At 41.2% G+C, this 131,870-nt stretch overlaps 3 protein-coding genes across 9 annotated transcripts; 2 read left to right on the top strand and 1 right to left on the bottom strand.

Annotated features, from left to right (window-relative positions):
- Window positions 1-15,533: 15,533 nt before the first annotated feature.
- On the top strand, window positions 15,534-66,974 carry CDKL1 (cyclin dependent kinase like 1). The gene is made up of 10 exons (XM_036270699.1): window positions 15,534-15,564; window positions 16,224-16,510; window positions 40,761-40,882; window positions 54,736-54,808; window positions 57,057-57,147; window positions 58,028-58,228; window positions 60,169-60,251; window positions 63,400-63,456; window positions 65,072-65,227; window positions 66,845-66,974. The coding sequence occupies exons 2-10, from the start codon at window positions 16,343-16,345 to the stop codon at window positions 66,944-66,946; spliced, it is 1,053 nt and encodes a 350-aa protein (XP_036126592.1). The 5' UTR covers window positions 15,534-15,564; window positions 16,224-16,342; the 3' UTR covers window positions 66,947-66,974.
- On the bottom strand, window positions 66,959-86,084 carry DMAC2L (distal membrane arm assembly complex 2 like). Of its 6 annotated transcripts, none has more exons than XM_036270725.1 (7): window positions 86,038-86,084; window positions 76,006-76,059; window positions 75,772-75,883; window positions 72,150-72,358; window positions 71,419-71,590; window positions 70,612-70,730; window positions 67,036-67,126 (listed from the first exon to the last, which is right to left on the bottom strand). In XM_036270725.1, exons 3-7 carry the CDS (start codon window positions 75,876-75,878, stop codon window positions 67,053-67,055), a joined length of 681 nt encoding a protein of 226 aa, XP_036126618.1. In that variant the 5' UTR covers window positions 75,879-75,883; window positions 76,006-76,059; window positions 86,038-86,084; the 3' UTR covers window positions 67,036-67,052. The 6 variants fall into 6 exon arrangements, with proteins under 6 accessions (XP_036126640.1, XP_036126618.1, XP_036126613.1 ...); XM_036270720.1 differs by lacking the exon at window positions 86,038-86,084 and adding an exon at window positions 78,568-78,677 and having other exon boundaries at window positions 76,002-76,059; XM_036270712.1 differs by lacking the exon at window positions 86,038-86,084 and adding an exon at window positions 78,568-78,677.
- Window positions 86,085-86,245: 161 nt separating this feature from the next.
- Window positions 86,246-131,115, top strand: L2HGDH (L-2-hydroxyglutarate dehydrogenase). 2 transcript variants are annotated; one of them, XM_036278136.1, is made up of 11 exons: window positions 86,251-86,411; window positions 89,374-89,489; window positions 90,129-90,280; window positions 99,033-99,164; window positions 105,043-105,205; window positions 108,782-108,816; window positions 115,167-115,334; window positions 116,273-116,430; window positions 118,018-118,149; window positions 128,411-128,602; window positions 130,604-131,115. In XM_036278136.1, exons 1-11 carry the CDS (start codon window positions 86,272-86,274, stop codon window positions 130,623-130,625), a joined length of 1,410 nt encoding a protein of 469 aa, XP_036134029.1. In that variant the 5' UTR covers window positions 86,251-86,271; the 3' UTR covers window positions 130,626-131,115. The 2 variants fall into 2 exon arrangements, with proteins under 2 accessions (XP_036134037.1, XP_036134029.1); XM_036278144.1 differs by lacking the exon at window positions 130,604-131,115 and having other exon boundaries at window positions 86,246-86,411; window positions 128,411-129,181.
- Window positions 131,116-131,870: the final 755 nt, after the last annotated feature.

The following is a 131,870-nucleotide window of genomic DNA, read 5'->3' as shown; positions in this document are numbered from 1 at the left end:
AGTAAATCAGATTATAAAACAAAAGACTGGAGTCTAGAAAGGAATAACACTTCAGTTAGCAGTGGGAGTCTAAGTCTGAACCTTTCACATCAGGAGAGAATTTCAAGATACTTAAACAATCCACAAAATCTTATCTGCCATTTATTTTGCAATGTTTTTAGTGAGTCCCCTCTTACAGCAGTCGTGCACATTATGTTGTGTGTGTGTTACTAGTACTGAAAAAGTGGACAGGACCAAGTGCTTGCCTGGGTGTGGGACTTATATTGCTGATGAGAGGGCAAAATGGTGCAGCCGTTTTGAAAAACCGTATAGCAGTCCCTTAGAAAGTCCAACATACATGTGCCACACAATCAAGCCATTTCAATTCTGGGTATTTCCCCAGGAGAAGTGAGCACATAACGCCCACAGGAAAACTGATTCGCAGCCAGGGGCAGGGATGGGAGGAAGGCAACATGAGGAGTGCTTGTGGTGATAGAACAGTTTCTCTGCTTGACTTTATCAGTGTGGATATCCGGTTGTGATATCGTACCATAGATATGCAAGGTGTTATTGGGGAAAGTGGATAAAGACTTTGAGATTCTCTGTGATGTTTCTTAAACTGCACGTGAATCTACAATTACCTGAAAATAAAAAGGTTAAAAAAAAAAACAAACAATACAGGAAGTAATTTTCCTGGTTTCACCCAGCCAACAAAGGGTAGGATCCAAATTTGAACCCAAGCCTGCTTCGCCCTACATCATACACTGTCTCCTATCTTGGAGATTGTCCTGTGGGTGGGGGCACCATGTGGTGGGAAGCACTGGCTTCCAGAACAGAACCCTGGAGTATTGCTTAGGACTCTGAGTGACTGAGAAGATGATAATTCTTGATTTGTAGACCTTAAATGAATCTGTACATTTACATATGTTTTCAGTAAAGTATGGAATACATTTTAATAATAAATGAAATTTCCATCTGAACAGAAATGACCCTACTGAGATTATTACTATTGTGATGATAACAACAAGGAAAGCTAATGTGGATAGAGCGCTCACTGAATCCTCACAACTTTAAGAATTAATTCATCTCTATGTAACAGATGAAGCCTAAGGAGGCTGGGTAACTGGCTCTGGTTCTTGCAGAGGGTTCACAGCAGAGCTGGACCTGATCCTGGGTAGTCTAGCTCTAGAGTTCATGCTCTTACTGGGAAAATCAGGTCCAATGATAGTGTAGAAAAATATGTTGATGTTTAAGGTGAAAGATTTCTTATTGTTTGGGGGCAATGTTTGAATATTTTTTTTACAAGGACCTACTCATGGGTTTGCTTTAGTTGCCTCAGTAATATCTCAGCACTAATATTTGACAATGAGCCATGCCTGTGAAAGCTATTTATAATAATAGGATATCTGCATGGGGGTATAACTATAATCTTCATTCAATCCTTGGCATGCGTGCAGATTAAAGATGATCTTATGAAACTATTTAGATCTTTTGGATCGATAGACAGCTAAAAATTCAGTGGTTGACATGGGAAATGTATTTAGGGTTGCCAGGGGTTTCTGTTTGTAAGAAGAGTTATTAAGATACCAAGGAATACACATCACAACGTTTCTATAAGGGAAGTAAAAGTTGAGAGGACTTACCTCCATTCAAGAAATGGATACATTTCTAAAACAATCTGCATGAAAAGAAACCTCATTAAAGCAAAAAAATATGTTTAAAGTGCAAAATAATTCATACTTCTTGTCCTCTCCACCCTTCCTTCCTCACCTTGTCATAAACACAAATATTTCTATTTTGATATTAGGTTTTCTTAAGGTGGGTCTTCCTTCCTTCCTTCCTTCCTTCCTTCCTTCCTTCCTTCCTTCCTTCCTTCCTTCCTTCCTTCCTTCCTTCCTTCCTTCCTTCCTTCCTTCCTTCCTTCCTTCCTTCCTTCCTCACCCGAGGATATTTTTCCATTTATCTTCAGATAGCTTGGGAAGGGAAGGGAGGGGCGAGGTAGGGAGGGGGGGGGAGAGAGAGAGAGAGAGAGAGAGAGAGAGAGACATCAATATGAGAAACATCAATTGGTTGCCTCCCATATGACCCCCACCAGGGCCCAGGACAAACCACAACGAAGGTACGTGCCCTTGACCGTAATCAAACCCACCACTCTTTGGTCCGCAAGCCGATGTTCTAACTGCTGAGCCAAACCAGCCAGGGCTCTATTTTTTTAACCACATAATTAGGGATGTCTAATTTGAGGCCACAGCATGGTACAGCAAATGGAAAGAATACAACTCAGAATTGAGACCCTGGTTTTATGACTGTTTGTTGCCTAGAACAAATATTCTTTTTACTCTGAACAGTCATTTAAATTTTCCATATGTTTCCTCAAATGTTAGATGTGCCCTCTTTCCTTCACAGACCTTGTGAAGTATTTTGAAAAGCAGAAAGTACAATTTAAACACCAGGCCCTCCAAGTTGCCCCATCTAGTTCCTTCCTGGAGGAAACCCACTGGGTGAGGCGGCCGGCCCGGCTCTGCGCATTGATCTCCAGTGTGCGATGGAACGTCACTTCCTGGTGTCTGGTAGTGTCCGCACCCAGTGAAAGTCTCTCCCAGCCGCGCTTTGGGTCACAGGTTTAAGCTGAAGTTCAGAAAATTATTAATGTTCTTTCCTATTGTCTCAAAACTTTACATTTTCAAAAAGCATAAAAGCACAGCATGTACTTAGGTTGCCGTATGAGTAAGTCCCGTTAGCAATCAACTGTCCAAAGTGGCAAAAAGATGTACACTCTGAGGTTCTGAGACCCATCTCTCAAGGAAAGGTCGTCGTACACACTGACTCACCACGCTCTGGTGATCAACCCCAGGGCGTTAGTGTTAACACAGCTGAGCAATCGTGGCATTTGGGTTCCTTGTTCAAAGAATTGGGTGGTTGTTTTAAAATCCGAAAATGCAAAGAAGTGTTGAAGGTGGTAAAAGAAGATTGAGAAAGGAAAGTTTTTAGAAGAGGTGCTTGAAAAGGATGGCTGCTCATACATAAAATGCAAGCTTCCCCTTCAAATAAGGGGGAAATACACAATATAACTAAGGTTATGTTAATTAGGGATGAAAACCTTTTAGGTTGGCTGGGCCCACATATAAAGTCAAGGGTGATAGGTTCTTTATTTAAATTTATTTTCCAGTATTTACCTTGATTCACAGGCTTTACTGTCTCCAGATAAGAGGGAGAGTTATTTGCAGGCCCGGGTTCCTAATGTTTAGCAGGTGACCGATCAGGGAGAACTTGGCTGACCCCGGCTCCTCCTCAGGTTGTACATCAGGATTGTCAGTCAGCTCCCTTGAGCATCTGAAGACAGAGGGCCTTTCTCAGGTGTTTGTTGTCATAACTCCACTCCCCGTGGGCAGAGCATGGGTTTGGAAGTAAGTGGAGCTGGGTTTGAAACCTGCCTGCAGCACTGGGTAGCTGGGTGGCCTTGTCTACACTGACCAACCTCTCAGAGGTTCAGCTTCTTCTTCTATAAAACAAGGTACTTAATAACCCCAACCAGCTAATAAAGCCAACCAAGTAGGATTGTTATAAAGATTAGAGATAATGTGGTTAACGAGCCTGGCACATAAGTGCCCCTAAATGGAGTTATTAACTATTTTCTGCTTGTGCCCTGGAAATGATTTCCTTCCCAAATCCTCTTAAAGCAGGGAAAGTAAACACAAGTATTTCCTCAAGCAGCTTTATAGTGTCATTTTAAAATCACAGTGACTCAATTCTCTTTTCCTTACAGGAAACATAATGGGGTGGGGGGAGCTTCAAGCATCACCCTTGGGTTCAGCACTTGGAGCGGCCTCAGTGTTCTCCCAACTCACGAAGGGAGAGCTGTTCTCCAGAGTGTAGGGCTGCACGCAGATGAAGTTACTGAGCTTCTGTGAGAATGGAGCCAAATGACATGATTTATCTTCCTGGCAGCCCAAAAAGAAGGAGGGTACTACACTGTGCATTATAAGTCTCTTAGGCCAACTCCCAATGTCCTAGTCATTAACGCAAACATCCTGACAACCACCCCTCTGTGTCTGGTATTAGCAAAACGATTAGGAGCAAAGGTTCTGGAGTCAGGCTGCCTGTGTTCCAGTCCCTGCTTCACAACGCACCAGCTTTGCGTCCTTACTTACCCTTTCTAAAACTCACACTCCTCACCTGGCGCCTCAGGGTAATGTTGATGCCTCTCTCCTAGGGTTGTGGTGAGGCTCATGCATAAAATATTCTTAACATAATGCATGCCACCAAGTAAGCACTAATTAAATAGTTATTGTGGTTGTGTAGACAATAGTAATTATCTTGCACAAGATCAAACACCATTAAGAAGGCAGAAATCCTAGTCTTCTGATTTCAAATCCTGGCTCTATTTCTTACCGTGTGTTACTCTACTGAATGATTTCTGCTTTCTTAAATGATTAAAATGCCCAGTGCTGTTTGTGTTATCCAGGGACACTGAAGTATTCTCTCAGATTATGGCGAGCTGCAAATTTTTAAAAAGACCACTGTAAGCAGAAAATAATGTTTCATGGTCTTCTGCACTTGCTTAAGAAAAAGAGCCCACATTCTTCAGCTTCCAAGAACTACACTGCACAGGAGTTACGATCCTTTGCTATCAAAATCAATTTTAGTCCCGCCAACCAAAAGGACTGCTGTGGTTTGACAGTGTAGAGGCCTTAGTATCCTCTCTGTACGGCGCTAACTGGTGGCATCAACTGTTTGTCCCCCTATCAAAGGTGTTCTCTTATATTTTAACCCAACTTCCTCCAAACATAACAACTGGTGCAGCTGCAAGACACGCTAACTTTCTGGTTCACTGCCTACTTAGACGTATGAACTGGTGCACTTGCTCCCTCCTTTAACCACCCCCGGGCTTGGCACAGCCCCAGGATCCTTGGGGAGTGAACCATGAAGTTAATATCCAGACTCACTTTAGCCTGGTGTGAACTCCAGACAAGGTAGCTCTGGAGAAGTTCATGTTGACTTTCCCACCTCATCTTAAAATATATATTTTTAATTATTAAAAAGAAACATTCACCAACATACACTGTATTCTGGGTCATGAAGCAAACCTCAACATATTTCAAAGAATTTAAATCATACAGAGGGATTTCTCTGGAAACAATGTAATTAAACTAGAAATTAGTAACAGAAAAATATCTGGAAAATCCCCAAATAGTTGTAAATTAAACAACACACTTCAAAATAACCCACAGGTCAAATAGGAAGTCTCAAGGGAAATTAGAAAATATTTTGGCCCTGGCCAGGTTGCTCAGTTGGTTGGAGTGTCATCTGGATACTCCAAGGTTTCTGATTTGATGCCCGGTCAGGGCACATATAAAAATCAACCAATGAAAAACAAATCAATGTTTCTCTCTCTGTCTCTCTCTCTCTCTCTCTTTCTCAAAACAGTAAATAAAAATATTTTGAGCTGAATGAAAATGAAAATACAACATATCAAGATTTGGGGGATGCACTAAAGTGATACTTAGAGGAAAATGTGTAGCATTAAAGGCTTATATTAGAGCCCTGTCTGGTGTGGCTCGGTGGGGCAGTTGGGTGTCATCCAATGCACTGAAAGGTTGCTGGTTTGATTCCAAGCAAGAGCATATGCCCAGGTTGTAGGCTCAATCCTCGGTGGAGGGCCTGCAGGAGGCAGCCGATCAGTGTTGCACTCTCACATTGATGTTTCTCTCTCTCCCTCTCCCTTCCTCTCTCTCTCAAAAGCAAAGAAAAAAAAGGAGGGCTTATATTAGAAAAGAGGAAAGATATAAAATCAATGGTATAAGCTTCCATCTAAAAAAAAACAACAACTAGAAAAAACAGGTTAAAAAAAAGCAAGCAAAAGGAAGAAAATAATAAAGAGATAAATCAACAAAGTTGAAAAACAGAAAAAATATAGATGAAATCAATTAAAGCCAAAGCTGTTTCTTAGAGAAACACCAAAGAACTTATATGCATAGAGGCATAACCAATGGACACTGACAACAATGCAGTGAAGGCGGGGGTGGGGATGTCAATGGGGAAAAAAAGGGAGGGACATCAGTAATATTTTCAACAATAAAGATATATCTTAAAAAAAAAAAAGCTGTTTCTTTAAAAGGTCAATAAAATTGATAAGCCTTAGTCAAACTGATCAAGAAAAAGGAGGAACACAATGACTAATATCAAGAATGACATAGGAGCCCTGGCCAGTTTGGCTCAGGGATTGGAGCATCAACCTGGGGACCAGAGAGTCCCGGGTTCAGTTCCCACTGGAACACGTACCAAAAAAAAAAAAGAATGACATAGGAAACACTATTATATGTCCTATAGACATTAAAAGGATAATAATGTAATATTATTACAAATGAATAACATTAAAGATATAATAATGTATAATTGTTATATATGAACAACTTTGTGCTCACAAATTAAAATATCTAGATAAAAAGGGAAAGACACCAACTGCCAAAGCTCACTGGAGAAGAACCACATATACTGAATAATCCTGTATTTTATTAAAGAAATAGAATTTGTAATTTAAAACATTTCAACAATGAAAACTCCAGGTTCAGTTTGCTTGCCTAGAAAATTCTACCAAATATCTAAGGAATAAATAATAACAATTTAATATAAACATCTCCAGAAAAATATTAGAGAAAAAAATGCTTCCCAACTCATTTTATGAGATCAGCATCACCCTGATACCAAAACTAGTCAATGACATCACAAGAAAACTATAGATCAATATATCTCAGTAAAATTGAAAAAATTCTCAATAAAGTATTACTAACCAACTCCAGCACTGTATCAAAATGATAGAATATCATAACCAAGTTGGTTTTATCCCAGGATGTAAGGTTAGTTCAATATTTGAAAATCAATATAATTCAGTATGTCAACAGATTAAATAAGAAAAACAATAAAATAAAAAGAGAAATCATGCAATCATCTCAATAGATGTAGAAAAGCATTTGACAAAATTCAACATTAATTCATTATTTAAAAACACCTCTTGCCTGGCTGATGTGGCTCAGTGGTTGATCATCAACCCATGCACTAAGAGGTCGCTGGTTTGATTCCCGGTCAGGGCACATGCGCAGGTTGTGGGCCAAATCCTCACTGGGGGGCATGCAGGAGGCGACCAGTCAATGTTCTCTCTCATCAATGTTTCTCTTTTTTTTTTTTTTATCCTCACCCGAGGACATTTTTCCATTTTTTGTTCAGATAGAGTGGGAGGGAGAGAGAAACATCGACGTGAAGGGACACATCGAGTGGCTGCCACCCACACGACCAACCAGGGCCGGGGACAAACTGCAACCGAGGTACATGCCCTTAGCGGGAACCGAACCTGGGTCTCTCTGTACCGCAGGCCGACACTCCAACCGCTGAGCCAAACCGGCCAGGGCTCTCTCATCAATGTTTCTATCTCTCTTCCTATCCCCTTCTTCTCTCTCAAAAAATCAATAAAGAAAAAAAATTAAAAATAAATAAAAAACACCTCTCAGAAAATTGGAATTAAAGGGAACTTTCTCAGTCTAATAACCTGTATTAGTTCCATTTGCTGCATAACAAATAACCCTAAGAAAATATCAAACATTTATTATCTCACAGTTTCTGGAAGTGAGGGGTTACAGATATGTGTTAGCTAGGTGTCTCTGGATCAAGGCCTCTCATGAGATTGAATTTATGTTTATCAGTTGGGCTAAGTCTCATCTGAAGGCTCATGGAATGGTAGTGTGGGGCTGGGCGGAGATCTACTTCCAAGCTCACTCACAGGGTTGTTGTCAGGATTCATTTTCTCACAGAACCCTGGGCTAGTGCCTAAGTTCTTCTTGGCTGTTGACTCCTCGGTTCCTTGCCATAGGGCAACTTGGCATCTGCATTCCCTCAGAGCAAGTAAGTGAGAGAGCACAAGTGGGCACCCAGGGTGGAAATCACAGTCTCTTTGTAACCTAACTTCAAAAGTAGTACTACATTACTTTTGACATATTCAATTTCTTAGAAGCAAGTCACTAGGTCAAGTCTACACTGAAGGGAAGGGGAGCACGCAAGGCCATGAATACCGAGAGCCAGTGGTCATCAAGGGCCATCTTAGAGGCCAGGCTGCCTACCACAGCATCTTCAAAGAAATCTAGCTAGCATCATACCCAGTGGTGCAAGACAATGCTTTCCTGCCAAGATCAGTAATAAGGATATCTGCTCTCACCACTCCTATTTGAGTTCACACAGGAGGACCTGCCAAGTGCAATAAGGCAAGAAAAAGAGCTAAAAGGCATGCTAGTTAGGAAGACTTAAAACTGTTCCTATTTGCAGATGACATGATTGTCCACATAGAAAACCCCAAGGACTTTACAAAAACTTCCTAGAACTTATAAGTGGGAAAACATCCAGATGGCAAATAATGTTAGTCATTAGGAAAATGCAAATTAAAGCCACACCAGACCATAACCCACAGATTAAAATGGTTGAAATAAAAAGATCTGGGATACTAAGTGCTGACAAAGATGCAGAGTAATTAGAATATTGCTGGCAGGAATGTAAAATAGTATAGTCTCTTTGGAAAACATTTTGGCAGTTACTTCAATAACATATACTTATCATATGACCCAGTAGTACTCCTCCTAAATGTAATTTTCCCAAGAGAAATGAAAACACATGTTCACACAAAAGACCATGCATGAATGTTTATACCGGCTTGGCTTATAATCACCAAATCTGGAAACAACTCAAATGTTCAAGTGGCAATGGGTAAACAAGCTATGGTACAGCCATGTGATGGAATACTACTCAGTAATAAAAAGAAATAAACTACTGATAAATGCAACAAAATGGATGAATCACAAATGATGTATGCTAAGTGAAAGAAGCTTAGCTCAAAGGCTACATAATGCATAATTTCATTGACATGACATTCTGAAAAAGGCAAAACTGTAGAGACAGAAAACACATCAGTGGTTGCCATTTACATACAATTTCTGGGAGGTTTATAGATGACCTCTAGTCCACCCCTGGACTCCGTCTATATGCTACTCCGTTGTCAAGCAGCCACCAATCCCTCTCCTCCCAGCTCCAGCTCCTACCTGACCCCAAGCCTGATTTACAATTAGTGGCATGCTGCTTGGCACAGGATTGGTCCCTGTTTCATTGACAGTATGTTAATTTTCTTTCCTCAGGTATTACTTCCAGGACAAACACCCACCTCAGTGCTAGGAAATGGGATAGATCGGGGTGGGAAACTTTTTCTGCCAAGGGCCATTTGGGTATTTATAACATCACTCAAGGGCCATACAAAATTATCAACTTAAAAATTATACTGTCATATGTGGTCAAAAATTTAATTAACTCACCACTAATGTGATGGCTGGAACCTGGAACTGCTTCTCTTTGGTGAAGCCTGTGATGTGAGCTGGTACTGGTGATGTTGCTACTGACAACTGCTTTTCCAGGTTTGCGTTGGTCAGTCTGGAGTGCAGTCGACTCTTTGCAATGCTGAGTTTTGAAAAGGACTGCTCGCAGCAGTAGGTTGTTCCGAACACAGATGCATATTTCAACTCATGTGTCCTCAAAGTGGGACATTCATCACTGCTTATGTAACATTTATAGAAGCCAAGCAGTGAGAGGTGGTTGGACCTAGCTTTCAGCTCATCATCACTTTGGAACTGAATGGTTTTGTGTTGTAGTTTATCAGGCACATCCACTGGTTCCACATTGAATGGTGTAGCAAAGATGTTCAATTTCATTGGTTTACTTTTCATGTCCTTGAATCTTTCATTAAATGTCTCAATTAGTTTCGAACATTCAACAGCATATTCAAGTGTCCTACAATGCTTTTGTCCTTCCAGAGTGGGGAAATGCACCTTGTTATTCCTTTTGAGTTCCACTTTCCACAGCCTTAATTTAGCTTCAAATAATTTCACATTTGAAAGCAGGGAGCTGAGAAGCTGGTTGGCGCCCTGTAGCTTGACATTCAGGTCCGAGAGGTACTTGGTAATGTCCACCACGAACGCTAAGTCACAAAGCCACTTGCTATCATTGAGTTCCCTGACAGGTTTTCCCTTCACCTCCATGAACTGCTTGACTTCACCCCACAGTTTGTAAAACTTCATGACCATTTTCCCATGACTCAGCCACCGCACTTCACAGTGATAAACAAGATCACGGTACTCAGAGTCAAGATCTTGCAGTAACTCCTTAAACTGGCAGCTGTTAAACTCTCTGCTTTTGACAAAATTTATACATGACATTATTGTTGACATCACACTGTTGAGCCACAACAACTGTGCACAGAGACTTTCTTGGTGTATGATGCAGTGGCATATAATTAAATCACTTGGATCAAGACTGAGAGGATTCAGTTTTTTCTTGACAAATGCAATTAACCCTTTTTGCGAGCCAACCATGGCTGGAGCTCCATCTGTAATAGGTCCACTTAACTTTTCAAATGTTAGCTCGAGTTTATTCGTTGATAAAACCAGTCTCTCAAACAAGTCCTCACCACTGTAGTGCCATGCATGGCTTCCGGTGACAGCAGTTCCTCTCGCGTGTCAAACTCCGCAGTTACCTCATGAATGAAAATGTCTGGTTAGGCAGTATTTGTTATGTCTGTTGTCTCCTCACAAGCCAGGGAGAAAAATTGGAAATCTCCTGCAGAATCCTTATGTGTATTTTCAGTATCTTCTGTTAAATCAGTAATCCGATCTGATAACGGTTCTCTGGGACAAACTAACACTCTGAAACAATTTTACTTTGGTGCTAACAACTCCATAGCAGCCACCATGCACTCTTTCACCAACTCTCCCTCTGCATGAGGCCTCAGCTTCTTTGCGATTAGCTCCCTCACTACATAACTCGTCTGAACAACATTGTCTCTGTCACAATGAGGCCTTGTGAAAGCGACTTCTGATTTCAAACTCTGCTGAGGAGCACTGATTTTATCCAGATGCATTTGGCCTCCCAATTTATTGAGTTGAGCATGTTTTGACCTGTAATGACGCTCCAGGCTGGCTTTTTTCATTATTGCTAATACATCACCACAAAGCAGGCACACAGGTTTGCCTTTGACTTCAACAAAAAAAAATAATCATCTGTCCATTTCTCTTAGGAAGATCAACACTCTGCATCTATTTTTCTTTCCTTTGTAGTCATCACTTGTAGGATGTCACACCACTTAAGTTTTAATAATTATTCAGTGTGTGTTGCCAGTGACACGATTATTTTGCTTTGATGGCTGTTCTAATCCTGCCTCTTGGATTTGGAACATATCCAACATTCGTATCATCGACGCTTGCGGTCTTTTCTGTGTGCTGTAATTTCCTTAATCTTCACCTGAGATTCAGTTTTTGTGAGGATTGTTGATCGTAGATGCTAAAGGTTGGGTTGGAGTTATCGTGTGTTGACAAAGAAGTCAACAACATTGTCATCAAGCATCGGAGGCAAGGTCTTCAAGGACATGAGGAATCATCTTATCGCATCTGCTCTCAACGTCACCAGATCACCGTAGTTTCACCACAGTGTGTTTAACACTTTTGCAACATGTACAAGTCGTCCCTGCCACTTCGCACTTTGACTTTCGCGGCTTCATTCTATTGTAGTGTTTTCAAATATATTCATTACAAAGTTGATCGAGACAGTGAAAATGATATAGCATGCGCTTAGTTGTCTGAGTCAATTATATACCCCTGTATTACAATTACAATTAAAATTACTGTACATATGGACTGTAGGCCTATGTATTCGAGCACCCCCACAAATACTTCAATGCCAGGTGCAACCGCTAGACCACTCCTTGTGTGCGGGCAATAACATTTTTCCAGAAAATTGGGTGTGGTGAAACCAAGCCAATCAGAGCGTGCTGTTCACTGATTGGCTATCCTATCCTCTTCCTATCCTGGCCTCTGATTGGCTCAGCCTCATGCAAGTTTGTTTCTCTCACATAGGCTTCTACATCACTACACATCAAAAGCATCTTTGCTCTTGTAAGTGTTTGCGATTTCTGAGAACTTTCTTTTTTATCCTCACCCGAGGACATTTTTTTTTTTCATATATTGTCAGATAGAGCAGGAGGAAGAGAGGGAGGAAGAGAGAGAGAGAAAGATCGATGTGAGAGACAGATCGAGTGGCTGCCACCCACACAACCCCAACCAGGGCCGGGGACAAATTGCAACAGAGGTACGTGCCCCCAGCAGGAACCGAACCCGGGACTCTCTGGTCCGCGGGCCAAGTGCTCCAACCACTGAGCCAAACCGGCCAGGGCCGATTTCTGAGAACTTTTATCTAAGCCCCACGATGGCTCCTAAACATGCTGCTTCTTCTAAGCCCTCTGACGATGAAATTAAGCGTCAGAGAAGGTACTTACCATCCAAGAGAAGGTGAAACTCTTGGATATGATCAAAGATGGCAAGAAAATCATGGAGGTTGCCCACCATTATGACTTGAATGAGTCTACCATTCTCTCCATCTGTAAAGATGAAAAGTACATCCGTGCAACGACTACTGTCTCTTTCAACAAGGGAGCAAAGTGTCATGACAAGTCGTAATAAGTTCATAGTAAAAACTGAGTCTGCCCTAGCCATTTGTATCAGTGACAGTCACAAGAAAAACATTCCACTGGAATTGCTGGTCATCTGGGAGAAGGTGAGGCAGCTCTATCAGTGCTTTACGGCGGACGAACCTCAACCAGGACCCTCTTCTGCAACATTCATGGATTTCACGATGAGCAAGGGTTGGTTTGAGAAGTTCCAAAGAGGTATTATCTGAAGAGTGTCGTTCTCCACAGAGAAGCTGCCTCTGCTGACCAGCCTGCAGCAGAGGACGACGTGAACAACACGTTCCAGAAGATCCTTGAGGAGGGAGAGTATCATCCAGAACAGGTGTTCAATATGGACAAAACAGGACTGTTCTGGAAAAGAATGCCTTCCTGGACATTCATTTTTAAGGATGAGGCCGAGGTCCGTGGCTTCAAAGGCGTATAAGGATCATGTGACTCGTCATGTGGATCGTCATGTGGGGAAATGCTGAGAGATTTTTGCTCAAGCCTGCACTTATCTACAAGGTCAAGAACCCTAGGGCCCTGAAGAATAAAAACAAGAACCTGCTGCCAGTGCATTGGATGCACAACGACAAGGGCTGGATCACGAAGCAGCTGTCATCGGACTGGTTCCACAAGTGCTTCATCCCCCAAGTCAAGCTGTATCTCGTGGAGAAGGGACTCAAGTTTAATGTCCTTTCCTTCATGGACAATGCAGGAGGTCATGTGCAAGACCTATCAGACGATGGTGTGCAGATTGAGTTCCTTCCTCCTAACACCACTTCACTGATCCAGCCCTTGGATCAAGGTGTTATTCAGGCATTCAAGGCCCTCTACACGCGAAACACCCTGCAGCACCTCCTCGAAGGCATGGACCTTGAGGAGAACTTCTTGCTGAAGGAGTACTGGTGGCAGTATACCATCGCAACCTGTCTGAAGAACATCCAGGCGGCGTTGAAAGACATAAAGACAGAGACCGTGAAGGCCAGCTGGAAGATGTTGTGGACTTAAATTGTCCACGACTACAGAGGATTCACCCAAGAGGATATAAGCACCTCAGCAGTGGATAAGGCACTTAGGCTAGCCCGGATGCTGGGAGGAGAAGGTTTTGCGGATATGACCTGCAATGACATGGATGAGCTGCTGGAGACACAGTCAGATCCCTTAACTGACCAGGATCTGGTGGAGACGACTAAGTCTGCGAATTAGGAGGAGGAAGAGGCCAGAGGTTCCTGGGGGTCAGGAGGAGGAAGTTGGCCTTACACTTGAGCGTCTCTCGCAAATCATGAGGACTATTAAGGTGGTACAGGACGTGATTGGTGAATGGGACCCATAAATGATGTGTGCATTGCGGTTCCGGAATGCGCTTGATGGAGCAACAGAACCCTACAAAAGCCTCCTCATGCATATGAAAAGTCAGCACCAGCAACTGCCTACCACGATGTTCTTCAGCCGTGCACCCAGACACCCACCGCCTACTTCTAGTGCTCCTTCAGTGGAAGAAGACAACGACGCACCTGTGAAGATACTGCACCACCTGAAGACTCTCCTACTGCGGTCGTGCCTTCAGAGGAGCAGTAACCTTGCTCTTCTTTGCTGTGCAGTACATCTCTTCACCTTCAAATTCATCATCGAACAAGTTGTACTATTTTCATAGGTTAGTACTTGTGTGTAAGAACTGTGTGTGTAATTAAATGTACAATAATAGTATATTTGTAACATCTAATATGCCTTATTTTCTCTTATTTTGTCTAATACATTGGGTAATACGAGTGTAACGGTGACTAAAGGGTGCTATTTCATGTCTAGAGGGCTCTAATAATGTTGAAAAACGTATTTAGAAGGCTGTAAACAGGTTTTCTATGCTCTAACTGCGAAAATATTTGATTTATAAATAAAGAATCCTACTTCTCAGAAATTCATTTATCGCAGTAGAGTCTGGAACTGATTAACTGCGATAAACGAGGGCCGACTGTACACTCCCAGGCTGCCTGGCACTGACTGTTTCCTGAGTCTCTGAAGACAGGCAGATGGGCGGCGGGCAGCCCTCGAGAAGCATATGTGTGTTTCCCGTCATGTACTTGTATATGTCCTGTCTTCCCCAGAATGGACGTTCCTTATTTGTCCCTCAAAATTTACGTTATTATTTTGATTCACTTCATATAAATTTATGTTGCTTTGGAAAAAGCTCCTAGATTTATTGGATTTGGAGTCCCGCCTGTGGTTGCCTTGGCAGGGCCAAACCAAATGATTTCGCAGGTCGAGGGCCAGACGTTCCTCACTCCTGGGATAGATGATCAATTATTGAGACATTCTGCCCAGTGGCAAATTACCTTTAATCCATGATTTCTCCAGGTTTATTAACTTCCCTCCTTTGTGCTCAAATCTGAGCAAGTAGGAGCCAGCTGGGAGAAAGATGTGACTAAGGAACCTGAAACAAGGCAGGCTCTGTAAGCCTCCATCTCCCACGTCAGAAGGGGGGGCTATAGCAGAAGTCAGTGGTCAAGGAGCATCCTCACCCTCCAAGCTAATGGGTTGAAGTGCTGACTTTAACCAATTTCGGTCACACCGTCCTCTTCTTCTTTTCCTTTCTCATTCATTCATTCATTCATTCATTCATTCATTCACTGACTGGATGCTATGGCACTGATCAGGACAGACACAGAAGCTTCCCTCAAGGCGTTTACAGTCTAGCAGAAAATACGGAGGAGCAATCACAGTTGTTACGCGGAGTAGTAACTGCATGTCCTTGATGCGTGAAGGTGAGGGGACTCCGCGCGCAGGCGTCTTCCCAGTAGACTCTGCTCCAGGTGCGTTTTGCCAGACTTGTAGGCCTTCTCTCCCGGCCAAGGGGCATCGGTGCACGGCCCCAGACCCACTGTCTGGACAGCTCCTTCAGAGGACTACCCACCGGGACCCTCCCCCGCAGCAAGGCCCGAGGCCGGGTCCTGCGGGAAGCCGGGCGCGGCGCCCCGCCCAGCCAGCCCGGGGCGGGGGCCCGTTCCCATAGGGATTGCGGCCGAGCAGGCGGAGAGCGGAGCCGGGCAGAAGTCGGCGAGGTGGGAGGCCAGGCCGGGCAGCCGCGGCGCTGAGTCCGGCTGGGGAAGGAGGCGCGGGCCGGGCGGTCCTGGCCTCCACGTGGCTCCGCTCGAGGCTGCGCGGCGCCGGCCAGGGCGCGGAAGGGAGGCCAGAGCGGCGCTGGCGCGTCTTCCCGCGGCCGCGACTCAGCAGCGGGGTGGCGGAGGGGGCCCGGCGGCGGCTCTGCGCGGCCTGCGGTTCCCGAGCCCCGGGCCCGCGCCCCTGCACGGGCGGCCGAGTCTGGGGGTGCAGGGCGCGGGCTGGGAGCCCCTCGGGGCCAGGTCTCCCCTCCTTCCGGGCCCCGCCGCCCCCGCTGGAAGCCCGGCGGTGTCTTCTTGCTGCAGGGAAATCGGACCCGAAATTAGAACCGGGGAAGCCCTTAGCCTTCCTCGACCTCCAGCCAGCTCATGTGTCTTAGATCGGATGAACTATAACGTTAAAAAGATAGATTATCTTACAACTCGATTCGTTTTAGGATGATGGGTTGCATTTTATCTTGCGGGGGTGTATATAGCAAATGGTTAAAATTGGGTTACCTAACTCTAGGCTGTCTTTTGGTCACGTTGCCGTTGCTGAGGGACTAGGCTTTAAAACTGAGTCAATTCCTAATTCTTGAACAGGTGCCCTTGTTCTGTTCCAGGTTCTTGACAGAGACCCATCGCTGAGAGGGGCTCAGTCCAGTCAGTTCGTGCCAATATTTTATAACCGATATTTTCAAACTATGTGAAGATCCATTTTAAGAAGATTTATTCCTCTGTGATGGAGAAGTATGAAAAAATTGGGAAAATTGGTGAAGGATCCTATGGAGTTGTTTTCAAATGCAGAAACAGGAACACGGGTCAGATTGTGGCCATCAAGAGGTTTCTGGAATCAGAAGATGACCCGGTCATAAAGAAAATCGCCCTTCGAGAAATCCGCATGCTCAAGGTAATGGATTCTTTAAAGTGAATTGTCAGGGACTAAAATATTGGAATCATGTTATGTTAAATAAATGCCTTGAGATGTGGCTGCAGCTCCTTCCTTCAGGGACTGTTGTCCTGTGACATGAAGGGATGCCTGTGCACAAGCCACCAGTTATATAATGAACTAGAAAACAGGGCAAGGTAGTATTCACTTGTGGAGATGCTGTGGGATTTTTTCTTTTCTTTCCCGATAGCTTCTCTTCCATGTCACCTGTAGGTCTGGTTCTTTAAGGGCCATCAACTTTGATAGTACAAGAACTAACCACAACTCAGGTTTGTTAGCATTCATGATTTTTACACTCCGGGGCTGTCTTCTGCGGATGTTCTCAGCCCGTTAAGAGAATTAATCACTCACCTGTTTTCAAATTGTTAGGAAGCGGTCAGACTTTAATTACACCCCACATCACCACTGAGCATCACAACGTCCTGTCTTGAAAAGAAAGGTTCTTCTCAAAGAAGTGAAATGATGACTTTTAAAATGTTTATTAGTTAATCCTAGGAGACCATGATATCAAACAGGAGGAGTTGTTTATTACAAGCTAAAACTATTTTTTTCCTCTAATGAAAAGAGGCTTCTTTTCTGAATTTCTGTGAAGATGAAACCCAAACTGTAAGGTAGATGGTGGCATGTACTGAATGCAGCGGGGGTGTACTTGGTTTTAAATATGGCAAGGAAAGCGCAGCTTTGGGGGAGATGATGGAACACTCGGATTTTCTCTTATCTTTGCTTCTCCACTTCTCCAGGCCTCTCTTAAAAAAGTCTTCTTTTCCCCATGAATTGAGTGTGTGAGATTTTCTTTGGATAAGGACCCTGAATGGGAAGCAGCAACAGGCTTTGGACAAATTAAAGTGAGTGGATAATAGGAACAGTTTCTTATTTGGGCTTAGGATATTTCTTATCAGCAGGATGTTATCTATTCTGAGAAAACACTTACAACCACCCCCCTCCCGAAGTGCTCCCCTCGGAAGGGGTGAGGACAGCAGTGTTCACCACCTGGGCTGGGCAACCTCTGCCCTTCCCCACCCTCTACAGGAAAATGGGAGAGGTTCTCACCATTTCTCTTGAGCTGGGGGGCAGTTTTTAACTTTTTCAGGCTTTTCTAGAGGAGAGGGTGATCACTGTATTTCAAAGATTCCTTTACTCCAAAGAAAAGAAATTTTCTTTCTAGTGGTGAGACTCTTTTTCTGATTCTGAAGGTCACCTGTGAATGCCTCTCTGAAATCCCTCACCACTTCTTAGCAATATTATGTTTACAGGTGTAGCTCCCTTAATTAATTGAGTTCCTCTAGGATGGGGGACCTCGCCTCTGTATCTTTGTATCAACTACTTGGCATGTTGTAGCCGCTCCACTAAATGTTATTGTTGGATTTTTAAAAAGGTTTAAAAAATAAGCTCTTAGGAAGGGTAGGTGTTGCCAGTAAGTTAGGAAGTCAGATGTGTTCTCTTGAATAACTGAATATTTATCTAAAGAATAGAGTGTGTGCATAGGAGCCTCATTTCAAAACATGCAGCAACCCTACCTTCCAAAATCAAGTGCACAGACATAGACTCCCCTGATCTCTATGAGGTGATGGGACTAGATTTCTGTAGAGACTGTCCCTTTAAACCCTAACGTTTCAGAATTCTGTGGTATTCCTTACGGTACTTAAAATATTTGCTGAATAAATGAATTGAGGGTATGTTAAATATAGCCATGTTTTCCCATTTATTTTCGCAGTAAATACTTGTAGAGCCCCATTGCGCCTAAAACAATGTTCACACCAGTTGTAGACCCTGTCTTTCAGACGTTAACTTGTGGAAGGGAAGTAATTTCGCCTCAGCTCTCACTCAGCGTACACTGGGTTCCTAATGGGCAGGGCCTGTGTCATTCACCTTGTGTCCCCCTGCCTGCCAAGACCCCTCTACATGTTTATTAAATAATGAAAGTAAAGTGTTAGGAGGCATGTTTGAGCCGACTCTGAGATGTCTGGGGAGGCATGGAATGAGAGAGAAAGCATTCAGAGCAGACAGTCTATCCAGGGAAAAGATGCCTAAGAGGAAAGCAGTCTATCGAGGGGCATAAGTAATAACTCCAAAGTCTGGGCCAAGATGCCTGCTGGCTGCTAACAGGCCAGGTAGAGAAGGGGGCCTTTGGGGTTTGGAGCCTGACTCCAGGGCACATGTTGTAGCCCCTGAGAACAGGAAATCGGTGAGATTTAGCAAGTGTTTTAGGGTCTCATCTGAACTGGAATTGAAGGCAGAGCTTCAGTGCCCATGGGAAGGAAGATGACTAAACTGTGAGCAAAACACAGTTCGTTGGGCCCAGGGAAAGGCTGAAGGTCAGTGACTCAGTGAGTTTAAGTTCCGAGGGTTTTCCTTGAACGTCCCTCACAGAGCTGGGGCTTTAAATGACCCCTGCTAAGGTCAGGAGTTAGGAGCCAGAAGTTAGCAGCCAGACTGAGGCTGAAGGTACCCCAATGACCTTAGTCAAAGCAGGTGAGGACAGGCAGGTGCTAATCACCTGACTGCTCCCATTATGATAAGGAAAGCTAGAAAGCTAGGTCAAGACCAGATGTAGAAGACTTTAAATGCCAGGCTAAGGAGTTGGCTTTCTTCTAAAAAGAAGGGGAGCTAGCTAATAGATATATATATTTAGAAAGTTGTTATTTGTGGATTTTTGGATTTTGTGGACCAGTAATATTTCAAAAATTTTGTTGTTGTTTTTACAGGTTGGGATAGGGTTGTCAGCATTTATATATATATTTTAATTCTCATTCATTTATCTTCAGATAGAGTGGAAGGGAGGGAAAGAGGGAGAGAGAGAGAAACATCGATGTGAGAGACACATCAACCGGTTGCCTCCTGCACCCTGACCAGGGCTGGGATGAACCGCAACCGAGGTACTTGCCCTTGACTGGAATTGAACCCACGACCCATTGGTCTGTAGGCCAACGCTCTAACTGCTGAACCAAACCGGCCAGGGCATATTTTTTAAAAATTGATTTTAGAGAGAGGGGAAAGGAGGAGAGAGAGACTTTGATGTGGGAAAGAAACATTGATTGGTTTCTGTATGCGCGCCAACCATGAATCAAACCTGCAACCTAGGTACTTGTCCTGACCAGGAATTGAACCCACAACCTTTTAGTGTATGGGATGACAAACACTACAAGCAACCCGGCCAAGGCAGGGTTCTCAATGTTTTAAAAAACCAACTACCAACTATTGTTGCTACCACTTCATTAAAAAAAAAGGACATTTTAATATTTTTTTAAAAACTAGGAAATGACACAATTTTAGAAAAATGCACAGTCTTTTCAATAGAGAAAAGTTGACAGCTATAGCCCTGGCCGGTGTGGCTTAGCAGTTAGAGCGCTGGCCTGCAGACTGAAGAGTCACGGGTTCGATTCCAGTTGAGGGCACATACCTTGGTTGCAGTTCGGTCTCCGGCCCCCTGGTTGGGGTCATGAGAGAGGCAACCAATTGACATGTCTCTCTCACATCGATGTTTCTCTCTCTCTCTCTCTCTCTCTCTCTCTCTCTCTCCCCCTTCCTCTCCCATTCTGTCTGAAAAATAAAATGAAATATCCTTGGGTGAAGATTAAAAAAAAAGTTGACAACTATAAATAATATTTATATACATTCATTTCTCTGATGTGTGTGAGTGTGTGCGTATCGTTGCCCTTATTTTTCTCATTTCACTCTCCACTGATGAAAATGGTGACATCATTTGTTTTGTGACACCTACATCTCATGAAACTAAGCACTATGTCCGGGGACAAAAAGATTCCTCAGATCAGGTAATGTCCTGCTTAATAGGATCTATATCTGATCCAACAGAATACTAACAGTACAAAAGAACTGAATGGGCCCTTGGAGTTTGTCATCGAATTTGGCCTGTATCAATCTTCAGAGACGTCTTTGTGTGTCTGTTTTTAAAACTGTTTATTTAACAATTTAGAGCAACTCCCAATAGTTGTTATTGGACTCCTAAAAATATTTGTTTCCTCTTAAGCAGATGTGACTGTAGGAGTGGACTTCCAGGAGTTGACTATTAATTTTTTTTTTATCCTCACCTGAGGACATTTTTCCATTTTTTGTTCAGATAGAGTAGGAGGAAGAGAGGGAGAGAGAGAGAAACCTCGATCGAAAGGGACACGTGGAGTGGTCGCCACCCTCACGACCCAACCAGGGCCAGGGACAAACTGTAACTGAGGTACATGCCCTTAGAGGGAACTGAACCTGGGTCTCTCTGGACCACAGGCTGACACTCTAACCACTGAGCCAAACCGGCCAGGGCTTGACTATTAATTTTTAAGGCGGCACATCACACTTCCAGCTCTCGGTGTGAAAGAATACATGCACGTGTCTCCAGCCACCAATGCTTTTGAGGATACTTAGTTTTCAAGAAATCAGTTTTGCTAATATTTTTAGAAAAGATTCTTTTCTGAAAATTTGAAACACTTTTCAAATAACATTATTTTGTACCATTTGGAAAAAATGGGTGATACATTTTTATGAGATACATTTAATATTTGTACTAATAAAATGCTTCCTAAACTAAATATAATCACTCTTTGCCAAGAGGTCCTACTGCAGTCAGCCCTTTAATGTTTTGATTTTGAATTCTACTTTATCCAGATTATATATTTAGGCTTTATTTTAAAATAAACAGTTGTTCCAGTTAAAACCAGTGAACTCATACTCTAAGAACAAATTAAGTTCTATTCTAGTGACAGTAATAAAATTATACTGCAATACCTGAGCTCAGAGCAATTATTCTACCCTTTATCAAACTCATTTTCTTTTTTTAGAATTAAATTTATTGAAGTGACACTGGTCAATAAGATTCTGTGAGTTTCAAGTGTACAGTTCTATAATACATCATCTGAATATTGCAGTGTGTGCTCACCATCCAAAGTTTAGTCTCCTTCCATCACCGTATATTTGACCCTCTTCACTCACTTCAACTTCTGCCCACCCTCCTGCGCCTCTGGTAGCCACCATATTACTGTCTGTGTCAATGAGGTTTTTTTGTTTATTTGTTTCTCAAACTCATTTTCTATTATGGGGAAAAAAGGGAAAAATTCAATAGTTTTAGTCAGTGCTTTGATGAAACACCTATGCATAATATAGTTGACATGTGTCCATTTGGCAAAGTTTTATAGGACTCTCGCCATGTTTCAGGCACTGTTCGTGGCCCCTTTTCTTATAGGGAAGAGGAGACTGAGAATAAACAAATAATTATATGTCAAGTAGTGAAAAATAAAACAAGATAAGGGGAAAGAGTAATGGAGAGGCTTGTTTTTTCTTGAGGGTGGTTAGGGAAAGCCTTTCTGAGGAAGAAATTTAAAGAGAGACCAGAAGGAAATGTGAAGGGGTAACTCATGTAGCCAGGGGATCGCATTCCAGGCCGAGGGAGCAAGTGCAAAGGCTCCAAAGCAGGACCCAGTGATCGTTCTGTGCATGTTCTGGTGTGTTCTAGGAGGAGCAACTAGATCAGTGTGTCTGGAGCAGAGCAGGTGAGGGTGAGGGTCATAGGAGATAAAGACAGAGAGGTAAGGGGGTCCGACACGAAGGCCTTGTGGGCCACAACAGGGACGGTAGATTTTCCTTTGAATGAGCATTTTGAGGAGAGGGATGCCTGGCATGTCTTACATCCTGGAAGGACTCCCCTAGCTGCTGGTTGCTCCAGCTCCACAGTCAGGAAGATCGTTTGGAAGATGATTGGAGTAATCCAGGGGTGAGATGCTGGGGTCTGAGTGGTAGTGGTGGAGGTGATCAGATTCTGGGTTTATTCTCACAGAAAAGCACATAGCAGTCCAGTGGTTGGACGAGGAACCAAGAATGACTCCAAAGTTCTCGACCTGAGTAACTGGAAAAACAAAGATAGGGAGACTGAAGTGCAAATTTGGGGAAAAGGAAATCAAGAGTTCTGTTCTGGATATGTTAAGTTTGGGATGTGAATCCAGGGCGGCTGTAAAGTGGGCAGTTAAATATACAAGACTGGCATGAGGGAAAGTCCAGGTTTCAGATATTAAGTTGGGAGACATCAGCATGGCAGTGGTATTTACAGCCATGAGACTGGGTCACCATAGGGAATGGAGACACCAGTACCAAAGACTGAACCCTGGAGCTCCTGCATCTGGCGGTCAGGAAGATGGGGAGGAACCAGCAAGGGGGGCAAGAAGGGGTGATTGACAATGTAGAAAAATACCAAAGCAATGTTCTTAAAAGCTTAGTGAAGAAAATATTTCAAGAATGAGGGAATGGTCAATGGTGCCAAAGGTCATCATTAATATAGACTTAGAATTAGGCATTGGCTTTGAAAATGTGAGGGTCATCTGAGATCTGGACAAGAGTTGTTTGGGGGGAGCGGTAGGAATGAAAGCTTCATCAAAGAGGGTTCGAGAGGAGATGAAAGATGTAAACTGGGGACAGTGATATAGGCAACTCTTTTGAGGAATTTTAGTATAAAAGAAAGCTGAGAAGTAGGGCCGCAGGCACGTGGAAGGATGTGGGGTCAAGTCAGTTTTCGTTGCTGTTGTTTTTAATATGGGAAAAATAAGTTTATTTGTTATGCTGATGATATTAATCCAATAAAGAGGAAACAATGGTGTTGGAGGGAGAGATTCTGGAGCCATGATGTTGGGTTATTAACCTGGACCATGACCAAAAAACATAACTATAATAGCATAATAAAATACCAATTCATGGACCAGCTAGGAGATTAGGCTACTTATTTTATTTGGAATGTTGCTGGGTTCTTTACAGACACCACCTGCATCTTTATGCAGCAGGGCCCACAGCTGTCTTTAAACTAGGGGTGTAGAACTTCTTCCATCAGCACGTATGACACCTTCTGATTGCATATGACCCCTGAACCCTACCGGAAAGAATTCAACCCCTTTTCACAACTGGGATTCAAGCATATAAAGATGTTTTGGATAGGAGGTGGGGTAGTCATGACAGAAACCAGAGGGAGACAAAGTCCCTGAAAGAAAATCACCTTAAATCCGGAAGCCTGGCATGATAGGCTGGAGCCATCACAGGCCCTGTGATGGGAAGTGGGCACTGTTTCTGCATGAAGCAGGTGACGGGACTTGACGCCAACCCAGCCCCCTGGGGAATGACTTCATGTTCAACAAGAAAAGAGCTTTGTGTTTCAAGCAAACACAAACCAACCAACCCAGAATCATTGTAGTACTAAGATCCCAAGCCTCTGTGATGCTGAACCTCCTCTCTGTGTAATGAAAACGGTAGAACTATTGGAAGAAGAGCAAAGAATTCCAACCCGCTGTGGTGGAAAGAGTAGATGCCCCTAGGGTGTTGAGGTGAAGGACAGGACAGTGTCCCTATGAGGTGTCTGGGCAGCCCTTCAGCAGTGTGAGAGATGGGACAGGGGCCGTAGAATAGATCAGACCAATATCAATAAAGGGCCAAAAACAGCAGCTGGGACATTGTCTGTGACATCCTACCCTCCAGAAAGAAGAGAAATGAGAAACGGCAAAGAGAAAGAATCACTGATTGCCACTTGATCACCCAGTAGACTTGAGCAAAATGCTATGTAACCTTACCTACGATGCACAAATTACACGTACACAACCTTATAGGTAAGTATTATTATCCCATTTTACAAATGGATTTGGGATGGTTAATAATTTGTCATATGTCCTGGTCAGTAAGCTGGAATGCAGTCACAGTTCTCTCTTTCCCTAAGTCCATGCCCTGCTGCTCCCACACATCAGAACCATTGTGTTACACCACACACCACACTCTGAAGTCTCCCAGTGACTGGTTTATCCTGCCCTTGCTCTATCAGGGCCTGAGCTATGGCACTCCCATGGGTGCAGATTCTTACTGGAATAGCAGTTCTTTCCAACTCATTCCACAACCATGATGATTATTTTAGAAGGTAAAAGTTAGGGTTTGCATGCCTGATCAGTGTGGCTCAGTGTGGCTCAGTGCACCAAGAGGTCGCTGGTTCAATTCCCAGTCAGGGCACATGCCCAGGTTGTGGGCCCGATCCCCAGTGGGGAACATGCAGGAGGTGGCCAGTCACTGTTCTCTCTCATCGATGTTTCCATCTCTCTCTCCCTCTCCCTTCCTCTCTCTCTAAAACCAATAAAGAAAAAAAAAGTTTGCCATGGGGGGAAATGTCCATTTAAAACTTTATTGTTACAATAAAGCACACGTGTTCTTCATGACAACAGTATCACTTAAGATATGCATATGACACCATCTTACCGGCAGAAAGTAGCAATGATTTGGAACAACTTCTGATGAAAGTCAGAGGACAGTGCCAAAGCAGGACTGCATTTGGACATCAAGAGACAAAAGTTATGACTACAGAAGAAATACATAGTGAAGACATCGAAATTGTTAAAGATTGTGCTTACCTTGGTTCAGTCATCAATTCAGACGAAGACTGCAGCCAGGAAATGAAGAGAAGGCCGCGACTTGGGAGGGCAGCCATGGAAGAGTTAGGAAAGGTCAATCCAGAGCAAAGAGGTGTCACTAGAGACCACGGCTAAGATTATCCACACCTTCACATTCCCGATTACCACGTACAAATGTGAAAGTTGAATGATGAAGAAGGCTGATAGAAAAGAAAAATCAATTCATTTGAAATATGGTGTTGAAGGAGATCCACAGATACGCTGGGCCTCCAGAAAAACGGATAATTGGGTCCTAGAAGAAATGAAGTCTAAAACATTGTTGGAGGCAAAAATGACAGAACTGAAGCTGTTCCACCTTGAGCCACATCCTGAGAAGGCAGGGTTCTTTGCAAAGGTCGATAATGCTGGGAGAAATAGAAGGCAGCAGGAAGAGAGGAAGACCACGTCGGAGATGAACTATGAAGCCAGTTAAAAAGCCACAGACATGATTCTCCAGCTGAGCAGGGCTGTTCAGGGCAGTGCATCGTGACGTCACTCATTCATAGGGTCGCCGGGCTGAGAGCTGACTCAATGGCACATAATACACACACATCACCCCCAAAAGAATGAAAATTGGTCCTTAGGAGCAAGGGGCAAAAAAGTCTAACTTGTGTATTCTATAAAGCACAGATGTACAAGCAGTACATATGCAGATACACAGCATGTTTGTTGTGTTAAAATTTCACTGGGAGGTGATTAGGAAAATATGTGTGAAGAGACTTCTTTGAGGGACAACTATGAAAAAAAGGTTCATTGGGTATGGGCAGGTGAGAATATTGAGGGTGTACTTTGTCGTCGGGAATAGTAATAACCCAGCGAAGGTTCAGAGCACCCCTCTCTTTCCTGCTGTCTCCTCACCTCCGGTTACCTCCCAGTGAGGCTGTGGGTTGTGTGACTGCACAGGGACATAGTCAGGAACTGCAGTTTCTGATCTGGCGCAAAGCTGTTGGGTGACCTTGGGTAAGCTCCAGTGCCTCTGGAACCTGGCCCACCTTATCGCCTTGATTTATGTCTCTGTTTGGCATTGCTTCGCTGACTTCTTGCTGAGGGGAGTAGCGTCCTCTTGGGCCAGACACCTACCAGCGGTCAGGCCGCCCGAAGGCTGCAAGGACAGGAAAGTAGAGGGTCAAAAAGAGCAGCAGCCTGGTGCAGCCTCTGTGCAAAGCGGTGTGGCGTTACCTCAAAAAATTAAAAATGGAACTGTCTATGTCCCAGCGATTTCGCTTCTGGGAATATATCCAGAGGCCTGAAGCACTCATTTGAAAGAATATGCGCCCCGCTGTGTTCACAGCAGTGTTATTCACAATAGCCAAGATTTGGAAGCAGCTTAAGTGTCCATCAATAGATGAGTGGATAAAAATGCTGTGGTACTGCCCTGACTGGTGTGGCTCAGTTAGTTGATCATTGTCCTGTGCACCAAGGGGTCACAGGTTTGATTCCCAGTCAGGGCACATGCCTGGGTTGCGGGTTCGATCCCCAGTGGGAGTGCAGGATCGATGTTTCTCACATCAATGTGTCTCTCTCTCTCAAATCGTTAAAAACAGGTTTTTTAAAAAGCTATTGTAGATTTACACAATGGAATACTACTCAGTCACAGAAAAGAAGGAAATCTTACCTTTTGCAACATCATGGATGGACGTGGAGAATATTATGCTAAGTGAAATAAGCCAGTCAGAGAAAGACAAGTACTGGATGATTTCACTTATATGTGGAATCTAATGAACAAAATAAACTAACAAACAAAACAGAAACAGACTCAGATACAGAGAACAGACCAACAGCTGTGAGAGGGGAGAGGGTTGGCGGACTGGGGAAAAAATGTGAAGGGATTAAGAAAAAACAAAACTCATAGACACAGACAACAGTGTGGTGATTACCAGAGGGAAAGGGGGTGGGGGAGGTAGAACAGGGTATAGGGGGGATAAATAACTTGGGGTGGTGAATACATAATACAATATACAGATGATATATTATAGACTTGTACCCCTGAAACCTATATAATTTAATCCACCAATGTCACCCCAATAAATTCCATTAAAAAAACAAGAGCAACCTAGCCAGTGTGCCCGGTCAGGGCACATGTTCAGGTTGTGGGCCTGATCCCCAGTGGGGGGCATGCAGGAGGCGGCCGATCGCTGTTTTCTCTCATGGATGTTTCCATCTCTCTCTCCCTCGATCTTCCTCTCTCTAACATCAATAAAGAAACACACACACACACACACACACCCCAAAACAAGAGCAGTAGCATAGGAGAGAGAAACACACGGATAGGAAGGCAGGAAGTGGGATTTAATCACAGGTGCTAGTGCCAAAGGAGGCGCTGGAGGTGAAGCACTTCACATAGTCGCCCCCAGTAGGTTCCCGGCTTTCAAATATCAGACCAGAAATATTGCTGGACAGATTTCTGTCCTGGTGGTGGTACTGTGTACTGGGAAGTGTGACTGCCAAGGTCCCCCTGTTATCCAAAGCACGTGTTAAGTGCTTAATTCTCTGTGCTCTTATGCCAGGGCCTCGTTCCACTAAATGCGCGCAGAGTGCCATGTAGATGCTCCCTAGCACTAGACTCTAATTAGAGCTTTCATAATTTTTAAAGGCTTCTGCTTCTCCGGTATTAGTTGAATAATATTTCCCAACTCAGTAAAAGTCTCCATGGAAAATTCTGTGACTTCTTTAAGAATTTAATCCTGCTGTTGCCAATGTGTGCGAATTTCTAGGTCCCTTCTCTTCAAATTGTTTAGTTGGCTGGTTAAAATGGGTTAATAATATTTCTGTAAATTGTTTTAGCTATGTTCGGCAATCTGTTATTGTTTATCTGAGATTACAAACCACACTGATCACATAAACAAGTGAAACAGGCTGATGTAAGACAAGATGGAGAGGTGGGGACTGGGGAACTGGAGACTTCGTGTCTCATGTCCAGTGGGCGGCCACCGCTCAGCGCCACAGACTGCAGGCCCCAGGGGCAGGTTGTCAGTCTTTCTTTAAAAAGCCAGAAATCAGAATTTCATGTAAAGTGTCCTGGGTTTTTCTTCACAACTTGTTATTTTGAAATCATCTTAAAAATATTAAGAAGTGGAAAGAATAATACAATGAATACCTATGTACACTTATCTAGACTCATCAGTTGTTGGACGTCTTCATTTCTTTTCTGTCTCTGTCACACACACACACACACACACATGCACACACACATTTTTTTTTGAATTATTTTCTTAAGTATGTAGTATGAATCCCCTAGAACAAAGACATTCTTCTATGTAACTACTATATGATTTCTACACTCAAGAAATTTATCATTGCCCTGGCCGGTTTGGCTCAGCGGTTGGAGCATCGGCCTGCGGTACAGAGAGACCCGGGTTCGGTTCCCGCTAAGGGCATGTACCTCAGTTGCAGTTTGTCCCCGGCCCTGGTTGGTCGTGTGGGTGGCAGCCACTCGATGTGTCCCTTTACATCAATGTTTCTCTCTCTCTCTCTCTTCCTCTCTCTCCCTCCCGCTCTATCTGAACAAAAAATGGGAAAAATGTCCTCAGGTGAGGATAAAAAAAAAAAAAAGAAATTTACCATTAACACAATGTTATTATCTAATATACAGTCTGTGCTCAAATTTTTCATATTGTCTCAATAATAGTTATATAACTATAAGTATAATTATATATATATATATATTTTTTTAATTCAGGATCTAATCAATGACCATACATTGCATTTAGTTGTCATATCTCTTTAGTATACTTTTAATTTAAATGGTTCCCCAACTTTTTAATTCTTGTTTTAGTCTTTCATGACGTGGCATTTTTTAAGTATCTAGGCCAATAGTTTTACACAATGTGCCTCAACATAGGTGTCTGGCTGTTCCCACATGATGTGATGCAGGATAGATGTTTTCAGTGGGACACTGCCTGGGTGAGGGTGTGTTCATAACAGAAGTCCTCCTCAGAAGAGCATGTGTCAGTTTGTCCCCTAATCGGTGCTCTCAGTTCTAATCTCAGTTAAGATGGGTCTACCATATTCCTCACTTGTAAAGAAATGTTTTCTCCTTTATAATTAATAAGCAATCTGTGTGGTTATAATTTGAAACTGTGTGACTACCTTGTTCCCCAATAACTTGTACCCAATGATCCTGGCCTTAATCAATTATAACAAGAGTATTATAATATGGTGATTTTCAACAATTCTTTCTATATTCATTAGTTATAATTTTTCAGTAAAAAAAAAAAAAAAGAACTTTCCTTTACCCCTCCCCATCACTTCATATATATATTTTCTAGTATCACTGTGAATTTGTGGATTTTTTTCAACATGTTAGGAACCATTACTGTCATTACTCTTTTTGATTCTCAAAATGCACACATTTGGTCACTTGGGGCTCCTAGGATCCAGGTCCTTTGTCCTGACAGATGCCCATCATTCCTTAAGTACGACTTTACTGTGTGCCCAACAAAATGTCTCAAGCTCATTCTGCCCCAGCTCTGGTATCAGCCATTTTTCTAAGGAGCCCAGTTCCTTTTAGTGAGAATGAAATCTGACTGTAAAACTTTGACAAGTAATTAAAAAAAAATTAAACATCATTCAATCCAAATAAAACACATCTGCAGCCCTGGCCAGTTTGGCTCAGAGGTTAGAGCGTTGGCCCACAGACCAATGAGTTGTGGGTTCGATTCTGGTCAAGAGTACATATCTCGGTTGTGATTCATCCCCGGCCCTGGTCAGCGGGAGGCAGCCAGTCAATGTGTCTCTCTCTCTCCCTTTCTCTTCCTCTCTCTCCCTCCCACTCTATCTGAAGATACATAAAAAAATATCCTCAGGTGGGGATTAAAAAACAAAACAAAACACATCTGCAGACAGTGGTCGGCCTACAGACTTAGTTTTGGGCCTTCAGGTCACATAGCTTCCGTGACGTGCAGATGTCAGCATTAGGGATTGGCAGACCTGGCCCTTGGCTGTCCATTATCAGTACATGGATAGGTGTTGGCAGGTTGTGGAAACTGGTTGTCAACAGCATGGAAGACAAAGCCGTGCACTCCCATGCCCACAGTGATAGGAACCAAACAACCCCCTATCATCATCTCTACTTATTTGTTCAACAAGTGAAGACCTGTTTAATTTTTTTTTTACAAGGTAGCATACTAGATGCAAATAGTAACAGACTGTTTTGTTTGTTTATTAGAAGATTTTTTTTTGCCTTTGCTCATAATGTGTTTATCCAGAAGGATTGTATTCCTGCTGTGTAGTGAACTCCCAAGTAATAAAGCTGCCACACAAATATTTCAAGAACAAAAGAAGCAGAAATCAACAAGCCGGTCCATTACCTTCTTAGAGACCCAGTTTGTCAGGGAATTAGGCACATACCACCATCTGCTTTCAGATGCTCCTCCACACATCAGTGCTCCTCCACACATCCGGCCACACACCTCAGACTCCAGAAAATAAATACTGTAGAACAGGCGGAGGCAGAATAAGTGATTTTATAATATACACTGATAAAAAAAATAAAATTTGTTTTTTGTTTTGTTTTTACCCTTTAAATTATTTTTATTTCCAGCAAATAAAATGTATAGCGTACAGCCCTGGCCAGTTTGGCTCAGCGGTTAGAGCATCAGCCCGCAGTCCAGAAAGACCCGGGTTCGGTTCCCGCTAAGGGCACGTACCTCGGTTGCAGTTTGTTCCCGGCCCTGGTTGGGTTGTGTGGGTGGCAACCACTCGATGTGTCCCTTTCACATGGATGTTTCTCTCTCTCTCTCTCTCCCTCCCACTCTATCTGAACAAAAAATGGAAAAAAATGTCCTTGGGTGAGGATTTTTAAAAAAAAAGTAGCCCTGGCCAGTTTGGCTCAGTGGTTATAGCGTCGGCCTATGGTCCAGAGAGTCCCGGGTTTGGTTCCCGCTAAGGGCGCGTACCTCGGGTGCAGTTTGTCCCCAGCCCTGGTTGGTCATGCAGGTGGCAGCCACTCAATGTGTCCCTTTCATGTCGATGTTTCTCTTTCTCTTTTTTCCTCTCTCTCCCTCCCACTCTACCTGAACAAAAAATGGAAAAATGTCCTCGGGTGAGGAAAAGAAAAAAAAAAAAAAGTATAGCACACAACCTGCTATATACAGGGTGGGGCAAAAGTAGGTTTACAGTTGTTTGTAAGGAAAATAATACAATAATTAATAACTAATAATACAAGAATAAACTGTTTTGTGTACTCACAACTGTAAACCTACTTTTGCCCCACCCTGCATAGTTATAGAACAGTCAAACCGCACTAGAGGGCAGTGCTTTGTATACGGAATGGAAAATTTTTAAATGGGACAGTCTGTTGTCTTTCACTTTACATTTTTTAAATGTTTCAGTTCACCTTTCTATTTGGCAAGATTAATGATTTAGGCCGCAAATTTGCTTTCGATGGGCATATTTTCTTGCTAATTATTAACCTTCTTTATTACTTATCAACTTTAAAAGCACTGTAGTAAAAATGCTGTTGGATAAAACTGCCTGGTGGAAGATCTTTGAACTCCACTCCTTTTTTGTTAGAATAATGAAAGGTGAGTTTCTAAATCAACTGCTGCTATCAATCATACATGAAAAATAAATTTGTTTCGTAACTATCAGTGCATTGCTGCATTCATTTTTGGCTATGGCAGTGTTCATTTTAATTTTTATCACATTTGTACTATGGCTTCTTTCCTGGTACTTTTCAGGTCCTTTATCAGTCACAGTAACGCAGATCGAGCACCCATGGTGCACGCTCTTAGCCTGTGCTGGGTCTAGAGAGGAATCCAGAAGAGATCACAGCGGCGGTCTCTGGCCAGAGGGCCCGCTGGCACCTTCTGTCCCGTCCATGTTGGCAAACCTAAATAAGTAAACTTCAAGCCCCTACCTTGCCACCCATGACCCCAGCTCCGACCGTGCTCCTCCTTGCGGCACACCTTCCCTTCCCCAGTCACCCCTGAAACAAAACGTAGCCAGGGTGTCTCCATGGGGGTTCTTGGCATTTGGAGGAAGTGTGGGATCAAAGCACCCTTTTTCTTTCTTTTCTTTTTTTAACCATAAGAGAGTGTTAAAGAATGATTCTTTTTTTTTTTTAGTGTGTGTGTGTGTGTGTGTGTGTGTGTGTCGTACGTGCCCCTAGCAGGAACCGAACCCAGGACTTTCCGGTCCACAGGCTGATGCTCAACTGCCGAGCCAAACTGGCCAGGGCTAAAGAATGATTCTTTAGCAATGCTACATGGGTGTGGAATATTCCCCTCTGGGCTGGAGATGGTGGTAATAATTAAGTTGCTTTTCAAATAAAGAAAGTCACTTTTCCTTCCCCACAGCTGATATATTAACTGGCTCTCTGAAACTAACTTCAAAATATCTATTGTGGTTTGACAATACAGTGAAGAGACCTATGCAAATCATTTAAAATACATTTGTATGATACGGTAATATATGCTTATGTAAGAAGAAAAATGAAAGTATAGAATATAAAGTGAAAAGGGAAACTTATCTTCCCTTTCTCTCCCGTCCCCCCCTCCCATCTACAGTCTCGTATTTCATTCCAGAGGATTTCTGTGCTTGTACAATATATATTTCCTTCTTCAAAACAGATGTAAATGCTGTCATATTGAATCTAGTGTTCTGTGATTTCCTTTTTACATTAACAATATATCTTGGACATCTTTCTAAGTCAGCACATATAGATATGCCTTATTCTTTTTAATAGCTACATACTATTTTATCATTTGAAAGTACTATAAAGTCCTATCATTTATTTATTTAACTACTCACCTATTAATGAACATTTGGGGTTTTCTAATGGCTAATTGTGTACACATAAAGCTTTGAAAATTTGAGAGAATATTGGGGCTAGGAAGCCGGATTTCTGTAAGTGGATCATTGAGGGGAATGAGGGGAGAGTCCAGTCCTACTTCCACTCCTGGTTCCCAGACTCACAGCTGAGCTATTGAAATGAAGATGCAACACCACGTGGTGGCCGCTGGTTCAGTGCACGTGTCGTCCAAGGCTGGCCTACAGATTCCATCATTCCCTCAGGCTGGCTGGTTGTAGGCTCATAGTAGAACTGGTGGATTCCATAGCTAGGTGCAATCCTCGTGCCTCCTTTGCAGTAAAATGGGCCCTGGGTCTGATGTCTGGACTCCCGTGCTGGTAAAGCAAACAGGCTCCGAGCCTGTGATTGTGGGGCAGGCAGGAAAGGCAAACCTAATGTCAAGAGTTAGTATCAGTTCCAGTAAGAACATACATAGCGCAACCCTTCCGCATAGCAGTTGATCTCCTAAAGCACAGTGCATGTCGGTGCCTAAGGACCAGAGCTTGCCACTGGCAGGTTAGGTATTCAGCAATAGCAGTGGCCAGATTAGCCTTGCAGAGAGGAAACCAGTGCTGTGGGGCCATGCATCACCACCGCCTTGCAGCCGTGGCACCCTCTTCACGGGGTGGCCAAGGACAGAGCAGGCTGACACCCACCAGAGAAGACACCCCCTGCCCGGTTGCTCAAGGCCTCCTCGGCATCAATAGGAAGCCCAAAGGTCCTCAATCTCTGTTTCCACTCTCACAAGTACAATTTATGCCTCTTCTCCAAATGCTCTTTCAATCTTGCTCCTTCCAGACTTAAATCAACAAGACAAACTATTGGCCACTACCCACAGGTCCATGCTTGTCTCGGGTCCTTTCTTCCTCATACAAGGTGAACCATCAAGTGCACTGCTTGGAGCTCTGCTCAGTGGGAGGGTTCCCTTTCATTGTTGTCCTTCAAAGGAGGCAGACCATTTTCAACCAGTGACAGCACAATGAGCTGATCCATCTGTGAGCTAGACTTGGGGCTTTTCTCCTCCATTACCTGGAAACTCCCACTGAACCACACAGACATGTCAGTTGCAGGAGGGGTGACTGCAACAAAGCAAATGACATAAGAGAATAGGCCACCTCTTTTTGTAACTTGCTTTTTCCCCCCAGACCTTCCGGAGCCTGATCATAATGTATAGTTTTCAGTTTGGTGCATCCCTGCAGCCGTATGACAGTGTGTCTCTATTACCCAGTTCACAGGGGCAGCTCTGGGTCCAGAATCGCCTGACTCCCATGGTCAGGTGCTCAGCCTCCACTAGGGACTAACCAGGTGTCCTTGTCAGGAATCAAGTCCCAAGTCATGGGTCAGGGCTCCCATGCCAATGAATTTCCTTCTGTCCAGCCTTATATTTCTCCACTGCCTTGGTCAGCACCCTCAAGATTCCTGCTGGTACGTATGAGCCAGGTCTTGAAATTCTCTGAGAACAGTTGTTTCCTTCTGGAGCAAGAACCACATTGCCTTGCTCAGGCACTGTTACAGCCTCATCTTGGTTAAAAGCCTGTGGGCCCTGGAAGGGGCGGGGGTCGAGTCAGGAGCCACCTGCCTCCCTGAGGTATTTTCAGGGCTCCGTGTGAGAGGAAGCATTGCACTGTTGGCACAGGGGCAGAGGCTGCTTCTCCCAGCCCAGAGGGTTCAGAGAAATTTGAAGGTTTATAAATGTCGGTATCCCAGACCTTTGTGTCCCTCACTTGACTCACCAGAGTCCTGCCTTTGGCATAAGAGACCTGTTGAGGCTGCACATTAAAAAATAAGCCCTTAGCCCTGGCCGGTTTGGCTCAGCGGTTGGAGTGTCGGAGAGACCCGGGTTCGGTTCCCGCTAAGGGCATGTGCCTCGGTTGCGGTTTGTCCCCGGCCCTGGTTGGTCGTGCGGGTGGCAGCCACTCGATGTGTCCCTTCACATCGATGTTTCTCTCTCTCTTCCTCTCTCTCCCTCCTGCTCTATCTGATCAAAAAATGGAAAAATGTCCTCGGGTGAGGATAAAAAAAAATAATAATAAGTCCTGAGCCTGATTTTAGCACAGTCTATCCTGTGTCTACAGGAGATAAATGTCTCTTTAAATACTGCCATAGAGGCCTTCTGACAGTTGATGGATGGCTAACCAGAACCTACCTATCGTTTTCTCTTTTCTTTTTTCACCAACCTCAAGGTGTTCACAAAAGCCAGCTCGTTCGGTAGTCCCCATGGTTACCGTCGCCCACATCGCTCATGTGCCACTGCAATTGTATGAGCCCACCTGCCCCTCCTTCAAAAGCACCACTGGTGAACCCTTAGCAATGGTGTTGCCGCAGCTCCCAGAACATCCTCTCACGCCACTTGCCTCCAGCAGTGGGGGCTTGTTGCCATCCGCCTGGTGATTGATCCAGTTCCAGAATCCCATTCTGAAGATCTGCTCGCTAGGGCCCTTCCAGGACCAACTCTCTCAGCCTGTACGCCTCTCGGAAAGCAACGTCTGAGACAAGGGGCTCTGTTAGTAGCCTATTTGGGGCAGTGACGCTAGGGGGCAGGAGTAGGGGACAAGAGAGAGGGACAGAGGGAAGGAGGAAAGCCAATGCAGGGGCAACAGGGACTGTTTCTGCCAGGTCTCTGTAAGGAGCCCGAGCACCCGGAGAGGCGGACTTACTACCACTTCCTGTCCGCACCCCCCACCCCCCCGTCAAAATTCCCCTCACGAAGTTTTACCTCCTGCATGTTAGAATCAACCCACCAGCACCCCATAGCTGAAGGCAGCTAAGACGAGGGGCTGCAGGTCACCTCTGCGCAAAGCTGGTTGCTGCAGCAACGGTTAAATTAAAAGATGCCCTGAAAGGATGAGAAACAGGACAGAGAGGCAACTAGCACTGTCCTTGCTGCTCTGCAAACATCCCAGACAGGACCCCACATAAGAGCCTTTGGGATGATCGTTCTTTGTGCCTGGAACATTTTTCTGGACCTCCTCATGACCCTCACCTTCTCCAGATCTTTTTTTCATTTGTCACCTTTTCAGTGAGGTCTTCTCTGATCACCCTGTTTTAAATTGCACCCCCTCATCATGCTATGCCCCCTAACTACTTTATTGCTTTCCATAAGACTTATCACCATCCAGCATGCTCAAATTCAGGGGTGGGCAAAAGTAGGTTTATAGTTCCTATGGACAATAATACAATAATTAATAATAATATTATTTTTTTTTATTCTTACTCGAGGACATTTTTGCATTTATCTTCAGATAGAGTGGGAGGGAGAGAAGGGGGAAGAGAGAGAGAGAAACATCGATGTGAGAGAGACACATCGACTGGTTGCCACCCACACGACCCCAACCGGGGACAGGGACAGACTGAGACTGAGGTACGTGCCCCTAGTGGGAACTGAATCTGGGACTCTCTGGTCCACAGGCCAATGCTCTTACTGCTGAGCCAAACTGTCCAGGGCAATACAATAATTAATAAATAATAATACAAGAACAAACTCTGCCTTTCATGTACTCACAACTGTAGACCTACTTTTGCCCATCCTTGTATGAGCTCTCGACAGCAGAGATTTTGGGCAGCTTTGCTAAATATTGTAATCCCAGAGCTAGAAAAATGTTTGACACAGAGTAGGGTTCAGTATATGTTTTAAATAACAATGTATAAAAATAAATATATGAAAATAGAATCATTTTTGCATGTGTCTTAATGTACTTTCTATTTTTATTTATTTTATATAATTACTCAGTAGCTTGCCTTCTTCACTCTACATACATCATTGTCATAAGATCAACAGAGAGGCCTCTATTAATTTCATTCTTTTTAGTTGCTGCATAGTATTTAATATTTTATTATTTAAATATACCACAATTTTCCCAGCTGGTGTGGCTCAGTGGACTGAGTGTCGTCCCATAGACCAAGAGGTCCTGGTTCAATTCCCCGTCAGGACACATGCCCAGGCTACAGGCTTGATCCTCACTAGGAGGCGTGCAGGAGGCAGCCCATCAGTGTGTCTCTCTCACATCAATGCTTCCATCTCTCTCTTCCTCCTTCTCTCTCTAAAAAATTAATAAAAACAGATTTAAAAATAAATAAATAAATAAATGTACTACAATTTATTTAGTCATTCTCTTCTATCAAAGGAGTTTTGTGTTATTTCCACTTTTTTTTTTTACCTAAACCAATAATACTGCAATAAATATCCTTGTACATGTATTTTTATGCAGTGGTGCTTTTCTTTATATAAGGTATATTCCCAGAAGTGGTGTGCTGGGTAAAGGGTGTGTGTGTATGTTACAATAGATTTTATTTTTTAGAACAGTTGTAGAGTTACAGAAATTTGAGATGATCATATAGAGAGTTCCCATATACCCTGCACCTGGTTTCACGTATTATTAATATCTTACACTAGTATAGTACATTTGTTATAATTAATGAGCTTGTATTGGTACATTATCATTAACTAAAGTCCATAATTTATTCAGATTTCTCTAGTTTTAATCTAATGTCCTTTTTCTGTTCCAGGATCCATGTAGGATGCCGGATTTTATTTACTCATCTTGTGTGCCTGGGCTCCCCTGGCTCCGACCGTTTCACATTTTCTGTGTTTTTGATGGCAGTTTTGAGGAGTACTGGGCAGGTGTTTTGTAGAATGCACCCTATTGGAATTGGTCTGGTGTTGTTCTCATGGTTAGCCTGGGGTCATGGGTTTGGGGAGGAAAACCACCTCCCCTGGCTGAGACAGTGTTTGTCAGGTTCTCCACTAGGAAGTCGCTCTTGTGCGGTGTCTCCATCCTGTGCGGTGTCTCCATCCTGTGCTCTTTGGAAGGAGGTCACTATGTGCAGCCCACACGGAGGGAGGGGGAAGGTAGGCTCTCCTCCATGAAGGCAGCATATCTCCTGGGATTATTTGGAATGCTTCCACATAGAAGATTTATTTATTCTCTTCTATTTATATTTCATTCAGTCAATCATTTACATCAGTATGGACTCATGGATATTTGTGTCTCTTTGACATACCTTAATCAATGTAGGGTTAGTTCTTGTTTTTGTTTTAGCATTTCCTTACTTTTTGGCACTACAAAATGCTCCAGCCTTATCTTGTATTTTTCCTGCCCTACCTAGAATCATCATGTTCTCCAAGGAGCTCTGGTTCCCTTTGTTGGAGACAGGTATTAGCAACCAAGATCTGAGCTCTCGGTGTACTTGTTGCTACTGGCTTATGGTTGCTTCTAGGCCCTTTGAGCTGACAGAGCAAGGTAATATATGTGTGTGTACCAACCCATGTATGCAAGCATATCTACAGTTACTTCTACATGTGATCATCTGTATCTATATTAAGCTAAACATGAGTTCATACTGATGTCTCTAACTCTAATCCCGCATTTAAAATACAGAGAGAAAATAAGAGGGAGACCAAAGTAAAATTGCAGTAGCAAAGGCGGAAACTTTATACACAAGAAACTCCATCTGCATCTGAGCAGCTTAGGCTTCTAGATATAGCCTGACTAAAGGATGACGTAACTGGCCTGGTAAGAACCACTGATATCCTCCAGATTGGGCCAGCCCAGCTCAGAATGCCGAGGAATGAGACCGGGCCTGAGACTTTGGCTTTACATACTCATAAAGATGAAGGGGTTGTAACTAAATGAGCCCTGAACTACATCTTTGTAGTATATATGGTAATTTAGTCTGCTTTACTAAGATGACTTCATTGTATAATAAACATGTTGAGTAAATCTGTGAACATCCATCCATCATGTTCCTTGGTTCTTCTCATCTAATTCCTCTGTATGTTCCTAAAGAAGCACGTTCAGTATTGATGTAGAAACATCCAAACCCTCGTAAATGCAACATTGTGAATGTTGAGCTATGATTGAAACCTCCAGGCTACTGATTGCAAAACTGGTTTCAGGACCAGTTTGAGTCTCTGAGTTCTGCCCCTGGAATCAGCACAGATAGAGGAGTAATGTGGTTTGAGATACTAAATCTGCAGGATCTGGCTCCTGGTCTCACCACTGCACTGACTACTTCCAGGGAGGTCGCATGACCCCAGCCTGGGGTAACCCTCCAGGCGCGCTCAGGCCTCCCCCCACTTGACCTTTCAGCAGCATCCATCACTGCAGAGCACACTGCCCTTCCACGTATGCCCGTGGCCTCTTCCCTTCTCACTCGCTCTTCTGGACAATTGCATCTGTCCATGGCTTCACTTACACTCGCGATGACCCCCGGCTGTTGTCTTCAGCTCAAACTCCAGCCGACCTGATGATTCCACTTTGGTATCTCAGAGTCCCCACCAACCCAACATGCCAAAAACAGTTTCTTCCTCAAAAAACCTGTTCTTTCTTTCACTGCTGGCCCCACCATCTGCCCCATTGAACAAACCTTTGGTAATTCTTTTTTTTTTTTTTTTTTAATTATTTTTTATTAATTTGTTTTTGTTACAGATGTTTCTTCTTTTTCCCCCATTGACACCCTTCTCCCCATCCCCCCCACCCCATTCCCAGCTTTGTTGTCTATGTCCATTGGTTATGCATACGTGCATATAAGTTCTGTGGTTTATCTCCCCCCGCAACACCCCCTCTTCTGAGGTTTGTCAGTCTGTACCCCACCTCTATGCCTCTAGGTCAATTTTGTTCGTCAGTTTGTTTAGTTCATTATATTCCACAAGTAAGTGAGATCATATGATATTTGTCTTTCTCTGCTTGGCTTGTTTCGCTTAGCATAATACTCTCCAAGTCCCTCCATGTCGCCTCAAAGAATAAGAGATCTTTCTTTCTTACAGCTGTATAGTATTCCATTGTGTACATGTACCACAGCTTTTTTATCCACTCATCTACTGATGGACACTTGGGTTGTTTCTAGACCTTAGCTATTGTAAATAGTGCTGCTATGAACATAGGGGAACATATATTCTTTCTGATTGGTGTTTCAGGCTCCTTAGGGTATATTCGTAGAAGTGGGATCACTGGGTCAAACAGGACATACAAATGGCCAAAAGACATATGAAGAAATGCTCAACATTATTAATCATCAGAGAGATGCAATTTAAAACAACTATGAGGTATCACCTCACACCTGTCAGAATGGCTGCCATCAACAAATCATCAAACAAGTGCTAGCGAGGGTGTAGAGAAAAGGGGACTCTAGTACATTGCTGGTGGGAATGCAGACTGGTGCAGCCACTAAGGAAAACACTATGGTGTTACCGCAAAAAGTTAAAAATTGAACTGCCTTTGGTCATTCTCGATGCCTCCCTCTTCCTCCTCCCTCACCTCTAGTCCATCACCACATCCTGACTATTCTAATAACAAGAATCTCTCTGAACACTGCCTTCCTCGCCATCTGTCTTGCCTCTGCCCTGGTCCATGTTCTAGATACATACCTTCAGGCACCTCAGATTGAGGAGTCTTCCTCGTTCTTCTGTCTTAAACAGTTTCACCAACTTAGGAACCATGATTTACTTATTCCTTCACAAATAATTATCGAGTGCCTATTATGTGCTAGCCCCGTTTTGGGGATTCAACATCATCATTTTGAGTAAACAAGACAACATAGACCCTGATATCATGGTCCTTATTGTCTGTTGAACATATCTATTATGTCTATTGAACAATCAACTGAGCAATCCTTTCTTTGTAGTTACTTAGTAAATATGAAAGATTCTGAAGGACACATACTTCAGGGGCATTGAACCAGTCTGGGGAGGTCAGGGGAGACCTCCCTAGGGAGGGACATTAAATCTGAGCTTCAAGGATGAGTTTGTATTAACTAACCCACCCACCCCCCATTCTCCTGTCTTGTCCAGCCTTCTCATATCTCTCTTTGCCTTCACATATAATCACTTATTACTTACAAGCTGCTAACAAATACCTTATGAAGAGAAGTAAGACCATACTGTTTACAGGCTACTTCAACCAAGACGAAAAACTTTCTAAAGGACAACAGCTTTCTTTTTATTGGATCAAAACTAGAGAAAGTTGTCTTTCACAACTCATATTTAGCACCTTGTTTTCTATGTTTTCAGCAACTCAAGCATCCCAACCTAGTCAACCTGATCGAAGTCTTCCGGAGGAAGCGGAAGCTTCACCTGGTGTTTGAGTACTGCAACCACACGGTTCTGCACGAGTTGGACAGATACCAGAGAGGGTGAGTGATCCACCCCTATGAACAAAACACAACAAAACACACCAGGACTGGTGAGGGGAAATTAGCGGTGACCCTTTTCAGATTAGGCAAAAATAGCCTGTGTCTGGACAGCTTACTCTGCTGCTGGAGTTGACACAGGAGGAGTTACCAGCAATGTTAGGAAAGAGATCACATCTAATCATTTTCATGAAGAAAGCCACAGCAGCATTATTAGGTTGAACTTGATTTCTTTGGTGCATTATCTGCATGGAAGCTATCTAAGTCTCTAAGTAAAAAAAGGAAGGCTATTAGTTATCCTGTGCCTGACTGGGGAAGTATAAGGACTCAGAGATTCCAAAGACAATGACTTATAGGAAATTTTTGGCTAAAACAAATGTGTTGCTTCATCCAAAGAAATTTCGGTGTTCCTTCTGCTGTCTTGGTCAGGACTTCTTTGGTTACAAGTGACAAAAACCCACCTTAAGCAAGTGTGGGTGAAAAAGGGATGTGTTGGTGGCTGTAACTAGGAAGGATTGGGAGTAACTAACGGCTTTGCTGATCTTATCACATCTCTCTAGTATATGTAACTCTGTGCACTATGTGTATTAGACAAAGGCTTAGTGAGCAGGCAGATCCTTTGTTTGAACAAAAGGTGGGGGACTTCCTCTGATTGAGGGTAGCACCTTGCTAGGGTGAGCAGAATGCAGGCTAGATTCTGGCTCCCACCCACTCAGCTAATGTGCTAAGGCAGAGTGCCATGCGTGGTGGCTGTTCTCTCTCTCTCTCAACTCTTCTTTGTGTTGGCTTCATTCTGCTTTGCAGACCAATCTCCCTTATAAGGTGAATTTTGGAGGGTGTGTGTGTGGGGGGGGGGGGAGGGTGGAAAGAGTTAGGAAAGGAAAAATATAATAGAAAGCATGGCCGCAGGCTTTCATCAACCTATGTAGCCTTTCTTGAAAAAAGGACGTTCTAGAAGAAGGTAGAATCAGCATATAAAGTCCAGTGGAAGACTCTGATTGGCTCAGCTCAGATGGGACTATCTCTGGGACCAATCACTGTGGTCAAAAGTAGAGGACAGAATGATTAGCAGGTTCTGGGAGATATGATTCAGAGCAGGTCTGTCAAGGAAGACTTCCTGAAGGAGGTGGCCTTTGGGTTGAAAGGTGAGGAGATTTAAGACAAGTTAAGCAGGAAAGGATATTCCATCTCTCCTTTTGCTCTGCTCCTGGGAGCGCAACTTTGGCTGGGGACAATATGCAGGGTGAATTGTAGGTCAGAGTGGTGGAATGACGCCCGTCCCAGTCACATTCACACTCAATGGCTGGAGGCTGAGGCTCTGTTAACAGTGCTTTCAAGCCTTGGCCAAGAGCTTGCTCTGCCATGTAGTGATGGTTATATATTACCTACCATGACCTCCAGGTAAATGGCATTAAAGTGGCTCGTAGTTTGTTGGTGAACATGGCGTAGGCTTTTCATGTTAATTTACACAATCAGAGAGAACCAAGAGAATAGACACCTCCCTTCAGAAAGTCATTGATGCAGAGAAATGTGTTCAAGGAAGAAAACCTTCAGTATGTTGATATTTGCTCTTTGGAAAGCTTGGAAGTGACACTTCAGTGAAACTTATTGGTATAAGTTACTTGTGGTTACATGGTTGGTACAAGGGAGGTGTTGCAGGGAGCTTGATTAATCATGTTAGACTGAGTCACTTAGAAACACTGATTAGTGGGGGGTTGGAAGCAATAAGGAGTGAGTTGTTTTTTTGGCGTTTAGTTTGAGAAGAAGAAAAAAGATTAGGACGAGGAATGATTAGGGTTTTGAAAGCAGATTTGTTTTAACTCCACTGGCTAAAATATGTTACATATGTTCCAGGAAATAGAAACATGTTTAACCCTAGAGGTAGGTTATCTATAAGTACATTCCAGTAAAAGGGGTCATCATCATCTGTGTGACCTTTGGTGTCCCCACCTGGAAAAATGAGAGTTTAGGACCAGGTGAAGTTTAAGGGACCTTCCAGCTCTATAATGCTATGAATAGATGATCTAATATCCTAGAAGTCAGAAGACTTTGGTTCTCCTTTAGACTCATCTTTGATCTGTTAGAGAATATCAACAAAGGATAACGTGCTAATGGTGGTGTTTTTCATCCCTGGTGCCAGGTCGAGGCCTCCTTAGGTTTGCACACTTACTGCCAGAATGTCGTATGGTCACTATAGTCACTCTACAGGATCACCCCATTCGCACCAGTTCCCCACCCCCACAGAATTATTGGCATTCTAGGCTTCAGGATGTGCTGTGTTTTCAGCCTGGGTTGCCCTCCCTTCTCTACTCTGTCTAGAAAATTCCTGCCTGTCCTTCAGATACAGCTCAAATATGACCTCCTTTGTGATAGCTATCTTTTTTAACATTGTTTTTACTGATTGATGTGAGGGAGAGAGAGAGAGAGAGAGAGAGAGAGGGAGAGGGAGGGGGAGAGAGAGAGAGAGAGAGAGGGAGAGGGAGGGAGAGAGAGAGGGAGAGAGAAAGAGAAACATCAGTTTGTTGTTCCTCTTACTGATGTATTCATTGGTTGAGTCTTGTGTGTGCCCTGACTGGGGATCGAACCTGCCACCATGACATATTGGGTGGACGCTCTAAACAACTGAGCTACTTGGCCACTGCGTGATAGCTATCTTATAGCACACTGATGAGAGTCAGGAGTTTCTTCCTCTAGTGTCCCTAACATCTTCTGGGATCATTTATATGACATACCCTATTTGCCCAGTAAACTATAAAATCTTCAAGGGTAAGAGCCAAGCCTTCCTCACCTGTATCTCTCTAGTATCATCTAGCTTAATTCTTGATATTTGGTACATCCCTATTACTTGTAGTGGAATGACTTAGCAAACCAATAAGTTGATACTTAACAAAATAATTTTAAAGAAGAATGATCATACAAGGTTTTTTGATTATTTTTCATTTTGAAATAATTACTTTTAATTTAAAATGCTAACACTTACTATCATCAAAGGATCTTATCAGTACACTGCTGGAGCATCTTGTCCAGAGGGCAATCTGGCAACATGTATTAAAGCCTTAGAGACATAATTGTAGCCTGAACAATTCTACCTCTGACAATTTACCAGAAGAAAACAATTGAGGACATGTGTTAAGGTTTAGTTATAAAAGTGTTTATTGTTAAAGTATTGTTTATAATGAAAAAAATTGTAGACAACAGAAATGTCCAGTGATTGAGGGTTGGTTAAGTAAATGATGGTATATATTTACAACAGAATACAATGGAGCTTCTACTAATCATGCTTATAGATAAAACATACATTGACCAAAAAGTGTTCATGAGTGGTTGCAAAATGGAAAAAAATCCTGTAAGAAAAACACATATTTCATTTTCATAGATCATATATAGGTAGAAAAAGAAAAAGAATTAGTATATATATTTTAATAGTGATTTTCTCTGAGTGATTGATATAGGTATTTTTCATTTTATTGGTGGTTTTTAGAATATTTTCTCCATGTCCCATTTATTACTATGGTAATATTTTCATTATTAAAAGTAATTCTTGCCAGATCAGGCTCAAAGTCTTATTTCTACCTTTAATTTGTAGTGAACATTAATTCAGCTCCTTATTAACATGGTTATAATTTTTTGTACTCCTTTGGAAAGCTTTTGAAGAAGATTCAGATTTATGTTGATAATAAACAAGCCACTTTATGCCACAAAATATATATCCTGCTACACTGACACAAGTCTGTATCTATTATAATTCCCAGTGCTGTGTTTCTGCCGTTCATATATACCCTCATACAAGCATCTCACTACATTCCTTATCTTCTGCAGGTCTCAATATGCTTTGTACTAATTATTATATAAACTATTGGTCTCTCATACCTCAGAGGTTGTCACTACAAGTTTTCAGTTTCTGACAACGGAATTCCAAAATTTTATAAAGCCCTAAAGATATCTCTTTTTTCAACTAAAAGTGATATGTTGTTTGTTATAAAAAGTTTCAAGCACCACAGAAACATATAGAAATAGAATTAGTTTGAAAATTGTTTTAAATTATTTTTATGCATATTTATTTAAATAGATTATATTCTGTATACTGTTCTGTACTTTTTAAGTGTATTTGGGAGCTGTCCTTTTATTTATTCATATTTACCTTTATATTTAAGTGGCTGTATAGAATTTAATTTTACAAACATACCATGAATTCTTTATTCAGTTCCCCACTGGTAAATATTTAGATTATTTCTAGTTTTCTACAGTAAACAACCACTTGCATAAATAGTTTTATAGGTTAATTTCCCAAGAACATATTACTTCCACAGGAGCGTGGCTAGCCCTTTCTCCCCGAACTTTGTTGTAGTCTTGTGTAGAAATGAAGCTTTGATTATTTGGCTTCTTCTAATGTCACAGATGTTAGAAGAGCAGTAGTGGAAATGGCTCTGTATTGAGAATGCTGGGAAGAGAACCATGTTCTTTCTTCATCTCTGTCATCTCTCATATTTCTGAAGAAATTTTTAAATTGATATTCACTTTATTTATTTATTTGATTGTTGAAAGTATTACAGATGTCTCCCATTTTCCCCCCACTGATTCCCTCTCCCCTGCTCCCACCCCCCTCCTGCTTTCCCCAACCTAATGTCTGTGTCCACTGGTTGTGCATATAAGTTCTTAGGTTTATCTCTTCCCACCCCTCCCACCACCCACCCCTCCACTGAAAACATTTTTAAAAATCAGTTTGATCTCTTCATTTTCACACAGCAGTTGTTTATGTTTCTCTCTGTTCATTTCAATTTTGCTATCAGGACATTAGGATCACAGGCCAGCCTTCCCCAAAAACTTGGAAAGGAGAGACAGAAGATTCCTTTCTCAGAGTTGTTTTGTGGAACTAACACAGAATGCATCAGGGCGGAGATATGGAGAGCAGTCTTAAAGACAGAAGAGTTGCCTGGCTTGTTCAATTTGACTGATTGCAGGTTTTATCTCAGAACAAGACCCTTGTAATTTGGAGATAGGTGCAGTTAAGCTCTCAAAGCCTAATGACAGTAACCATGATTATAACTTGACTTTCTTTAAGGAATTGCCTGCAAAGAGAGCCTACTCTGGTATTCAGGATTTAAACATGGATGAATAAATTGGCATTCTGGCTTTATATGTCAGGCTGTTAAATTTGTTTACTGTTCTCCTGCCCCTTTGAAATGGATACTGTCTTGGTGTGCTGACAAAATTACATCTGTGTCTGCAAGCCTGAAACCATTGCAAAAGCATCAACTGCATTTTTTTTTTTTAAGAGAGAAAGGAAGGGAGAGGGAGAGAGAGATAGAAACATCGATAAGAGATAACACTGATTGGCCACCTCCTGCATGCCCCACTCTGGGGATTGGGCCCACAACCTGGGCATGTTTCCTGACCAGGAGTCGAACTGGCAACCTCTTGGTTCATGGGTTGATGCTCATCCCCTGAGCCACACTGGCCAGGCAAGCACTGCATTCTTTGTGCTGCTGTGATGAGATGACTGGTTTTCCCCTCAATTTTATTGTTCCCTGCTAGTCTTTCATATACATTTCTACGTATATTACAATAGAATCTTCAGCTCTATTATTAACAACTATAAGATTTAACATGTAGTTACATTACTATCTCACCATTGCTCCATTGTTGATATTGAGTTCAGTGTTTAGTCTGATAAATGTTTCTGCTATCAAACTCTCCCTACAATAGATGTTTCTTCTTTTGCACTTTTCCCTTAGAAGTTCTCAAAATGGGATTACTGGGTTGTAGGGTTTGCCAAATTGAACCAATTTATCTTACCACTAATGTTGTGGGCTTATAGTCATGCTATTGGTATTTATTATTAAAATAGTTGATGAATGTCCGGCCGTTGTGGCTCAGTGGTTGAGCATCAACCCATGTATTGAGAGGTCGCCGATTCAATTCCTGGTCAGGACACATGCCCAGGTTGTGGGCCTGATCCCCAGTGGGGGGCATGCAGCAGGCGACTAATCAATGTTCTGTCTCATTGATTTTTTTTTTTTATCCTCACCTGAGGACATTTTTCCTTTTTTTGTTATAGAGTGGGAGGGAGAAAGAGGAAGAGAGAGAGAGAGAAACATCAATGTGAAAGGGACACATTGAGTGGCTGCTACCCGCAAGACCAACCAGGGCGGGGGACAAACTGCAACTAAGGCACGTACCCTTAGCAGGAACCGAACCCAGGCCTCTCTGGACCTCAGACCGACGCTCTAACCGCTGAGCCAAACCTGCCAAGGCTCATTGATGTTTCTATCGCTCTCTCTCCCTCTCACTTCCTCTCTCTCTCAAATCAATAAAGGAAAAAAAATTGTAAATAAATAAATAAAATATTTGATGAATGAATTCCATCAAACATATAGGGAAGAAATAATAACAATCCTACACAAACTCTTTTAGAAAATATAGAAGGAAGAAAAATTTCCCAAATCATTTTATAAGGCCACTATACCCTGATGCTAAAACTAGATGAGGCCCTGGGGGTATAGATCAGTTAGTTAGAATGTCGTCCGGATATGCCAAGGTTGCGGGTTCAATCCCCAGTCAGGGCACATACAAGAAGCAACCAATGAATGCATAAATAAGTGAACAACAAAATGATGTTTCTCTCTCTCTCTCTCTCCCACCCTCTCTCTCTGTCTCAAATCAAAGAATTAAACGATCATGTAAAAAAAAAAAAAAAAAAAATGAGATGAAGACATTTCAAGAAAAGAAATGACAAATACCCCCAAATATCTCTCATGAATGTAGATGTAAAAATCCCTAGCCAAATTGTCCCGGCAGGTTTGGCTTAGAAGTTGGAGCATCAGCCTGCGGACCAATGAGTCAGGTTCAATTCCAGTCAAGGGCATATACCTTGCTTGCAGTTCATCCCCATCCCTGGTTGGGTCATGCAGGAGGCAACCAATATCACATCGATGTTTCTCTCTCTCTCTCTGCCTCCCTCTCACTCTATCTGATGATAAATAGAAAAATACCCTTGGGTGAGGAATTAAAAAAATCTATTATTAGCAAATCAAATCCAGTAATTTTATATAATATAAAAAGAATGATGTACTGCTATAAATTGATTTACCAATTTGGACATTATCTATAGACTTTCTGTTATGATAGATGAGAATTTCACTTTCTTATACCATTATCCTCCCTATTTCCCCATTCTACTCCCCCAAAATAGCTACATTAAATTTTATTAATTCAGTATTCATTGTTTCCATTATTATGCCTATGTAAATATTACTTACAGCTGAGCATTTAACCATATTAGGGTTTTCTTTCGTACTTTTTCTGCAAATTGATATTTGCCTGGTTTTTTAAAATTGCTTGACATCTAACCCTTTTGCTACCTTTTGTCACTCTTTCTAATAGCTTGTCAACACATTTTCCCACAGGATAATCTCATCAGATAATTCATTCGTTCCTTTGTTTTCCCCCTGACACCCTGACCCTAGAACCCCATTCTCCCTCTGCCTGGCTCGTGCTCCCAGCCTGTCATCCAGCTGGCTCCCTGGGACTTCCCTTTGCTGTCATCTTCGGAATCCCATTGCATTTCTCTACAGTTGGATTTACTACTTCCTGGATCTCCTCTCTTCCTCTTTCTGGTTTTACTACTTATTTTGGACAAGCACACCCATCTCCAATCCTTTAAAAAGATAGCACAGTCACATAGAAGTCTAGACTACAGACATTTCTCATAATGTCCCATCCCCTGATCTCCCCTTGGAGTCAAACAGTTGGGACCCCCTTCTGTTCCTGGGGGTGAAACAAAATTCCCAAAGCAGGCAGGAAGCATGCCGCGAGGTCACACTGGTGGAGGACTCAGGAGTCCACTCCTCCTACACCTCTTCCTACTAGTGGAAGATGCTTCTATTTCACCCTCACTGGAAGGGACACCTCTGCTGAGCTGAGCTGAGTGACAGTCCGGTGGGCTGCAGAGCAACAACGGTAGCTCTCGGTGAGGCCACTCATTTGAAGACCCCAAGGAAGACCACCTGGCTATGCAGGGAATGAAGACACACCTTGTTGAGCCCCACCCACCTTGGTCTGGGACAGAAAATAAAGCGAGTGTCCTTGCTCCGTTTTCTCCTACCCTGCCTAGACCCACATTTCTAGATCTGGGGAGCTGACGTCTTCAGGAGTACAAATCCCAGGAGACCTGCCCCGCTGGCTGGGAGCCCAAGAGGCCCAGGCTGGATCCTGTTGGTTCCTGGTGCACTGTTCACTCGGAAGAGGAAATGGGGATAAGGTTTGCTCAGTTAAACTGCCTAATCCCAAGGTGGAGGAGAACCAGGCCTGGGAGAAAAGCTCAAATGCCACTTTTCTCACAAGTTAAGTTTGAGTTTATACATGATTCCTCTAATGGGACAGCTTGTCTTTGAGCTAGAATCCAAATGGGGGCTCCCAAAGGCAGTAAAGACCAGAGCGAATTGGGCACCTTCCCTTCTCCACTCAGCCACGAGCACCATTTACCAGCCGCCGGGAAACACACACACTGTGCAGTGGAGTGAATTCCTTCGACTTGCCAGCAGAAGCTGCAGCTTTAAGAATGTCTGCTTTAGCCTGAAGGGTCTGGCCAAACACCCAGACTCTTCCAAAGCTTTTAAGTTTGTTAAATATTTTCATATTTATTTAAGATGGTATAAGGCAGAGGGCATGGTGATGACAACCCTCAACATGCCTGGCTCTTGAGTCACGCTGTTCCAGTCTGGATGGGTTGCTTTCTACGCCTGGAATGCAGTCATTGTCCCGTCATTTTCCTTCACCTCCTGCTAGAAGTTCCTGTTGCTCCTCTCGTGGCAAGTCTTCAGGAATCTTTGATAGTTCACTCATTTTTGGTGGAGTGCATTTTCCAGGGGGCTTCCCGAGAAAGATTGTATTAGAGAGAAAGAGAGTCTAGTTGGTGTGGCTCAGTGATTGAGCATTGACTCATGCACCAGGAGGTTGCTGGTTCGATTCCTGGTCGGGGCACATGCCCAGGTTGTGGACCCAATCCCCAGTGGGGGGCATGCAGGAGGCGGCCAGTCGATGTTCTCTCTCATCGATGTTTTTCTCCCTCTCTCCCTCTCCCTTCCTCTCTCTAAAATCAATAAAGGAATTAAAATTTTTTTTAAATATATAGCCCTGGCCAGTTTGGCTCAGCGGTTAGAGCATTGGCCTGCGGTCCGGAGAGACCCGGGTTTGGTTCCTGCTAAGGGCACGTACCTCGGTTGCAGTTTGTCCCCAGCCCAGGTTGGGTTGTGCGGGTGGCAGCCACTCAATGTGTCCCTTTCACATCGATGTTTCTCTCTCTCTCTCTGTCTCCTTTCCACTCTATCTGAACAAAAAATGTCCTCGGGAGAGGATAAATATATATATATATAGAGAGAGAGAGAGAGAGAGAGAGACCTTGCCCTTGCATGTAGAAAGTATTTTCTCTTCATATTTGATTAATATTTTGTTTGTTTTTGGTGAAAAATAATATTTCTTCAAACTTTTGGAGGCATTTTTATTTTTATTTTTTTTATCCTCCCCTGAGGACATTTCTCCATTTTTTGTACAGATAGAGTGGGAGGAAGAGAGAGGAAGAGAGAGAGAGGGAAACATTGATGTGAAAGGGACACATCGAGTGGCTGCCACCTGCACGACCCAACCAGGGCCGGGGACAAACTGCAACCGAGGTACGTGTCCTTAGCGGGAACCGAACCCGGGTCTCTCCGGACCGCAGGCGGACGCTCCAACTGCTGAGCTAAACCGGCCAGGGCTGGAGGCATTTTTAAACGCCTTCTATCTCCTGGTGCTGTATGAAGTCTGTTGTGCTATGTGCCGCTCCTTTGTGAAGTCCTGTTTCTGTATTTCCAGAACCTTCCTTTACTCATAGCATTCTGAATCGTGAACTTTGCGGGCTGTGCTTTTCATCTATTGTTCTGGCACTTGGTGGACCCTTTCCGTCCGAGAAAAGACCATGTGTTTAATTGTTTTGTTATTGATTTCCTATCCTTTGTTTTCTCTGCGTTCTCTCTCCCTGGACCTTCTGTTGTTTGGATGTCTGACTCGGGTCCTCTTGTTTTCCTGCAGTGTCCTGTTCTTACTGCACAGGTGCGGCAGCTTTCCTGTGCCATCCTCTGAGGACGTTAATGTTTTCTTGTTTTTTAATGTTCTCTCCACTCTCCATACTTTCTGTTTCGTTTGAGTTCTTCTTCTTGTTCTTCTTTTTTCTGTTTGTTGTGATTTCTAACTTTCTTATTTGAGACTTTCTTGGGCAAATCTAATCTCTGGTTGATGCCCATGGTTTAGTGTGGGGAATATTGGAGGCGCTGAGCTTCACTGCGGGTTTGTCTGTCTGGACCATTTGCTGGGAAATGCCAAGATCTTTCCTCCCAAGCTTCCCCCAAACACATCTCCCAATATTTGACCTAGAGCGTGAAGTCTGGCTGCCAGCTTTCTCGGGACCGAGTGCAGGAAGGGGGCCGGGAGTCGCAGCGTTCAGTACTTAGTATGTATCAGCCATTTAATCGCCTGCCTTTGGGACAGTATCTATGGCCTCAACTGCACTAAATGTCCTCTATTTTATCCTCCCCAGAAAATAAACCTGCAGCCATCTACTAAGGAGGGGAAGAATATCCCCTATTGGAGTAGAACAGGGAAGGGGGTCTAGGGATTTCATTGTTTCCCAACAGGGTTTTCCACACTCCTTCCCTCCCACTTCCATGCAGATCTTAGCTGCCGGTTCCCGAGCCTTCCGAGGGTTCTTTGGTTGGTCCTTCACGCTCCCTTCTCCGGGATTAGCTTTCAGCTTTCTACAATGTTTTCAGTTACCATTCATCCGACTGCTTTCAGATTCCAAGTGTGTTCATCTCTTTTTCTATTCTCTCTGACCATGTAGGTTGTTTGCTTTCTAGTGTGTGTGTGTGTGTTGTTAATCTCTCTGTGTAGTTCTAGTCAGGCTGGAGGAGGGGGTGAGGTCCGGCGGGTTTGTTCAGCCCACCGTCTTCATTCGGAAGCCTGTCAGACACTCTCCGCAGCTGGCTTCAGGGACACTGTTCTCCTGAGTCTTCGTTTACTCGATGCTCAATCCCGTCTCTTGCTGGGTCCCCTCCGCTTTCTGACCTCTACAGGTTCCAAGGCCTCTGGACTTTGACCTCCTCTTTTCCTGTATTCACTTCTTAGGTGGCTTCCTCTAGTCCTAGGGCTCTAAGTACTATCCATGTGTTCTGCTTGCCCACTTTACATGTCCAGCTGGTCCTTCTTCCGAGTTCAGAAGTGCCTCCTGAGAGTCTTCCCCTGGATGTCCCCGAAGCATCTTCGTTGATCCACCCTCCCCCACCCCAACCAGATCCCCCCACAGCATTCTCCTCAAACTAACCCTCATGTCATTTCTTGTTTTCTCTCCTTTTCTCATGCCAGTCCCCCAGAAAATCCTGAAGAGTCTGTTTTTAAAACATAGGCCTAAATCTGCCCACATCTCCTCACTGAACCACTTTGTGTGATGTAGGGAAGCAGAGAGCTTTCTGGAACACTCTGTATAAGAGAGCACCCCTTGCCCTGGCCGGTTTGGCTCAGCGGTTAGAGCGTCGGCCCGCAAACCAGAGAGTCCTGGGTTCGGTTCCCGCTAAGGGCACGTACCTCGGTTGCAGTTTGCCCCGGCCCCATGGGGTTGTGTAGGTGGCAGCCAGTTGATGTGTCTCTCTCACATCGATGTTTCTCTCTCTCTTCCTCCCTCTCTCCTTCCCACTCTATATAAATACAAAAATGTCCTTGGGTGAGGATCAAAAAAACAACAACAAGCGAGCACCCCTTCCAGGACAGCACCTTCTGTACAGAAGTGTATGTCCAACACCATGTAATCGATTCCATGTTCTCCCTTCCCATGTTTGTGAGTCCCTTCTCCAGCAGTGACAAACCTGGCTCCTATCATCATCAGCCAAAAAGAATCTTAGAGGCTGTCTCGGCCGGTGCCTCAGCTGGTTGGAGTGTAAATGTTGTCGGTTTGACACTGGGTTTGACTCTGGCACATACATAGGTTGCAGGTTCAATTCCCAGTTGGGGCACATACGGGAGGCAACTGATTGATATTTCTCTCTCATATTGATGTTTTTTTTCTCTATATATACCCCTCCCTCTCTCTCTAAAATCAATAAAAATATATCCCTGGGTGAGGATTGTTTTAAAAAGAAAAAAAAAAAAGAATCTTCGTGGTAGAGTCTGAGGCCCCCTGGCATTTCAGAGAAGAAATGGGGCTCTGGCAGGTGTGGCTCCGATGGTGGGCTGTCCTGTGCACCCACTGGAAGGTCACCGGTTCAGTCCCGGTCGGGGCACATACCCAGGCTGTTGGTTCGAGCCCCGGCTGGGGTGGGTTTCACACTTGGGAATTGTGTAATAAATAGGCGTGCTCAGCCTCAGGGGAGCATTGATGATATGCTATTATAATTTAGTTTTAAATGTTCCTTTTAAATAATTTCTATTGGGAAATGTTCTTAGAGACTAAAGTTGCCTGGGATTGATAACCTTCTACTCATAGTTAATTTATTAAATAATCAACATGTATTCCATTTTTCTGAACAAAAAGTGGAGGCTGGGGAAAAGTATTTCCCCCAGAATGTTCCTGTCTTAGTTCCGTTTTTCTAGACAGGTGAGTTTTTCTAGCATCTGTGCCTATATGCCACTAGAACAAGAAGGAGAATTTAGAGAGAAGCTACTCGAAGCCCAGGGACATAGTTCTGGTGTAGAAATGTCCCAACTGGTCTTCCTGGAAGTGGCCTCTTCCACATTGTCCCACTGTTCAAGCCTCCCCTTATCTGCTTGAAAGGATTTCCTCAACATCTGGTCTGCGACAACAGTGACCTTGTAGCCCCTCCCAGAGGCTGGAAGTGAGTTTTTTTTTTTTTTTTGTCACCTTAACACAACTTCTCAAGAGTTTCCTCCCTGGCTTACTTCTGAGTTCTGGCTGAGGACCACAACAACATTGTTTAATGTCTGGTTCGAAACAACACAGTCCAGCTGGTGGGCGGAGGTCTCTGAAAATAACTGTACACTCTTTGGAGTCCATTTCATTCATTGCCTAGTTTAAAAAAATTCTTCCCAGGAAGTGCTTTTTTTTCTAATTCATTCAAAGGACCGGCTGGGGCTGTTCGTGGCCTGGTCATAGAAGTTTAACATCAGAGAAGAAGTGCTGGGAACAGGGGCATCATGTTTAGATGCTGCAAGAGGACACGCGGACAGATGAGGTGGTGACGCTAGCTACCAGGGAGGAGCAGTGTGGGGGGAGAACCAGGCTGCCTGTGTGGGTTTTTAATTATTGTTAACATTTGTTACATGGTGTGCAATGTAAACCGCTTCCCTGTCTTCAGCAATATCTTCATTACCTTAAAAAAAAATCCTGCCTAGAGAGCCTCGAGAAACATTGTACCCACACATAGGAGAGGAGTTGTGCTGCAAGGCCATTAGTATGGGGCTACTTGAAAAAACAAACAGCGTATTTTATGCTATATATTGACTAACTTTCCAGCAACACAAAGCTTCTTATAGAAAAGGAGTTCAAGCTACCAGGCAGTTCCCAGAGGTGTCACAGTATCTGAGGTTGGTGGTCATAAGTACCTGCTGAAGTCCCCGTGCATCTTCATGGGCACTCCCTGCAGGAGTAGATGATGGTGTTGTTAGCTTGCTGTCCCTAGAGCTCAGCAGTGTGCTGGTCACGTGTTCTTGACACTTGGGACCTCTGCAATGACATTTCGATGAGTTAGATGACTCTGTGTGCGACCTAGGATATTTCACTATTTAAGCCTTAGTTTACTTTTTTCTTTCTTGAGCTGAATTCCATGGCAACACTAAGGAATGTGTTTGTGCTGCTTCTTTATTTTCACTAGGGTACCAGAACATCTCGTGAAGAGCATAACTTGGCAGACATTGCAAGCTGTAAATTTTTGCCATAAACACAATGTAAGTCTCATGATCTCCCTTAAAAAATCAGAAGGCTGCCGTTAAGCAGAGGTGGAGCCTTTGTTCAACGTTTATATCATGCTTTTGTAGATATCATTTTTCATCCAAATCTTCTTAAGCTTGGTTGGGGTAAGTTGAGGCTAAAAATGCCAACCTAACTCTTCCTTCTTGTTCAGGTCACCTAAAAGACGAGCTTTTATTATTTATACTCATCAGAAGCTATTCAGATTTAAGGTAGCATCGCACCACTTGGAGTGTGTATGGGTCTGCTGCCTTCCGAAGGCTCTGAGCCTGGGGAGGGGACCCCCCCTGCCTCCTGCCTGTTCAGCGGCAGTAGGTGGCGTCCCAAGCACAATGCCCAGTGCTAGTGTCTGCTTTGCTGAGATGTGAGTGCCAGGTCTGGAACGAACCAGCCCAGTGGAAGCCTGGGACAGCCCCGGCCACAGCAAGGCCTGGCAGAGGCGGCGGACCCAGCTGGTGTGACCTCACAGGTGCTGGGAAGCCTGCTGCCCCCTCCAACACAGCACTGCCCACTCCCTGCACACAGAAGCCACATGCCACTGTTAGAGCTTCATTTTGGCCACAGGGGCAATCTGAGTGCACTATGTCAGTGTATCGGCGGCCAGGATCAATTTAGCTGGTGGGCCTGAATCCTCATTTGTAAGCTGTTCTAAATGATTTTCCCTGATGCTGCCTTTCCCAAAGGGGGAAATGTGATGGTAGTCAGAACTTTTCCCTACTGAGTCTCCACCTTGCTGAAGGCCACAGTCCTTGTCAAAATGCAAGGAGCATGGACACCTTATATTGCTATTTACCACAGGTGAGGGTTAGCACTTTCCTGAGGATGAGAGAGCAAGAGAGACTGCAAAAAGGGCCTGGTGGGGACAATCGGGGACACTAAAGATAACTGCGTACCACAGTTCCCTGGGGAGCCCCTGGCCTCTCTGTTTGGCCACATGTGCTGATGGGGGGAGGGTGTAGAAACTTGTAAAGAATTCCCAGAACAGAATAGGAGCACATTCTTGCTTACAAGTCCTGCTGACCATCTGTCATCATGATATCCATGGGTGTAGCCATTTATAGTAACATGTGAAGCCAGTGGTAAAAAAGAGGAGATCTCAGGGCCATTAATTGCTGAGAACCAGAGAGATTGTAATAAAATAATTCAGAAATTGTCTCCCAAGATTTTTTCCAGAGTAATTAATACCCTTTTGGGGAAACACTGACACTGATCTCTCACCCTGAAAGTCCTCTGGAGTGAGTACTAGGCCAGGCCCAAGAAGAACCTCTGTCCTCTTTCCAAATTCTAGAAAGTCAAGAATAGCCCAGGGTTTTAGCTGCAAGCCATAGAGGGTCTCTCATTGCAGAAGGATCCAACAGTCTTCTCCAGAGAGAAAAAGGCTTGGAAGAAGGGAGGATTATTAGATACCCTGAAAAGTATTTTAACCCAACTGTTTTTATGCAGTTGTTAATTAGGTTGTTGATTTGTTCTTTGCCAAGAAAAGTATTTAATAAGAAAATCATGTGAAAATTCTTAGTCTTCTAACATCTCCCTGTAAAACAATGTCAGCTGTGGCTGGGAAACCCCAGGTGATTCGAGTCTAAACTGTGGCGTGGCTGTGGCGCTCAGAACACTGGTGTGTGGGACGGAGCTGACATCTAGTGACTCTCTCCAAAGGCTGAGCGCGGCCTACTCTTGTTTATCTCGTCGGGACAAATGTCAGAGCTGGAAGGGAGGTCTCTCAGCAAGCTCGGGTCCGCCCTTCTCTTCCCCAGCTTATCTCAGCAGGCCCAGGGCTCGTCCTGTTCTGTTGTTAAACAACTGAATCGTGATCCTGCTTGTGGACCAACTTGCTGCGTCAGCGCTCGTGGAGGAGGCCTCAGCCAGAGCCTGTGGACATTCCCCCTTCCCCTGGGGCTGCCAGGTTACACACATGCCAAATACTACATGAGACACACTGACACGAAAAAAATCGTTTAACTAAAATTCAAATTTACCTCAGTGCCCTTGTTGGTCTGTTGGGGCCCGTCAGGAATTTGGGATGATTCAGGGTATGAGAGGTATGGTACTAGATTCATTTCATGCTGCTGTTTGGCAAGTTTTGGTATTTTGCAGCCCATTATTCAAAAGGCCAGTGAGAGGTTCAAACGATTTCTCGATTATTTGTTAATTGTTCATGTGTTTTATTTATCCCACATATTATAGCTGCTCTTTAATCACTTGTTCTGGTTCCGTTTCTGTGACTAGTGCATACACAGAGATGTGAAGCCAGAAAATATCCTCATCACGAAACATTCAGTGGTTAAGCTTTGTGACTTTGGATTTGCTCGGCTTTTGAGTGAGTATGAAGTTTCTCCTGAAGTGTAAAAGACGGAAAGATTCTTTGTATAATAAAGAATCTAAATACTATAGAAAGCTATTTCTTATAAATTTAGGGCCTAAGCTTGTTATAAACTACAATTAATTATGTAGTTACCGGAAACACGGAGACACATACAGTGGTTTATAAATGTACGCTATGTGTACATTATACCACACTGAAGTGGTTATTAAAAAGTAACCCTCCTGGCCCTGGCCAGTTTGATTCAGCAGTAGAGCATCGGCCCTCGGACCAATGAGTCTCAGGTTCGATTCCTGTCAAGGGTACGTACCTCGGTTGCACTTTGGCCCTGGCCCTGGTCGGGTTGTGTGGGAGGCAACCAGTCGATGTGTCTCTCTCACATCAATGTTTCTGTCTCTCTCCCTTTCTTCCTCTCTCCCTCCCACTCTGTCTGCAGACAAATAGAAAAATATCCTCGGGTGGGGATTAAAAAAAAAATGTTACCCTCCCGGTTTCTACCATTGTACTTTCCAGAAGTACTATTTTTTTTAAATAGTTTTTTTTTTTTTTTTTTCTAAAATAGTACTTTCCAGAAGTACTATTTTAGAAGAGTGGTTTTCAACTTTGGCTGCAGATTGGAATCACGTGGGGAACTAGAACTCTAAAACCTGGACTGATTTCCCCCCACCCCCTACCCAGGGATTGTGGTTTCATCAGACTGGGGTGAGGCCCAACCAAGCATCAGTAATTTAAAAAATTCTATATTCCAAGTGATTCTCATGCGAGTAGTAGTGAGAACCACCGATTTAGAAAAGCCACAGAATGGGGCACAAGCAGGATGTCTCCGGTTTGGATTCCGCGTTTCCACTGCTCTTTCCCATGTCCCCTCCCTGGCCAGCTGGACCGAGTGACTACTACACAGACTACGTGGCTACCCGGTGGTACCGCTCCCCGGAGCTGCTGGTGGGGGATGCGCAGTACGGCCCCCCAGTGGATGTTTGGGCCGTTGGCTGTGTCTTTGCGGAGCTGCTGTCAGGGGTGCCTCTGTGGCCAGGAAAATCAGATGTGGATCAGCTCTATCTGATCAGGAAAACCTTGGGTAAGTGGTGTCTCTGTCTCACCTTTGGGGAAACTGTATAGTTTTATCCAAACAGTGCAGGGCAGAGCCAAGTTCCTAGTCTCAAAGAAGGGACACCCTCAATATCTCATTTAAATGACTCCATTAAAGGAGTCTGCATTTGTATTAATAAAAAGAATCCACAGTTTTGAGTATGTACAAATTGTCCAAAAAGATACGACTGTCAATTTGGCATAGTTTGGATCAAGTTAAACTCTGAATAATGATCATTGCAACAATAAAAACATACATTTCTATAAGGGCTTCGCAGTTTACAGGATGCTGATGTATTTAATTTCATTTATGATGATGTGGTAATTCATCCATTGCCGTTCGTGACTCCAGCCTGCCAGGCTAGTTTGGATTATTGAGATTCTCAACCTCCTACGTGTCAGGAAGAAAGTTGTTCTGATGTCACTCTTCTTGTCTTGCTTTCTCACCCAAAGCCCCTTCCTTCCTTTCTGCTCTTGAGGTGGAGGGAGGAAGGGGAGGAGAAGAGCGGGAAGGAGAGGGACAGAGGGAAAGACCCATTAGCTGTGATTGTCCTCTTCAACAGCCAGGGGTTTAGCTGCTACTCCCCCGAGTATTCCAGTTTAAATCCAACTTTCCTCTTCTAAACTCTTGCAGCACCTGCCGTCACCATGTCTTTTACTTTTATCTTCCTGAGTATACTGTAAGCTGCCTGAGGGTGAAATCATTTTTTAAATTTCTCTCTGTCCTCCACCGTCTGCACGTAGCAGGCAGTAAATACTTGCTGATGTTTCTGTTGAGGACACACAGGAGCCCTGGGAGCCCTGCCAGGGGCACTCAGCCTTTCTTGGCCGTTTCCCCTGGTGGTTTCAGGACACCTCGCCGTGCCCCCCCCCCCCCCCCCAGCTCTAATGGAAGAAGGTTATTAAGGAACAGGCACTGCTGCCGTGCCGAAGGCATGAGAGAGTATATTTTGGCTGCTCATCCAAACTGGGGTGGTTCAGCAGCTTTTGGATTTGAGAGAGAGGTAAACTTCCAAACCAAACTGGTAAAATTAGACAACTTGATACCCTGGGGTAGGAACCCCAGCCCAGTCCAACAGCAGCATTTCTGGGATCCTGATCCGAGGCGGGGGGGGGGTGTTCATTCTGCTCTGGGAAATGGGCCTGTGTGCCTCAGGGGTGCCCTTTTCTGAGTATTTCCTTGTGTTCTCTGAACAAAATTCCTCTTCAAGTGTACTCTCCCTAGAATTTTACATGAGGGTGATTTTAGTTGATTTGGCCAAAATTCAGGTAGAGTAAGACTCACATAATCCCCAGAATATAAATGCTCCTTTTAGAAGCACCTCATAAGTACTTCTAAATAGCAGAGAAAATGGGGTTTTCAGGTAATTGCTTCTTGGTGAAACAAGAAAAGGTAGTTCCAGTTTAGAAGTGTATTCCTTCTAGCTAGATCCTCCATGGTTCCCCTCCCTCTCCTCCCTCCCTCCCTCCCTCCCTTCTTCTTCCTTCCTTTCTCCCTCTCTTCCTCCCTTCCTCAAATATTGATTGAGTGCTTGCTCTGTGTCAGGCACTGTTCTGTTAAGCCAATACACTTTTGTCTTAACCCATCAGGATTCAGTTAACATGAATTTGTAATTGTTGCATTTTTGCTATTAAAAATGAGGGTGATGTTTGATTTGTGTGTGTGTGCTTCTGAGTTGTTTAGTTTGAGAGGCAAGAACCTTGTAGCCTTCCATTTCTGTGCATGCCTCCTCTGTGCCTAACACAGCGCTTGGCCCACTGTAGGTCTCAGTATAGGTTGCTGAGGCTGCTTCCAGGCCTCTCTGACAGGGAGAGCGGACTGCAGCCTTTGTAGGTGTAGGCCCAGAGACACAGCATCAAGGAGGGAAACCACAGATCAGTGCTTGCTAACACATCTCATTTTATCTTCCTTTTTCTTCTTGTCCAAAGGAGATCTCATTCCTAGGCACCAGCAAGTATTTAGCACCAATCAGTACTTCAGTGGGGTGAAAATTCCGGATCCTGAAGATATGGTGAGTGACCCATTTTGGAAAGAATTCTGCATGTCAGGGCTGAGGTTACCAGGGTGTTTTAGTGGTGATCATTCTGTTTACAAGGGGAGTTGCAGGCTAACTAGGTTTTGTTAGTTACTCACTTGGCTGAGCCCTGTGGCCCAGTCTGCACTGGAGGTCAGTCTAAGAGTGAAAAAAAAAAATTGGGGCAAATTGGCTAGCAAGACCCTGGCCTTCAGTGCTAACTTAGAGGCTGCTGATAGCAGAGGTTAGCAAGCATGATGGACAGGAATGCAGTGTGCCTGCCCTAACTTCACGTTTTTCATTTTCAGCAGTTGAAGCTAGCTAGCTCAGAGCCAATCACCTTTAGACAATGACTCATCCAGGAAAAGCCAGCTTTGTCCAAATCCCTTACTCTACTGTGCTCTTGCTCTCCAGACCACTGGGGGAATAGTAATGACTTTGCATGGCCAGCCTCACTCTGGTACCTGTCCTCCATGGCTAATGTGGGGCCACACCCATTCTAAAAAAAACAAAAACTGAAAAATTTAAAATGTGCATACTCTTAGTCTGTTTTCAAGAATTTATTCCAGTGAAATCATTAGACAAAGGTATAAAGACATAGCATTCTTTAATAGAAATAATTTCCTTTAGTGTCCCACGAGTAGGAAATTAAATAACGTATGATATATCCTTACAATAGAAATACCACATAGCCAGTAAAAATATATTTTTATGTATTCACCGGAAAAAAAGTTCACAACATATTGCTAAATGAAAAAATGGTTATAAAACATTATGTAATAATTTGACATAATTTATGTCATATATAATATATAATTTGACATATATAATTTGTATATATGTGTTTATATAATTTGACATAATTTTAATACATATTTAGTACATAATACATATATTTATATATAAGTATAAAATAATATGACAATCTTTGGAAAATCATGCAAAGCTTTTTACATATGTGAAATAAATAGCTGCAAGGATATATACAAAAATATTAACTGTGTCTCTTTCTGATGCAGTAATTTTTTTTCTCTATGGTTTTTAAATATTTGTCTTCTAATGGGACTGTATAATAATAAAAAGCATTTCAGAGCACAGGTAAGGTTTGTGAAATCCCGAGTTTCTACTATCTGAAAAAAGTACTTTCAAATTGAAACTAAACCTCCCCTTTGTTCAGTTTCCACATGAAAGTTATGTCAAGCTTCTGTTCCCTCAGCCCCTTGGTTTGTCTCACAGTGAAGACTTCCTCTTCCCTGCAGCCACTAGCAAGAGAAAAAGTGGGTCACGCTGGAAGCACGTTGGGACAGAGGCAGGAATGACACCTGGCATATGGGGGGTGACCCAGCTGGCTCCCTTGTGACCTGGACATTCCCAGTACCACACTAAATATCCCTTATCGATTTCCTGTTCCCTTGTCTACCGATGAAACCTCAGAAACAACCCAGGTTTTGTAAATGTAAAAGCTTCCCATGGTTTCCCAGAGGTTGTCCTGCAGGGGATTTCCTGTTGACAGAAACACAGGAAGAAGCAGCGGAGGGGATGTACTGGCTCAACATCTGTGCCTGGGTCGTTCTGCTGGTCAGGAACCCTGCTGGAAGGAGGCCTGCTTGCTTCTGGGGCCGGGAAAACTGGCTAAGCAGGCAGGATGGGCCCATTATATCACAGCCAGCCGGCCGGCCTCAGCCCAGGCGTTGTCGCTGAGACAGCAGAGCTCAATGTCAGCAGATGTCAAGTCAATCCCCAGGTGTGCTCAGGTTCAACACACAGAAATAGCAAGAGAAATATTTACGCCAGCTGTGTTCAACCTTTTTCATCTCATGGCACATATAAACTAATTACTGAAATTCTATGGCACACCAAAAAATATATTTTTTTGAAGATCTGACATAAAAAAATAGGTGTAATTTTTATTCACTCACACCCGACGACTATTGTTATATTGGCTGTTGTCATTTTTAAATTTAACAATCTTAGGGAAAAGAGGTCATTGCCCCTGACTAAATAGTCAGGTATTGCATGTTTTAAAAATTCTTGCAGCACATTGGTTGAACGTCACTGATTTAAGCTGGGGGTAGGGAAGCTACTCTAAAGGGCTAATGTAAATCTGCTTTAGGATTTTTTTTTTCTCCCTGTATATCGTAGGGCATTCCAAAACTGAGGCTCTTGTCTGTTTTTCTTATCAGTGATTAGTAAGAGCACACTCGGGAATTGGTTGTTGTTGGCTGGTTCCCTGTCCAAAATAACACTGTGCTCGCAGCACCAGGGATTGGGTTTCATTGGAGGAGCCCAGCCAGCCACTCCAGCCTCCTGCTCACACACTCAGCACAGCTGCTCATCTATTTTATTCAGCTTGGCTGGCTTGTCTTTTCTCAGTTGCCCTCTCCAATTAGCCTTCGTCCGTGGTATATCTCTTTAACTGGCCTGTCTGTCTGACATTGGGCATTCCTCCCACTTTATCCTGTTTGTTATTTCTCATTGACTCCAGCATGTGACTGGGGTGAAATAGTCTTGTATGGCCAAAGGGAGTTTGATGAATATCTGCTTGGGAGACACTTCAAACAGTAGGATAATCAGGGAAACAGCAGGCTCTTGTGGTAGGAGACAACAGTGTTTATTTCAGAAAACCAAGAAGCATCCGTACACTTGGGTAACAAAATAAATAAATAAATAAATTTTTAAGCTCCATTTTTGTGAATGTCAATAAAGGCAATAATGGGATCCTTTTATATAAAAGCCAATATCGGTGCCAAAAATTATTCTGAGACAAGGCAAGTTATATAAACTGAGGCAGAAATAAAGGAAATAACAATTGCTCAACATTTTTTCTTTCACTACTGTTGTTTTCTCATAATTTGCTGGCTGCATTAGTTCTTCAGGAAGTGAAAGGAGTGGTTAGGGAGAAAATTTGAAAAGCAATTTGGAGGTGGAACGAGAAGGAGCTTGTGAAACAGGCATGGGGCGGTTGTTGCAGGTGACAGGTATGGTGGGCAGAGGGTGGAGGAGGCCAGGAAGGTGCCAGGAAGATGCTTCTCTCACTCAAAAGAAATGCAATCTGAGATAACTTCATATTTGAATACATGCTGTAAATTTTTTTTAAAGCTCTTTTCTCCCCCCTCCCTCCCTTTTTTTTTTTTTTTTTAAACAGGAACCACTTGAATTGAAATTTCCAAACATCTCTTATCCTGCCCTGGGGCTCTTGAAGGTAAAACCATGGCTTCCACCCAGCCAGGGAGCACACAGCAGCTATTGTCATTGGGGAATCCACAGATTGAAAAGTATTCCTTTAGAATTCTTCTACTTTGAAAAGTATAAATATTTTCAGTTTTTAAAATGAGTCACATTCTATTATAATAAAAACGTCTGTAAGTGCTTTTTACTTTAAATATTTTTTTATTGATTTTTTAGAGTGAGAGGGAGAGAGAAACATGGATATGAGAGGAAACATCAGTTGGCTGCCTCCTGCACGCCCCCTACTGGGGATGGAGCCCGCAACCGGGCATGTGCCCTGACCGGGTGGGAATCAAAACTTCCACCTGGGAAAACGCCCAACCAACCGAGCCACACAGACCAGTGCATGTTTTTCACTTTAAATAAACCTAACTGTATTTTGACGTCTACATTTACACAAAATAGAAATTTCAGAGTGGTACTGGTTTTTAAAAAGGATCCTTTTCTTCAAAAAATGTTTAGCCAGAGGATCCTTTTAAAAAGCCAACTCCCTAGTATACTTGAAGTAGATTTTTTTTTTTTTTTTTTTATCCTCACCCGAGGACATTATTCTATTTTTTGTTCAGGTAGAGTGGGAGGGAGAGACAGGAACAGAGAGAGAGAAACATCGATGTGAAAGGGACACATCGAGTGTCTGCCACCCGCACAACCGACCAGGGCCGGGGACAAACTGCAACCGAGGTAAGTGCCCTTAGCGGGAACTGAACCCGGGTCTCTCCGGACCGCAGGCCGGCGCTCTAACCGCTGAGCCAAATCAGCCAGGGCTGAAGTAGATTTTGATTTTAAAACTTTATATACATACATATTTTCAGAAATATATAGGTCTTACGTAAATGAGGTAACAATCAAAATATTTGCAAGTTACTGTCAATGTCCCGCTCATTTAAAAAGTATTTAATACACTTATGATGCATTTATAACATAATTGAAAAGTGAGACAGTTCTTTGGGGTATGGATGGGGTCATGAGATTTAATCTATCCAATTATGAGCCCTATAGCCTACTTACTGGGAAAGCAAATAGTTAAAAATGGTGTAATATAAAGGGATATATGTTATTCCTCTCCTTCCATGCAGACATACGTGCTTATAATGCATAGACTATTTTTGAAGAAATAGACACACACACAAAATTTTGATTTTAGAAGGGGGAATGGAAGAACTAGAGTGGTGGAGAGACTTTGCTGAATCTTGTAGGCATTTTAGTTTTACCACGTGTAGTTATTGTTTAAAGTAAAAAAACAAAAAAAAACCCCCACAAAAACCTAGTTTTTACAAAGTATATGCAAAGGACCAAATAGGCTAAGTGAGTAATGCAAGTTGGACACTGAGGTGAACTGTACTACTCCCTCAGGGCAGAGCACCAACTGCCTCAAGAAAAGAACAAAGTGGAAAGTGATTTTTTGTTACTATTTCTAGAAACTATTTATTAGGTGGTTATCCATTTAGGAATGATCATGGGAGGAACTAAAATTGGGATTTTTTTCCCTACCCCCCCACCCTTATTCCCAACTGATTAGACTGTAAGAAAAAAGTGACATTAATATTAGTATTATTTTTAAAAGGTAACAAGATGGAATTTTCTTTTAGGGCTGCCTCCACATGAACCCTGCAGAGAGACTGACTTGTGAACAGCTGTTGCAGCACCCATATTTTGACAGCATCAAAGAAATAGGGGATTTGGCAAAAGATCATGACAAACCAACATGGAAGACCCTAAGACAGAACCGAAAGCATCTGCCTGGGGTAAGAATGGGAACTGCTTTACAAAAGCATCAAAGGTTGCAGCTTCAGCTGATCTCATACCTACCACCGGGTGAAAGAGGGAATCTAAATTTGAGGTGGCAATTGTGGCTCACAGCTCCAGAACCTCATTTCAACCCCAGGACACTGGTCACATAATTTACTAATCAGGACCCAGAAGACAGCTGCCTCCTAAGGCCCCTTCTCCCTGACTCCTAGAGGTGTCCTTGCCCTGAAGTTCCCAGCCGCCACACAGAGGCCAGGGTTTGGGGTATGCATGAGCACAGGTCTCAGCCAGGGACCCACCCGGGTGTCGGTCCAGCTGAGCATGGTTCTTGTGCTTTGGAAAATGAAATTAGATTTATACCAAGCAGCTGTCATCTTGTTTACCTTCAGTATTAACTGATATTCCAGGTTTATCCCCAAAGGAACTGCTTTCCATCCTGATCCTTTAGTCGTCAGAGCTGGCTAGGGTAAAATGCAGTGATAAGTACCTTCAGTGAACAGGACATGTAACCAAAGAATAGCATCCAGACTGCACACTGGGAGCCTGTGAAAAATCCTAATTGGTATAAAGTAGCAAACTGGCCTTATATAAAGTGTCTTGTCATAAGCCAAAAGCAATAATAATTTAGAATGGACTGTAGTTGGAACCACAACTAAGATGAACTGGCTGCTCCTGGTCACTTCTCGAACTGCCTAGATACCCCTTAAACTTAAATTATTTTGCCTTAAACTTTCCCTCTGAAGCCTCCACTGCACAGCGGCTGGGTGGTATCTGGTGATGTGTGTGAGGTTTGGAGGAGGGAAGAGGGTGTACAGGCCTTTAGGAACAGGTACTGAATGAACTCCAGGGCCCTAAGATCGACCAGAGTTTTGAAATTAAGAATGCTTTTATTTTATTCTCTATCATACATGATCGAGGTAGCAAAACAGACTGAAAATAGACTTTCTCCCTAGAGTTACCCCTTATCTTGCTGTTCCTTTGTGGTCAAGAGTAAAGGATGTTGATGGAAATATTTTTACTTGAAAGAATATGGGAATCCTACTAATTTGTATATTGTTTGTAAGTACTGAAGGATTCAACTGTTTGATTTAAAAACAATAAAATGTACCTGCTTTTCAGATATCTACGGCCATATAGTACAATACAAAAATTATACGTGTTCGCCTTACTTTCACATGACATTTACAATAAATTCAAACATTTCCTGGCAGCACGCAGGGAGCAGTATTGTCCTTTTAACTAAAGAGTAAGTGGGCAAATCGCCCAAGTGCTCCAGACTGTTTTCTTTGCTATAAAACAAGGCATTGGCTTAAATGGTCCCTAAGGTCCTGTGAATATATGCTTTTGTCCAATAATGTTAACATGTAGATTTTCCCTTTATTCTCTAAATTTTCTTTAATAAGCATGTTTTTTCCTTTTAATATGAAATAAACCTCTAAAAGGAAAAGCAGAGACCAAATTTAAACTTTTTGTCCCTTCTCAGGTTCTGGATTCTGTGCAGAAAAATTCTGTGCTGAAAATTTTACTTATTTACCTCTCTTGTGATGTGTTATCAATAATGAAAAAAGTACATGGCATTAGACCTAATTCTGTGTTTATATTTTCGGTTGCAGTACCTACCTCAGCTGACTAGCGGCAGCATCCTTCCAGCTCTGGATAATAAGAAGTACTACTGCAACACCAAGAAACTTAACTACCATTTTCCAAACATTTAAGGAGCTTGGAGATTGATGATAAAAAGGAACTAATCAATAACTCCAAGTAAATAAAACATGTTTGGTTTGAAAACCATCCCAATGTTGAGAAAACATAAGCAACTAACTAACTGGGGGAGGCCACTTGGCAAGCTATGAAGGGAAATTCCAGAAGCAGTCTTCCATGCTTCATGCTGGTCTCTGGAACAGAAAGGAAAAACTCATTTGGATTTGCACTTGTGTTTTTGTTGTAGCTGAACTTATGGACATATATATAAATGGTATCTACTGCCCATTCCTCTGACAAAATTAGACATGTAAAAAAGATTTATGTTTCAATTTTACCATATGCAATAAGTGAAAAATGGATTACATAACATCCATATGTATTTCCTTGGAACTCTGTTGCCTTGAGTCCTATCTCTTGCTTTTCCAGCTCATTTCAACATCATATTTAAGGAGAGTTTTAGTTCTTGAAATCAAAATATTTACAATTTCATTTCCTGCTTGCTCTATCTCTTGGTTTTTACATTTTTTGGAATATATAAGAGTTGTTCAAAATATTTAAAATCATGAATTATCATAAAAAGACTAACTTATGTGCTTATATATTTAATGATGTTTATAGACATTTCTTGCATACTTTAGTCTTTACCTTTAGAAAAGGATGCATCCTAGTCACTTTTTCAGGCAAGATGGATTTACTATACTTCATCTACATTCGTTCACTCAATTCCCATTGCAAACAATGGCAGCTGACCAAGGTGATCAAGGGGTAGAACAAAACCTATAGGCTTGGCAGGAACTGAGCCTGCCAGCCTAAAAGTATTTAGTACTTCATTCTCTCCAGCTCAGCCTCAGACTTGGACACAGATCTACAGGCAGGACTACAGTGATCTGGGTTTTGGAAGAAATTGCCTGTGAGCTTTTACATGGGTCATGAAAGACATTAGGTTGTAAAAACTGATGTTTTCCCTGAAATATCTTTTTAATATATATATGTATACACACACAGTGGGACAAAAGTAGGTTTACAGTTGTTTGTATGGAAAATAATACATAATAATATAAGCATAAACTTTATGTACTCACAGCTGTAAACCTACTTTTGCCCCCACCCTGTATATGTGTGTGTGTGTGTATACTATGCTAGCAACCAGTAAAAATGTAGTCCAGCCCTGGCCAGTTTGGCTCAGTAGTTTGAGCATTGGCCCTCTGACCGGTCTCCAGTTTGATTCCAGTCAAGGGCATGTACCTTGGTTGCAATTCAATCCCTGGCCCTGGTTGGGGTCATGTACAAGGCAACCAACCAATCTCTCCCTCTCTCCCTCAATGTGAGAGGGACACATCAACTGGCTGCCTTCTGCAAGACCCCGACCAGGGCTGGGATGAACCACAACATGCCCCTGACCAGAATCAAACCCGCGAACTCTTTGGTCTGCAGGCCGATGCTCTAACTGCTGAGGCAAACTGGCCTGGGCTCTGCTATGTTAATTTTGTTCATGAGAGCATTTGACCCTATTCACTTAGTGCTAAGTAATCCACCAAATTCTGGCAACTGTTCAATCATTTTGACTACCCCAGCCAGTTTAATGATATCCAAAGTCTTCCTGATGTATGTAGCTCCTTGCATAGAGCTGATAGTGAGCTGACTACTAATCCCAGTATTATCTAATTCTTATGTAGTTTTGATTCAAATGACAAAGAAGAATATTCAACTTCTGTGAATAGTTTACATTTTGTGTTTTTCCTTAACCCAAAACAATGCACTTGACAAGGCAGATGGCTATAACTGCCTAATGCATTTAATAGTTGTACAGAAAACCATTCAGAATAGAGAAGTAGCTCCAGACTAAACTGTGATGAATCAGTTGCCTCATCACACAGTAATCAAACAAACTTGAGAGAAGTGCTTATTTTTTCTAATGAGTTCTATTAAATGTATGCTTATGTTTAACCATATCTGCAATCTTTTCTTCACACAGAATCACCACTGTTTCACATGAGACTGCTCTATATCCTTGTCTTTTTTTTTAAAATGTACTATTTGCTAATTTTTAAAAGTGACATGGCAATTATATTAGTAAATAATGGTATGTACTATTTACATAAGCTGGTTTCTAAACACAATTAAAATTCACTTTTCTATCTGAATGCTGTATCATTATCATAGAAAGTGTTTATTTTGAAATGATTTCCAAAGTTATATTCAAACCAAACATACAGAAATTCAAAGACAAGTTGGCATATAATTAACAATAATTGAATCGGGGGCACTTCAAGCAGGTAAAAATAAGGATATGCTCAGCAGTTAAGAGTTTCGGCACTCTGACCAAAGGGTCACAGGTTCAATTGCTGGTCAGGGGCACATACCTGGGTTGCAGGTTCAATCCCCAGCCCCTATAGGGAGGGGTCCTGCAGGAGGCAACCAATTAGTGTGTCTCTCTCATATCAGTATTTCTTTCTCTCCCTCTCCCTCCCTTCCACTCTATCTAAAAATCAATAGAAAAATATCCTCAGATGAGGATTAACAACAACAAAATAAAAAATCAAAATAAAGATATGTTTTTATCTACCTACTGATATTCTTTACCACTGATTTCTAGATATAAAATGAATTTTGTGCTTATACTTCTTTATGATGTCCCTTGAGCTCACAGGAAATATGGGAGAATAAAAATCAGTTTCTAATTGACATGTTAAAATTTTGTTTAAAGCAATTTTTTAATTTAAGCAAAAAGTGCTGATCTTCCTGATTGCTTCCTCTGTTCTGCAATCAGCAGAAATATTTGAATTCAGCCAAATATTTATGTTTACTTTTAATAAAACACCAGACTAAGCTTAACAAATAGATGAATTAGCCAGAAACTACTCATTCAGAGAAAGGGTGTATGTTATAAAAAAAATCCCACAGGAATGCAGGTTCATGAGAAAGGCATGCAAACCCTGGGAACAATATGAATGCCTCAACAACCACTGACTACTTTGCATAACTGACTTCAATGAATCTGAAATTTAGCTTTCACGTTTTCATAATTGTACATTTATAGTAACATGCTTCAATAACTTCAAAGTAAAATACAACATAAATTACTGTTAAAATACAATAAAGGATATCTGCATTGTACATTTAAATCACTTTAAAGAACTCTAACTCAGTATCTACATCGAGATATCTGCATATATATCTATATAAAATGAGTATATTAGAATTAAAATATTACTTGGTCTGAATCATTTCCAGTTTAGTAACTTCAGTGAGTCTCATCTGAATATTTATTTTCTACACGATGGACTTTCTGTTTTTAAAATATCATGACATATGCCCTGGCCAGTTTGGCTCAGCAGTTAGAGTGTCGGCATGCGGTCCAGAGAGACCTGGGTTCTGTTTCCGCTAAGGGCGCATACCTCGGTTGCAGTTTGTGCCCGGCCCTGGTTGGTCATGCGGGTGGCAGCCACTCAATGTGTCCTTTTCACGTCGATGTTTTTTTTCTCTCTCTCTTCCTCTCTCTCCCACTCTATCTGAACAAAAAATGGAAAAATGTCCTCGGGTGAGGATAAAAAAAAAGAAATCATGATATAATATCCTTATAGTTCGATTGATGATTACATGATATTTGTTGTGGTTTAGGATCAACAATTTTAAATGATATTTTATATTGAATAAGGCACTTATTGATCATTACTATTTTGCGTCAAGTCTAATTTTAGTTCCAGAGACGGTAGTAATGTCCTAAAGACTTGGACAAGGTTTTCTTTATCTCTTATTCCAGGAAGATCACTTAACAACAAATACTTGAGGTTTCTGTAAAAAGAGAAAGAAAAGAAGTTCCTTCAATTTGGCTTTTATTCTTATAACATTAACACTAAACATGATTTATTGACTTTTAGAAAAAATTACACACAGGATGTGTATATTAGTTGTTCTGAATTACATCAATAATTCTAGCTGTATCTTTCCAAATACTATATGTATATAATGACATAGAATACCTTTGCATGAAAGAGATAAAATACAAGTCTTAACCTTGAAAGGAAAACAAGTTAAGAAAGTTCTTAAAGGAACTCAAAATGAAGACTTGCAGCCTTGAAGCCTCACCTAATGTAAGAAACAAACAATCTAGTACTTTTGGTTCTAATGTTTAAAATTTCTCAAACTTCCTGTGATAGGTTATTGGCAGAACATGGGGGAAATTAATTTAGAAGATGGAAAGGAAGCATAATAACTAATGTTTATTGAGAGCTTACTGTAGTAAGCACCATGCTAGGTGCTTTACATAGATTTCTTTTTGTTTTAAGATGCCCCTTAAAAAAATGCAATAAAACCATAATGTATTAAGGTTGATAATTTCAACTGTTTTAAAGTATTATAGATAAAAGTCAAGTTATTTTCTTATATTTTTCAGAACTAAAACAAGATACTACCCATCAACTGTTTTAAATTCTGATATTTCACTTTAACATCATTATGATATTTCCATTTTGGCACTGACCTTAAATGATGTAAAGTAATGATGCCTTTGTCTGTGACATTCCCACACGAGATAATTTCCATTTCCAACAAGCTTTTTTGTAAATTTTCAAGTTGACTAATTCTCTCCAAACAGGCATCCTCGATATAATGACACTTGCATAGCCTTATTTTTTCAACATACTGTAGGCCCTCTAGGGGGAAAAAGGTGCAGTTTAAGAATCTGCTTTACCATTAAAATAACCAATTGTCCTAGTTTTCCCAGGACTGTTCTGATTTTAAGATTGAAAGTCCTGTGTCCTGGGAAACCTCTCAGTCCTAGGAAAACTGGAATGATTACTCATCTTATTAACCATACGTGGTATTCACTGTACAGGTTGTGCTGATAGGATCATTTTGCAGTCAGACATCCACGCATTGGAGAAAATAAGTGCCCACCCAAGCAGAAGCTGTGTGGATATAATTATTCCTATATTATTGAGGATTTCTCAATTAAGACAGTTTGACAAACAAGGCTTGAATTTTTAAGTCAATAAACCACAGAATAAAGTCATGTAGAGACAAGCTTAGTAAGGGGAGAAAGGAGAGGAGGTGCTTATGACCTCTAATTTAGAAATATTATACACAGAAAGAAGCAAACCGAATTATACTAAAAAGGCAAAAAGGACATATCTATGACTATAATACTCAGCTGCAACAAAATGTCACTGTAAATCACCTGCATTTTTCATAAGTAAATGATAGGATAATTACCCATGTGATCAAATCCAATGCCCATGATACAAGAGTCAGTGGCATCAATGGCCTGGATCTTGTATTTGTCCAGAGGGCCTGTTGGGAGGTGGTTGTAGTCCTTCTGCCACCTCTCCTGGCCATGGTAGCGTACCATGGCCCCACAGCGAAGCAGCCACTCGGAGGCCGCCCTTTCAGGGCCAACATCCCTGATGCGTTCATAATCTACTCTGTTGGAGAGAGAACAAAAGCTTTTACTACAGTCATTAGCTGCTTAACTATACTCACCAACATAGATACAGAATAGTAACAACTTTTCATTTCAAGGAGGGAGACAAGTATACTAGCAAGATCCATGTAAAAAAACGTAGAATGGCTCTACCTGCTACCTTTCCTGCTTTTATTTTTGTTTCCAACTGAACTCTTTCAAGCATGTTATTATTTTTTTTTATTAATTTTTGTTGCAGATGATTCTCCTTTTTTCTCCCACTGATTCCCCCCTCCCTCTCCCCTCCCTGCCCCTTCCCTAGACTGTTGTCCATGTCCACTGTTCATGCATACATGCGTATAAGTTCTGTGGTTCATCCCTCCCCCACCTCCCCACTCCTTAGGGGATTGTCAGTCTGTACCCCGCTTCCGCGTCTCTGGGACTACCCCATTCCTCAAACTGTTATGTTCATTATATTCCACAAATAAGTGAGATCATATGAAATTTGTCTTTCTCTGTTTGGCTTGTTTCACTTAGGATGATACTTTAAGCATGTTATTTTTATATAAGTTTATCAGGCAGATGTGAGTCTTCATTGATTCATATGTAACACAGGGCTTGACACCAGGAGGTACTCAATAACTATGTATCAAAAGAATGATACACTTGGTTATTAGTTTTATCAATGATTAAAGAGCAAATAATTTTGAACCTATGTTCAGATTAATCTTATTAAGTGATATTTATTAATTTCTATATATACCTTTTTCTCTAGTTACTGGTGTTAGTGCTATATTAAGTAATGAGAAGGTTAGCTTCATCAGTTTCAAAATGAGGCTGCTAAGCATTGCCAGCCATTAACTTTTTAAAAACCTCAGTTCCCTTAATAATATTCAAAAGGCTAACTACATCCCTTCAGAAGCCATAGAATAAAATATTCTAAAATTACATTTATTGAACTTTTCTGATTCTAAAAGTAACAAACATTCATTTTAGAAAACTTGAAAGGCATAGGAAGGCCAAATAAGAGAAAAATTACTGAAATCCTGCAACCCAGTCATGTTAATATTTTGTAATCTATTTTTTTTTTAGTCTTCATTCAATGCTTGTATATATATTTTATTTGTTTTTAAACAAAATGAGGCTCGGTCAAGATGGCGGTGTAGGTAAATGCGGTATCGCGTCCTCCCACAACCACATCAAACTTTCAACTCACTACAGAACAACCATCATTCACAACTGCCTGAAATCAAGCTGATGTTAAGTCCTACAACTATGAAATTAAAGCAGCAGCCACATCCAGACTGGCAGGAGGGGCAGAGGCGCGAGGGCCGGTGGCGAGATGGGCTGGTCCCACACTGACGTGTGGCGGATAAAAATCAGGACACCTCGGCTGGGAAGGTTCTTCCTGGGGACTGAGGGGGGTCTCCGTCCCACACCAGGTGCCCCGCTCAGGGTTCCAGTGCCAGGAAGAGAATCCCCATAACTTCTGGCTGGAAAAACCGGCAGGAACTGAGGCTCAGGGAAGCTGAAGCGGCTGGAGCCCCAGGCAGCTCCTTAAAGGGCCTGCGCACAGACTTATCGGACTCTCTCCCTCTAAGCTTGGAGGGGAGGTAGCTCGAGGGGCGCCAGAGACATACAGAGAAGAACTGAGCTGTTTGGCACTGGAGCGAGGGCTGGAGAGGGGGCTTTCTCTGGGACAAACGTGCTATCAGAGGCCTTTGTTCCTTTGGTGAGCCCTTCCCTGGGGCGGCAGACAGTCGCCATATCTGGGACTCCAGCAACCTGGCTCACACTGGTAGCCCCGCCCTGGTGACTCCCCTGAGGCCCCGCCCCATCCAACTTTCAAGTCCACCCAAGCTGTTGCCACTTGCTTAACCATAGGATTGGCCTGTCTTGGATCCTGCTTCAGGTTTTTCCTAAATTCTTTCAAAGGAGCAGCATCTGGTCTCAGCTAGCCCCATACTGCTTGTTAAATAAGACACAGAAACAAACAGAGGGAGGCAGCAAAAATGAGGAGACAAAGAAACAGGTCCCAAATGAAAGAACAGAACAAAACCCCAAGAAAAGAACTAAGCGAAATGGAGATAAGCAACCTACCAGATACTGAGTTCAAAATACTGCTTATAAGGATGCTCAATGAACTCAGTGAGAACCTCAGTGAACTTAGTGAGGGCCTCAAGAGCATAAAAAAGGGCCAGTCAGAAATGATGGATACACAGTCAGAATTGAAAGAGGCATTAACTGAAATAAAGAATAATTTACACAGGTTCAATAGTGGAGTACGTAAATCCAAGAAGCAAACCATCGATTTGGAATATAAGGAAGCAAAAAACGCCCAATCAGAACAGCAAAAAGAAAAAAGAATCCAAAAAAATGAGGATAGTGTAAGGAGCCTCTGGGACAACTTCAGCGTGCCAACATTCGCATCTTGGGGGTGCCAGAAGAAGAGAGAGAACAAGAACTCGAAACAATAATGGCAGAAAACTTCCCTAACTTGGTGAAGGAAACAGACATACAAGTCCAGGAAGCACAGAGAGTCCCAAACAAGATGAACCCCAAGAGGCCCACACCAAGACACATCGTCATCAAAATGCAAAAGTTTCAAGACAAAGAGAGAATCTTAAAAGCAGCAAGAGAAAGGCAGCTAGTTACCTACAAGGGAGTTACCATAAAGCTGTCAGCTGATTTCTCAAAAGAAACTTTGCAGGCCAGAAGGGAGTGGCAAGAAATATTCAGAGTGATGAAAAGCAAGAACCTACAACCAAGATTACTCTATCCTGCAAAGCTGTCATTTAGAATAGATGGCCATATAAAGACTTTCCCAGACAAGAAAAAGTTAAAGGAGTTCATTACCACCAAACCGTTATTATATGAAATGATGAAGGGTCTTTTTGAAGAAAAAGATAAAATGTATGAACAAACAAAATGGCAGTGAATACATATCTATCAACAATGGAATCCACAAACAAAATGAACAGGTAGAACAGAAACATTCTCATAGATAGAGAACATTTTGTTGGTTGCCAGATGGGAGGAGGCGTGGGGGAACGGGTGAAAAAGGTGAAGGGATTAAGAAGTACAAATTCATTGCTAGACTGACAAACCTCAAAGGGAAAGAGGTTGGGGGGGGGCGGGAAGAGATAAACCAAAGAACTTATATGCATAACCAATGGACACAGACAATAGTGTGGGAAAAGGCGGGAGGGGGGCGGGAGTGGGGAGGAGGGGGTCAATGGGGGAAAAATGAGGAACATCTGTAATACATTCTACATTCAACAATAAAGATTTTTTAAAAAATAAACAAAATGAGGCTCACACTGCACACACTGTACAAAAAAAGTTTTTAAATACAAGAAATAACCAAATAGCTATTGGGAAGTCATCTCATTTTAACAATCTCCATGTTTCTTCCCTTTCATTAGAGTAACTTACTTATTAAACACGGCATTCAACCAGCCCCAGAAGTATCTGGAATCACATGACCATGGGATTTTCTTCAAGCCACACAACTGCCAGGCAACTTTTCCAAACAGCATCATTTGATCTAGACACACAAAAACAGTATTGATATTAGATCATCAGCTGGCAGTCAGAGTCATGTACATATAGTCACTTCACAACTTCAAAGTCAATGCCTTGTGCCAGTAAAGCTAATGACTCACTTGCCTCTCAATAGCTATTGAACAAGTCACTCCGGTCTCAGTTTCCCAGTTTCTTTTGCTGCAAAAAAAGAGGAGCTCTATGATTCCGTCCAGCCTTGACATTAAGTTCCATTGTTCTATCCTCAATTGGCATCTGTCGGCACTGTTGCCACCTGGTGACCATTCAGACAATGCACCTACAAATTCACTGAAACCAGCCCTACTTGCAATCTACATTTGCAGTATCAAAATGGCACACTGAAATCACCCAGGGAGCAATGTGTCGAGGTCAACACACTTACATTCAGGAAGGAAGAGGTGACATGGAAACAAATCTTCCTATGACAAGGCTACAAATAGTGTCACCAGAACAGGGCAAAGAACTGTGGAAGGGCAGCTGGGAAAGACTGGGCAAGTAACCACCTCTCTGACCCTTGGCTTTCTCATCTGTAAAATGAGATGTGCTCAAATGATTTCCAGCTGTAAAAATCTATAACCATGAGTTAAGAAAGTGATTTCTGAATTAGGTCTCAATCTGATTTAGGTCAATTCTAGTTTCTCTAGTATAGTGTGCCAGGTCAGGGAGGGGTTTGGGGAAGGGGCAAGGATAAATGAAACTTGGTCTCTGTGAGGAATTAACAATTTAAGGCAGAGTGGAGTGAGCTAAAACAAGTTACCAAGTAGTTAAAATAAAGGACAGACCTAATAAATACTATAAAAGAGTTAAAATAAGGACAGACCAGGATTTCAATAATCCAGGTGATTAGCTGAGGCAGGGACATTTAAAGCATGTTGTATTTCAGTTTGGTTACCATATAGGGGTAATGAGAAGAGGCAACAGTCAATTTACAGTCACATCAGAGAAGGTCTGGTTTATCAGTTAGGGAATTTGGACTGTCTTCTGCGGGTAGTCAGGAGTCACTGAGGTTTTAGCATAGAACACTGGCATCGTTAGAGCTATGCTTCAGGTATATTACTCAGACAGCAATGACAAGACTGAGTACACTAGACAGGACACAAAGACAGCTAACAAGGGCTTCAGCCACATGTGGCCATGGGAAAGGGCCAAGTAGGGGAAGAATGGGAATGACATTACAGAATGGATTCCACATGACTTGGTAAATGAGATGTAGGGGCAAGGGTCAGAGAAGTTGAAGATGACAGTAAGTTTTGCTCCTGAGTCACTGGTCGGATGATGATGCCATTATGAAATTAATGTCAGAAGGTCAGCGTTGTGGGTTCAGGCTTTTTTATTCCCCCGTTGTTCATATTCTAAATATGAAGTTGGCAGAACTTCTCAGAGGAGATAACCAACAAATAATTAGAATTCGAGTCACAAAATGGTAGAATTGGAAGGAATTCAGACCACCTAGACTAAACCTCTCATTTAGAGATAAGGAAACTGAAGCCCTGATATTAAGTAACTTGCTGACACCCAAAATCCTTTCTAGAACAAGGTGGGGTTTTAATAAATGCATAAAAGGACTTGCCCAATGTTTCATGGCTAATTGGTGGCAGTGCTGAAACTTGAACCTTGTTTTGTCTACTACTAGCCCAGGGCTCTTTTCTTAGTCATAGAATGGTTCGGTAACTCAGGGGGAAAAAAGAGGATTAGAAAGAAGCCTGAGTGGAACCGCCTGAGGGCTGAGGAAGAGACTGAGGATGCTGAGGTTGTGGAACAGTGAGATGAGGTCTGAGGACAGAACCTAGAATCACCTACTCTCTTCCTACCTTTTCTGCCATCACTCTGCCTTCATTACTGCAAACTTTCCCTCCTCCCTGCTATCACACTCATGTTCTCAGCCCTTTCCAGCTTTTTGTTAAAGCCTCCTCCACCTATGCCCACCTCTAATAACTCCATTGGCTGCCAACCTCATTTACAAATTTGGGCTTTCCAGCTTCAACTCAGGCTATGCCCTTTTTTTACCATCCTTCCCTGCCCACCCAATCCTGTCTGTGGACCTTATTCAAGATAGAAAAACCAAACAAAACAACGGAGACAAAGAAATGGTTCCTATCCTCACAGAATATTTAGTCTAATAAAGAAGGCAGAAGACATAAATAACATGCAACATGGTGTCTTAATAGAGGTATGAACAAGTTCTGTCAGAGCCTAAAAGAGTGAGGGGAAGGCTTCATACTAGAGTTTTCTTTTGGGATGGTTCTTAAAGGGTGATTAAGAGTTTCCAGTTAGGCAGAAAAAAGAAAAGTATGCAGAGCAAAAGGAAGAGCAAGGATCATGTCTTATTCATTTCCATTTTGCTTAATACCTAGCACAGTGCCATACCCCTAATGAAAGAGTTTAATAAATATTTGCTAGCTAATAGTCTTCAGTGGTTGATATATTTCCATAGAGAAAGGTAAAACTGGAGAAACTGTTGCTAAGCAGGTAAATCTGAGTGGTCTGTGAAAACTGAAGTACTTTTACTTGATTTATTTTGGCCCACCCTATAATTCACCTTAAAGAAAAGGCCAAATTCAGCTATGATATTTTAAAATATTAGATATTATATTAAAATAACTTAAACATGAAAATAAAATTGTTATTTAGCAATAAAGGTGAAAAAATTAATTGATAGGTTTTTACATTGTCAACTGTGACTTGGTTAATTTCAGCAATTTCTGATCAATTCAAGCAGCTACCTCTGAGAATGCTTTCTATACGGAAAGAGGAGACCTCTAGTGGTGGGTTGGTGAATTTAACTGTAATGAATTCAAAGAAACCAGTTAAAAGCAAGTGAAAAATAACCACTACTAAATTACTGCTGTGATAAATAATTCAGGAATTTAAATCATTAAAAAACAAACAAAAACTTCTTACTATCATAACACAAATTAGCGCCATAAATTTGTAACTGATGTTTCTAAAAGTTGTAATTATGTTTGTGACTTAGAGATAGCCAGACCTCTCAGCTGAGGAGGGTGGTACCCTGAACACAAATGTCTCTAGCCAAAGATACTACAGGGTGTATAAATGTAAGGTGAATTCTTGATTTGAAATTACTTCACTGAAACAAATTAACGTACAATCCTAGGGGAGAGTGTAAGCAGAAAAAACGTTTATAAAAAGAACATGAGTATTGGAGTCCCTTCACCTTGCTAAACTAAGAAGTACATGTTGAAAATCAGAGCAGTAAAAAAGTTACTATGGTCCAATCCAACAAGAAGATATAACCCTGGTAAACATATATGCACCAAATACAGGAGCACCAAAATATATTTAAAAAACTTCTGGAGGACTTCAAGGGAGAGATCAATAGCAATGCAATCATAGTGGGTGACTTTAACACCTACTAACACCACTGGATGGATCTTCTAGACAAAAAATTAACAAGGACACAGTCCTTAAATGACTAACTAGATCAGCTGGATTTAATTGATATCTACAGAACATTTCACCCCAAAGCTGCAGAATATACATTCTTCTCAAATGCACAAAGGACATTCTTGAAGATAGACCACATGTTGGAACACAAAGTAAGTCTCTACAAATTCAAGAAGATTGAAATCATATCAAGCATCTTCTCAGATTACAATGGCATCAAACTAGAAATAAATTGCAACAAGAACATGTAAAGACATTTGAAAACATGAAGCATAAAGAGCATGTTATTAAATAATAAATGGGTTACCAAGGAGATAAAGGAAGACATTAAAAAACTCCTGGAAACCAATGAAAATGAACACACAACAACACAAAATCTATGGGACGCAGTGAAAACAGTCCTGAGAGGGAAGTTCATAGCACTACGGACCTACCTCAAGAAACAAGAAAAATTCCTAATTGACTTTTCTAACCTTACAACTTAAAGAACTAGAAAATAAACAAAAAGAAAAACCCAGCGTAAGTAGAGGGAAAGAAATAGTAAAGGCCAGAGCATAAATAAATGACATAGAAACTAAAACTTTTTTAAAAAAAAATCAGTGGAACAAAGAGCTGGTTCTTTGAAAAGATAAACAAGATTGATTGACTGTTAGCCAAACTCACCAAGAAACAAAAAGAGAGGACCCCCATAAACAAAATCAGAAACGTAAGAGGAGAAGTAACAACTGATACCACAGAAATACAAAGGATCATTAAAACATACTACAAACAATTATATGCCAACAAATTGGACAATCAAGGCGAAATGGAAAAATTTCTAGAAACACAGTCCCCCAAAACTGAACCTGGAAGAGATAGAAACCTTGAACAGACAAATGACTACTAAGGAAATTGAATATGTAATCAAGAAACTCCCAGCAAACAAAAGCCCAGGCCTGGATGGCTTCACGAGGAAGTTTTACTGAACATTCAAAGAAGAACTAACACCCATTCTCGTCAAACTATTCCAAAAAATCCAAGAAGATGGAAGGCTCCCAAACTCATTTTATGAGGCCAGCATAATTCTCATTCCAAAACCAGATAAAGATATTACAAAGAAAGAAAACTACAGGCCAATATCCCTGATGAACACAGATGCCAAAATCCCTAACAAAATATTAGCAAATCGGATCCAGCGATACATCAAAAAAATTATTCATCATGACCAAGTGGGATTCAGCCCAGTGAGGCAAGGAAGGTAAAATATTTGCAAATCAATAAATGTGATACACCACATAAACAAAATGAAAGATAAAAACCATATGATCAGCCCTGGCCAGTTTGGCTCAGCGGTTAGAGTGTTGGCCCATGGACCAGAGAGTCCTGGGTTCGATTCCTGCTAGGGGCATGTACTTCAGTTTCAATTTGTCCCCGGCCCCGGTTCAGGTCGTGTGGGTGGCAACCACCTGGTGTGTCTCTCTCACATCGGTGTTTCTTTCTCTCTCTTCCTCCCTCTCTCCATCCTGCTCTATCTGAAGATAAATGCAAAAAGTGTCCTCGGGTAAGGATAAAAACAACAATAAAACAACAAAAATACAAAAACATATGATCATATCAATAGACCCTGAAAAGGCATTTGACAAAATCCAGCATTCTCACAGTCTGATAAAAATACTCAGCAATGTGAGAATAGAGGGATCATATCTCGACATAATGAAGGCTATTTATGAAAAACCTATATCAAACATCATACTCAATGGGCAAAACTAAAAGCATTTCCCTTAAGAACAGGAACAAGACAGGGATGCCCACTTTCACCACTCTTATTTAACATAGTACTGGAAGTCTTAGCCAGAGTGATTAGACATGAAGAAAGAATAAAAGGGATCCAAACTGGAAAGAAGGAGGTAAAACTGTCATTATTCGCAGATACATGATATTATACCCAGAAAACCCTAAAGATTCCATCAAAAATCTACTAGAGTTAATTAATGAATTTGGCAAAAGAGCAGGATACAAAATTAAAATCAAGAAATCGATAGCATTCTTATACACCAACAATAAGCTCACAGAAAAAGAAACTAAAAAAAAATCCCATTTACCACTGCGGCAAAAAAATTAAGATACCTAGGAATAAACTTAACCAAAGAAGTAAAGGACCTATTTGCAGAAACTACAGGTCATTGAAAAAAGAAATAGAGGAAGATATAAAAAAATGGAAGCATATACCTTGTTCATGGATTGGAAGAATTAACATCATTAAAATGTCCATACTACCCAAAGCAATCTATAGATTCAATGCAATCCCCATCAAAATACCAATGACATATTTCACAGAACTAGAACAAATACTCCAAAAGTTTATATGGAACCCAAAACGACCCCAAATAGCCACAGCTATCTTGAAAAAGAACAAAGTAAAAGGGATCACAATACCGGATATCAGGTTATACTACAAAGCCATTGTAATCAAAAGAGGCTGGTACTGGCACAGGAACAGGCATATAGATCAATGGAACAGAACAGAGAACCCAGAAATTGACCCAAGTCATTATGCTCAATTAATATTTGACAAAGGTAGCAAGAGCAGACAGTGGTCTAAAGACAGCCTTTTTAATAAATGGTGTTGGGAAAATTAAACAGCTACATGAAAAAAAATTGAAGCTAGACCACCATCTTACACCATATACTGGAATAAACTCAAAATAGATATAAGACTTAAATGTGACTCATGAATCCATAAAACTCCCAGAAGAAAATGTAGGCAGAAAAATCTCAAACATCACACAGAGCAGAATTTTCACTTATACAATGCCTAAGGCAAGAGAAACAAAGGAAAAAATGAACACATGGGACTACATCAAACTAAAAAGCTTCTGCACAGCAGAAGAAACAACCATCAAAATGGAAAGGGAACCCACTATATGGGAGAGCATAATTGCCAACGATACATCAGGTAAGGGGTTAATTTCCAAAATATATAGAGTACTCATACAACTCAACAAAAGACAAAGAATCCAATTAAAAAATGGGCAGAGGACCTGAATAGACACCTCTCCAAACAGTACATACAAATGTCCAAGAGACATAAAAAAATGTTCCATGTCACTAATCATCAGAGAGATGCAAACTAAAACAACTATGAGGTATCACCTCACACTTGTCAGAATGGCCGCCATCAACAAATTATCAAACAAGTGCTGGCGAGGGTGTGGAGAAAGGGGACTCCAGTACACTGCTGGTGGGAATGCAGACTGGTGCAGCCACTATGGAAAACAATATGGTGTTACCTCAAAAAATTAAAAATTGAACTGCCATTTGACCCAGTCCTATTTCTAGGACTATACCCTAAGAAGCCTGAAACACCAATCAGAAAGAATATATGTACCCCTATGTTCATAGCAACACTATTTATAATCGCTAAGATCTGGAAACAGCCCAAGTGTCCATCAATAGATGAGTGGATAAAAAAGCTGTGGTACATGCACACAATGGAATACTATGCAGCTGTAAGAAAGATCTCTTATCCTTTGAGATGACATGGAGAGACCTGGAGAGTATTATCCTAAGCAAAACAAGCCAATCAGAGAAAGACAAATATCATATGATCTCACCTACTTGTGGATTATAATGAACAAAACAAGTTGATAAAATAGACTCAGAGACATAGAAGTAGGGATCAGACTGACAAACCTCAGAAGTTGGGGATGGGGGAGGAGAGGGAAGAGATAAGCCACAGAATTTATATGCATGGACATAGACAGCAATGCTGGGGGCTGGGGTGGGATTGTGAGGAGGGGAAAAAGGAGCAACATTTGTAACAAAAATTAAAAAAAAAAAGGAAACCACATAAAAAAAAAAAAGTTACTATGGTCCATGAAAGTCTGATTACTGACCCTAGAAGTGTCTAAGTCTGTATTCAATCTAGTAGAAAGTCAACTACATCCTGTGCCTACTAAAAAATAACTATCTTGTCCTGGCCCATACAGCTCAGCAGTTAGAGTGTCGAACTGTGAACCAAAGAGTTGCGGGTTGGATTCTCATCAAGGGCACGTACCTTGGTTGTGGTTGGGTCCCTGGCCCTGCTTGGGGTCCTGTGGGAGGTAACCAATGGATTTGTCTTTCTCACATCAATCCTCCCCCCATCCCTGCCCTCCTTCCCACTGAAGATAAATGGAAAAATATCCTCGGGTGAGAATTAAAAAATAATAATAACCATCTCCATTACATACCTATCAGAATGATTAAAATAAGAAACAGTGACAAGACCAAATGCTGGTGACGAGGAGAATCTGGATCACTTGAATATTGCTTGTGGAAATGTATAAAGGTACAGCCACTTTGGAAAAGCAGTTTGGCAGTTTATTTCAAAACTAAAGGTGTGTTTATCATATGACCCAGCAATTGGACTCTTGGGTATTTATCTCAGAGAAACAAAAACAGGTTTCACACAAAAAAGCTGTATACTAATATTAACAGCAGCTTTATTCAAAATTAGCTAAAAATTGGCAACAACTCAGATGTTCTTCAATGGGTGAGTGGTTAAACATACTGCGGTAACATGAAATACTACTTGCCAATAAGAAGGAATGAAATATGGATACATGCAACAATTGAGACGGATCTCAAGGGATTATGCTGAGTGAAAAAAAGCACCAATTCTGAAAAGTTACATACTGTATAATTCTTTTTATATAAATTCTTTTTTTAATGTTGATTTTAGAGGGAGAGGAAGGGAGAGGGAGAGAAACATTGATGAGAGAGAAACACTGATGAGAGAGAAACATGGATTGGCTGCCTCCTGCATGCCCCCTAGTGGGGATGAAACCCCAGCCATGGCATGTAAACCAACTGGGAATCCAACCAGTGATCTCCTGGTGCATGGCCTGGTGCATGGGACGATGATCAACCAACTGGGCCACACTGGCCAGGGCTGTATAAATTTTTGAAGTGACAAAATTTAGAAAGGGAGAACAGACTGGGAAAGTGGTGCCCTGCTGTATGAAAATGTAGTTATAAAAGGGCAACAGAGGGATTCTTGTGACGGAACTATTCTGTAGCTTGACCGTGGTGGTGGATACAAGAACCTACACACATGATAAAAACTATGTAGAACTAGCCCTGGCCGGTTTGGCTCAGCGGTTGGAGCATAGGCCTGCGGTCTGGAGATACCTGGGTTCGGTTCCTGCTAAGGGCACGTACCTCGGTTGCAGTTTGTCCCCGGCCCGGTTGGGTCGTGTGGGTGGCAACCACTCGATGTGTCCCTTTCACATCGATGTTTCTCTCTCTCTCTCTCCCTCCCACTCTATCTGAACAAAATATCAAAAAAATGTCCTCAGGTGAGGATTAAAAAAAAAACAACAACTATGTAGAACTAAATACATAACTAAATAGTAAAAACTAGGGAAATCTAAATAAGATCAATGGTTGTGTCAATGTCCATGTCCTAGTTGTAATGTTGTACTATAGTTTTGCAAGATGTTATTTTTTAGGGAAACTGAGTAAATGGTACACAGAATCTCAATTGTTTCTTACAACTGGATGGAAATCTACAATTATCTTGGACATTTTTAAACATTTCAAAAACAACCATCCGTTAAAAAAAATGTGATGGAACAAGCAGGTAACATTTTACACTATTTTCACATATAAAGCAAAATATAGACAACTACCCAGGAGGTAAAACCATCTGAGCATAATAAAAGCATTTATGGAGTACTTCACTGCGCTAAAACCTGATGAGCTTTATGTAATCTGAACAGCTCTAACAGGGAGACACTACCATTACTCCTAGTTCTGGGGTGAGGGTGGAGGGGTGTCTGAGACAAAGAGGTGAAATGACTTCCCAAAATCACCTAATGGCTGGAACCAAATCAAATGGGCAAGTCCAGTACCTCCAGCAATGAAGTTGTATCCTTCTACTTTACTGTTCAGCTGTTCTGACCCTAAACATTTTAAACTGCCATTAAACACAGAGAACGGGTATTAAAGTGGCACGGTGATACACACATAATTTTAGAGTAATCAGGTATTTTAGAGATTACGGAACTCACGACCCTCATTTTACAGATAAGGGAACAGGGAAAATGTGACCTGTCCAGGCGAGTCGGTGTTCCCAGGCCTGAACAGCATATTTCAGGCTGTATCTCGACCCAGTATTAACGATAAGGAAACAGATCGCGCAATGATGGCAGAGACCGAGCGAGGTCTGGTTCCCTTAGTGGACATTTACAGGACCCATAAATAACCGAATAAATGACAGCGCCACGAGCCCCACAAAAAGCAGCCCAGAAGACCGCAGGCTCTCGGGAGCTGCGTGACAAAGAGCCCGGGTCCGGAGTGCGGCCGAGGCCGGCTGGGGCGCGCCCCTCAGCGGGCACTGGGCTCGGAAGGGCAGGGTTGGAGACCGCGGGTGCTCAGCAGTCAGCCTGGAGCTGACCCGGGCCAGGGTCGGGGCCGGGGCCGGGGCCGGGGCCGGGGCCGGGGCCGAGGTCGGGATAGGGGTCGGGGTCGGGGCCGGGGCCGGGGCGGGTCGGGGCGGGAGGAAGGAAGGCCGCTGGGCCCGCCTAAACGAGTTTTCACCGTACTCGTGCCCAGATTGTCTCCCACGGCCCCACGTCCACTCGACCGCGACCGTCAGAGACGCGCGACTCGGCGGACAGGCTTTCCGTTAGCCCAGCGAGGGGAGAAGGGAAGGGCAGAGCGTCACCACCACCCTAGTCCCGCCCGCTCGGGCCTAGCTCCTCAACTCACGGCGTCGCAGGGAGGGAGCGAACAGGCGTCCCTGGCGAGAGCTGAAGCCCCAGCCTGCCCCTCGCGCTCCGCCGCGCGCCCATTGGTCACTGGTGGCCGCGCCCCCGTAGAACGAAGGCGCGCGCTCATTGGTCTCTGCAGAAGAGGTGGGGCCAGGGGCTCCGGGGGCCCCAGCAGTGAGTGTCGCGCTCTGGTGGCCAAGCTGGGGCTGAGGCAGGCGAGGGGACGCAGGCGATGGTGCTCGCTCTGCGTTACCTGGGCAGTGCCTGCGGACGGGCCCGCGGAGGTTTCCCCGGGGGCTTCTCCGCGGCGTGCGGGCCTGCACTGGGGAGGCCCTGGCCACTGTGCCAGGGTGGCCGCAGAGCCAGCACTAGGTGAGTAGCCGCTGGCCCGCCCCCGCCGCCTGCATCTTCCCTTAGAGGTGCCTCGTGCTGGACCTATGGGTGCCCTTGCTCTGTCTACTTCCCTGCCCCAAGCGTGAGCGAGGTCAGGATCCTGTGGAGCACTGGCTCCAAACCCGGATCCCAGGTGCCACCTGCGGGATTTATTCATTGTGTTTGTGGGCGGGAGGAAAAGCATAAGTAGAGGTCTACCACAGTCCGTCTTTGAATACAACCCCTCCACTTCCTATTTAACTCGGCGGGTTAACTGAAGCTCCTTAACGGCTCCGTTGTGAATTAGAGCCTAGGCTCTCCCACAGGTGATATTTTTGAGAGTAAAAAGACCTAGCCCACTGTAAGCAGTCAAATAACGCTGTTTATTAGTTGGCATCCCTGCTGTTACTTGGAAGATCTGAAACCAGTCTTAAATCAGTTCCAGGCAGACACTGCATAGTTACCTCACTGAGAAGCAGCTCAGTTGCTAATCAAAGCCTGCAGAATTCAGTGTGTTGCGATTTAAAGTTTGGAGGTCACATTGGACACCTCTGTCTTTCTGTAGAGATGCTGCTTTATGACAAGACTTTAAAGCTGGAAAGTTTGGCTGTTTCTAGAACAAGAAAGAAGGTGGAGAAGTTGAGTGAAACTGGAGCTTAGGGTCAGAGATGGTGTGAAATGACACCAGGAGAGGGGATACATTACAGCTGGGATTTTATTTTATTTTAACTACACGTTGAATTTTATTCTAAGAGCGTTGGGAGGTTTTTAAAGGGTTTTTAAGAAGAGGGAGTGATTAAATGCTGATGTTTCAAAAATTACTCTGATTGCTGTGTGTTTTTATATTGGAGGAGTATTAGAATGAGATAGGATTTGTAATTTATGGGGTATGTAAACAATTCTTTTGGGAAGCTTTTCTTAATGGAAGAAAAGTAGGGTCAGTGAAGGTTTTGTGTATACTTTTTATTTTGAAATAATTATGGAATCATAGGAGATTGCAACAAAGCAGAGCTCTCATGTACCCTTCACCCAATTTACCCCAGTGATAACATCTTATATAACTATAGTACCATATCAAAACCAGGAAATTGACTTTGACACAATCCATAGACCTTGTTCAGAGTTCATCAGTTTTACATGCACTCCTTTTCATGCGTGTGTTTGTGTGTGTGTGTGTGTGTTTCTATGCAGTTTAGTCATGTGTGAACTTGTGTGACTACCACCACAATTCAGAAACAGAAATGTTCCATCAATACAAAGATATTCCTTGTGTTACCTACTGTGTTATATTCACATCCCATCTCTACACCCTTTCTAACTACTTCTTAACCTGTGGCAACTACTAATCTATTCCCTAGGTTTATATTTTGTCATTTTGAAAATGTTCTATAAGTGGAGTCACACAGTATGTAATCTTTTGAGATTGGCTTTATTTTTTTCACACAGCATAATGTCCTTGAGATTCATCTAAGTTGTTACCAATATGGATAGTATGGTTCCTTTTAATTGTTGAGTAACATTAATGGTATGGATGTATCACAGTTTGTTTAACCATTCACCAGTTAAAGTATATCTGGGCTGTTTCCAGTTTTTGGCTATGAATAAAGCTATTATAATACTTATATACAGGTCTTTGTATGAACATAAATCCTTTCTCTGGGATAAATGCAGGTGCTAAGACCTACAGTAAGCACATGTTTAGTTTTTTAATAAACTACCGTATTATTTTACCAGAGTGACTGCTATTTTAAATTCCTTCCAGTAATATGTGAGTGATTCAGTTCTTAATCCTCACCAGCATTTGGTATTATCACTTTTTAAAATTTTAGCCATTTTGATACGACTGTAGTGGTATCTCAATGTAGTTTTAATTTGCATTTCCCGAATGACTAATGGTATTGAACATCTTTTCATGTGCTTATTTGCCATCTGTATATTTGTCCTCTTTGATGATATGTTTGTTCATATCTTTCGCCCATTTTCTAAATGGCTTGTTTGTTTTGAAAGTTCTTAATAGATATTCTAGACAGGGTACTTTGTCAGATATGTGATTTGCAAGTATTTTCCCCCAATTTGATGGTTTTCTTATCCTCTTAACAGGATCTTTTGCAGAGCAAAAGTTTATCATTTTGATGAACTCTAGTTCATCAATTTTTTTCTTTTATGGGTAATGTGTTTGGTAAACTCTTTACCTAGCCCTATATCCCAAAGATTTTTTTTTTTTTTTAATCCTCACCCGAGGACATTTTTCCATTTTCTGTTCAGAGTGGGAGGGAGAGAGAAGAAGAGAGAGAGAGAAAGAAACATTGATGTGAAAGGCACACATAGAGTGGCTACCACCTGCATGACCCAACCAGGGCCGGGGACAAACTGCAACTGAGATACGTGCCCTTAGTGAGAACTGAACCTGGGTCTCTCTGGACCACAGGCCAACGCTCTAACCGCTAAGCCAAACCGGCCAGGGTTCAAAGATTTTTTTTCTGTGTTTTCTTCCAAAAGTTTTATAGTGAATATTTGATGATATAAAACATTTCTTGTTAACTTTTTAAGTTAAAATGATAGTGTTGTGTTTGTGTGTTTTAATAAGTTTTTATTGATTTTAGAGAGAGGAAGGGAGAGGAAGGGAGAGATCTATCAGCTGCCTCCTGCACACCCCCTCCTGGGGACTGAGCCTGCAACCTGGGCATGTACCCTGACCAGGAATCAAGCTGGTGACCTCCTGGTGCATGGGATGAAGATCAGCCAACTGAAGCACACGGGCTGGGCTGCACGTACTTTTAAAGGTTTCTTCATGAGTATAAAGTCAAATAGCATAGAGCCCAATAAATATTGCTTATAATGATTATAATAGTTTAATTAATTGTCCATAGATGATGACAAATTTGAGTGTGAAGTTTGATGAGGTCTACTGTAAACATGCATTACTTTAAATGACTTTCTTTTAAGTGATTTTCTTTTAAAGCTCATTTGATGTAGTCATTATCGGTGGTGGAATTGTGGGGCTTGCCTCTGCCAGAGCACTCATCCTGCGACATCCAGCACTTTCTATTGGTGTTTTGGAAAAGGAGAAAGATTTAGGTATGTATGCTTTCAGTGTTGCTCTTCAACAATTCTGCTTAACCTGAGCAATTCTGCATCTGTTATGCTGAGTGTCAAAGTTAATACGCTAGTTTGAGTTCTCCATAAAGCAGAGCCTGGGACTAAGACTTGGGTGTAAGTGATTTATTTGAGAGACAGGGATAGTAAACAGGGAAGGAGAAAAGGCCACATATGGGTACATTATTGAAGTTGCTGTTGTGAGCTTGATTCCACTGGTACCTCTGAAGAACTACATAAACATTTCCCAGGATCATGCTCATTTATCCATCAGCTCCTGTCCCTATTGGTTGAGGATTGCCCCTAGGGATGTTGAATTCTTCTTTCCCACATTAGAAAAGGCCCTGGGCAGAATGCAAAGAGCTATAGTGGCACCTTGAAGTGGTTTGATGGTAGTGAGAGGTGAGTTTGTGAACTAAAGTTGTAACTGAAATAAAAAATGGGCTGGTGGGATGTGACACAGGCACCAGGGATGGCGGCCAGAAGAAGTTATCAGTGCTCTGACCGTAAGAATTTTAAATAATGTGGTCTCTGATAGCTTCAACTATGCTTGTTCCCCACTTCTTAGGTTTTTTTTATGGGGCATGTACTTTCCCTTATGCTGTTTCTCTTGTTTGGTAGCTATTCACCAGACTGGACATAACAGTGGTGTCATACATAGTGGAATTTATTATAAACCCGAATCTCTGAAAGCTAAATTATGTGTACAAGGCGCAGCCCTCATCTATGAATACTGTAACCAAAAGGGAATTTCTTACAAGCAGTGTGGCAAGGTACGGTATTTTACTAGGACCTTGACTTATTTATAACTTCCATTTTCTTAGTGATGTTTAATGTTGAATTAACAACAACAACAACAAAAAAAACTCTGGCTTTTCTCTCTTTATATTAATGTAATTTGCAAAATCTAATGTTAGAGAATAACTTTTATAGTGTTTTAACACTTTAAAAATATGTTTTTTATTGTATTTTTAGAGAGGAAGGGAGAGAGAGGGCATGCAGGAGATAGCTGATCAATGTTTCTCTCTCACATTGATGTTTCTATCTCTATCTTCCTTCCCCTCTCTCTCAAAAATATCAATGAAAATATTTTTTTAAAAATATGGTATGACTAACTCCATGTAATTTTTAAATTTATTGACATAATTTATGTACCATACAGTTCACCCTTTTAAAATATACAATTCAGGCCCAACTGGTGTGGCTCAGTGGATTGAGCATTGTCCCATGGACTGAGATGTCCTGGTTTGATTCCGGGTCAGGGCACATGCGCAGGTTGGGGACTTGATCCCCAGTAGGGGGCATGCAGGAGGCAGCCAATTGATGTTTCTCTCTCATATTGATGTTTCTATCTCTCTCCCCTTCCTCTCACTCTAAAAATCCAATAAAAACATATTAAAAATAAAGTATACAATTCAGTTTTTAGTGTAGTCACAGAATTATGTAGCTATCACCACTGTCTAACTTTAAACCATATTCATTATCCCAAAAAGAAGTCATATACCCATTAATAGCCAGTCCCCATTCCTTCCGCTTCCTAGTCTTGCTTCTCCCCAGCCCCGGCAACCAATAATATACCTTCTGGATTTGCCTATTCTGGACATTCCAAGTAAATGAAATCATACGATATGTTGTTGTTTTTTGTGACTGTGACTGGCTTCTTTCACTTAGCATGGTATTTTCTCAGGTTCATTCATCTGGTATCATGAATCAATACTTCATCCATTTTATATTTCATTGTGTAGATATACCAAATTTTGTTTATCCACTTAACAATTGATGGACATTTGAGTTGTTTCCACTTTTTGGCTGTTATATATAACAATGCTATAGAATTTATGTATGGACTTGTGTTTTTGTATCGACCTCTGTTTTTATGTCCCTTGGACATGTATCTAGGAGTGGAACTACTGGGTTATAGGGAACTCCATGTTTAACATTTGAGGGGCTGCTAAACTGTTTTTTAAAGTGCTGCGCTGTTTTACATTCCTATCAACAATTAATGAGGATTTTAGATCTCCATATCCTCACCAACACCTATTATTATGTCTTTTTTATTTTAGCCCTCCTAGAGGATGTTAAGTGGTATATCATTGTAGTTTTGATTTGCATTTCCCTAATTATTAATGATGTTGAACATCTTTTCATATGCTTATTGGCTGTTCATTTATCTTCTTTGAAAAAATTATCTTATTGAAATCTCTTGCCCATTTTTAAATTGGATTATTTGTCTTTTTATTGTTGAGTTGTATGTGTCCTTTATATATTCTGGATACAGTCCCTTGTTATCTATAATATATTACTAAAATATTTTTTATTTTAAAAATAAATAATAGTAATGGTAATAGTAATAGTAATTTTCAAAATATTACTTAAGATTTTCTCCCATTCTGTAGATTTTCTTTTTTTACTTTCTTAATGGTATCCCTTGAAGCACAGAACTTTTTAATTTTTATGAAGTCCAGTTTATCTCTTGTTCTTTTGTTGCTTGTTTTTTAGTGTCATACCTAAGAAATTGTTGCCTAATCTTAGATCATGAAAAATTACTACTATGTTTGTGTTTCTTTCAGCTGAGGATATTTTTTCAATTGCTTTTTAGAGAGAATGGTAGGGAGGGAGTGGAGAGAGTGGTAGGGGAGAGAGAGAGAGAGAGAGAGAGAGAGAGAGAGAGAGAGAAACATCGATGTGAGAGAGACACATCAATTGGTTGCCTCCTGCATGCACCCTGACTGGGGTTGGGGATAGAACCTGCAACCCAGGCAGGTATGTGCCCTTGACCAGGAATCAAACCCACAACCCTTTGGTGCAAGGGCCAACAATCTAACCACTGAGAAACACTGGCCAAGGCTACTCCTATGTTTTCTTTGAAGAGTTTTGTTATAGCCTTAGCTCTGACATTTAGGTCTATCATCACTCCCCCACTCCCAGTTGAATTGGTTTAAGTCCAGGTCATATAGAATTTGGGGTAGAACAAACACTGAAGAGTAGACTTCGGCAGGATTCTCGGCTGGGTTTGCTCTGAGCTCCCAGCTGAGGTAGAAATGGCTGAGTGAGAACTAAAGAGAAGAAGAGCCATGGTATGATTTCATTTTGGTTAACAGAAGTTTATTCTTAAATGTACAACAGGCTCCAAGACAACACTTCATTCTAGCTTATAGGTGGCAACACGTTATGGCAGAGAACTCAGCTGTTTAAACAGGAATGGAATTAAGGATAACCATTGCCTCAGGCACAAAGAACAGCTTAATTTTTTAAAATTTATTCATAATTTTATCCTCACCCAAGAACACTTTTCCATTTTTTGTTCAGATAGAGTGGGAAGGAGAGAGAGAGAGAGAAACATCGACGTGAAAGGGACACATTGAGTGGTTGCCACCCGCACAACCCAACCAGGACTGGGGACAAACTGCAACCGAGGCGCGTGCCCCTAGTGGGAACCGAACCCAGGTCTCTCTGGACCGCAGGCTGACGCTCTAACCACTGAGCCAAACTGGCCAGGGCAGGAACAGTTTAATTTTTGCCAGAAATCTTTTTTTTGTTGTTTTATTTATTTTTTATCCTCACCCGAGGACATTTTTTTGCCATTTTTTGTTCAGATAGAGAGGGAGGGTGAGAGAGGAAGAAAGAGAGAGAGAGAAACATCGGCGTGAAAGGGACACATTGAGTGGCTACCACCTGCATGACCAACCAGGGCCGGGGACAAACTGCAACTGAGGTACATGCCCTTAGCGGGAACTGAACCCGGGTCTCTCTGGACCGCATGCCAACAACGCTCCAACCGCTGAGCCAAACCGGCCAGGGCTTGCCAGAATTCTTAATTCCAAATGTGGAATCTTGCCAGACGTGGAATTTCCTCCCCTCAGTCTTCTCTTTTGTCCTCACCCAAGGACATTTTTCCATTTTTTGTTCAGATAGAGCAGGAGGGAGAGAGAGGAAGAGAGAGAGAGAGAGAAACATCGATGTGAAGGGACACATCGAGTGACTGCCACCCTCACGACCAACCAGGGCCAGGGACAAACTGCAACCGAGGTACGTGCCCTTAGCGGGAACCGAACCCGGGTCTCTCTGTACCGCAGGCCAACCGGCTGAGCCAAACCGGCCAGGGCAGTCTTCTCTTTTGGATCCCTGAGTTTCTTCTGTCCCTCTTTTTGTTTCTGCTTGAATGCCTTACTTTCTTCATCCATTTCCTTGGCCTGCTTCTTGGCCTGTTTCAGGGGCTTAATACCTTCACAGCCAGCCTACAACTCTTTCTATAGACCCTGCCACCAGAAGCAGTTTCCTGTTCCACTCCCTGTACCTGTACCTCTAGCATATGATGACTTTTTAATTAATTTTGGTATACAGTGTTAGGAAGGGGTCCAGCTTCATTCTTTTCTATGTATATATCCAGTTGTTTACCCCCATTTGTTGAAAAGACTATTCTTTCTACATAACTTCTACCTCTTTATGTTGTGAAATCAGGAAACGTGAGTCCTCCAACTTTGTTCTTCTTTTTTAAGATTGCTTTGCCTATTCTGAGTTCCTTGCATTTTTATATGAATTTCAGGGCCAGTTTGTGAGTTGCTCTAAAAAGGCAGCTGGGATTTTGATAGAGGTTACAGTAAAACCTTGATATAACTGACTAATTTGGGCTAATTTTTTGGGCCAGGGGGTGTCTGTTAAAGCCGAGAGTCTGTTCTATACTAAAGTAGGTTTTCTGAATGCATGTGTCAAAAAATTGACAAATTAGTTATTTTACCTGTTTTTACTTATGGAGACACATTTGTGTAATTAAAATTAAGTATGTGTGAAAAGTTTAACTTCATAGAAGCTTTCTTCTCTGTATTACTGTAATTTTAAATTTATACTGAATAGGTATAGTAAATGTATGCATTCACCAGTCACCTAGAGTAAACAAATGCACATGGCCGGGGTGTGGCTTAGTGCACATGGGAACATCCACAGCAAACTGCTGCAGAAAGTCACCCCATATGACAATAGAACCAATTACCGCATGGGTTGTGGTTTAGTCTCATGCTAATCCTTCTCTGAACATTGTTTACGGTGACTCTTGGATTTAAATATGAAGTTGTAGATATGTAATCTTTATTTATGTTGGCAAAATTATTACAGGTTTTTTTCCAAGATATGGCCTACTTGCTAAAATTTCTTAAAAATAACAGTGAATCAATAACAAAAATAAACCTGTTAATTTAATTATAAGTGAATCTTGGTTAAAATCATTTAAAAATTAACAGAGTGTTAATTTTCACATATGACATACCAACCGGAAAGTTTGTCTGTTAAGTCGAGGGCTTGCTGTATGTTGAATCTATAGATCAATTTGGAGAGTGTTGCCATCTTAATAATATTAAATCTTATGAACATGGGATATCTTTATATTGACTTAAATCTTTTTAAATTTATTTCAACAATGTTTTATATTTTTAATTGTACAAGTCCTGCATTTCTTTTGTTAAATTTATTCCTTGGTATTAGTCTAATAGGGTTTTGTGGGGTTTTTTGTTTTTTTGTTTTTGTTTTTAATGTGTGGATTCCTTATGCTTTTCTATATGCAGGATGATGTCATCTGCAAATAAGATAGTTTAACTTCTTTTTCAGTTTGGATGTCTTTCATATTTTTTCTTGCCTAAATTCCCAGGGTAAAATCTCTAATACAGTGTTGAAAAGTGAAAGTGGACAACCTTGTGTTTTTCCTAATCTTAGGGACAAGGCATTCAGCCTTTCACTATTAAGTATTCTGCTTGTTGTGGGTTTTTTGTAGATGTCTTGTATCAAACTGAGGAAGTTCCTTTTCATTTCTAGTTTGTTGAGGGTTTTTAAGTTAAATTAAATTTTATTTTATTTTGTTTTTATAATAAAAAGGTGTTGGATTTTCTCAAATGCCTTTTCTGCTTCTATTGAAGCAATCATGTAGTTTTTGTCTTTTATTCTATTAATATGGTATATTACATTAATTGACTTTTGGATGTTAAATTGATCTTGCATTCTTGCAATAAATTTCACTGGTTATGGCATATAATCCTTTTTATATGTTACTGCATCCGTTTACTAGTATTTTGTTCAGGACTTTTACATCAATATTCATAATTGATCTGCAGTTTTATTTTCTTTTGATATCTTTGTCTGTTTTGGGTATCTGGCTAATACTGGCCTCATTGAATTTAGTTAGGAAGTGTTCCCTCCTCTTCTATTTTTTTAGAAGAGTTTATGAAGAATTGGTATTAATTCTTTAAACATATGGTAATATTCATAAGTAAAGTCCTGGGCCTGGTCTTTTCTTTGTGGGAAGTTTTAAAGTTACTAATTTAATCTCTTTACACATTATAGGTCTATTCAGATTTTCTTTGTGAATCAGTTTCAGAAGTTTGCATCTTCCAATGGATTTGTCCATTTCATGTAGATTAGCTAATTTGTTGGCTTATGGTTATTCATAATACTCCCTTGTAAGTCTTTTCCGTGTAATTGTTAAGAATAAAAGTTTGTTGTCATCATTAAAGATGCTATGAAGATTTAAAAAAAATTTTTTTTTTATCCTCACCTGAGGACTTCTTTTTTAAATTTATCTTCAGATAGAGAGGGAGGGATAAAGGGAGGAAGAGAGAGAGAAAAACGTCAATGTGAGAGAGACACACTGAGTGGCTGCCACCCACATGACCCCATCTGGGGCCAGGGACAAACTGCCACTGAGGTACGTGCCCTTAGCGGGGACCAAACCCAGGATTCTCTGGTCTACACTCTAACCGCTGAGCCAAACCATCCAGGGAATGAAGGTTTTTGTAAATGATGTGGGAAAATGGTCCTGATACCCCCGCTGGTGTGGCTCAGTGGTTGAGCATCGACCCTGCACCAAGAGGTCGCTGGTTCGATTCCTGGTTGTGGGCCTGATCATCAGGGGGGTGGGGGGGCGTGCAGGTGGCGGCCGATCAGTGTTCTCTCTCATTGATGTTTCTATCTCTCCCTCTCACTTCCTCTCTCTCTAAAATCAATAAAGAAAAAAAAATTAAAAAAAGAAAATGGTCCTGACATGGTGTGAAAGGAAATAAAGATATAAAACTGTATTTATAGTTTTTATGATTGAGTTATAAGAGTTCTTTATATATTCTGGATACTAGACCCTTATCAGCTATAGATTTGCAAATATTTTTCTCCCATTCAGAGCATGTCTTTTTACTTTCTTGATAGTGTCCTTTGATTCCACTTTTGTTTTTAAGGTTAATCATTTGTTTATTTAAATAACCTTTACACCTTAATTAAAAGTATAATTGCAGCCCAGCCAGTATGGCTCAGTGGACTGAGTGTCATCCCATGGACTGAGAGGTCCTGTTTGATTCCCACTCAGGGCACATGCCCAGGTTGCAGGCGTGATCCCCAGTGGGAGTGGGGGCGTGCAGGAGGCAGTCGATTCATGTTTCTCTCTCACATCGATGTTTCTCTCTCTCTCTCCCGTCCTCTTTCTCTAAAAAGAAATCAATAAAAACATATTTTTTTTAAAAAGTATTATCTCAGCCCAGGTCTGTTTGGCTGAGCAGTTAGAGCTTCAGCTTGCAGACCGAAGAGTCATGGGTTCAATTCCTGGCCAAGGGCACGTACCTAGGTTACAAATTTGATCTCCGGTCCCAGTTGGAGTTGTGTGGGAGGCACCCAATCAGTGTGGCTCTCTCATACTGATGTTTTTCTCTTTCTCCCTCCCTCCCTTCCACTCTATCTAAAAACAAATCAATGGAAAAATACCCTTGGGTGAGGACTGACAACAACAAAAATATTATCTCATGAAATTGTATTGACTCCTTGTTATGAAATAGTGATCTGGACAGATGAACTCAGGTCAAAGCTTTCTAAGCCACAAACAGTGTAGAAAGGGGGTTGTATGGGTTATAGAAAGTACTTTCTACCTTGGATAGGGATAGACTTTGACAGGAAGACCCCAAATTTGCAGCTCTGAAAGATTTAAAAGCCAACTGCTTTTGTACACAAACCTGGACCAGTGATGTAGTAGCTTCCAAATGCCAAACTTAACAAGAAATGATACTGATGTCTTTCCCCACAAAGATTGTGAGCCTAATGGCAGATTGGTGTCAAGGGTGTTGTCTCCTCCATCTATATCATTATTTCAGATAGTATTAAAATAATCAACACTAATTGAGAAGATGGATTAAGTTTTTTATATAAAAATACCAGAGACTTCAGGGTTAAAAATTAGGTTTAAACAAGATATCCTGCTAAGGGCACACGCATATGAAACTAACTAAAAACAAACGAGAAGCTTACAAGGTGGTAGAATAGAGTATATTGCCAAAGAAAACAAGAGACGGGCTGGACAGTAAATTTTCTACCCAACAGCAATCTCAGTACACACAAATCTGTGCCAACAGAAGGTGGGCTCCTAAATCTACACAATTTCCAAAAAGGACTCACTTTATGATGTCCATCATAGATGTGACTATGAAGAATACCAAATAATGAAGAACTACTCTGAGACACAGAAGATGCTCAGAGGACAAAGAAAGGGGGGATTCTTCCCAAAAAGTATAGCTAGGGCTGCAAGGTGTGCTAATAAAGGAATTTATACCTAAAAAAAAAAGAATTCTAATTTATCTGTGAATATGCGTCTGTGCCTTCTGTTGCTGTTAAGTAAGGAATAAACTACTTTAAACAGACTCTTTGCCCAGAAATAAGTAGAAAAAGAGTCTTGAGTACAGTTCATAAATTCACCTCTTTTTTTCTCTGCAACAGAATGCATGAGTAAAGACTTTGTAATGTACTTTATTCTAGGAAATAAAATGGATAGTTTTCTGTTAGTGATACCCCATTATACTGAATACTAGATATTTTCCTGTTGTACTAGTATTTTACATTCTCTTATAGAAATAAGGCTACTCTGTTGGGTTGTTGCTGGATTTTTTTTTTTTTTTATCCTCACCCGAGGACATTTTTCCATTTTTTGTTCAGGTAGAGTGGGAGGGAGAGAGAGGAACAGAGAGAGAGAGAGAAACATCGATGTGAAAGGAACACGAGTGGCTGCCACCCGCACAACCAACCAGGGCTGGGGACAAACTGCAAACGAGGTACGTGCCCTTAGCGGGAACCGAACCTGGGTCTCTCAGGACCGCAGGCCGATGCTCTAACCGCTGAGCCAAACCGGCCAGGGCTGGATTTTTTTTTTTTTTTTTTTTTTAATGTAAAGATTAAGCAATTGGTGCTCCTCTGCCCTCTGGGACTGAGGGAGTGGTGGTAATAACAGTTCATTATGGCCAAGATGCATGTAGCAACTGATAACAGAAGTGGAAATTGAAACTACATCTCAAATTTGAGGAAAATATGTTTTAAAGCAGTTTCCTTAAGACAACTTTTTTCAGTGGAGGAGGAAAATGAAATCATGAAGAAAGGTTGAAGTAGGTACATAAAGAAAAAACAATTTAAAAATCACAATTTGAGTCATGCAATAATTTATGATTTTCTAGTCACTTTATCTTCCATAGCTGACGGTATGTTTAACTCTATTCATATTTTCATCTTTTGAAGCTTATAGTAGCTGTTGAACAAGAAGAAATTCCCAGACTTCAGGCCCTATATGAGAGAGGCCTACAGAATGGTGTCCAGGGTCTGAGGCTTATCCAGCAAGAGGATATAAAAAAGAAGGAGCCATATTGTAGGGTAAGTGATTCACTAACTCCACACATATGCTCATAGGAACATTTTCATTTAGGGCTCAGTCTTGTGAACATGGAAGCTGAGAGTGAATTTATAGGAGGAAAGAATTCTATAGAAACAGTTAGCTAATCCTATCACCAAAGCAGTGGGGTGTCAGGGCATTTCCACAAACTCTGGACACTTGATTTTTTCTTTCCCTAAGCCGTTATAAGAAACGTCCATCAGGAGAATCAATTTACTACTTTTTAATATTCTATAAGTCAGTTGTTGGTATATCTAATATTAATCACATAATTCTATTTTTTATGTACACATGCATATTAGTGTGTTTGGATTTTGAATGTACAGTTTAAATGATTTTTTTTTACTGTAAATACATGAAGATATCTTTGATTTATCCATGTTGTTACAGATAGCAATATGTCACCTTTTTTATGGCTGAGTAGTGTGGGAGACTTTTTGCATGGCATCCATTTTGTTACAATCTGCTCTGCCATCTCCTGCCCCAAGGCAGTGTCTCTCTGCGTACAGTGTCTCTGCATTCCTCTAGATGATTGTTTACTCTGCTAGCCATTCTTTGCTTAACATTTGTTCCACCTGGGGTATTTACTGGAATTTGCTTCAGGTGGGATACTCATTAACTGTTTCACCTGCTTTTTGCCCTATATATTGTGTGAACTCCCCCTGAATAAATGAGACTTGATCAGAAAAAAAAAAGAAACGTCAAGAGAAAAGGGGACTCTAGTGCACTGCTGGTGGGAATGCAGACTGGTGCAGCCACTATGGAAAACAATATGGTGTTATCTCAAAAAATTAAAAATTGAACTTCCATTTGACCCAGTGATCCCACTTCTAGGAATATACCCTAGGAAGCCTGAAACACCAATCAGGAAGAATATATGTACCCCCATGTTTATAGCAGCACTATTTACAATAGCTAAGATCTGGAAATAGCCCAAGTGTCCATCAGTAGATGAATGGATAAAAAAGCAGTGGTACATATGCACAATGGAGTACTATGCAGCTGTAAGAAAGAAAGATCTCTCATCCTTTGAGACGACATGGAGGGACCTGGAAAGTATTATCCTAAGTGAAACAAGCCAAGCAGAAAAAGACAAATACCACATGATCTCACTTATATACAGAATATAATGAACATAACAGTCTGAGGAATAGGGTAGACCCAGAAACATGGAAGTAGGGCACAGACTGACAACCCTCAGAAGAGGGGGTGGTAGGGGTGGGAAGAGATAAACCACAGAATTTATTTGCATGTACACATAACAAATGGATATGGACAACAAAGCCGGGGACCGGGCAAGGGGGATGGGGAGGAGGGTGCCAATGGGGTAAAAAAGGAGAAACATCTGTAACAAAAATAAAATTTTAAAAAAATAATAAAAATTAAAATTTAAAAAGAGGGGAAAAAAAAGTGGCGAGGAAAAAAAAAAAAAGAAAGAAACGTCCAAACCTGTACGGAATTTTTGTAAAAATTTATTTGAGCCAAACTGACAGCATATGGCAGGGAGCAAGATTGCAAATGCTCTGGAGAATAAGTTTTGCAGTTTCTTTTATGCATTTGAAATTAAGGAGGGAATGTAAAGAAGATTACAGGAAGGTGGGAGAAAGCAAGGTGGGGATTGGATTACAGGATAGTTAGCAAGATTATGTGCTCTCTTGAAGGTGGTTATAGTTTATTTCTGTGGTGTGTTAACCTAAGTGCACAAAAACAATGGACTGGACTTGCTCAGTGTGAAGATAAACCTTTTACTAAAGAAGTGATATATGCCTGGGGCTTAACTATCCACCATAACTGGGCACAGTTAGGAATTTATGATCAGAACACCCTGTGAGGTTACTTTGCATAGAACCCCTTTTTTTGCTCACACCAATGAGAAAAAATACCAGGTTTGAAGAACATCAGCAAAGGCAAGAGGAGGTCTGAAACTATATGACATGATTGGAAAGCACGGAGTAGTAAGGTGTGGTTGGATTACAGGGTGTGTAGGGAAATATAAAAAGTGAGACTAGAAAGGCAGGATTAGACCCGCATAAAGGGCCTGATATTCATGCTAATAACTTTGAAGTTTATCCATTTGGCACAGAAGCCACTGAAAATTTTTAAGGAGAGTGGCTACAGTATCCAATCTGCATTTCAGGAAGATAAGGCTGCCATGAGTATGAAGTGTGGGTTGTAGAGTACCTTGCTTAACCGTGCTGTAGGGAAAAACAGAACTTTCTTTTATTCATGAAAAAGACATGAAGAATAATACTCTGCCTATCATCTTGCTCTGGTAGCCCTTTGGAAGCTGTCAGTCCAACCCCCAATTCCACTGGCTGTTCAAGTGAATGGCTATGTCTCCTGTTCCTTCTTCCCCACCCTTCTATTGACAATATACAACAGCTGGACTCCAAGTACCTGTGTTAAAGAGTCTGACTTTGAATTCACTGCCAGGCAATGCTTATTACTTTTAGTTTAGTCTGAGAGTTTAGGAAAGACTTCTTGGAGGTGAACCCCTACTTAACTAAGTAGTGTAACTTATAAAAGAGGTATGTCCTGCTTTTCTCTGAGGCCTCTGCAGAAGTGATGTACTTTGTATAATGCCACATTATAATTATCAATGCCTATTTAGGGTGGCAATATATAATAGAAAATATAGTCTAGTTATTTCATAAAGGTGTCTTGAGTAAATTCTTCCTTTCTCTCCCATCCTCACCACCACTACCAAGAATGGTGGGCAAAATTTGCATAGTCCAGGATTACTTCTGTTTCTTCCAGGACCTCCAGAGAGAAAAAGTATATTAGGGCAGCTGCAAAGGCCTTCGTGGACTAGATTCTTTCAGCAGAAGATTTAAGTACTCCCAGGGGAGCATCTTGGAAATTTTAAACTGCCTCTGTGACTTTAGAGGATAGCTTTTGACAGCTCTTTTTCTGGGCAGATCCTGCCTGCTTCTTCTGACCTTAAATGTGCTGATTTGTCTGCCTTTTCTTTAATTGGTCAACCACATGTTCATCTGTTCCTCTATCCTCCTGACTGACTTCTAACTCCCAGTGTTCCCTCTTTTGCTTGTCTAGTTATTTTCTAGCCATCTGACTTGCTGTGGCCTCAGATTTCAAGTTCTGACCTGCTAACCTGGACAAGGCATGCCCAGCTCCTGGCTGACAGCTAGCCTGTCCACCAGCCCTGTCTTGGGCCAGAGTATTGGGTTGCTTGCCAGCAGTGACTTGCTCCACCTTTCCCCAACATACATGTATAGGTAGGGCTCATGAGGAGGAGCAAAGCCAAGACTAGAAAGGGAAAGAAAAGAAGGGAGACTTTTTAGAGAAGATCTAGAGTGGGGGTTATGGGGGGTGGATCTAGTATGTTTAAAGACAACCCTCAAAAGTTCATTCATTCAGTAAATGTTTGAGTGCCTTCTGTGTGTCAGGCATTGTGCTGGGTAACAGGAATATAAGATGAATAAGGAGAATATTTGGGATTTCAAAACACTATTGCTATGGAGCATTTTCACAGCACATTTTTATCCTACTGTTATACTTGTTACATAGTTTTACGCTAGGTAAGGAAGTTTTTGTGACTAAACTCTTGGTATAATCCTAATTTAGATTCCAAGGTTATTGTACCCAAAATACTATTTATAGGTTGAAATTGAATTATAGCTATTGCCCTGTGAATTTAGGGATTGTCAGGCCATATAATATCTAATATAAAATCTTACGTGTATCTATATATCAAAATAAAAGGAGTAATTTCCTGCACTTGAGCAAGTGCTCTCATATTCAAGAAGCAGACCATCTGGAAAATGGTGAAGTTATTCAAATGTTGCTTTCAGTTCGTGAAAAGAGATTGTTGGGTGTTTCGTGAGCCTTTACCCTTAGTGTGATCTAGCCATGTGGCAATGTTGGTCAGGGTTGGTTGGCAAAGTCAAAAGCTTTGAAAGGATAAGCAGGTAAATGTATTGGGGTTAGAGGTGGGGCACTGAATACAAGAATACAATATAAAATATTATTTTAAAACCACAACAATGACATGCTGTGCTGGCCAAACAAGAAGATGGCAGCACTTACAAGTCATACTCAGCCTCTGGGCCTTAGTTATCCTGGGAACTAGGCAACCCTCTTAGAGGAGATTGATTGGGAAAACTGGTGTACTCATATACACAGTAACACAAGAGAAAATACTATTACCAAGGATTCCTCAAAGTGTAGTCAGTATTTAGTGTGTGAAATTCTCTTCTTATCCTTTTCTTCAGAATTAGAAAAGGATACATTTATTCTGAAAAATTAAATAAGTATGCTTGTAGCTCATTCATCTATAGAGTTTGAACATACCTTGGCAGAAAGAAAGAAAGAAACAAACAAACAAAAAAACACAACCCAGGCTGTTAATTTCTTATGTTACCTGAAGAGAACATTTGAATTAACCATATGTGATCTCCATTCAATATTGAAAATTGAGTCTGCAGCAAATTATTATTATTTTTTATTAATTAATTTTTGTTACAGATGTTTCTCCTTTTTCCCCCACTGATTCCCCCTCCCCCTCCCTCCCTGCCCTGTCCCCAGCTTTGTTGTCCATGTCCATTGTTCATGCATACATGCATATAAGTTCTGTGGTTCATCTCTCCCCCACCACCTCCTCTTCTGGGGATTGTCAGTCTGTACCCCACTTTCACATCTCTGGGACTACCCCATTCCTCAGACTGTTATGTTCATTATATTCCACAAATAAGTGAGATTCTGCAGCAAATTAAATCAAATATATGAACAATTCTGAGTTCTCACTGAGTGTGTATGACACATGATCCACTACTGGGAAAATTTAAAACATAATTGTTTAGCCCTGGCCAGTTTGGCTCAGTATTTAGAGGGTTGGCCCTTGGTTCAAAGGGTCGTGAGTTTGATTCCCGGTCAAGGGCACATACCTGGGTTGCAGGTTCGATCCCTAGCCCTGGTTGGGGTTGTGTGGGAGGCAACCAATCAATGTGTCTCTCTCACATCAATTTTTCTTCTCTCTCTCTCCCTCCCTCCCTTCCACTCTATCAAAAATCAATGGAAAAATATCCTTGGGTGAGGATTAACAAAAATAAAAAATTGTTTAGTGATACAGAATTTGACTCAGTCAGCTATGACTCAGAATCAGATAGGATGAGTAATGAATTAAACTGAGAAACTCATTGTAGCAGCTGGAAGAGCCAGGCAAAATGAACTCCTTTAAGGAGGAGAATTACTTTCTGATTATAGAGATTTTCTTATTTAACTAGTAATATTTCTTATGTCTATTAAACATACATACAAGGTAGGAAAAATGTAGGTTTACAGTTATAAGTACATGAAACATGGAGTTTATTTTTGTATGCTTTTTTTTTTTATCCTCACCCGAGGACATTTTTGCATTTATCTTCAAATAGAGCAGGAGGGAGAGAGGGAGGAACAGAGAGAGAAACATTGACGCGAGACAGACACATCGACTGGTTGCCACCCACATGACCCCAACCCGGGCTGGGGACAAACTGCAACGGAGGCATGTGCCCTTAGCGGGAACCAAACCCAGGTCTCTCTGGTCCGCAGGCCAACGCTCTAATTGCTGAGCCAAACCGGCCTCGGCTCTTATATGTATTCTTAATTATTGTATTATTTTCCATACAAACAGTTGTAAACCTACCTTTGCCCCACCCTATATACTCAAGTTCAAATTCAGGCACTATTTTATTTTTCTTTAAAAAATATCAGGTTTTCTTTTTCCCTAAGAAAGCATAATGTGTGTTACCCACCAAAACAAGCATTAAAAATATCCAGCACAAAATAAAACTTATTGAACAGACTATTCTCAGTGACTTTTAATTGTATTATCTTGACTTTTTCATAATCCTGTCCCAGGGTCTAATGGCTATTGATTGCCCATATACTGGCATCGTGGACTATCGTCAGGTGGCTTTATCATTTGCCCAGGATTTCCAAGATGCAGGTGGCTCTGTCTTGACCAATTTTGAGGTAAAAGATATTGAAATGGCTAGAGAAAGTCCTTCAAGATGTGAAGATGGTAAGCCATTTGTATCATTTCTTTTGAATATTCATTTGCATTGACTTCTAAACAAATTTGGGACTGTTTTTGGTTGGGGTAGTGCTGGCAGAGGTCCAACAGGAGCTGGGCAGAACTGGAGGCAGGTGCAGAGGGTAAGATTGGATGTAGGCAAACTGGGGCTTTCAGTGATTCTCACGTGGATAGAACTGGGCACTGATCAGACACTTCTGACTGGTACTAACACCTGAGGTGCCAAGGCTATTTATATAAATTATCCCCCAAACACTTCCTTATCCTCTAGGTTAGAGTCAGAATCCCTTGGGGATGTTTGTTTAAAATGCAAACTTTAGCATCACCCAGTCTTACTGAATCAGACTGTCTGAAGATAGCACATCACTTAGCCATTCTGAACTACTCCCTTCAGGGACTTTTTTTTCCCAAATTAAATGAATCGGTTTGTAATTTTTTAATTTGCTTTTGGGAAATTTGAATGAGGGAAAAGGTAGTACTGAGTTTATTCTTCCTTGAAAGTTTTTTTTTTTTTTAATCTTTATTGTTGGATATAAAATGTATTACAGATGTTCCACATTTTTCCCCATTGACCCCCTCCTCCCCACTCCCGCCCCCCTCCCACCTTTTCCCACACTATTGTCTGTGCCCACTGGTTATGTATATGTTATTTGGTTTATTTCCCCCCCCCCCAACCCCTTTCCCTTTGAGGTTTGTCAGTCTAGCAATGAATTTGTGCTTCTTAATCCCTTCACCTTTTTCACCCATTCCCCCAACCCCCCTCCCAACTGGCAACCAACAAAATGTTCTCTGTATCTATGAGAATGTTTCTGATCTACCTGTTCATTTTGTTTGTAGATTCCATTGTTGATAGATATGCATTCATTGCCATTTTGTTTGTTCATACATTTTATCTTTTTCTTCAAAAAGACCCTTCATCATTTCATATAATAATGGTTTGGTAGTGATGAACTCCTTTAACTTTTTCTTGTCTAAGAAAGTTTTTATATGTCCATCGATTCTAAATGACAGCTTTGCAGGATAGAGTAATTTTGGTTGTAGGTTCTTGGTTTTCATCACTCTGAATATTTCTTGCCACTCCCTTCTGGCCTGCAAAGTTTCTTTTGAGAAATCAGCTGACAGCCTAATGGGAACTCCCTTGTAGGTAACTAGCTGCCTTTCTCTTGCTGCTTTTAATATTCTCTCTTTGGCCCTTTAAGGAGCTGCCTGGGGTTCCAGCCGCTTCAGCCTCCCTGAGCCTCAGTTCCTGCTGGTTTTTCCAGCCAGAAGTTATGGGGACTTGTCTTCCTGGCACTGGAACCCTGAGCGGGGCACCTCGTGTGGGACGGGTATCCCTCAGTCCTCAGGAAGAACCTTCCCAGCCGTGGGAACCTTTTGCATTTTGATGATGATGTGTCTTGGTGTGGGCCTCTTGGGGTTCATCTTGTTTGGGACTCTCTGTGCTTCCTGGACTTGTATGTCTGTTTCCTTCACCAAGTTAGGAAAGTTTTCTGCCATTATTGTTTCAAACAGGTTTTCGAGTTCTTGTTCTCTCTCTTCTCCTTCTGGTACCCCCAAGATGCGAATGTTGGCACGCTTGAAGTTGTCCCAGAGGCTCCTTACACTATCCTCATTTTTTTGGATTCTTTTTTCTTTTTGCTGTTCTGATTGGGCGTTTTTTGCTTCCTTATATTCCAAATTGATGGTTTACTCCTTGGATTTACGTACTCTATTATTGAAGCTGTGTAAATTATTCTTTATTTCAGTTAATGCCTTCTTCAATTCTGACTGTGTATCCATGATTTCTAACTGGTCCTTTTTTATGCTCTTGAGGCCCTCCCTAAGTTCACTGAGGTTCTCACTAAGTTCATTGAGCATCCTTATAAGCAGTATTTTGAACTCAGCATCTGTTAGGTTGCTTATCTCCATTTCGCTTAGTTCTTTTCTTGGGGTTTTGTTCTGTTCTTTCATTTGGGACCTGTTTCTTTGTCTCCTCATTTTGGCTGCCTCCCTGTGTTTGTTTCAGTGTATTACTTAATGAGAGGTATGGGGCTCGCTGAGACCAGATGCTGCTCGTTTGAAAGAATTTAGGAAAAACCTGAAGCAGGATCCAAGACCGGCCAATCCTATGGTTAAGCAAGTGGCAACAGCTTGGGTGGGCTTGAAAGTTGGGTAGGGCGGGGCGGGGCCTCAGGGAGTCAACAGGGCGGGGCTACCAGTGTGAGCCAGGTTGCTGGAGTCCCAGATATGTCGACTGTCTGCCGCCCCCGGAAGGGCTCACCAAAGGAACAAAGGCCTCTTACAGCACGTTTGTCCCAGAGAAAGCCCCCTCTCCAGCCCTCGCTCCAGTGCCAAACAGCTCAGTTCTTCCCTGTGTGTCTCTGGTGCCCGTGGAGCTGCCTTCCCTCCAAGCTTAGAGGGAGAGAGTCTGATAAGTCTGTGCGCGGGCCCTTTAAGGAGCTGCCTGGGGTTCCAGCCGCTTCAGCCTCCCTGAGCCTCAGTTCCTGCTGGTTTTTCCAGCCAGAAGTTATGGGGACTTGTCTTCCTGGCACTGGAACCCTGAGCGGGGCACCTCGTGTGGGACGGGTATCCCTCAGTCCTCAGGAAGGACCTTCCCAGCCGTGGGAGCCTCCTGATTTTTATCCACCACACGTGGGTGTGGGACCAGCCAGTTGCGCTGCCGCCGCAGCCGCCACCACGCCTCTGCCCCTCCTACCAGTCTGGATGTGGCTGCTGCTTTAATTTCGTAGTTGTAGGACTTCCATTCAGCTTGATTTCAGGCGGTTTTGAATGATGGTTGTTCTGTAGTTTAGTTGTAACTTTGATGTGGTTGTGGGAGGACGCAATACCGTGTTTACCTATGCTACCATCTTGACTGGAAGTCGAAAGTTTGTTTTTTTTTTAAGGAGATCCTAAGCTATATGAATCATTCTCCCAAGTGTCCTACTAAATTCTAAGATAATGAACAAAATTGTTAAATGATTAATATTGTTACAGGTAGCATAATTCATCAAATGCATTTATGGTACAAGTAGATCATATTCTTTACCTGTTGTACATATGCTTTATAAGACTTTGAGATCCCTTGTATCTGATTGGAAACTAATTTTATAAATACTTTATTATTGGAAATATTTGGGTTTTAGTAACTCTTGCTTCTCTTCACAACCTAGAATTTACAAAGATTCAGTAACCAACATTTGGACAATAAGTGTCATAGCATTAGTTCTGTGGGAAAATGCATACTAATTTATGATGATCCATTTTATAGTATAGTTTCTAGGTTTGTAATTCAGAGAAAAGCTAGAACTGCCTGTTTTGGAGCTGAAGTGGGGAAAAGTTGATAAGCATAGATTAAATGAGTTTATATAAAATAATCTAAAAAGACATGCCAGCGTTTTCTGTATTGTCAAATATGAACTAATTTAATCTTGTTACTTGGTAAAAGCTTCAGAAGAAATCTGGGAAGTAATCGTGGTTGTGACAGAAGAAACTCATTTAAATTTGTTAACTAGTATATTTCAAATACTGTAGGCCCTTTTTTACTAAAAACAAGTCTTTCACTAATTTCTTCCTTTTTTTTAGGAATGAAATATCCAATTGTTATAAGGAATACAAAGGTAAAGATTCTTAAGCAAAACTACTTCCATCTATTTTATCTACTTTCATCCCTCTCCTTTTATATCTTATTTTATTGATTTGAGAGAGAGGAAGGGGGGGTGAGAGAGAGAGAATGAATGAATGAATGAATGAGAGACATTTGATGTGAGAGAGAAGCATTGATTGGTTGCCGCAGGTGCCCCGACCCCAAATCGGTCCCATGGACCAGGAATCGAACTCTCCACTTTCTGATGTACTGGATGATGCTCAACTAACAGAGGCAACTGGTAGGGCCTCTCTCTTTTCTTAAAAAGTTGAATTAACCACAGTGCTGTATTTTATGTCACTGAATGACATTTGTCTAATGTAAAATTATTCTGATAGAAATTCTTTGAGAGCAATGTAACAGTTTTCATGCTAAAAAGGATTTCAACTTGGAAATGTATTCTTAGTGATAGTGCTGGCAAAGAATAGGATTATAAGTACTTGCAGTGTTTAATTTTAAGGCAAAACTGATAAATATATTGTTTTTCTATCTGTTTATCAACTCTCTGCTAATGAGAAAACTTAGGGGGGCGGGCACAGGTTGTACAGAGGGGGAGATGCACTGCTTTCCTTCATCTTCCCACAATCTAAAACAAGAACTAGTGAATGGCATAGTAGTATTGCATTCACTGTGTGTACACTGAATGATCAGAGTTCAGTCAGGAAAGCAGAGTCATTAATGAATGTAGTAGGATTTATTATAGGAATTAGGCCTTACACAATTGTGAAAGCATCCGACGAAGCCAAGGTTGAGAAGGAGAGTCAGTAAATCAGAGGCGTATCCAACCAGTCTGAGAAGCCAAGTGTATCCAGCTGTTGAAGTGGAACTGCAAATGAGAAGCTCATGAGGAGATCTGGGGGAGCTCTTGTCCGTGTTGTCTATCCCCAGCAGTAGGCTAGGGCAGTGGTTGTTCAGTAGGATCAGTACATGGGAAGCAGAGCTACAATTCACTTGGCAGTGGTGTTTGTCACCACCTGGGACTAGAAGGACCCTTAGAGAATAGTGGCTTCTGCCTGTCAGATCCTAGGCAATTCCTGTTTTGGTCAGCTCTAAGTTGGAACAGGGAAGGGGGAGTCTGTCAAGCATAGTTCCCAGTTTAACCAAATTGACACAGTATAAACCCCCACAGTTCATCCCTTTTCAATTTGCCATCCACTCACACCCCTTTTAACCACATTAATTTCCAAATAAAGACAGTAGTAAAGTCATGTTTCCACCTACAAGGTTCAACTGTCTTTCATACAACTGAAGACATGCTTACTACCTTGCTTACTACCATAACAGAATAGCACAGGCTTAAACAACGGAAGTTTATTTCGTCACATTGCTGGAGGCTAGAAGTCTAAAATCAAGGTGCCATCAGGGTCGGTTTCTGGTGAGAGCTCTCTTGTCTTGTAGATGGCTGCCTTCTCACTGTGTCCTCACATAGTCTCTTCTCTGCATGCTCATGTGGTGAGAGGGAGAGGAAGAGGGAGAGATGGAGAGAGAGAATGTGAGAATATGAAAATGCGAGCACACGTTTTTTGTGTCTCTTTCTCTCATAAGAACGCTAGTCCTATCAGATTATAGGGCTTCACTCTTGTGACCCCATTTAACCTTAAATGCCTCCCTAAAGACTCTATCTCCAAATTAGTTCCATTGGGAGGTAAGGCTTTAACATATGAATTTGGGGGGGAAGGGGAACACAATTCATTTTATAACAATGAGGAAAAAGAAGGAATTGGGTAATTATAGACATGTATTTATTTCACAATAACAAAGAAATATTTACTACCCTGGCTGATTTGACTCAACCGTTAGAGCGTCGGCTTGCAGACCGAAGAGTTGTGAGTTCAATTCCGGTCAAGAGCATGTACCTCAGTTGTGCTTCATTCCCTGGCCCTGATTGAGGTCCTGTGGGAGGCAACCAACTGATGTGTCTCTTTCTCTCTCTCTCTTTCTCTCTCTCTCCCCCTCCTACTCTGACTGAAAATAAATGGAAAAATATCCTCGGGTGAGGGTTAAAAAAAAAAAGAAATAATTACTAAATTTCTCATAACTAGTACATTCTTCATTTATGTCACCAATCATGTGGTCATAACTGATATTTATAATTTCCTTCTTCCACTATCCATTCCATAGTCCCTTGGTCCTTGGTAAGCATCTCTGCTGGTCAGTTCCTAGTTTGGTGGTGTAATTCAAACTTTTATTCCTGAAATGTCTGTCATTAGCAGCCCTGCCTGTTTTGTGTTGTAGTGGTTTCTATTAATTTTCATAACATTACATGAGGATACTAAGAGATGGTCCAGGAGACCAATATTCCAGGTGTACTCTTCTTTATCATCCCCAAGCTCTTTGTGTGGTAGCAACTCTATTTCTCCTTGTGATTCAGGATCAGTTACCCCCATTCAGTACAGTAATCTCTGCCTGTTCATTCACTGTCATGAGGAACCCAAAGTGGTCAGGTGTGACAGTATCAACTTCTAGCATAATGGTACCATTGCTTATTCTCTAATGAAAGCATTTCTCCCTTGGGACTAAGACTTCTAAACCATTAGAGCCCAAAGCTGTGGAGCTAGGAAGCAGAAATGTGGATTAGGATCAGAAACTAGTGGATTATTGTAAGGAGCTACTCCCATTTCTACCTCTTGGTTTCCAGACCTGTGAATCCTGGCTATGGGAGAAACACCACATATTAGTCACTGATTTAGAGCATATAGAACATCCTGGAAGATACTGCCCCAGCCCTGCAGGGTGTTGCTAACCGGCTAGTGCTGTTATTAAATCTTCAAGAGTCCTTTCCACGTTGTCACCCAGCAGCTTCAGGATGGTGGGGGAATGATAAAATCAGTGAATTCCACAAGCATGAGCCTATTGTTATACTTCATTTACTGTAAAATAGGCTCACTGACCAGAAGTAATGCTTCTGGGTAAAATACCATAATGTTGAATAAGATGTCCTGTAAGTTCACAGATGGTGTTTCCACGGGCAGGGAAGACAAATCTATATCCAGATTAATTGTCTATTCCAGTGAGTACTAAGTGCTGCCCCCCTCCCCTTTTTTAAATTGAAGTGGTCCAGGGATCATGTCAGTGGCCCTATTGACCTCTGCTGTTGGGAGATTGAGCATTCAGCAGTGGCTATCGTGAGTGAGTCCCTGTTGCTGAGCCCACATATCACCTCCATCCTTGCTGCTGTAATCATTTAATTTGTGAAGCCTCTGGGTAAGGACAGGGATGGCTGGGGAAAGAGGCTAACTAATGTTCACAGAGCAGGTCATTTTGTCTACTAATTATTAAAATCTTCCTCTGCCCCAGTTACTCTTCAGTGAGCACTCATAGGGAACTTAAATATCGTTATCCTCTGAGCCTGTTTGGAGAGATTCATTCACGTACCTCTTGTCCAGAACTCCTTTTCCTGATCATCCTACCAAACCATTAGTCATTGAACATGAATCTGTGTAGGTAGGTCCATACTTCTAGCCATATCTCTTTCTAGGTGAGATAAACAACCAGTATGGTATTCAAAGTTCTGCCTGCTGGGAGCACTTCCCCTTTACCACAGTCCTTCAGGGCCACTCCCAAGTGGGGCTCTGGTAAGGCCACTCTTTACTTTCATGCAGAACCAGAATATTGTGCAGAACCATTTGTAAACCAGGCCTCTATTTTTTCTTCCTTGGCCAACTGATGATAGAGAACCTCTAATGGGGCCACAGGGGCAAGTTGAGAGGGGGGAGGTAATTTAGTAGGAGTAGGGGTTGTGGGAATTTGAGCAACTTGCCTCTGCAACTTATTTATGTCTGCAGGACCTATACAACCCTCATCTTGTATATTCTAAGTCCTCTTGATGGCAGAGTGCTGCAGTGCACACCCAATTTTGTGGCCTGGTGAGTCAGACAATACCCTCTTTTTTTAAAATACTCACCTGAGGATATTTTTCCATTTATCTTCCAACAGAGTGGGAGGGAGGAAAAGGGGGAAAGAGAGAGAGAGGGAGAGGGAGAGAGAGAGAGAGAGAGACATCGATGTGAGAGAGACACATTGATTGGTTGCCTCCCGCATGACCCCAACCAGGGCCAGGGACCCAACTGCAACCAAGGTACATGCCCTTAACCGAAATTGAACCCACAGCTCTTTGGTCTGCAGGTTGATGCTCCAACCACTGAGCCAAACTGGCCAGGGCCAGACAATACCCTCTTAATAATGGGTAGCTCACATGGTAACTTGGTGGCCTGTGGTCAAGTGTTGAGTCGAAGTCAGAAGCACTTTCTCAAAAGAAGAATAGTTATCTGCAGAGGATGGTATAACTTTCCTCTAAAATCCTAAAGTTCGGTGCTCTGATTTTGCTACAGGGGCCTACCAAAGTCTCCATAAAACATCCCTATCTGCCACAGACACTTTGATTACTGACAGATCTGCTGGCAGAACAACCAGGGTCTCCAATCAAAGAAGGATTAAAAGTCTGTTTCTGTCCCTACCCTCATCTGAGGGATATTTTCACTAAAGTACGGCATCATATGATGGAAGATGTGCAGGGGCCTGTGGAATACCAGTGGATATATATTTCACCCATAGTTTCTATAGTTATTGCCTTTTGTTTTGGCATTTTCCTTTAGTATAGTTAAGTAATAATTTAAAATTTTGAGTTAATTTATCAAGTTGAACATCTGTGCTTTTATAAGGTTAAAAGAAATGGAATTTTAAAAACAAACTTTATGGAGAGGATTTGGAAACTAAAATTTATAGATTGCATATAGGAGAAAAGTCTGTTTCACTTATGAAATAGCAATAGAGATGCATAGTTTAATTTTAAAGAAATATATTTTTGAACAAATGTATCATTCAGTGGTTACCTAAATTGACATTTTAGATTTGAAATTAATGTATTACTGAATTTAATTATTGTTTCATATATACCATAAAATGCTTTCAGAGACCTGTAACAGTTTTATGAATTATTTCTTCCTTTGGAACTGTTCCTTGAGTTTTTTTCAAGAGAACTTTTAGGTTATTAGCATGCTGATACCATTCTACAGATTCTCTTGTCATTACATTTATCATATGCTTATCTACATTTTATGTTCTAAGAATAAAATAATTGCTGAATTTTCAATTAAGAACAGTAGATTTATATCACTAACAATATTTCTTGTACTTCTGTTATATAACTCTAGATGAACAGGAAAGATACTAACCAATTTAGAAGAAGTCCTTTTTTGTTGTTGTTGACATATCCCTTTGACTTCAAGTGTATTAAAACTATCATGGTTTAGTCAAGCTAATTTGAACTCGCTGCAGAGAAATTTCATCTGATTTTTGTCAGAAGTGTGACCTGAATAACTATTGAAAAGAAACTTACCTTTGTAGGTAGGCAAAAATAGGATACATACAAACATAGAATAAGTTTGAATCACTATGGGCTGAAAAGAAAGAGAATATTGAGACAGATGAGAACTCCAAGGCTTCAGAAACAGGTCATCTGGGGAGGAAATCTAAAAACAAGAAATGACCTAAAGCAAGGAGCTGCTAGCTGTGTACTGTGTAAGAAGTAAAGGGATGGGAATTGGAGTGTGATGGTGAATCAGGGTTGAATGAAATTATTTAGGAAGTAGGGTGGTAAATTGGCTAACCCTAGTAGGGTTAATCTAAAAACATGTAGAAGATAATCCCAAAATAAAATTAATGGGGAAATACAACAGCCTAAGATTAGCAGTCTCCTACTTGTTAAAGCAAACCTTGACTGTAGTGTGTGTTCTCAGTAAATGTGGATTGAATGACTGGGGTTTTGAAAGTAGCCTCAGTTTGCAAAGTAGATATTGATCAGGAAGGAGAAATCGGTTGTAGTGTGAAGCAACCTGAGAGTAACAGGATAATTACTCATAGGTAAGATAGGAGAGGCTGTCTGAAATATAGAGGAGGCCAAATTGGTGGGGGACATCTAAATGAAATTTACTTCTTCATGCAACAAATAGTTAAGAAGTTCCATGGTCTTAGTAGAGAGACAGAGAGAGAGAGAGAGAGAGAGAGAGAGAGAGAGAGAGAGAATGTCTTGTTAAGTATCCTCTCTAGGTAGGTCAACCATTGAATCCCTAACCTAATTTAATTTAAAGTAGGAAATTTAAGGTGACATCCTTTCGCATGCCACTACCCTAAGTTTCTAGGTGCCACCTAAATAAATACTGAAGAATTTATTTTGCTGATACTTGTATTTAATTTCTTTTTTTAAAGGGAATAAAAAGAATTTAGTCCCTTTCTGTATCCTTATTGTTTCTTCTATCATGTTTTTCTGCCTTAACCTATTCTTCTCCAGTCTGCTTCTTACATATCACTGTGCTCTTGCACTAGGGGGAGGAAGTTCAATGTCAGTATGTTGTGACATGTGCAGGACTTTACTCAGACCGTATTTCCGAGTTGAGTGGCTGTAATCCTGATCCTCGAATTGTACCATTCCGGGGAGATTACCTGCTCTTGAAGCCAGAAAAATGCTATCTTGTGAAAGGAAATATTTATCCGGTAGGTATAATGCTTTTGCTTTCTCATTCTTCTCAAGATGACTATGGGCAGAAAGGGAATGAAACAAAAACTTATATCTGGGTCAGAACTAAGAGATATTTTGAAGGATTTTTTGTACAAGCATTTTACCTTTTTTCTCTTATGGTTAAATTCCTGTGTCTTTATTCTCATATCTTAGTCATTAATTTATACTTAATTGCCCAAAAGTACGTGTCTCCACAAAGCATGAATGCACCATGGGAAGGGTTATCAAGAAAGGACCCAATTCTTTTCCTGTCTGGTGGAAGGAGCACTCATAAGCGAACTTTCCCTTTTTGCATGCCCAGATACCCAACCCTCTTTCTCAGTTCATTACCTATAAGTGCAAAAAAGGGGTGGTGGTCACTCTATAGTTTCATGATGTAGAAGACAGAGCCCTTCAAGAAGAGTTCATTCTGTACGGAACTACTAGGTTGAACCAGATGAAATTACCAATATTCAGCTACTTAACATTTTTGACTTTGCCAAAACATCCATTTCATGTGCTCCAACCCAATACACTCCACTTTACAAAAACCTGTGCTATGAATGTGTGTGTTTTTATGGCACCTCTGATTTTACTTCCCAGCCATGTACCTTCCTAGTTGGGGGTGGGGTGGGAGGGTGGGGTGGGGAATAATCTGATGTAGGACAGTTCTTTCTTTTTTTCTTTACTCAGAAAGAGGAATAGATGGGAGTGTTTATTAGTGTCAATAGCATCAGTGTTTCCTATGTAGCATTTCCAGGCAGAACCATGTGAGTAGAAAGTACATCTCAGTGTACATCTCAGTACAGATAAAAATAATACAAATTAAATGCATGGGAAGAAAGTGATTTATACTATCATTTGAATATTTGCATGCATAATAAAATGCTGTATGAAATAGGGCTAACAGTTCTTTGCTGTATTAAATCCATAGGTCCCAGATAGCCGGTTTCCTTTCCTAGGAGTTCACTTTACACCAAGGATGGATGGTAGTATTTGGCTAGGGCCTAATGCAGTTCTTGCCTTTAAACGAGAGGGCTACAAACCCTTTGACTTCAGTGCCGGAGACATTATGGATGTAGTAACCAAGAGGTAACTTTATTTACTTTAAAAAATGATTTTATGTGTTTATATTTTTAGTGTGGAAAATTTTATCTTTCTTGATATTCTATTTATTGGGTAAATCCTTGATCTTTTTCATTAATCCAAATTAAAATTTTTGTGGAATAAACATAATGTTTTAACTACTTCAGGGAAATTCTTATGCTCCAGGGTGAAGACTTGGTTAAAAAGAACAAGATTAAGATCCAGTCACATAGCTGACAATCCAAACCTTGTTTTGCTAACCTTCTAGTTGTGTTAGGAAAAAAAAAAAAAAGTTTCTCTCAAAATCAGTAGATGGCTTACTTTGATAAAGTGATTTCAAGCCCGTCATCATCATTTTGAAAACCACTGGAGAAACTGCTGATAACCACAGTTGTTTCCTTTCGTGGAAAATTAACAATGCGTTGACTTGGGGCACAGAATAATCTTTACTATGTTGTAAGAACTCAAAGAGGTGGGTTTGTTTTTGTTGTTTTTCTTTTAGCAGTGTTGCTCTCCAGAGGGTTTCACATCAAAATTATTAGAAAGCTTTTTAAGCTACACAAGAGTTTCACCTTCTACAGATTCTGAAACAGAAGGTTTGTGATGGAATTTTCTAGCATGTGTGCTTTTGAAAAAATATATATACATAGTCTCCACAGAGTCTCACTTGAGAATCACTACTAGAGTATCTCACTTCTGGATGGTTAAAAAAAAAAGTAGGGGAAATATCCATCTCACTTATTTATTTTTTTTTAATCCTCACTGGAAGATATTTTTCTATTTATCTTCAGGTAGAGTGTGAGGGAGGGAGTGAGAGAGAGAAACATCAATGTGAAAGAGACACATTGACTGGTTGCCTCCTGAACAACCCCAGTCAGGGTCAGGGACTGAACCACAACCAAAGTACATGCCCTTAACCAGAATCAAACCTACAGCTCTTTGGTCCAAGGGCCAATGCTCTAACTGCTGAGCCAAACTGGCCAGGGCTATAGCCCTGATGTAAAAATCTGCTAATGCCTCTTCAGTATATTTTGAAAGCATGTAACATCTGTATCAGATCATCTTTCTTTTGGCAGGCTTTATAGACTCTTAGTTTGAAACCAGCATTCCTTGGTAATTTGGTTTGAAACGTGTTTACCTTTAGACTTGGGAGGGTATTCCTTTGATGAAGTTTTCTTCTTATATTGGCCGAAAGTTGATTTTCTTTTTAATTTATTTGTAATTTTAATCCTCACCTGAGGACATTTTTCCATTGATTTTTTTTTTTTTTTTTTTAGATAGAGTGGGACAGAGGGAAGGAAAGGGAGAGGGGAAGAGAGAGGGAGAGAGACAGAGAAAGAGAAACATCAATTGGTTGTCTCCTGCACAACCCCATCTGGACTGGGGATTGAACCCAAGACTCTTTGATCTGCAGGCCAATGCGCTAACCACTGAACCAAACTAGCCAGGGCTTATTTTCTTTTAATATGTGGCTTTTCTTACTCTGCCTAGATGTCTGTGATGCCCCCTGCCTAAATCTAATAGTTGTAAAGTCATTTAATAGTAATAAAGGATTTCTTTCTCTCATAAAGATTCTATTTTCTTTGCTTTCAGTGGCTTGATTAAACTGGTGTCCCAGCATTTCTTCTATGGAGTCAATGAAATGTATAAAGCCTGTTTTCTCAGTGCAACAGTGAAGCACCTTCAAAAACTTATCCCTGAAATTACTATCAGTGATATACGTAGGTAAGGAAAAGCCATAAGGATTGTAAACATAGTCACGACTTAGGCGAAGTTGGGAGGTGGGTCTGACTTGGTGATTTGTTGGTACCCTTTCAGTCAGTGTGTCCTCTGAATCTTTGTGTGCACTCTCTTTCCCAACAAGTTCTTGTGTTCCTTTTGCAGTGTATGAATTGGGCATTGCTGCATCATGGCCCTTGGTGCTTGAACTACATCTACCATTTATAATTATCTAGACTACCTCACAGAATATAGCTGAAATCTCCATTGCAGCTATATTGATATGCCACCTTCGCCTTTGTGTCTATCACTCATGATAAAAACATCTTGTCTGAAATTAAAAAAAAAACCTCACCTGAGGATATTTCTCCATTTATCTTCAGTCAGAATGGGAAGGAGGGAAGGAGGTGGGGGGAGAGGGAGAAAGAGAGAGAGAGAGAGAAACATCGATGTGAGAGAGACACATTGATTGGTTGCCTCCTGCACAATCCCAACCAGAGCTGGGGACTGAACCCCAAATGAGGCACCTGCCCCATGACTGGAATCAAACACAGGACTTATTGATCCGTGGACCAATGCTCTAACCAGCTAGGGCTTGTCTGAAAAAATTTTTAAATATTTTTTATTGATTTTCAGAGAGAGAGGAAGGAAAAGGGAGAGAGAAAAACATTGATGTGAGGGCGAAACATCAATCAGCTGCCTCCTGCACACCCCCTACTGGGGATCAAGCCCACAACTCAGGCGTGTTGGCACACAGGACCATGCCCAACCAACTGAGACACACCAGCCAGGGCTCGTCCGAAATTTTAAAAACATCCGTGGCCTCTGCCTCTTGTCATTCCATAGCGATTTGACTTTAATTCTGTATAAGATCAGTGATCACCATACTAACTAACTAATTAGGTAATAAACACATGAAAACATTCAGTTTTAATTGATCCTTAAAACCTTTGAGAAACACACTCCTATACTTGGCATCTTACCTTGTTTCTTCTCTACTGCTTGCTTTTTTGGGGGGGAGGGGTCCTACTCTACTCAGGAACTGTACTCTTAGGATGGAAAGTGGGAAGTAGTGCGGTAACCATCAATCTGAGTCCTTATCAGAGGGGCAACCAGGAAGTGAGGCAAAGGAAGGATTATTTTTAAAAATTTTTTACCTTAAAGGTAAAGGCTTTCTTGACTTGATCTGTAAATTGTCCTAAATACTACCCAAGCTTATTTCCTTTTCTCTTTGGTGATATTGTTAGGGTGTTCACCTTTTCCCCTAAACAAGCCATTTATTAAGCCTAATCAGGAGTATACTTTGAGGTACTCCCCCTCCACGAATCCATTCTGTGAATCTCTAGAGAACTAAATGTCTGTCACCTCAGTAACAACTGCTGAATTTGCCTGGTGTAAAATGTCAGCAGCTTGACTCTGTATTTAGGAAGAGAACAATCATCATGTCAGCTGTCTCCCTTAGGGGAGCGTCCTGGTCTAAATCTGACTCTAATATATCATTCTCAGACTAGCCTCTTTGAATCCTTAGAAGAGCTATCAAAACCCAGCTAATGTTTTTACTCTTATCTCTCTCACCCTTCTACCTATCTTCTGAAATGTAAGGGATAAAAATATCTAGGCTTTATTTTCTTTCACTCACCTATAAATAAGGCATTTTATGTTTTCAGTGACCTACTTTAGCAAACTTATGTTTTATATCTGAAAATAGGTTGGTCAAATTTGGTGTCTGTTACTGCTATTAATATTTCTTGGAAACTACAATAGGTGGGGATAACAAGTTCTGTGTATATATAGTTGCAGTGAATTCACTGCTCATATTCTATTATCTCCCTTTTGTAGAAGCCTGAGGAAATCTCTTTAGACCAGTGGATTTAATATGATAGAACTGGACTGGAGCTTGTGGGTTTTGGTGAACACTCCTCTGTCTCTAAGTGTAAGGGTGTTGATTTCAGTTACCAGTTTCATTAGCATGTAGTAGAGAAGGGTACACAGCACTCTAGGCAGTGCATTTGGGGACGAGTCCAACCCATTCACAGATGAGTTTCTCCTTGGAGATAGAAAAGCTGAACCCATTTAGCAATTCCATTTACTCCTTCCCTTTTATTCCATTCCTATAACTATTAAATGTGGGAAATCATCAGTAACAAAAAGAAAGTTGTAGAAGATACATTTGATTCCATTTATGTACATTTAAACAACACCATATATTATTTATGGATTGCAAAATAAAAACAAATATAGTGATAAAAACCTAATTCAAAAGAATGGTTACCACTGGGGTGAGAAGGGAATGGGATCCAAAGTGTTCCACAGGGGCTATTATCATAACTAAAATGCTCTATTTCTTAAACTGTTTGATAAGAAAACAGGTGTTCATTATATTATTCTCTTGTCATATGCATACAACATTAAATAATTAAAAAATCAATAGACTTTCCCACATTTTGAAATCCATTTCTTGCCTATCTTGCCACCCACTGTAGTAAAACCATAAATGCTCTATTATTAATATTGAGACAGAAACATATTAAGCAGTTCTAGATAGTGAAAGAAAATTGAAGCAGCACTTATAGCAGGATATTTAGCTTGGGATGTTCTTAAATTGCAGTAAACATCCAGCTTGACTTCTCATTGCCTAGCCAGAGCATCTTGGACAGTAACCTACTGGTGAACATTAGATTGGAATGTAAAGTTATAATTTGTCAAATATATGCATTAGGCATACTAACTTCTCATAATTAAATCATGATCTCTAAGGTTCTTAATTTTAGCTCTAAAGTCCTTTAATTTGTTCTGTGATTAATTTTGACATAGTTATCTAACAGCATTTTGTATCTAAGCATTGCAAGGATATAAATGATGAAGACATATAAAAGAGGATGAAGATCTCTTTTCCCACTCTTCACTTTGAAAATTTTTTATTTGGGGAATTCTAGAGTAAATTTTTAGATAAGATGTTTTCATCCTGAGTGATAGCTAGAGACTATACTGTGTCATGGTGAAATGCAAAGCTGGAAGCCAAATATTCCTACAATAAAGGTGATCTAGATTGGGGTTCGTCAGTCTTGGAATTAATGACGTTTTGGGCCAAATAAGTCTTTGTTGTGGGACACTGTCCAGTTCATTGTAGGTGGTTTAGCAGCATTCCTGACCTCTACTGACTAGATGCCAAAGTATTTCCCTAATACTTCCCATTGCCTGCAGACATTGCAAAATATCTCTAAGGGGCAAAATCTCCCTTGGTTGAGAACCATTAATCTAGGGGATTTGCTAACCTTTACACTACAAAATACCAAGAGAGTCTGGAGAAAATATAATACAAATCCTTTGAAATACATAAGCCAAGAGTGCAAGAAAGTAAGGGGCATCCCAGGATCAAAAACAATGGGGAAGTAGAAAACTCAAATACTGAAAGGAATTGGTGCTGATGCTGTCCTGGAGAGGTGTGTGTGTGGGGGGGGGGGGGGGGGGGGGGGGGGCGTGGATTTGCTGATTTTTATGTAAATATAACTGTTTTTGTTTGTTTTTTACTTCATATACTTTTATTCTTTTTTAAAAAATAATTTAATTTGTTACAGAAGTTTGTCCTTTTCCCCTCAGACACCCTCCTCCCTATCTTGTGTCGCCCGCCCCCCCAAGCATTGTCGTCTATGTCCACTAGTTACGCATACATGCATATAAGTTCTTTGGTTTATCTCATCCCTTCCCTCCACCCCCACTTCTGAAGTTTGTGAGTCTGAACCATAGTAAGTTTTAATTTTAATTGCTTTGTGATGTACTTATAGTAAAATAATGCAGATCTTAAGTGCTCAGTGAATTTTGACAATTATATAAACTCGTATCAACCACAAAAAACAAGATATAAAACATTAGGGACTTATATTTTAATTACCACGCAAGTGCTGGAAAAGAGGTCTTGGATCTGTAAAAGGTAAAAAATTGGAACTGAAATCCCTGTGTTCCAGGGACTCTTGAAGGGCCACACCCTCAGTGAAAAGGAAGTCTTTTAAAAAATTTCCCCTTGGCATTGAGAAGTGTTAAGGAATTATGTCTGCCCTGGTCTTGAGGGAAGTGGGGTGGGGGTGGGGGGGTAGAGTGGGTAGAATCTCCTAAAAATCTAGAACCCTGGACCTCTCCTCATAAGTGCTTGGAGTTTGAATTCATACCACTCAGCTTGATCTAGGAACCTTATGCTGAGAAACTAATCTAAAAAGTAAATTCAAATTTGTTTAGATCCTGCTTAAATTAACTATTTCTTCCTCTCACTTCCTCTCTCACTTTAAACGAGAGAGAGAGAGAGAGAGAGAGAGAGAGAGAGAGAGAGAGAGAAAACAAGGGTAATTTGACCACAGCCGAATATTAATGATACTAAGCAGTAATTAGTTTATTATAATTATTTTTAAGAATCCTCTTAAAGGAAATATACATTGAAGTGCAACAATGTACCATCTGGGATTTGCTTTAAAATATTCCAGTGGAGAGAGGTGGACAATGAGTGGGTATATAGATAAAACAAGATTAGCTGTGTTGATTATTATTGAATCTGGGTAACACATACATGGGAGTTCACTATACAGTTCATTCTATTTTTGTACATGTTTAAAACATTCAATTAAAAATAAAAGTGTTTCCAGGATGGTGATACACCCGGAGCACCCGATAGAAGCAAATGTAAAACTTCTATGGAGGGACAAAACTCAGTCTAACCCCCATGTTATTTCCCCAGGTAAAGTCCTGCTGAACAGAAAATCACCATCAAAAGTTACAAAACACTATAAGTAGAGTAAGCAGATAGAATAAATACCAGAATTAGAACTCTCACAACTTTGGGTAATAGTAATATTAGAAACCATAAAGTAAAAATATGCTTCAGTGAATTAAAAACAAAAAGGAATGGAAAACATGAATAAGACTAAAATAAAACAGAAAAAACCTTATGTAAATTTAGAAACCAACTAATTAGAACTTCTAGAAATGAAAAATACAGTTCTTAAATTTTAAAACTCAAATGACTAAGTTTGATAACTGGTTAGACCTTAAGAGAATATTTGTAAATTAAAATGTGAAGGAAGCTATTAGAGAACAATGTTGCAAGATAAAGATGCATCACGTGGGTACTAAAAGACATTGAGAAGAAAATGAGAAGATTCTAGCCTACATCTCATAGAAGTTCCAGAGAATTGAGAAGAGGCAATACTTTGAAGAGTATTTGAGAATTTTCTAGAATTGACAAAAAGACAAAATTCAGGAGGCACAGTGAGTCCCATCTGAATAAATAAAACCATATGCAAGAATGAAAATAGATTATATAATTTCCAAGCCTGTAAAGAAGGAAAATATAATGTACAAAACTCAGTTAAGGCAAGAAAAGAAATGGGAAAAGCCCAGAAAAAAACAATAATATGATAGAAATCAAACCTATCAGCAATTAAACAAATTGGACAATATAGGTGAAATGGACAAATTTCTAAAATCACACAGTCTCCCTAAACTGAACCAGGAACAGACAGAAAACTTGAACAGATCAATAACAACTAAGGAAATTGAAGATGTAATCAAGAAACACCCAGCAAACAAAAGCCCGGACCCGGACGGCTTCATGGGGGAGTTTTAACAAACATTCAGAGAACTAACACCCATTCTCCTCAAACTATTCCAAAAAATTCAAGAAGAAGGAAGACTTCCAAATTCTTTTTATGAGGTCAGCATAATCCTAATTCTAAAACCAGATAAAGACAATACAAAGAAAGAAAACTAGAGGCCAACATCCCTGATGAACATAGATGCCAAAATCCTTAACAAAATACTAGCAAATTGGATCTAGCAATACATCAAAAAAATTACTCACTGTGACCAAGTAGGATTCATCCCAGGGATGAAAGGTTGGTACAATATTCGCAAATCAATAAATGTGATAAACCACATAAACAAAAGGAAAGATAAAAACCATATGATCATTTCAATAGATGCTGAAAAAGCATTTGACAAAATCCAGCACCATTTCTGATAAAAATGCTCAGCAATGTGGAAATAGAGGGATCATATCTCAACATGATAAAGGTGTGGCTCAGTGGTTGAGCATCAACCCATGCACCAAGATTCCCAGTCAAGGCACATGCCCAGGTTGTGGGCCAAATCCCCATTCAGTGGACATGCTCAAAGGCAACCAAGCAATGTTCTCTCACATTGATGTTTCTATCTCTTTCTCCCTCTCCAGTCCTCTCTCTCTAAAAATCAATAAAGAAAAATAAATAAATAAATAAATAAATAAATAAATAAATAAAGGCCATATATGAAAAGCCTACAGCCAACATCACACTCAATGAACAAAAGGTAAAAGCATTTTCCTTAAGAACAGGAACAAGACAGGGATGTCCATTTTCCCCACTCTTATTCAACACAGTACTGGAAGTCTTGGCCACAGTGATCTGACAAGAAGAAAAATAAAAGGCATCCAAATTGGAAAGGAGGAAGTGAAACTGTCATTATTTGCCAACAACATATTATGCATAGAAAACCCTAAAGACTCCACCAAAAATAACTATTAGATTTAATAAATGAATTTGGCAAACTAGCATACAAAATTAACATCCAGAAATTGTTGGAATTCTTATACACCAATAATGAACACTCAGAAAGGGAAAAAAAATCCCATTTACCATTGCAACAACAAAAAAATAAAATACCTAGGAATAAACTTAACCAAAGAGGTACAAGACCTATTCTCAGAAAACTACAGGACATTGAAAAAAGAATTAGAGGAAGATATAAAAAGTGGAAACATATACCATGTTCGTGGATGGGAAAAATCAACATCATTAAAATGTCCATACAGCCTGGCTAGTATGACTTAGTGGTTGAGCATTGACCCATGCACCAAGAGGTCACTGGGTTGAGGGCTCGATCCCCAGTGGAGGGCGTGCAAGAGGCAACTGATTGATGTTTCTCTCTCATCAATGTTTCTATCTCTCCCTCTCCATTCCTTTCTCTCTAAAAATCAATAAAAACACATTAAATAAATAAAATAAAATGTCCATGCTATGCAAAGCAGTCTACAGATTCAATTCAATCCTCATTAAAGTACCAACAGCATATTTCACAGATCTAGAACAAATACTCCAAAACTGTATATGGAACCATAATAGACCCTGCATAGCCACAGCAATTTTGAAAAAGAACAAAGTAGGAGGGATCATAATACCAGAAATCAAGTGATATCACAAAGCCATTGTAATTAAAACAGCCTGGTACTGGCACAAGAACAGACATATAGATCAATGAAATAGAACAGAGAACCCAGATATCGATCAAAGACAGTACACACAATATTTGACAAAGGAAGCAAGAGTATACAATGGAGAAAAAAGTTTCCTCAATAAATGGTGCTGGGAAAATTGGAAAGCTATATGCAAAAAAAAAAAAAGAAAAGAAAGGAAAAAAGAAACTAGACCAACAATTTACACCATACACAAGAATAAATTCAAAATGGATAAAAGACTTAAATGTGACCCATGAATCCATAAAAATCCTAAAACAAAATGAAGGCAACAAAATTTCAGACATCATATGCAGCAGAATTTTCACTCATACACTGCCTAAGGCAAGAGAAACAGGAAAAAATGAACACATGGGACTACATCGAACGAAAAAGCTTCTGCACAGCAAAAGAAACAACCATCAAAATGGAAAGGAATCCCACTATATGGGAGACCATAATTGCCAATGATACATCAGATAAGGGGTTAATTTCCAAAATATATAGAGTACTCATACAACTCAACAAAAGGAAGACACATAATCTGATTAAAATGAGCAGAGGACCTGAATAGATACTTCTCCAAATAGGATATACAAGTGGCCATGAGACATATGAAAAAATGATCAACGTCTCTAAACATTAGAGAGATGTAAATTAAAAACAACTATGAGATACCATCTCAACATCTTAGTGCAGGCAGAGGTTTTTATAAGGAAGGAGAGGGAAAGCAGAACAAAGAAATCAAGGGGAGGGGGTAGAAAAGTTTTCTACATGCAGTCCAGCACAATTCATTCCAATAAGGACCTTTTAACTGATCAAGTGATGGTCTGGTGTGCGTCATCCTGGTTCTGCATCATCCTGGTTTTAACTCTGAAGGTCAGTAAATCTCCTGGAACTGGCATGACTGAAGGTCGGAGTCTGTATCTTCTGAAGTTAGTTCCTAGGATTCTTATACAAACATGCTGTTTATATACATATTAGTCAGAGTCAGCATTTACGGAAACAACATCAAAAAAATGATGGGGTGGGTTACAATCCCCCCTGTTACAGTATTCTCCGGGTCCATCCATGCTGTCGAAAGGGTAAGATTTCCTTCTATTTTTATAGCCAAGTAGCATTCCATTGTGTAAATGACCACAGCTTTTTTACCCACCCATCTACTGATGGGCACTTGGGCTGCATCCAGATTTTGGCTATTGCAAATAATGCTGCAGTGAACATAGGGGTGCATATGTTCTGTAAAATTAGTGTTTCGAGTTTCTTCAAATATATTCCCAGAAATGGAATTGCTGGTTCAAAAGGCAGTTCTATTTTTAATTTTTGAGGAAACTACATGCTGCTTTCCATAGTGGCTGCACCAGTCTGCATTCCCACTAATAATGTACGAGGGCTCCCCTTTCTCCACATCCTTGCCAGCACTCATTGTTGATTGATTGATGATAGCCATTCTAACAGGTGAGGTAGTATCTCATTGTGGTTTTAATTTGCATTTCTCTGATGATTAGTGACCATCAGAGAAATGCAATTCTGTATCTTAGCCATCTGTATTTTGTTATGTTCTAAATGCTGTATCTGATTCTTGGAAATCCTTACATCTCAAAAATCTGTCCAGATTCCCCATAGGCCTCTATAGGGCAGATTATTTACCTTTATTGTAGAACCTTTCACCCTTGTTGTAATCTTTATTTTCTTCTCTACAAATGAATGGTGTAGCTAGGTAACTTCAGGCAAGTTACTTAATCATTCTGTGTTTCTTCACTGTTAAATATAAACTGTTATCAGCCTCTTAGAGTTGTTGAAAGGATTATATGAGAGAATTCCTAACACCGAGTAAGCACTTGGTAAATAATAGCTATTATTATCATCTTTTTTCAGCCAGGCTGACGTCTTAGAGGGCAGTGCTCCCAAATAGTTCTCTGTATCTTCTTCAAGTACTTACCTGCATTGGCTCAGAATCAATAAAAATGTTTAATATTGTTGTCTGATTTCTCGAGTCTTGGTAGTGTGTATAGGCAGGTGTTTTCAAATTGTGTTTACTTGAGCAGATTCAATGAAGATGCTTTTGGATTCCAAAAATATTTTATTCAAATTTCATCTGTAAATTTTTAAACTATTTTATTTATTTATTTTTTTCCTCACCCGAGGATATTTTTCTATTTATCTTCAGGTAGAGAGAGAGGGAGAGAAAGGGAGAGAGAGAGAAACATCGAAGTGAGAGGGACTCCTTGATTGGTTGCCTTCCACACTATCCTGACCAGGGCCGGGGTCGACCTGCATCCTAGGTACATGCCCTTGGCTGGAATCGAACCCGGGACTCATTGGTCTGAGGGCCTACACTACCGTTTAGCCAAACAGGTCAGGGCTTTTTAAACAGTTATAAAGACAAAAGATCTAGTTTGTAAACTTATGTGTTATAAAATAGCACTTTTAGTAGTAAAGGTTCTTACTGTATATACATACTAGCAAATTAATTAATTTTGTCCTTATCCCATTGTCTCTGTTTAACTAATTGAAAGTTAGCCTGATATTGAATGCTAACTGTTAAAAATTAAAACAAATTACAAACTAAGAATTTGCTGCCATTTCCAAATATTTTTCTCCATAAATTTTAATAGTGTACAATCAAGACAAAACACAAAAATAGAATTCTGTAGTGGATTTAGGAGTGCACTGACATGCATATTTCCTACTTTTATTGCTGTGTATTAATAAAAATACACTTATTCTAATTAAATATGGGTTTTCTGCTGCTTTTGGAAAGAACAGATATTTATAACTTACCCATTTGTATATTTATTTGATAAGCATTTTTTGGCACTGTTATGTGGCAGGCATTATGCTCTAGACTGAAGATATAAGTTTTATAGGCTATAACTGACAAACCTATTAGGTTTCCACATGATTGTGCATTTAGAAGAATACTTTAATTATTTAAGAATACTTGAGACCACTGACTTGCAAAGTATCATATTTCTTCTAGTCAGATGACTGCCACTCTTGGTTTTTCAGAGGTCCAGCTGGAGTAAGAGCCCAAGCTCTGGATCAAGATGGAAATCTGGTAGAAGATTTTGTATTTGATGGAGGAGTTGGGGCTATTGGAAATCACATTCTTCATGTGAGAAATGCACCTTCCCCTGCTGCTACTTCTTCCCTTGCAATTTCTGGAATGATTGCAGATGAAGTGCAAAGAAGATTTAAATTGTAAATAATGCAAGGAGCTAGCTGTGCATTTTATTCTCCATATTCAGCAACATCCACAAGAATGTACTAATTGCATTCTTTAATTTAAGAAAAATGATTTGAAAATAGCATTTTTAATTATCTCATTTAATAATCACTAAATTGTTAAACTGATGTAACATAGAAATAATTTTTTAACGTCCATGCTCTTTTACTTTGTGAATAAAGAGGAAAGGTACCATTGTATCTGTCCTGAATCCTTGACTTTCTTAATGACCTGTCCTCACCAACCATAATCTAGAGATTTGGCTCTTTTAGAATTTCTGGAAATGATGGCATAAAAATTTGCTTATTCTCTTAACTTTTTGGCTTTACAATATCTAAGCCTTTTTGTCTCTTTTAGATAAGAAAATATAATACACTGTAGGTTGCAAACCTTTTAATTTTGAAGTCATAGCAAAGCTCACATTGGAGCAACAATATTTGTATTTGGGAATTCTTGATTTAAAACAGTACATGACCTGCCTGGCCCCTGTGGCTCAGTGGTTGAGCGTCAACCCATGCACCAAGAGGTCACCCGTTCGATTCCCGGTCAGGGCACATGCCCAGGTTGTGGGCCAAATCCACAGTGGGGGGCATGCAGGAGGTGGCCAGTTGATGTTCTCTCTCATCGATGTTTCTATCTTTCTCTCCCTTTCCCTTCTCTCTCAAAAATCAATAAAGAAAAAAAAATTCTTTTAAACATGAAATTTCACATTTTATTTATTTATTTTAATTCCTCACCGAAGATATTTTTTTCCATTTATCTTCAGATAGAGTGGGAGGGGGAGAGAGAAACATCAACATGAGAGAGACACATCGACTGGTTGCCTCCCACACGAGCCCGACCAGGGCCAGGGACCAAACTGCAACCAAGGTCCATGCCCTTGACTGGAATCAAACCCACGACTCTGGTTTGCGGGCCAACGCTCTAACCACTGAACTAAATTGGCCAGGGCAAATTTTACATTTTAAAGTAATTTGAATAACATTCTACTAAGCTGTAATATTTGCAGAAAAACTCAAAGCTTTTTTTTTTTTTAAATCTTCACCCAAGGATTTTTTTCCATTGATAGAGACAAACATTGATGTGAGAGAGAGACATAGATCGGTTGCCTCCCTCACATGCCCCTGGGGCCAGGAATCGAACCTGCAAGCCAGATACATGTCCTTGACTGGGAATTGAACCCATGACCCTTTGGTGTGCAGACCAACAATCTAACCACTGAGCCACACTGGCCAGGGCTCAAACCCTTTTTTATTCCCAGTTTCTTTATAATGGACTTGGTGTGATGTCATCAGTAAATCTAAACAGCAGTACACTATGAATGGTTGTTGCCAACTCGTCAATTTTTTGTGGTTGAGAAACTATAAGAACATAGAACCTATAGATTTTTATGAGAGCAGTTTCAGAATCCTGGCACTGATATATAGAACTCTGTAATAAAAAAATTATTTATCCCTTATCTCTGCTCTTCAGTTACACCAAGGTTCTCAGATGTTTGCCAAGATCACTGATGATTCATGCCAACTTGGTTTTTCAGGGATCCTATAAATTTTTATGAGGATATTTCTTCATTTTGGGAAAACACCTAACTTTAAGGCATTCACTTTTGTAAACCGCAAAGGTGCCTTACATTTATGTGTACTTCATGAGTATTTTAAATTGTTGGTCAGTGCCATATTGTATATTATATACTTTACATGTGTTGTGGTATCTGTTGAAAGGATTCTTGCAATTCAGAAAGTTTGAAAATAGAAATATAAATGAAAATATACTGATTGTGGGAATTTTATTACAGAACCACCATTTATTTAGGTGAGATATTTTCATTCATTCCCCCACATGTACTCTCTCAGGAATAATCATGGCCTTTTTGTTTTTCTTTCCTCTTATCACTCCAAAGATGTGTGATGGATGAGTCAGGAGTATGTACAGTTTGGCAGATAGAAAAAACTTTTTTTTTTCCTTTTCACTTCTAGCCTCCACGATTACATTGATTGAACTACCTCATCCATTAATTTGAAAGGCTACACATTATCCGCTCATGTTCAAGAAGTAGCACATCCCAGGTAAATAGCCTAGGCAATTATTCAAAACTTAGATGAGCATATTTAAAGCATTCAGAAACCATTCATAGAAGAAACAAACCCTAATGGTTCTTCATAACAACTGATTCCTCCAAGAAATGTGACACACAAGATATTTTTCTGTTCCCTAACAAGACTATTAAGAAATGGAAAATACTGCAATTCTCTATTTCATCAACAGTAAAATTGCATATGCACTAAGCTGTGAAAGACTGAAATTACAAAAATAACTGCCCTAATTAAAGCAATCCTCATTCCACTTGGGTCTGTACTATACCTCCAAAAAATACAAGTGAAAAAATTATTGAAAGTGTTTAAAATGTATAGGTTATTCTGTTTGCAAAACATTTTGTATTTATGTCAATGGGTTTTGTTGTGTAATACCAATATAGTAGTTTAAAGTTTTGTGTATTTCCATGAGTGAAGAAAATGTATATTAATATTAAAAATATTTTCATGAGCCTTGATGTTGTGAACATAATTTATAGTTTCATAAAAATTCTGATTCAAATAAATGTTTTGTGTGTAAAACTTGAACTATCATAGCTATAGAGAGCAGCCAATCTTTTTAAAAAATATGTATTTGCATATAATATAGAAATGAGGTAGAGTAGTTTTTATCTTGGATAAAAAGTGGAATACTTCCCTACTTACAAAAATGGCTTTCTATCTCACAGTGGTGGCTATATCTGGCTGACCTCAGTGTCATCTTTATACCTCAGAGCACCAGGGGACATTATTTCTGTTCCATAGTAGAATGTCTATAGCATATAAACACACAGTGCTTTCCAGGGGTTGGCAGGGGAATGGAGTTCAATAAATAAATCTTTTGAAAATGTATTAAAAATTATAGTTCTTGGGAAGACATTTTAGTATGCTATCTCTTACAGGGGCTCAGGCTTCTGGGCATGAGCCTCCCATTACAGGGCAAATGATCTGTCTGAATACCTGCTCCAACTTCTTTCTGGCAGGTGGACTATAAGAGAACAAAGTTAGCTACAGCAAGGAACCATGAAAGTGAGTGACAATGACATTTATTGTTTCCTGTGGTGTTGCTTTGGTTTGCTACTGACTGGCAGCACTTGTAGCTTTAAATAAATTGAGGAAGAGAGAGTACATGGGAGAAATGTTGAGTAAGTCCTTCTCGAAAATGTTCTCA

Source organism: Molossus molossus, unplaced genomic scaffold (genome assembly GCF_014108415.1).
Source record: "Molossus molossus isolate mMolMol1 unplaced genomic scaffold, mMolMol1.p scaffold_m16_p_1, whole genome shotgun sequence".
Lineage (NCBI taxonomy): Eukaryota > Metazoa > Chordata > Mammalia > Chiroptera > Molossidae > Molossus > Molossus molossus.
Note: the sequence above shows the minus strand (reverse complement) of the source record. Positions and strands in the feature narration are given on the sequence as shown.

Excerpts from the sequence above, each read along its gene's own strand:
- DMAC2L (XM_036270725.1), bottom strand. The coding sequence starts at position 75,878 with ATGATGCTGTTTGGAAAAGTTGCCTGGCAGTTGTGTGGCTTGAAGAAA. Across the intron at positions 70,731-71,418 it reads ATTACTTTACATCATTTAAG|AAACCTCAAGTATTTGTTGT; the intron begins GTCAGTGCCAAA and ends CTCTTTTTACAG. Across the intron at positions 67,127-70,611 it reads ATTAGACTTGACGCAAAATA|AGACCAGCATGAAGCATGGA; the intron begins GTAATGATCAAT and ends TTTCTGTTCCAG.
- CDKL1 (XM_036270699.1), top strand. The coding sequence starts at position 16,343 with ATGGAGAAGTATGAAAAAATTGGGAAAATTGGTGAAGGATCCTATGGA. Across the intron at positions 57,148-58,027 it reads TGGATTTGCTCGGCTTTTGA|CTGGACCGAGTGACTACTAC; the intron begins GTGAGTATGAAG and ends CTCCCTGGCCAG. Across the intron at positions 58,229-60,168 it reads TCTGATCAGGAAAACCTTGG|GAGATCTCATTCCTAGGCAC; the intron begins GTAAGTGGTGTC and ends TCTTGTCCAAAG.
- L2HGDH (XM_036278136.1), top strand. The coding sequence starts at position 86,272 with ATGGTGCTCGCTCTGCGTTACCTGGGCAGTGCCTGCGGACGGGCCCGC. Across the intron at positions 89,490-90,128 it reads GGAAAAGGAGAAAGATTTAG|CTATTCACCAGACTGGACAT; the intron begins GTATGTATGCTT and ends CTTGTTTGGTAG. Across the intron at positions 105,206-108,781 it reads TCCTTCAAGATGTGAAGATG|GAATGAAATATCCAATTGTT; the intron begins GTAAGCCATTTG and ends CCTTTTTTTTAG.